This window comes from Rousettus aegyptiacus, unplaced genomic scaffold, assembly GCF_014176215.1.
Source record: "Rousettus aegyptiacus isolate mRouAeg1 unplaced genomic scaffold, mRouAeg1.p scaffold_m13_p_5, whole genome shotgun sequence".
Lineage (NCBI taxonomy): Eukaryota > Metazoa > Chordata > Mammalia > Chiroptera > Pteropodidae > Rousettus > Rousettus aegyptiacus.
The window spans coordinates 83,331,288-83,475,466 of record NW_023416308.1 but is presented as its reverse complement, the minus strand read 5'-3'; the positions used below and the strand labels follow the sequence as shown (position 1 = coordinate 83,475,466).

Sequence of the window (144,179 nt, the reverse complement as noted above, 5' to 3'; positions counted from 1 at the left end):
TCTGCTTGGAAGACTCAACTCTAGGTTCCTTATCCCGTGCTAGATGTGACTCTTATCTGCTCAGGTGTTACTTCCTCCTTATCCAAGTAGCTATTCCAACATCTTATTATTCTTTCATGGGATAGTTTCCTTTTTATTCCTTTTTGCATCCTTTTTTGCCAACACAGTGTCTAGCAAACAGTAGGTGTGCAATAAACATTTGATTCATGAATGAATGAATGAATGAATAAGACCTTTTAATCTTCGCCATTAGGTGAGAGTTTTAAATCCTTGCCGACTTTTACAATTTTTCATTTTATGTTTGAACATCTAAAGAGCGATGGGTTAGTTAAAATATTGGTGAACTGTTCCAGTGATCAGACCAAAAGGGATCTCTGATAGAGTTGGGAAAGAGAGCCCCCCCCCCCCCCCCCCACCCCCCCCCCCCCCCCCCCCCCGTCTCCAGTTGCTGGTGAACTCCAGGGCTGTTTAAGCAAGGGCCCAGGAGAGGGCAGCAGAGGGCTGCTCAGGACTGTGGCTCCACTGATTGGGGTGTGTGCGCGTGTGCAGGGTGGAGGCGGGGTGGTGAAGGGAGGGGCTGGGCAGCAGGCTAGGTAGCTAGAACCCACACTAGAATAGGGTTCGGGGAGAAGGTGACCTTCTGTCTGGTTCTTTGTAGGAGTCTAAAGTGCGTTGATTGAGAGCATTTGAGGTCACCTTTCTATTTGTTTAGATTGTGCTGATTCTTACCACACAGGGTATAATGAAGCTGTTTTACTGTGGGCCTCCTTGTCGGGAAGGGCAAACAAGTCTCCTGGAACTATGATGTGTGTGTGTGTGTGGGGGGGAGGGCCCTGAGGCGAAATGTTGAGCACAGATGGAATTTTTGACTTTGGCTGCAAAGGACAAGCCTCTTGGAGACTGTTCTGCAAAGCAGGGGATAAGGTGGTGTCTGTAAGGTAAAATCAGGCAAGAGCTGGGAAGGCTCAAAAGCAGATTGCACTTTGGGGAAAATAGGAGGTAATCATTGGTTCAGCACCATACATTGTCAGAAATAACTTTGTATGTTTCTTACACTCTTTGAATGGCATCCTCTCTGATCTCCTTTTTTGTTAGTCAAGTTTTTAAAATTTCCAACCTATCATCTGTGCCTAGGGGAAAAGGGACTTCACACACACATTAGTCAAAAGGTCAAAGGGGATCACCGTGCCCCTTAGTGGCCAGCAAGGTGGCAGCAGCAGAGGTGAGAGCGAAAGGCTCCAAATGGAAGGGACAATAGTCTGGGCACATGGTCCTTTCAACTAACACACACAGACACACTTCTCGTACACATATGTATACATACAACATACATACACTTATATACACATATCTCACGCAAACATCACATGCACAAAACATACACACAAACATACATACACTGACACATCACACATACACCTTGACATACACAACACAACACACCCACACTTTTTGTATTGGGTCTTGTATTGGATACTATGATTGCCTGTCCAGTAGCCATCCCATTGTGTATAGCAACAATGTGGTTTAAGTCTCTTGGTTTCAGGAGTAGGTTCCAGTTGGCCTAAGTCACAAACATAATCCCAATCCCCTTGGTGTTCCCTTGGCCACTGGGATTGTTTTAGGAGTGAGCATACAACCACATAAGTCCGTTAGATGTGAACAAGGAATCACATAGCCCTGGACATTGTCAGCAGCCATTCTCCTACCCCAAGGAAAAGCCTGGTTAGAAAAACAGGGGGAGGCAGAGAAGAGAGACTTACAGGCAGAGTTAAGGTCAGGTTGGGTTTCTTATATCAGAATATCTCAGAATAGATCAGCTTCTATTATCATAGAACACTTCTGAAGAAAGCCCAGGAGGGGCCCAGTCTCTGCTTTAATATGGACTGTTCCTTCTTAGCCTTCCTTTGGCCTCTTGGTCCTCAAAGTCAACACAATGGACCTGGCACAGTTCTTAAAGCGTTTCATGATTAACGAAGAAGATAATATTTAAAACCAAGACCAATAATAACCTCTTTGCCTTCTAAGGAAAGTGATAAACTTCAGTCTATGGAGGAATAAATTTTTAAATAGGTCTTATGCCTTGCAGAGCCTGAGATGAGATTCTAGCCAATGGTTTTGAATTCCAAAGAGTGGGCAACCTTGGCTAACATGGGAGATTTTGTACATACATACATACATACATACATACATACAACATACATACAGTTGACCCTTGAATAACAGGTTTGAACTGCACAGGTCCACTTATATGTGGCTTTTTCCCCCCAATTAAAAAAAGTATTTTTGTATTCCCAACCGCTGATTCCTAACGGAGAACTGAAAGTACTGTTTTAGATTTGAGGCTGGTCGAATCTGCGGATGCGAAGGGCTGACTATAGAGTTAAAAGTTACACGTGGATTTTTGACCGAGCGAGAGTTGGTGCCTCTAACCCTTGCTGTTCAAGGATCGATTGTGTACTTATTTAATCCTCCTGACCGCCCTAAGAGGTGAGCATTACTTACCCCTTTTTTACAAATGATGAATGAGGCCTGGAGAGGTGTCACCTGCTCCGTGTCAAACAGCTAAGAAGGGGTGTTCAGCTTTAAAGCTCATTTGTGGGCTCCCTTCCAGGGTAGCTCAACACTTATCACGCCCATGGCTGCCTCCTGAGTGTGATTTGGTCTGGGTGGGCCTTTTGGGGTGTGGATGTGGAAGAGGTATGAAGTTATTCATGAATGTTTAGTTAATATTTCTTGGAGGCAGGGGAGGGAATGAGGAGGATAGAGAACCGCTTACGCCAGGGTTCTGATTATGGTGGGGAGAGGAAACAAAGTGCACTTTGAAAAGTTAGCCTCTGCCAGGGAGAGAGTGTGGCGCAGTGGCTGCCACACAGCCTCAGAGCCCCTCTAGACCCGGGTTCAGGTCCCAGGGCCACAGTGTGTTAGCTCTGTGACCTCAGGCAAGTTACTTAGCCTGTTGAAGCCTGAATTTCCTCTTTAATAATGATCTTTGCCTCCTAGTGTCTTCACGTAGGCTAAATGGGAAACACAAGTAAATCATTTAGCACAGTGCCCGCACTCCCCAAATGGTAGCTGTGCTCATACTCTTTAAACTACATAGTGTCCTGCAGACTCTGGGGAGACCTTCTAAAGGCCTCTTCTGGTCCAAACTGCAATGTTCAAACACTATGTAATACAGAGAAGGCGGAGGGAAGCAGTTTATGCACAGTGCTTTTCTTTTTGTAAAAGTTTTAATTGTGATAAGATACATATAACATAAAAATCTATCATGTTAACTATTTAAAAGTGTACAGTTCTGTAGTGTTAAATACATTCACAATGCTGTGTAGCCCATCTCCAGAACTCTTCTTATCTTGTAAAACTGATTTGCCTTTCTCTAATAATTAGCGATGTATAGCATCTTTACATGTGATAGTTGGCTATTTGTGTATCCTCTTTGGAGAAATGTTTATTTGAGTCTTTGCTCATTTTTTTTTTTTTTAATAAGAGGGATTTTTGTTTGTTGACTTGCATGAATTCTTTATATATCGTGGATATTAACTCTGTATCAGATATATGATTTACACATATTTTCTTCCATTCTATGGGTTGCCTTTGCACTCTGTCGATTGTGTCCTTTGATGCACAAAAGTTTTGAATTTTGATGTAGTCCAATGTATCTATTTTTATCACAATTGCTTTTCTTCTTTTTTCTCCCTTGGGTGCAAGTTGGTGGCAAGTAGGGTGGGCTTAGCCATGTTCTGCTTCTGTCATTGTCTGTTGATGTGAAAAAGGAGAAGCAGTTTCTTACTACACAGTATCCTTCAAGGAGACATTAGGAAAAAGAGATTTAAATATATCTGTTTACTGAAGACTCCTAAACTGAGGAAGCCTGGCATAGATGGGTCGGCAGGAAATCTGACTGCTGTGGTTGGCCAGGACCTGTTTGTTGTTTGTCAAGGCTGGGGGAGGAGTGCAGGGAAGGTCTGCCCTGGAAGCCGGCTGGAACTAAGGTGAAGCAAGTGAAGCACCGAGGGCACAAAATTTAAGGAGACACTCACTCTCGGGCGTTGACTTTGCCTTTGCATGAACCAGAGAGGCAGTGCCTTCTACAATGTTGTTCCCTGGGTACCTCCCTTGCCTTACTTACCTCAGTCCTGGTTCTGTGGGCCAAGGAGAGAGGTTCTAGCATCACTACTTCTGTTTCAGAATGAGGGAGACAGCTGTGGTGGTTAAGGGCACAAAAGTTGTGTGGCCCACATCACAAGGGTGAGTGATGGGTAGACCCAGTGGATCCCGACTGTGATGAACTCTCAGATATCTTCTCTTGGAGGGATGATCAGACCATGCAAATGAGAGTATGCATCATTCTCTTCACTCACAGAGAGATTTGGCCCAGATATGGAACTCATGAAACTCTGAAGGAAAGTGTGTTAGTTATCTATTGCAGTATAACAAATTATCCCAAAATTTAGTGGCTTAAAACAACATGTATTTTTTTTTCACAGTTTTTATAGGTCAGGAATCCAGGTACAGCCTGCCTGAATCCTCTGTGTCAGAGTATCTCACAGGCTGGAAGGAAGATGTCACCTGAGATGCAGTCATCTCAAGGCTTGACTGGGGAAAGACGCTTTTCTCAAGTTAGCTCATGTTTCTGTTGGCAGGATTCGGTTTCTTCCCAGCCGTTGGCTGGAGGATCCCCTCAGTTCCTCGCCATGTGGGCCTCTCCAACATGGCAGCTTGCTTTAGCAAAGCCAGAAAGCTGAGAAGGCAAGAGGGAGAGAATGAAAGCAAGATGGAAGTCATAGTCTTTTGCAGCATCTTCTTGGAAGTGACACCCAATCAATTTTGCCATATTCTGTTTGTTAGAAGCAGCTCACTAGATCTAGTCTACACACACACACACACACACACACACACACACAGAGATAAGCACACACACATACACACATAACACACAAACACATACAAACACACATATAAACACACACACACACACAAACACACAGAGGAGAGTACACCAGGGTGTGGACACTCAGAGCCTCAACCATTAGGAACCATTCCAGAAGCAGTCTACCATAGGGAGGAGTAGAGTTAAGCAATTAGAATTTATTGAGGTCCAAACATATGTTGCTCAGCTCATAACGAACCCACTAAATCCTCACAATAGGTTTGTGAAGAGACCGACTTCAGTCACCCCCTGCACAGAAGAGTATCGAGGAAGGTCTTTGAGGCGTGAAAGGCCGGTGGGAGACCCATATATCCATCAGTCTGAGGAAGACAAGTACGAGTGCTTGAGACACCGCACGTGGGATCCCTGAGGTTGAAAGTCAGAGATTAGTTAAGTTTGTAGCGTGGCTGGTAACTGACGGACAAGAGAACTACAGAACCCAGCGCCACCATTTGAATGGAAAGGGTGGAGAACACTGATGATGAGGCACGATGAATGGCCACGATGATGAGGTCTCCAGGACAGCTCCCCAGAGGCTGAGGCTAGGATTGAATTTACGAAGCAGTTGAACGATGGCTGTTCCAGAATTTTTGATGATGTTGGAAGAAATACAGAAAGACTCCTACTGGAGGAAAGCATCTAAGAGGCAGCCTGTGCACTTCCAGAAGGGTGGCAAGAGGGTATGTCAGCACAGCGACACATCATCTCAGGTGACAGTCTCAGGCAGGAGCTGGCAGATGAGGTGGTTCCTGAGGTGTTCAGTGGGAGTGACTGTCGGCCAACATAGGAGGAACTTGTGTACAGAGGGTGTTAAGGTGGAGACCATGCAGAACGTTTGGAATTTCTAATGCATGAACCTGTCCATTTACTCTTCCTTAGCTTGTATGGGCTCTGGGAGTGGGGGTGAGGTGTCTGTCCCGACATGAACTGGGCAAATAATTTATCCACTGTAAGCCTTAGTTCCCATACATTTAATATGGTGATAACACCTACTCATAGGTGTTGTAGGAATTAAATAAGTAATGGATATAAATTACCTAGTATATAATAGGTGCCTAATTAAAGTCAGCTCTTTTCTCCACTCAACCTCCTTCTTTTCTTCCCCCATACATAGTAGAGTGCCACACACCCTCATTCCATCTACCTACCTTCTAATTGACTGTTCTGTACTACAAAGGCTGGAAATCTAAAAACTACAATTCCCAGACTCCCATGCAATCAGGGATCTGTAGGTAATTAAGAGCCAAACATGAGATGTTCTTATGGGAGATCTGGGTGGAAGCCAGGCAGAGACCATACTTCTGCTGCTCCTGCTGTCTCTGCTAGCATTACAGTTGAGGGACTGATTGAGCTTTCTCTGGTGGCAGGAACAGACATCCTGGTGTCCTGTCACTAGTCTCATGGATGTCGGGAGGCGGAGTCTCCCATTTTGCTGGTGGCCTTGTGGCAGGAGCAGTGCTGGTTCTAGAGTGAGCAGCTTCCTTGGTGACCCAGATCTTCTTTGGGAAGCTTCTCTGAAAACTCAACCTAAAGTCTTTTCTAAATCCTTCCTAGTAGTTCTGTAAGACACTTAATATCCTGTCATAAGTTCTTTCTTGCTTAATCTAGCCAGAATGGATTTTGTTTTTTTCAACTAACCAATGGGATAGAGAGAAATTTATGGCCGAATTCCTCTTAGAGAAAGTAGTGTGTGTGAGTTTTGGAAGGAGGTTTTGACAAGTGCTTAGAGAGAGGTTAGTCCCTTCCCCACCAACCCTCATCTCATCCTCATCCCAGGCCTTGGTGTCAGCTGACACTAAGGCTCAGGAACTTTATGAGTTGCTCCTGAAATAGCTGGGTAAAAGAGACAAAAGTGTGGAGAAAAAGCAGGAGCACTCAGTGGATGGCAGAAGGCCAGGTACTGTATAATATAACATGATCCTTTTTTAGGATCCCCTCTCCCATATTTTGTAAAAGCTATATAAATGCTTGGTGTGATTGATTTTTTTTTTTTTTTTGGTGGAAACCAAAGGAGTGTCTGGATTCCACGTTAGGGAAGATGTTGTATGGGAAACAGAAGTGGTATATGAAGAAACCTGAATTTTGAGAAGGGCAAAGAGACCAAAGTCCCTACAGTAAACCAACAGAAACGCTGGAGAGGGTGTGAAACTCCCTCATCCATGAGACTCAGAAGTTTAAGGAACAGAGGCCCTCCATGGACATCTGGAGTACACATGAATAGCATTTAGGACTGGTTCCTTTGTGTTCTGCTTGACTCTTGACCTTACAACTCTTGATCTCTCTTCCCTATGAAGTCTCAAAATACTTAAGCACCGCACTCTTTCAGAGTGCTGGTAATTTTCTTATTTATATTTATACGCAGTTTTATTTGTTTGTTTGCCTTCTCTATAAGACTGTTAGTTTCCGGAAGCCAAAGGCCTGAGTCTAATTCATTTTTCAGTTCCCAAAGTTATTACATGCACAGTGTGGTGTGTTTATGCCTGCGTGCCTTTTTCTGGGGAGAGTAATCGGAGCTTTGATCATATTCTGAAAGGGATCTAGGACCTAGAAAATGTTTAAAAGTTGCATGAGGGGGTCTTGTTTTGGGGACATCTTGATACTCTTTCCTTACTGCTGTTCAAAAGAGAGTCATCTTTCAAAAGTCGAATCTATCTCATTCTCATACTTGTCTTCCATTCAGGGCATGCACCCATGAAGAGCTAAGGCTCATGCGCTAGGCAGAAAACCTGGAATAGGTGTCTGGTTTCAAAATTTTGTCAGTTAGGAGCTCAAGCCAAGCAGTGTGTGTTTACAGCCTCTTCCCAGGATGCCTTCCTTACACTCAGAGAGGTTTACAAGCCAAGCTGACACCAGGCAAGTCCCACTGTGGGTGGGATCCACGGCTGTTGTGTGCTTTCCTGCCTGTCTTCTTTTAAGCTATAAATGTTTATTGTATGAGTGTGGGGTTGTCAGTTTCCAAGTCGCATCTGGGGCAGCGTGTGTGTGTGTGTGTGTGTGTGTGTGGGGTGGCACTGGTGGTGCTGGAAGTGCTAGAGAGCCCTGTCGAGGCTGGCAAGTGGTGTTGATGCATTAGCAATTGAAGACAAGGGCAATAAAAACCCCAGGAGGAGCCCAGTCACTGCAGTCCAGGGATAGTGGGAGAGGAGCTCTATCCCAGCCTGCACATCGCAGCCCAGGAATCTTGGGTAAACCTCAGTGAAGCAAAGCTGGGTTCCCGACAACTTCTGAGTTTATAGCTTCAAAAGTTTCCATATTTATCTCTTAAATGAATCCAGCAAAACCTCCATTTGGCTGACAGCTTTGCCTGTGGGTGTGTGAATGGGTTCAGTGGAGGAGACAGCAAAAGACTGGGGAGGGCAAGATTAATTTTTTGTTGGCATTTCATGGTTTTTAACTTGGAGTAGTTGGTTGTTAAAATGAACTTGCTTCCTTTTCAACTGCAGCTAAGGCTCCACGATTCTGGTACTTTTCAAAGTAAGGTCACCTGAGTGCTTGCAAAGAGGTGTGGGGCTCACTTAGTTAGGGACAGAAAAGAGCTGAGGAAGAATAGACACAGGTATGAGAGTCTGAAGAAAGATGTCCCCATGCGGAGTCCTCCTTTCCCAACTCTAGAAGGGGCGTTAGGAGGCCTGCACTTTTTCTGCTCTCAGGAAACCACTCACCGATTTGCACAGCTGCCACCCCAGAACCATGCTGCACCAGCCACAATCTCATTAGCAAAATGATGTCCCTTTTTTTCTCTGGACACCCATGAGCCAGTGTCTGAATATTGGCGCCTCGGCCACCTGTGCTGTGGAAAACACAAACATCTCCATGGCAGACTTATCAGCAGAAACGGCAGAGGAATGAGAGCTTGGCCCACGCCTGACTTCTGCCCCACCCCCCCCGCCCCCCCCAGATCTTGCTTTTGTGCCTCTTACTGGCAGAACCTAAATCCTACCCAGAGCATTGCCTACAAGGGAGTCTGGGAAATGTAGTTTCATCTTAACAGCTTTTGCAGTACAAGCACACTGGAGGGAGGTTGGAATGGGTGTTGAGTATCAGTTCATCTTATCTAACTCGTTCCTACTCACACACCAAGGTTCACATCAAATGCTGCCTCCTCTCAGAGACTCCTCTTTCACTGTGCCCCCTCCCCAGTAGAAAACGTCCTGTTCTCTGTTCCCACAGCTTATGTCATCCAGTGTAACATGTCAGCCTCCTTTGTTAAGCTAAAAGGTTCTTGAGGGCAGGGATTTGGTAGAACTCATGTCTACACTTCTTGCATCTATACAACGTCTGACAGGTAATAACTGTGGTCGTTTTAAATTATGCCCACAAACCCTTTGATATGTCTCTCTTCCAAAAGTGGAGCCTAATTCCCCTCTTTTTGAGTCTGGGCTGGACTTAATGACTCAATTCTAATTAAAGAATGTGGCAAAAGTGATGTGTGACTTCTGAGACTAGATCATAAAAGATGTGGCTTGACGACTCTTGGATCACTGGCTCTGGGGAAGCCAGCTGCCGTGTCATGAGGACATATTAGCAGCCCTCCAGAGAAGTCCATGTGGTGAGAAGCTGAGGCCTCCTCTTGGGAACCAGCACTAACTTACCAGACATTTTCTTCTCCCAGGAGGAAAACTCCCATCCGACCTGGGAGGACATTCAAGGCTTTTGCCTCCCCTAATCCACCAAAGTGGTTATAATGTTTCCCTGTGTGGGGAGAGCGAAAGGAACCCCAGTTCAGAATGTACATTTCTAGATATGCTTTTCACAAAGTCTGACAGATCGACCCATAAATATGGACCTCTGCTATGTTACAGTCCCTGTGCTACATTCCGATGCCAAGGAGGCCAAGCTGGCTCGGGTCTCCACCTCAGCTCCTAGTGCCATGGTGCTGACACGTTGGGGGCCAGGGCATTCATATAAAGAATGGCCATGAACGCTAGGAAAGCTACAGGCCAGAAGTAGCAAGTGTGTGGCATCTGTGCCCCAATCCCCACACTTTTATCCACTGACTGATTATGAAACTCTTTCTTGCCAAGCCCAGATGCTTCTTCAGCATCCATCTCAACACAGTGCTTCAGACAGCCACTACTAATCAATCAGAATTGGACTGCGCAGAACGTATTTGCCTTCCATTAAATAAGCTCGACCAAAAATGGGACTCTAAAATTTTGCCTTTTGGGGAAGATTCATTTTTCAAAGTATGCATTAGAGTATACAACCAATGACATTTAAAATGCTTACCCATGTCCCACCAAAGCTAGATGTGCACACTTGAGAAAATCTTGGAATGGTGGAAAGATGAGTGAGCAGAGCTCAGAGGGGAAGCAAGTCCCCTGCAATTACTTCTTGAAAGCTGGCCTTGGTCCTGTATGGTGAACTTGTAAGCTCCTATCTGAGACCCCAGACACTTGGGGAGGCAATGGTGGCCAGCTGATAGTGGCTGGGAGACACTCAGGAAGTGTCTGGGCACATTTGCTGGGCCCATTGGGATGCTATCTGGTAGGAAGTCAGGCCTGGAATCACAAGAGAAATGAGGAAGGCTTTTTCTGCCCAGAGAGCTACTAAGAGCCTTTCGCCTCCCTCAATAGCCTGTTTTTAAAGTCAGTGAGTGATGCATTTCAAGTGTTGAGCATGAGGACAGGGACACCAAAGTGAGCAACACCTGGAATTTCAGGCAGGCAGCCTGGAGTCTGGAGTTCTGTTACGAATCCTGCCTTGTGGTGCGGTTTTGACTGGGCATTTTCTCCATTCTGCTTTGTACTCAGACCTCTTGGTCAGATCATCAAGTGCCTGGGCTAACTTGTCTTCTAGGTTTGCCCTTATTCAGGTGCTGAGGTCCAAGAACTGTGAAATCCATTGTCCAGCCTGATCCCTATAGTCAGAGCTTCTTCCCTAAAGCCTTCCATATTTTCCCAAGATCCAGGCTTCGGTTATAAGAAAGATTAGAAAGGATCAGCAGGTCCCGTGCCCTTTGGGGTCTTTTGTCATCCCTAGAGATGCTTCTTGGGTTTCTTCTAATAGTTCCATTATTCTTCACATGAAACAGCAGGAATGGGAGTGGTGGGGAGATTTAGACAACCTTAGCAGACCCCTTGGAACATCTCAGGTCCAGGCCAATAGCGGCTTTCTAGCAGGCCAAGCCAGGGCAAGAGAACAAAGACAAACTTCTTCTCCCAGAGCCAGAGGCAGCTTGGCTCATACTCTGCCACACTTACTAGATTATTCATTGGTGGTTCTGCAGGAACGGCTTTATATCTGTTTGGTAGCTCCAGCTACTTTACCTCTCAGGATACTCCATTCTTCAAATGCTGGACATGGGATAGACTTGTTTTACATTTTTTTTTTTCCCCTTCACCCTGTCTGGAGCTTTTGCACTGCTACTGAAGATCTACAATATAGAGAGGACTTGATTAAAACTTTGGTCTGCTCCTCAAACAGGATGAAAAGCTAGCCCTGTATCCCAGTTGTCATCTGGCGCCTTCTTAGTATTTGAGCTCTGGAAAAGATTACTCTCAATCCCAAATTCTAAAGTCCAGGGAAGTCTAAGCACTCCCCAAGTCTATCGGTGCTTTTGCTTTTAGGTTCTTGCAGCTGCGTTAACCATTCTAATTCGAATGTCAACCTGAATGCACAATTTGGCCCTTTACAAGAGATACACTCACAGTGAGTATTTGTGAATCTAGCCAAGGGAGAGGGGTCTACTCAAGACCCCGAAGCTTTCTTGTTGACTTTTTTCTCCTAATTTTCGTCTTGTCTTCCTCCAAAGTATCCAGAGGTTTCCTTTCTCCTTTATTGTACAGAGCAGTTCCCTACCTGACACCTTTTTTCCCAGCTAACACTCAGATCTTTAAAGCTCCACTTTCTACCCCAACAATTCTCAGGGTGTTTTTACCAACAAAACATTTCTATCCCAACAAGAATTTCTAGGGATAGCTCTTGTGATAATAAAAATTTCTCTGTCTGATTTCACATTTATGAGACACAGAGGTGAGGGTTTTAAGTTCTCTAGCAATTACGATGACTTTGTACAATTTAATAGGAACCCAATTCACAGCATCCTAAATGATAAAGACAAATATTAACTCACAAAATTAAAAGTCTAGAGACAGGTTGGCTCCAAACTCCAGGGCCCCAGCTGTGCCTCTTAGTTGTATTTCAAGATGGCTACTGCAGTTCAGGCATTGTAGCCAGACCTCACAATGGTCTCTTTCCGTATCTCTTCCTTTGTAAGGAGGAGACCTTTCCTAGAAACTCTTCAGCAGAAACTGCCTTCCCAACTCATTGGTCAGATATGGTCATGTGCCTAAGCCCACAGCTGGGAAGTAGAATGGCTTAAATGAAGCAGGAACTGTCCCCTGATGATGTGTGGTGAGTGGCCACTGAAGCATGTGGCTTCATGGAGGAGGATGGTACCCCATCACCACTCCTGTGGCTCTGCCTCCACGCTCAGCACTGTGGTTGGTTGCTAGCTCCTCCACGAGCCTCAGTCAGTTTCTACAGCTGCAAGCCAGAGAAAACACTTGCCCAAACTGAACGTCTCTGTCTTTAAGCTCTGCTCCGCGCTTCTGCACCAACGATGCACTATTTCCTTCCTATCATAAATTATTCTCATGTTTTGAGGAATTAGTGTTCTCATTTTGTTTCCCTGTTTAAAACCTACTAACATCTTTTGCAAGTAATTGCATGGACTATTTTTTGAGAGAGGTTAGGCACCTTCTTCAAGAGGATTGATTATCTTCTCTGCCCAGGCCCTTGCTGTTCTTGGGGAACTCATCACCCTTGTGGCCTGTTTCCAAGGTCCTGCCTTGCAGTGTCCATTCTCAGAATGCTTTCAACGTTCAGAAGAAAAAAACAAATAGGCAGGAAAGATGAGGGAGGATCCTAGCAGCCCTCCAAACTAGTTTTTGGAGAATCCAAAACAGGCCTCAATGTTTTAGGATGTCTTTTGTTTTTAATCCAGATAAAGGAAGGAAGATCACAAAGGAAGGCTCAGATCCAAAGTGAATTCTTTTGCCTAGTACATAATTTATTTTAAATGTGAAAGTTCAAGTTTACAAAAACAAATGGATTGAATGGGATATTTGTGAATTCTGAAACATAGACATTTATCCATGTTTGGAGGATGTGCTCAGATATTTGTGCGATTTCTGTCATTGTTGAAATAAAAGAGGCACTGAGGCTGTGGAACACTGCACCCAGAATGATGTGAAAAATACATAAATGGCAATACAGGGCCCAGCATCCAAAGGAGGGAAAAGGAGAGAAAATATGGTTGGTGTTATCCTCACATGTCCCCAAGACATCTGGTTGAAAAAGCTCTTTCTGACATATCAAACCATAGGTTGGATGAATTGACTAATTGAATAAGATAAATTGGGCAGGTAAACTGCTGTCAAGAAGACCAACCTAAAAAAAATCAACCTGCAGAAGTATTCTTCCTGCTTTTCTTTCATCCTTGCCTACCTGATTTTGTTAAGATCACTTTTTATGAACCTGACTTTAGATTGCATTGGCTTGATCAGGCAACCTCGAGAAATGGACACGTGTGGGGAAAATAGTAGAATTCTTCTTCAGCAACTGGGTTGAAGGAAAGGGCATGGGCCTTAGGGTGTTCAGGTCCAGCTCCTTCATGAAGCAGCCTTGTGATCTTATATAAGGGATTTCATTTCTCTAAGCTTCATTCTCTTAGAGATGCAGCTGGACATTTTCGAGAATATGTTTCTAGAATAAATTATATATATATATATATATATATATATATATATATATATATATATATATAGCTGTATATGGTACCTAGTACAAAGTAAGTAAGATATGATCTAGATTATCATTTAAAAGAATCACTCTTCCCTGCTTTGCGGGGGCAGGAGAGCAGCTAGGAGACGAATGCATTGATAACTTGGCAAGGAATTATGGTAGTCCAGACCAAGCTAGGAGTGGTAACAGTAGTAAGAAATTGGTCAGATTCTAAACATGTTTTGAAGATAGAGCCAACAGGATTTCCTGATGGATTCCCTATGGGGTATGTGGGGAACAGGAGGGGAATCATGAATGACTCATGTTTTATGCTTGAGCAGCTCGAAGGATGAACTTGCTATTTACTGAGATGGAGAAGACGGAGGGAAGAGCAGATACTGGGGGTCATGTGGGTGAAGTTGAAGATATCTATGAGACACCCAAGAGGAGGTGTCGAGTAGGCAGTTGGATATTTGACTTTAGAACTTGGGGGAGAGGTCCAGTCTGGACATAAATATTTGAGAGTCTTCAGAGTATAGATGGTATTTAAAATCATGAGCTTAGATAAGATCCTCTTGGGAGTGAGTGTGGATAGAAAAGAATCTAGGTCTGAGAACTAAGCCCTGGAGTAGCCCCATGTCACACACTGGGGAGATGAGAAGGAACAAATGCATCCTCCCACGTTCTCTTCCCCTGCTTCCCCCCTTTTCCCCCGTCTTCTTTCTTCTTCTGTCATTACAAAAGGGGACTGTTCTATTTAATTCAGTTAGCCTTCACTTGAACAAAGCTGCTTATACAACTTTTTTGGGTTTGCTTTTAAAAAGTGATATATGCTCTTTGTAACTTCAAAGCCTTTTTAAAAAGAAAAAAGAAAAAACACCCAACTCTGGGCTGCAGAAGAGGCCTTGTGGTGCAGGCATCGAACCAGTGAGTCCGGTGCATCTGGAGATCAAGTTCCTCTCAGGATTAGTAAAATCAGGCTTTTGTTAGCATTAATTTAATGGTGGAATGTCAACTTGCAAACCTCAAAAATCCTTTTCTGCTTCACATCTCTTTCCTTTTTTTTATCCAAAAGAAAAACTATGTGAAGCCAGAAGGGAGAGAATCTGAGAAAGGTATGCCTCTTCCTTTGGTGAGATAAACAATCTGTTGTGTCGTGGCACCAGCGCAGAAATCCTGTGTTTGAAGAACAGACTGAGACTGCAGTGTTACTCAGGGTAGGTTAGGGGAGAGCAAGGTAGGGATAGGTCAATTCTTGTGATAAAGATCTGGGAGTCTCGGTGGACCATGAGTTTTCTATGAGCCTAGTAAATGACATGGTTGTTACAAGAGCTTCAACACAATTGTAGGTCGAAGTCAAAGAGGTCTAGCATCCTGGCCATAGGAAGTCAGGATCCCCTGCTGAGGTCGCTACTCAGAAAAGGGCATAGGAAGCATCCTGGCCATAGGAAGTCAGGATCCCCTGCTGAGGTCGCTGCTCAGAAAAGGGCTGCCATATTTATTGCATGGCCCCAGCCAGGACTATTAGATCAGAGAGAGATACCTGCTCCTAAGGTGGCTAATGATTTTAGGAGACATGGCTTAAAGAGACTAGCCAGGCCAGTCAGAGGCTTTTGAGAATCTGAAACAAAATAGTTGTCAGTTGGTTGCAGGGAGGAGAGGGCTAGAGCTGAGAAGCTGTGTGAGCCACAGCAAAGGCAGTGTCCAGGAAAAGCAGAAGTAGAGAGAGGAGGAGGAAGAAGGAGATGCACAGAGAGAAGGAGAGAGGGAGAGAGGGATGGAGAGAAAATGACGTGGCCTGTGGAAAACAGAGGGAAACAGACGTTAGGACAGATAAAAGGAGTAGGGGCCTCAGGTCCTGCTGGCTCTCTCCTCCTTTGAGGTCTGGGTGTATTTCTTTTCCTGTCTTTGGATCCTGTGGGGTTTCACTTATCGCTGACACAGGCCCTCTTTACCCTGGAACCAGCTAGATTGGGTTTCTGATCTTTGCAACTGAAAGAGTCTTCCACTTTCCCCATTCATTCTGGCCATTAGGTTCTGATCACCCCAGTTCTGCTCACCTGTCAGCCCAACCTGGAATTCCTTCTTTCTCCCTTGACTGTCCATGTTCTGCTTAGCACTTGAGGCCCAGCTGAAGTTCCCATCTCTCCCGTGAAGCCCTTCCTGAGCAGCACAGGCCCCAGAAGCCTCTCTTCCCACTGAGCTTCTATACCTCCTTCCACCTTTCCAGCTGGCCCTATCTTTCTACGGGCAGGCCAGGTAGTGGTCCCGTTGCAGGTATATCCAGACCTCACTCCATCCTCTGCTTGGCCTGGCCCGTGTTTGGAACTGAGCAGAGCCCAGCAGGCCAGTGTCCACTGGCATATTCACTGGCTGCACCCAGGCCTCTGCTCTTTTTTAGCAGAGATGTGGTGTCCAACAGACTGGTGTTCCCCAGGCTCCTCCTCCCTATTGACTCACTTCCCCTATTCACAAATCAACTCAAATAGCCCCTCAAAGACCCAGACCGTGTCTCCCCAAACCCTGTAACTAGTTCTTTCATTCTCCCTAGGTTAATTCAACCAACATTTTTGGAACATCTAACACATCTCAGATGCTAGGCACTGGGGCCGTTGTACAAAGAGGCAGTATGGGGTAGTGGTTCTGGAGTTTGATAGAATTGAAATCCAAGCCTGTTTTCAGATAGCTGGTAACCTTGGTCAAGTTACTTACACCCTAAGCCTCAGTTTCTTCACCTTTAGGATGGGTTAATGTTAATAATAATAGCGTGACTACCTCATGGGGCTTTAGTGAAGACTGAATGAAGTTATCCATATGAGGGGCTTAGCACAGTTCTCGGCACATAATAGATGCTCAATGCATCACTTGTCAGTGCTGTTAATACTAGTGTAAGGATGAAATGCCTAGGGTTTCTGTCTTTAAGGACTTCGCAACTAGGTAGGGGAGGCAGAAAAGTCTCACCACCAAGTGACAGATGGTTACTATTGAGTTTCTCGTGGTATGCTCCAGCACTGCAGTGGGCTACGAGTGGGACACAAGTAGTCTGGGATACTGATTCCCCTCAGCTCTTTCGGTGTATTGTTGGTGGTGTTTGGGGTCACCAGAATTCCCAAATGACCACCAGGAGCCATGAACAGCCTTGTCCATTTACCCCTGTGTGCAAGTACATGAGCCATGGAAAGCTCCTCTCTGATGGATGTGTAAGCACAAGGTGGAAGGGAGCCCAGAAGAGGGAAAAAACTCATCCAGACTTCTCCCAAGAGCAATATTCGCTTCCCTGATATCCTCCCCTGAACTTCATCACCTTATGGGACTTCTAAAGTCACCCTGGTATCACAGTCCATCCTTTTCCATGTCCTCCTATCTTCTTTCCATACTCTTATGTCATGGTTGTTGAGTAATGAAAAAATTGAGCCTCCATTACCATCACATTCAAGATGTCTCCAAACCCCATAACTAAACCCTACAAATTGGCTTCTGAACCCATCGGTCTATTGATACAGCTCTCTCAAAGGTCCAGTAGCTTGTTCACAGTCTTCACCTGTGATTTAAAGGTCTCTAGAGATCCATCATTCTAAAATCCATGCTACCAGTCTGTACCTCTCTCTACCAACATCCTTGCAATCTTGTATATCTAAATATTTGGGGCATCTTGATCTAGGCATCCCACTAGCATTTCAAACTGAACTCATATCTCCCTTAACCAGTGCACTCTTGCTCCTTGCTTCCCTCTGGCATTAACATTCTCTCTGCCTGTCCAGGGATCAATACTGGAGTCACCTGATCTCTTTTTCTCATCTCCCACAGGCAGTTAGGTCACAAGTTTATTGAGTCTGTCTCTTCCTGCCACCCTTGTTATTGCTGTTACCATTTCTCTGCAGAGCTTCACATGTTCAAGTGTCCACCTGTCAATCTCCACAGGGATGGTTCATAATTATCTAAAACTTAACATGTCCAAAATGGAATTCTTGAGTTTATTACTCCTGTCCCCTTGGCTCACTTTTCCATCTCCATAAATGACTACATTATACACCCAGTTGCTCAGCCCGGTCATCCTTGACATATTCTTCTCTTTTGAGGGCCCCATATTTCTGGGGTATTTCAGGAGCACTCAGGCTAATGTTCAGCCTAGTCACCTACCATGGCCACAAATTGTTAAAATATTGAAGTACTTTCCTGTCAGTTGGTAAACTGCTGCTTCTTTGAGACCCTTGACTGCTCCCACCACCACCCCAGTTGCCTTGGACTCTCCTGCGATTCCCTGGATCTCCCATGACCTGGCAACTGAAGGGCTGATGCCTGGCTGATGATCTAGGACCCAGCTACTGCAGCAGGGCAGCCACTGGCATCCATTCTAATTGGCCAGTGCCTGGGCCATAACATTTAACTATTTTGAAGACAATCCCACTGTTACCATTTTGAAACAGAGGAAGACACTGGAGAAGTTAATTAATTTCTCTACAGTTTCTTGGAATTTATTGCACTCTAAAACCCACTCTCTATTTTTAGGACATTTAGCAGTAGTTACCTAACTTGTCCCCCTGACCTAGATCTTCTCCAAACCCAGCTCTCAGTATACACTGTTCCTGCTTAGAAACTTCCTGGGGCTCCCAGACTGCATGGAGGTTAAGTCCAAATTCTTAAGCCTTCATGGTTCAAGACTCCTTCACAGTCTGATCTGTTCACCCAGCCCCATGACAGAACTTCTGTCACTGTAATTCTGGGCACTTTCCCATTGGCACACTTGGGCCCACACCACTTCTTCCTCCAGGAACACCCTCCTGATACACTCTCCACCTCTTGCAACCTTGACCTGTTTGGATTCATGTCTGACTCAAACACCAACTTTTATAGAAAGCAAACCTTTCTTAATGCCTCCACTTCTTTCTTGGAACTCCTGCAGCACTTGGTTCAATTCAGTGATAGCCCATCATGGTACTAACCATGTTCTTCCTTAGAGAATAGTTTTGCTAATAACACCTCACATATGCATACTGACAGACAGTTTGCAAACCACTTTCACACACCTTATATCATAGATATTACTTACTTTCTTGAGTCTTATACCATTAGTTTTGGGAGGGTAGTAGTCACGTTTTGCTTATAAGAGGAGAAGCTTTATTCAGGCAAATAGTTTGCAAACCAGAGAAACACAGCCCCTGGGAGAAACCTAAAGTGCTCCCCACCACTCTCTACCCCGAGATAAGGCTGCTTATAAGGAGAAGGTGCCCTCCACCACTCCTGATTGGTCAATTTTTATGCAGATAGAGAATCCAAATTTGCACAATTTGATTGGTCCAAACAGCACTGACCCAATTGGGTCAGAATTGCATATTCTAATTGGTCTTTATGGAGCCTCTCTGTTTAGTCAGTAAAGATGCAAATGAGGATTTTACTGCCTAGCTTCGATTGGATGGGTGTATAATGAAGTCAGCCCGTTGGTTGAAATATGATTCTAGGAACTTTTTTATAAGGTTCAGCTCAGAAAGCAGGAATGCGGTGTTGGAGCCTGGCAGCTCAGTCTTCAGCTATTCCCTGATATACAGTGTGCACGAGAGGCCTCTGTAAACAGTGGCAGCTAGACTCTGATTACGAATTTGGGCCCAGTGAACTACAAGAACGCCTTTTTGACAGGTATATTCTTTCTCAGGGTCAATGTGGGTAAGCCATGCTCTTGCTGCAGAAAGGAGGAAGTTCCTACTAGGGCTGGCCTAAAGCAATGTCAGGATATTAGTATCCTTTCTCTTCTCAGACCACTCGTGGATTCTTATTTTATTTATGGATTATAATCCTTTACTATCATTAGGTACTTTGATGCTTATATAGTCTCAGATTTGGCCAATAAGAGTTTCTTCAAATGGCCTTGTGTCCTTTTGACATGTCACCATCATCATTCTTGAAGAAGTTCCCTACTTTGTGGCACAATAAAATGTTCCCTATCCCAGCCTTAGAAGTACCAATTTCTCCAAGGAACCTTAGATTCTTTCATTGGAGAATGGTATTTATAAACCAGAATTTGTGTGCAAACTATGCTTGTTGCTACTGGGGCATCATTATTTCCAGGTCCTCTTAGTGGACAGAGCTAAGAAATAGATGTATATTTATACATGCCCATATACATAACCATCCATCCATCTATCCATCCATCCATCCATCTATCCATCCATCCATCCATCCATCCATCCACCCATCTATCTATCCATCCATCTATCCAGTTCATTTTGATACTACAATTCCAACACAGCACTGCATGACTTATTTTATTTTCCCTTCTTTCCATATTTGTAACTTTCTCCTTTGACAGTGAGAAACTTGATTCTCATTAACAATATATTTACTAATTTACTCAATCCTAGAATGCACATAAAGTATTTTTGGAATTGCTAATCCCTTTGTCTATGAAAAAAAGCCACTCAGTATTTGTTGACAGTTCTTTTATGCCTTTAGCCTGAAGAAATTTAGTCCAAATGGCATGTACAAAAGTTACTTGGGGTCTTTCCTTCCCAGGCCCTTCTCTCCACAGACTTTCAATCGTCCCCTCTGTGTGTGCTCCATATCCCATTTCTGTCACTATCACAGAGCCTCTCGGGGACACCAGAAGACCTGAGCCCCCTTCTGTGTGGGTTATCTAGGTCTAGGCTGGAGCCTGCTCCTCCCAGCTTCATTAGGCATCACTCCTCTATCTTCTGGTCCATTCCACAAATGTGTTCACTCAGGCCCCCTCCCAGACTCTCTGTGACTAAGGCTTTATTCCTTCTTATGGAGTCCTTGCTCTCCTGGAAAGGAAAGAAAATACCTTATGTTTCCAGTCTGCTGTCTTGATCCCTACACCTGAGGACTGGAGTCAGAAAGAGCTGGGTTTACAAACTGAGACACTGGCCAGCTGCTTGACCTCTCCAAGTCTCAGATCCTTATCTAGGACATGGGGGTAAGAAGCTCTATGTCACATGGATTTGGTGGGACTGAATTAGACCTTATATGTAAAGTGACTGACACAGTATTGGGCACAATGTTCAGTAAACGACACCTGTTATTATCTCCTGAATGCAATTCCTCCTGATTTATTTTTTCACTTCCTCATCCAGGGCCTACTAAATTCTGAGCATTGAACAGAGTCCCTAGGTGTAAAAGGGGCGGGCAGGTCAAAAGTCCCAGGGTGGTTATCTCAGCAGTTAGTCCCGTAGCTGGCAGTGTTCTTGGCAACATGCTGCTTCTCCTGGCCTGGCTTCTCTCAGTCCTAAGATGTGATTTTGGCCCGGGACTTTTAAACTTCTTCCCAGGCTTTGAGCCAAATGGCCTGTGGGGAGAGTCACCCCGAGCTGTGTGCCAGGGTACTTCTACCGGCCCACTGTTTCTGTGTTGATGACACATGATTGTCTCTGATGGGCATGAGTGATGAGCTGAAGATTTTGGTAGAGTGAGGCCAAATCCCTGTGTGGCTCCAGGAATGGGGATAAATATAGTCGGAGTAATTGCTCATGCTCTTTTAAGGACTAAACGTCAGCTTCAGGCAAGCTGTGAAGTGCCATGACCAGGACAGCAAGGGACATAGTTCCTTTTTTAGAGCTGTGGTCAGCACTCCTTGTGCACTACCGGATCCCAGGCCTCTGGGATGCTATTCCCACTGGAATAAAGGGGTCGCCTTCACTAGTCTACACCCCATGAGAGCAGGGATAAGTCTGAAGTGTCCCTACCACAGCCCGTTATCCAACACATATCTAGCACACTAAAGGTGCTCAACAAACATTTTAAACAAATAAATGAATAGTGACAAAGCTGTATTAAAAAAATAACTTTTAGAATAAGTTCTACGGTCTAGTTAACAGTAATGTACCACTGCCAACTTTCTGGTTTTGATATTGTACAACAGCTATGTAAGACATCACCACTGGGGGAGAGTTCGATGAAGGGTACGTGGGACTCTTTGCACTATTTCTGTAATTTCCCATGTGTCTGTGATTATTCCAAAATAATAATAATAATAATAATAATAATAATAATAATAATAACAACAACCACCTCTAGTCAGGCTCACATCAATACTTTTTGGCATTTGGAGGAAACAGTGCTGAGAGATGAGTTGATTAAATCCCTATTGACAGCAGTGCTTTTGTTTCATTATTATTTTTTAATGTAAACACATGATTTATTCATACGATTCAAAACTTTACATGTATAAATAAGATAGACAGTGGGTACTCTTTGCCTCTACTAGTTCCCCTCCCCGTGGGCAACTAATGTTAATGTTATTCGTTTTTTGTGCTAATCGCAGTGAGATTATGTGCACGCACACATATGTACTTGTGTGTGTGTGTTCATTTATATACTGTTCTATTATCTTACTTTTTCCCCTTAACTATATATCTTGGAGGCTTTTCATGATGATACACAGAAGGCTTCCTTATCCTTTGTTATGGCTGAACCCCATCATATTTTATGGCCCCCAATTGGTGGATATTTATGTTGATTCCAGTCCTTTGAATTTTACGACAAAGCTGCGGTAAATAATCTTGCTCATTTGTCATTTCTTAAGTGTGGGAGTGTGTTTATAGAATAAATTCTTAGAAGTGGATTTGGGTCAAAGGATACGAGCTTTATAATCTTGATAATACTAAATCGTCTTCTATAGTGTTTGTTTCATTTTACACACCCACCAGTAATGTGTTTTAGGAAATTTTTGTGTTAATGAGGTGATTTTAAAGGTTATTTGGTGACCCCTTGGCAAGTCTGGTGAAAGCTATGGGCCTGTATCCAAGAAAACCACAGATTACATGATGTTTTAAATACAATTTTAGTTGGCTCAGAGACCCCTAAAGGCTATTCATGAACCCTAGTTTAAGAAACCCTGGCTGAAGGGGAGGACATATGGTACAGGGGAAAGAGCTTCAGGAACAAGCTACCTAAGTTTAATGCTAGCACTACCACTTACCAGCTGTGGAACGTCAGGCAAGTTGTTTCACCTCTTCAAGCCAGTTTCCTTTTAGACGGAAACTTATGATTCTATTTCACAGGGCATTTCTAAGGCACGTGCTTTTATGTGTAGCATCTAATACAGTGGTTGGAACAAAGTAGGTGCTCAATATACAGTTTGTACACACACAGAGAAATACACACACACACACACACACACACACACACACACACCCTTACATGTACACGAAGCCATTGGTTCCATTTCAACTTATGTTTGTAGTTGTCTTTGTAGCAACTCCTGCTGGATTCACAATATTGATCTTTGGAAGATCGATCCCCAAAGTGGGGTCCTGAGGACCTTAATTAAAATGCAGATTCCTGGGTCCCACTTTAGATTCATGGAATTAGCATTTCTGGAAGAGGGGTCCAAGGAACTTCACACTTGGTGATTCTAATGCACAATGATTTTGGAGAAATAGTAATAAAAGTTTTAGTAAATTTCTTCTAGTTCCCTATACCTGCAATTCTAGTAGTTACGCCATGTGGCTTTGCCAGTGGAAACCCATACCCAGATGATGGATAGTTATAGACACCTGAAAAAAGGCATAACTCATTCCCATGAGTCTCTTCCGGTTCTATCTACAAAAATACAATTATTTATGGGTGTAACAGACAGCATGTACTACATTTTCATCGGGAATCTCTCACATAGCAACGAGGGAGGAGGGAGTGTCCAGGACGAGATCCCCGTGGAAGGGATTGGGATAGAGGCCCAGTGGGCCAGGTTTGGAGGAGAAAGCCTGTTATGATTGGGGCGACTGACCCATGGCCAGGAGCTGGGAATAAGGACTGTGTACAGCCAGGCAGCCATCACCAGGAGGGTTTGTGGCCACAGGCCTTGAAACACCAATCCCTAGAGTTCTCAGCATGACTGGTGAATAGATCATGGGTGACATGTGATGGCCCCAGGCTAGAGTTGCCAGATTTAGTAAATGAAAATACAGGATGCACAGTTAAATAAGAATTTCAGATAAAACAAACAAACAAAAAATGTATTTTTTGGTATAAATATGTCCAGTACAATATTTGGGACATACTTATATTTAAAGAGTTATGTGATGTTTCTCTGAAATTCTAATTTAAGTAGGTGTCCTGTAGTTTATCTGCTAACTGCATCTAGAGCTTTCCTCTGCTGCATCCAACCTCAGAAGAGGCCAGAGCTCCCTCCCACGTGACCTGCCCAGAGCCTGGAGCTCCATCATCTTGGATCTAAGCGAGCACTGCACCCAAGGTGGGTGAGAGAGTAGGGACAGGGTGTGGGCTTCCGGAAAAGAGGCAGCCCTTCCTCACTTGTGTCTGGGCAGGAGCAGGAAATGAACTCGTGCCGATTGTCACCTATGAGATGCTGGCACTGTGTTAAGCCCTTCAATATTATCTCATTGCAGCCTCCTGCAACGCTGTGAGTTAGGTGTTATCACTATTATTCCCACTTTAGAGATGGGAAACTGAGTCTCCACGATGCTAAGCCCACAGGGCTGTTGCATGGAGGAGGAGGATTGAAGCCCTTGCAGCTGGTGACAGGTCTCTGATTAGCTGAATCTCCCAGGCCCTTCTTTCTGGTAATCCCAAGGGTTTAAGGTGGGAGCAGCCTCCGCCCCCAGGTCCTTGGGACAGGAAGTGTTCCCAGCTTCTCCTGGCTCAAAGCCAGGGTCTTATCCAGGCTCACATGCTTGCTGAAGATTCTGGGCTGGGAGGCGAATCTGCAGAGTTCCCTTGGTCCCCGTCTGGACAGGACATTGCCCAGTGGCATGAGCTGCCCATGGGCACTGCCATCAGCTGTGCGGGTGACTGTGGGAGGGGCCAGGGGCGACTTGCTGCCCTGAGCCCTGGGACAGTCTGGTCAGCTTCCCCTGCCATTAACCCCCGGACCCTGCCAAAGAGGGCTCCCGGAGGAGCTCTGGGCTCTAAGTCCCAGCCCCTCTCAGAGGAGGCGGGTGGCTGAGGCTCCACAGCCAGAGGCTTCTCAGCTCCAAGCTCCGAGGAGCCAGATGCAACATTGACCTTAAATGGTAAAAGCTCCCCAGAGTGAAGAGAGGCTGGCCAGAGGAGGAAAGGGGAATAACTCAGTTTTAGGTAAGTCATCACTATATCCAAGAATAACCTGCCTCTTCAGCCGGGAAACAGAGGGAAACTTCTCCTTAAAGGTACAGAGTGCTGGGATGGGGACGCTTGACTTTAACTTTCCAGGGGCGTTGGTTTTGAGGGGTGGCATTGCAGCTGAGTATTTTTATGTCATAATTTTAGCATAAGAAGTGAACCTTGCCAGTCCTAACTTAACTAAATCGTGCTTCTTTTGCTTGCTGTTGGAAAGCATGCACAGGTTAAGGCGAGAATGTGGGTTCTGACTGGAGATCCCCCTCCCTAGATTTCCTGTGGGCCCTTTTGGGGCAATAGAGGGTCTCCGGATTATCATGCAAGCCTGCACCGGCTGCTATCCCTTTCCCAGCTCTCTTCTGTGCTTACTTGCCTCTTTCTACCCTCCACCCCCAAGCTTGTGTAACCCACCCTGTCTCCCTTGGACCCTGTGCTGGCTCAGTCCTGTCTCCATCCTTGATCTGCCCTGTTTCTGTCTCTGCCTCTTATGTCCTGTGTTCTGGTCACAGTCCCTGTTTTTATCTGTTCCCATCTCTTTTTCTATTTCCAGCTTCACCTCCCTGTGCCTTTTCTCTGCTCTCTGGAGGGGATGTGTGCCCACCCTGTGGCTCAAGCCTTGCTCACCTCCAGAAGCTCAGTGTCAAAGCCATTCCTAGGGTGAGCGGCACTTGGGCTGGCTTCCTCCAAAAGAAAGGCCAGCTGTCTTGCTGCCTCCTGCCCAGTAAACAGTTGTAAAGCCTAGAGATGCTCTGCAGTTTGAGTAAACGTAGCGCAGGGTCGTGGATCCCCGGCCAGCGCTCCTGCCTCCCAGAGTTCGGCAGCTGCTGTTCTTGTAACATTCTTCACGCTGCTCTTTGGGGGTCTTGGGGAAATCAAGCGGCCCATGGGCTAGTCTGAGCTGGGTCTCCTGCAGGAAAAAGGAGGAATCTTTCCAGAACTGTTAGGCTGGGAGCACTGGGAAGTTAGAGCCTGCTAAGGGTTATGTTGTCCCTACCAGGGGGCAATGACAGGATGGTGAGATGGGGAGTTAACTCCCCTGACCTTGCCCAATACTTTTATAGATGAAACTCAGGCTAAGTGACTTGCCTAAGGTCAGACCGTTATGAAAGAACAGAGCTAGGACCCAAGCCAAGTCTGAATAACTCTAACTCCAGTGCTCCTGCCCCTCATCATAGATGCATGTGTACACTTCTGCCTTGAGTATGTCTAGTGAGTTTTGACCTAATGGACAAAATAGTTGTCATCATCATGTTTGTTTAGTCCGTAATTCAGTGGTGTGGTGTGTGTGTGTGTGTGTGTGTGTGTGTGTGTGTATTCACAGCTGATGCACCTTCCTGTATACTTGGTAGTAAGTAGATAGTAAGTAGGACTTACTACCAAGTATACATAACCTCTAAGATCATCTGAGAGGTCTAATCATATGCTAATTACTACAATATTACCAATGATCCCCATCAACATGTTTTCTGGAAGAAAGAAAAAGCCAACACGCCATTCTTACTATGCATCAAACATTGTTCAAAGCCCATTTCATGTAGTAATTCAAGACCTCCACAACCCTCTAAAGCGGGGATCATTATTACTGCCCTCATCTTACAGGTGGGGGCATTTTAGCACAGAGACATTGCACAGCCGGCATTTGACCCTAGGCAGCCCATCTCTGGGAGCTCTGCCCTTAAGAACCATGCTCTGTTCATCTCCGTTTGGTACCATTTCTGAGAGAGCATTGAGGGGAGCACAGACTCTTCCAACACTTTACCTGAGGCCTTCCACGTGTGATTTTATGTGCTCTATTCAGCAATACTACAAGGGCTGTATCTTTACCTGTTTTGCAGATGAGGACACTAGGACTAGGGGGATGTTAAATGACTGGTCCATGGTCACCTAGCTGGCAAGCGACAGAGCAGGGGATTTAATATCTCGGATCAGGATAGTTAGGACCATACAGTGCCTTCTACTTGAAATTAATTCCCAGGAAAACCAGTAGGCTCATAGTTTCAGGTGAGTGGTTCTGCGAGCCTGTGAGAGGAAGCTAGATTCCGTGCCTGATGGGCTGAGCTACATGTATGGTTTTCAGCTTCCCAAACAGTTCCCACCTCTTTCCTCTAAGTTTTGGTAATAAAAGTGCATGACTGCACCCTGTATCGCCAGTAGGAATGGAGACTGAGCCTTGTGAGGGCAGAGACCCTGTCTCAGGCTCTGCTGTGTGTTCTGCACCCAGAATGATGCTGGGAGTATGCTAAGTGCTCAGGGTCATTTTTTTTTTTTCTTATGAAGGAATAGACATAAAGCTCATAAAGTGTGTTCTGGTTAAACAAGGCCTCCGGTTTATTATGTATGTGTGCCTGATGATCAGATTCTTCTAGTCTGGCTTGAAAAGATGCATAGTGGGGCTTTCAAGTTATCCAACTCCTCCCCTCTCCCTCCCCTGCCACCTCTCCTGGATAGCCGCATGGAGCCCCTGGGCTGCCCCTCAGCTATCCTCTGTGTGGCTTGACAGTCAGCAGAGGGATTCTGTTTGCTGACTGAGTTGGAGCAAAGGTCTAGATGGATGGGGAGGAGAGATCTGCGAGCCCCCAAACTCTATCATGGCTCCTTGGGGGAGCTCTGTGAGTCAAGGAGGGAAGATGGAGAGCTGAGTTCTCGTGTAGTAAATGTACAAGGAAAGAGAAAAGAACATCAATATAAATTGGGTTCCTACCTCATGCCTGGATCTGTGCTAGAATCATTATTTAATTTAATCCTTGTGATAGAGGTGAGGATGCTGCTGCTGAAGTAGGTGAAGTGGCACAGGCAGAAGCACACAGCTGCTGGGTGGTGAGTGGGTGTTCCAGCTCAGGCCACCTCGGAGCAAAGCGGGCCCTTCTTGTGTTACAGGCTGCCCCACCTCTAGTTAGTAACTTGGGTCTCTGGGCAGTTATCAATTGTCACAGTCCACATGATGGAAAAATCGAGAAAGAGGCAAAAGGGAAACTTTGCCCAAGCTGTAAATTAAAAGTTTATCATGACTAGAAAAAGTAAATAAATAAGTGGGAGGACAGAGGATTCTTAGGGCAATGAAGATGCTCTGTGTGGAGGCTGGACTTTGAGTTTAGGCGACAGCCCAGGGCACCCTCGCTGAACGGGCCTTCAGACCCAGAGCCTTAGCAGAGACAAAGTGTCCTTGAACCAGCCCTGCCTCCTCTGTGAGGGTCTTCTCCAGGGGAGAAGGAAAACAGATGATAGTCAGACAGACAGAAAACTTTTTCTCCTAGCCGGCCCTAGATGTAAAAACTAGTTCGTGAAGGCTGGGCTTAATTAGCTCTGGTTAGTTTCTTCGCAGTATTATTTTAAATCGATTTTTATTGAAAATTTTTTCTTGGTAATAAAAGTAATGTAATAAAAGTAAGTTCTTCGCTAAACTTTCTTGGAAAATATAGAAATTAATATAAATAAGAAATTCAGAAATAAATATAAAGGAATAAAAAAAAAATCCCTTCAGAATCCTATCCCTCAGAGATAAATATTGGTAATAATGTGGTGTGTTTCTTTTCTTATATTTTTCTATATTTTATAAAGATAAGGTTTTGTAGAGTGCTCTTTAAAAAGAATCGAGAGACTATTTTTAGAGCAATTTTAGGTTCACAGCGATATTGAGTAGCAGCTACAGAGATTTCCCCTATGCCGCCGCCCCCGCATGTGCGGCTCCTTCCCCACCGTCGACGACCCCATGCAAGCGGTACTTTTATTACAATTGATGAACCTGCATTGACACATTATTACTATCCAAAGTCCATATTTACATTAGGGTTCATTCTCGGTGTTAGACCTTCTATAGGTTTAGACAAATGTATAATGACAAGTATCCACTATTAATGTGTCAGTACAGAGAATCTTCACTGCCCTAAGGATCCTCTGTGCTCCAGCCATTCATCCCTGCCTCTCTCCTAACTCACAACTGATCTTTTTACTGTCTCCATAGTTTTGCCTTTCTAGAATGTCATATAGTTGGAATCAAATAACATGTAGCCTTTTTAGAAATGCTTTTTTTACTTAGGAATATGCATTTAAGGTTTCTCCACATCTTTTCATGGCTTGATAGCTCAACTCTTTTTAGTACTGAATTATATTTCATTATCTGTTGGACCAGTTTATTCATTCACTTACTGAAGGGCATCTTTTTTTTTTTTAACTGAACATTCTAGCACTGTCATTTTTTTTCGTGTCATTAAAGGTACTTCAAAACATGTTTTTTCAATTGCTGTCTAATATTGAATAGTTTTAGCTTTGCAAACTAATTATCATTCCTCTCGTCAGGCATTTACAAATGTGGTTTTCTTTGAGGACAATCTCAATGGCACACACATGACAGCCTTTCCACATGTTTATGGCATTTGGAAATTCGGGTCTCAGAGGCAGGCTTGTGCGGTGTGGCCCATGGTGTGGGCTTGTTCTGCAAGACAATGATAAGTGGAATACTGACTCAGCCTAAAGTCACATCAGAAAAGTTGTTCCCTTTTAAGTTCTTTTCAGTTCTTCAGATCAAGGAGAAAGACTCCATCTGAAGTAGCCCGAGAATGAAGGGTGCTGCAGGACTTTCGGCGCTGAAACCAGAAGTCCTGGACAAGTTGTTCACCTGGTTTGAGCCTGGCTCTCCTTTCTATCTTTCAGACACTTGCTTGTCTCCCTTCTTGACAAAATGAGAGCAAGCCTCAGGCCTGGAACCTTTGTCAGTCAATAGCTAGTATTTAATTTCTTTTTACAACTCTATTTATGGTATAAATGGTACTAATTTTTTCACTGAGAGTAGGGATATAGTTTCCTTTTGAAATAAGTGAGTGCTTACTGTGTGCTAAGTGCTGTTCAAATGCTTTACCTGCAGTGCTTTTTTAGTCCTCATAGCAAGCCCCTGAAGTAGTTACTGTTGTTCCCCATTATGCAGATGGAGAAACTGAGGCACAGAGAGGGTAAAGAGCTTGCCCAACAACACAAAGCTGATGTGTGGCAGAGCTGAGATTTCACTCCTGGCTTTCTGGCTTTCTGCTAGTCAAATTAAAGAACATTAAACTAATAAATTTGTGGAAGGCGCACAGCCATGGCCGGAATGTGAGGGGAGTGCGCAGAGATACCTCAGATTTAGGAAACACTGGCTTGGCGGAAACTGGGATCTATGAGCAGGGGTACCCGTGAGTGCAGATAACGGGGAAGCTGAGTCACCCGGTGAATCTGGGGAAAGGTAGGAACCTGGAGAAATTGAAGAGACCTGGGAAAATGGTTCGAGCAGCTAACTGTCATATATACACAGCACATTTTCAGACTGTATCTCATGTGATCTTCCCAGAGGACCATGCAACCATGTTGTCTGTGTAACCTTTCACGAATTCTCCAGAATTCACAGTTCTGTGCACTATAGGTAGCAAAACCCCTCCTACTGTCCCCCACCCTACCCCCAGGGCCTTATTAGGATTTTTAGGGGCCCTAGGCACTTTTGCCTGCATGAGCCCCTTCTTCCTTAAGAAATTTATTTAATAATTGTTGGTTTAGATAAGTATATTAATGTTACATTTTTCTTTGACCAAAAAGTTCATTTTGTCTTCTGATTTTAAAAGAAGTGAGGACATTTTCATGGGCACTAGGCACTGTTCCTACCATACTTAATGGGTAAGTCAGCCGTGCTCCATCATCTTATCATTCAGAGCATAGTCTAGGGCATTACTGGTATTGCCCGGGAGCTAATTAGAAACGCAGACTCTTGAGAGCTGCCTTAGACCTACTGAGTCAGAATCTGCAGCTTAGCAAGACCCCCAGGTGATTTGTGTTTACATTGTATTCTGAGACATGCTGCCTACCACACTGTCTCATTATACTACTGGGACTATCTGAATCATAGGTCACACTGTTACCCCCAAATTATAGCAAGAAATTTAATAACTGAAAATCCTATATGGAAGATATATCTGGCATTAAATAGCCACATCCATGCCAAGAATTCCTGGATAGCCCTGTCTGCCAAAGCCATTCTTCTCTCTTAGCCAGTCAATGCTTCTCCCACCACTCAGCAGAGAATTGAGACCTAGGGAGCAGGAGCCTCTTATTTGCTTCTGGATAAGTTCTTCTAGCTTTCCCAGAGCCATCTTAGCAGAGGAAGAAATGGACACAGGAGGTGAATAACTCTCAGCCTCAACCCAGAGGTGACACACAGTCTGTCATCCAGAGCTAGTTGCACAGTCCCAAACAATGGCAAGGGAGACTGGGAACTGCAGAGAAGCACAGGAATATTCAGGGAGTGCTAACCATCTACTGAGGCAGAGAATTAGTGAGGCAAGTAACAGTCCTGCAGAGCCTGAGAGCTCCCAGAGGCGACGAATTAAGGAACTATAATGTGGGCAACAGGAGACTCAGCACTTGCAGAGAAGACCTAGAAAAACTGGGAGAATTAACTCAGAAGCAACCAGTACTTCTCCAATAATAAGGAGAGGAGCATCAATAAAGCAACAGAGGACAAAGGCTTTGGCAGCCAGGGTCGTTCAGGAATTCTTGGCATCCCACTTAATGCTGGATATGTGTTCTTTATAGGATTTCCTGTTACAGAATTTCTTGCTAAAGAGTGGAGGTGGCTATCCCAACTTGCATTGGACTTAAGTCAGCAAGATGTACATTCAAAGCCACTAAGCTTTTGGATCTGTTGCAGTAGATATACTGTTGTCTATTTTGCTTTCCTTGTTCTTTACAGCTCCTTCATGGTTCCACATGGAAGTAGGAAGTACTAGGGTTGGAGGCTTCTAAGGAGCAGGCTGGACTCAACTCCACTGTGTCAGGATGGAGGTAGTTGTGCCTCTTTTTTGCACCAAAGAGCTCAGGGGACTTCCCAGTCCAAGGCATAGCTCTTCCTGAGAAGGGGAAAGAGGTGCTCTCAAATTGAACTTGGGTCAAACAAAAGAATAGGGAGGAAATTTCTAGAGCTGAGGTTGAGCTTGTGGAGCAGACTCAGATTTAGCTTCATATCAACATCAAAAGGGATCATTAACCCAGGATTCCAGAAGGTCCCAGAAGACCCAGAAAAGGCAAAAGTTGATCTTAGTACAGGCAGAATCTGCTCTAGGAAAAAAGTTTTGATTATAAATGAGATGCCAACTGGCAGAGTGTGTGCAGAAGTCTGTGTTGGCATTGGCTAGTCACCTAGCAAGGAGAATTTCTAAACAATGGTGAATCTGAGAATAAATTTCAGAAGGCTGTTATTAAAAAAAAAAAAAGACCTTGAAAAGAGAGGCAAAATGAAAAAGCGCTACTGTGGGGGTATGGATAAGGGCATGGGCTAGGAGTCAGTCTCAGCTGGGCCCCAAATGGCTATGACTGTGTCAAGTTACTTCACCCCACTGAATCTCAGCCTTCTCATCTGAAAAACAGGCATAGTAGTATCTACTTTATAGTATCGCTGTGGAGAACAAATTAAATAGTGGACCTGAAATACCTTAGTCATTGGAAAGTGCTAAACAGTAAGAGGTCGATATTAAAAACTAGAAACACTTCCTTTAAGGTTTGCCACTAGGAGACAACAGTCAAGATAAAATAGCTCCCTTCTACAAAGCCGATGGTGAAGTCAGCCAAGCAGATCCAGGATGCTGGTGAGGATTAGAGATGGCAAGTGTAAGAGGCTTCCCGGTAAACACAGAATTACCTTCTGACTCAGCCATTCCACTCAAAGGTATATGCCCAAAGGACTGAAAACAGGTGTTCAAACAAAAACTTGTGCAACAGTGTTTATAGCAGTGCTATTCACAATAGTCAAAAGGTGGAAACAACCCAAATGTTTATCAACAGATGAATGAATAAACGAAATGTGACTTGCACATGCATTGGAATACTATTGTCATAAGATGAAGTGAAGTACTGATACAGGCTACCACATAGATGAATCTTGAAAACATTATGCTCGGTGAAAGAAGCCAGACACAAAGACCACATATCGTATGATTCCATTTATGTGAAACGTTCAGAATAAGCAAGTCCATAGAGACAGAAAGCAGACTAGTGATTTCCAGGGCCTTGGGGAGTGGGGGGAAAGGGAGGAATGGGGAGAGACTGCTTAATGGGTATGAGGTGTCCCTTTGGAGCGATGAAGAAATTTCGAAACTAGATCGTGGTAATAGGAGCACACTATTGTGAATGCGCTTAATGTCCCCGAATCGTACCCTTTAAGATTGTTAAAACTGTAGATTTTATGTTATGTGTAATTTACTACAGTTTAAGAAAAAAGAAGTTTTCTGGTGAAGAATAAATGTGACCCAACTATCAGGACCCACTTTTCTGGAATGTGGTTGAGGGGACAGGCAAGGGATTCAGAGTTTGTCAGCTGGAAGTTGAGGTCAAGGACCTGTGGTGACAAACCTTGTGCAAGTGCCCCAACAGGATCAGAATCAAGTAAGACATGCTCTCTGCTCTCAAAATGTATATACGCTACATTATTCCCACACAAGCACAGACTGACAGGGGATATATATATAAGAAGAGTAAATTCAAGAAAGCAAGACATTTATTCTGCTTTGGCCATCTATAAAGTGTTCCTAGAAAAGAAGATAGTTGAATAGGCGGAATTTTGGTAGGTAGGTTAGAAGTGGAAGGTTTTCTTGTGAAAAGCATAGGGTGGGAGAGTAGGGAGCATTTCAGAGTGGGGAATGGGCCGATATGAATCAGGCACAGTATGGGTGGAGCCGCAGGCGAGGGTTGTGAGAGAAAAGCTCCAAAGGGAATTAGGGTTGCTAAGAGAGTAGATTTTAAAAGTTCTCATCACGAGAAAAAAAATATTTTGTAACTCTACATGATGACAAATGTTAAATACTTATTGTGGTGATTATTTCATAATATACATCAATAAATCAACACATTGTACACCTGAAACTAATATAATGTTTTACGTCAACCATACCTCAAATTAAAAAAAGAGAAATCAGGATCAGATTGTAGAGGGCTTTGAAGGTGGAGCTGAAGAAGTGGGGGCTTGCTTCCCTCTCCAGGAGTCAAAGGGGCTGCTAAGCTGAAGAGTAAGATGACTAAGCCCATATTGGAGAAGCATCAGTGTGGTAGAAGGTGGGCTGAAGGGAAGGAGACTGAGGACGGGGAGATGATGCATCGTCTCTGCAGGAGTCAAAGAGCTCCCCCAACCCCAGAGCAATGGCAGCAGGAAGGGAGAAGCTAAGCCACATCTGGTGATCTTTGCATTAGCCAAAATTCTTAATTGCTTGAAAAAGAAACTTATTCAGAGTTGATTAGACAATAACCAGGATTTTCTGGATCACGTAATGGAGAAGTCTAGGGAAGTTTCAGATATGGCTAGATCCATGGGGCTCATTCCCTCTTTTAACTGTCCTTGGACCTCTTCTCAGGTGACCTCTCCCTGTGGTGGCACTGTGGTACTTGCAGTTTCCAGTTTGCATTCTATTCATCCAGAACCCTCAGTAGCAAGAAGTCCCCCAATTATTCCAACAAAAGTCACCAAATTGAATTTATTGGCTCTGTCTGAATCATGTGCCTTTGCCTCAATCGTCAGGGCCAGGGGCATGGGGTGTGCTGATGGGCCAGGCCTGTGTGACAGGCCTAATCCCACAGTGGGGTCAGCCACCCCCACCCCAAGCACAGGGACAATGAGGACGCTGCTGTTAGCAGAAGAGGGGAGACTGGGAGCCAAACAGGCAAAAACTGCAAATGTTCCCCTGGTACGCCGACTCTGTGCCGAGTAGTTTTTATATATCATTTCATCCTCTCACTCATCTCGAGGTGGAAATGATTATCTCCACTTTACAGAGGAGGAAACTGAGGCACAGACAAGCTTGTCCTTTCCTCCTGCCCCTTGAGTACTTACTGTGTCCCGTGCTGCACCAAATCTCTTAGGGAGCCACTAAAGAGCATCACAGCTAAGCGAGTGGGAACTAAAGCACATGGTCTTTAAGCTGAGAGACACCCAAACTGCATTTCAATCAGACAGCCTGTGCAGTGTTATAGATCCTGACCACTTAATTGTTAGAAGGTTGGAGGCAGCTCATTGCCCGTAGCACTCCAGTCCCATAGGCAAGGCAACTGGGAATCATGGTTGATCAAGGGGTGGCAGAGTGGGGAGTGTGAATCTCCAGACATACTTCCGAATGGTGGTCATTCAGAAGCATTCACTGCAGACAAACTTCATGAACCTCGCAGTGTCCCTGGCCTTAGCAAGGCGTTGCCGAAGAGGGTGACAGGGCATTTGTCAGGCAGGGAAGAGGGAGTAAAGGGCATTCCACGCACAGAGCACAAGATATACGGAGGCACTGAGGCATGCTTGGAGTGATAAGTCTTCACGATGACAAAATTCCCTAGGAACCCATAATAATTTTGTCAGAGGAAGACAGACTGCTTTAGAAATGGCTTCCGTTGGCATCACAGCAAGCCAGAAGCTCAGGCCTCCCTAGGTGATTCTGCTTCCCCAGTCTACATTTTTAGAAATTAATTCACAACTAATGACAGAGAACCACCCAGGCCACTTCAGAAAAGGGCCTTTTCTGCCCTTCTGAGCCTTGTGCCAGGTTAAAGGCCTTTGACTTGGTAACAGCAAGCATAAATCTTGAGCATTTCCTGTTCAGGAAGCAGTGCAAGTGTTGCTGAGTTGAGAGGAACTGGGCAGAAGTGAACGGAATAAGAGAGTTTAATAGTTGCCCAGGCCCAAACTGGGGTCTGACACAAGGCATTCTGGGTGAATAGAGATGTTTTAGAAATGCTGACAGTCCCAGGGGACTGGCAGCTGAGGGTGGAAGGCAATTTTAGATGCTCTACTATTTTTGGAAGCTGGATCACATTAATTCACTACTACTCCAAATGGGGGGCAGCTAGGGAGGCCTTCAGAGGCCCGAGGACCAGTTCCCAGCACAGCGCTGGTTCAGCCTGCCCAGAATTGGCAAGCCAGTGCCCACGCACCCCACCCCACCCATGCTCTGGGTTCCTGTGCATTTCCTAGTCATGTGCTGGCACACAGCACCCAAAACATCCAACACCAACTTCTCCAAAGAGAATCCTTCACCAACTAATACAAATGGATGAACCACCATCTTAGAAGGCGACCCAGGCTATTTCAGCAAATTGTGCAGCTCGGACCTTGGCTAAGTCTAGAGTGAGGAGAAAGGGGGATCAGAGGAGAAGACAACCAAAAATTTCTTCGGCCCTTCCTTCTTTGAGTTGGTTGAATCAGGCAGGGAGCAGACACTGTGCAGGGAACAGTCACTTTTCCCGTTGAGCTGAGATTCACTCTCACGTGCCTGTCACCAGTAGAGGAGTCACAAGACAGGGGAAACAGGCGTCACATGATGCCTGACCCTTTACTGGACCAGGTCTGGGTGGGGTGAAAGGAGGGTGGAACAGAATGTGTTCTGGGAACTTTCCAGCTGAAAGCCCAGAGGAGCGGTGCTGGCATGCTTATTAAATAGATCGTGTTCTCTCTGTTTCCAAAGCCAGTCCTCACTAATAAAGAGGAAAGAGTATAGGGCATCTCCAAACTTAGGGATGGATCCTGACCTTGAGCTTTGTTTCAAAGAAACATTAGGGGGAGAACATTTGCGCTCGCACTCCTAAAAACACAACATTTATTTGAATGTCTTTGTTAGCAGAATTCTAAATGGCTCAGATCAGAAATGATGAACTCTGATCAAATGATTCGACTTTGCGGAATGTTGCATGTGTTGAGTGTGGTGTGTGCACGAGTGTACGTGTGCAGGCATGGACATTGTGTACTTCTGGAGCACCTTGAGCAACTGCGTCCCAGCTCTCACTATCCATGCTCGTAATTGCCTGACTGCTGCTCTGTCTCTTACTACTGAGCCCAGTGGCTTGGACTATCTGGTTTACTGCTGAACACAGAGTTTGGTGCTTCATAGGTGCTCAGTAAACATTTGCTAAATGGAAGAATGGGCAAGTCATCTGCAGATGCATCTCAGTGAGCTTCTCTTTCTTTGTGGGAAGTCTTATCTCCATGTCTCTTCGTATCTGTCACTCTGAGCTCATGTCCCTTTTCCCATCATCTTTTTCTATTTCTTTTAGTCTTTTTGTTGTCTCTTTTATTTCTCCCTACACATCCTATCCTAGACACATTCACATATACTCCATACCCAATCTTTTCTCTTAAATTACATACAATTGGTAATTTTAGAGGTGGAAGGAAAAACTTAGAAATCATCTTGTGTAATTTTTATCTTTTATGTTTGGATAAACTCTCTAGAGAGGTTACAATGTATTGTGCAGCCACTACCACTATTTAATTCCAGAACATTTTTAGCACCCAAAAGAAAGCCTGTACCTATTAGTAGTCACTTCTCATCCCCCGACACCCATCCCACCAGCCCTAAAAAACCACTAATCTACTTTCTGTCTCTATAGCTTGCTCTGTTCTGGACATTTCATACAAATAGTTATATAACATATGATCTTTTGTGACTGGCTTTTTTCACTTGTCAGAATGTTTTCAAAGTTAATTCATATTTTAGCATGCATCAATACTTCATTCCTTTTTATGGTGGAATACTATTCCATTTAATAGATAGACTGCCTTTTACTAATCTGTTAATTGGTTGGATATTTGGTTTGTTTCCACTTTTTGGCTATTATGAACAGGCTGTTATGAACATTGTGTACATTTTTGTGTAGACATACATTTTTATTTCTCTCAGGTATATACCTAGGAGTAGAATTAGTGGATCGTATGGCAAATCTACGTTTAACCTTTCGAGGAACGATTTGTTTTCCAAAATGACTATATCATTTTACATTTCTACCAGCAATGTGCAAGAGTTCCAAGTTCTCTACATCCTTGTCATCTGTTTTGTTCTTGTCTTTTTTATTTTAGCCGTCCTAATGGGTGTGAAGTAGTGTCTCACTGCTGTTTTGATTTGCACTTCCCTGATAGTTAATGATGTTGAGCATCTTTTCATTGGCCATTCGTATATATTTTTTTGCCGAAATGTCTATTCATATCCTTTGCCCACTTTAAAATTGTTGATTGTCTTTTTATTATTGCTTTGTAAGAGTTCTTTCTATATCATGGATATAAATCCCCTATTAGATATAATATTTGTAAATATTTTATATTATGGGTTGTATTTTTACTTTCTCAATGGTATCATTAGTGGTGCAAACACTTTTAATTTTGACGAAGTTCATTTATTTATTTTTTCTATCGTTGCCTGTGCTTTCGGTGTTTTATCTAAAAAGGTATTGCTTAACCCAAGGACACAAAAATTTACTCCTTTGTTTTCATCTTAAAATTTTAGAGTTTTAGCTCTTCCATTTATATATTTGATCTGTTTAAAGTTATTTTTTGCGTATGGTATAAGGAAGAGGTCCAACTCTATTCTTTTACATATGACAGCCAGTTCTTTCAGAAGTATTTGTTGAAAGATTATTCTTTCCTCATTGGATTACTTTGGTGCACTTGTATACATCAATTGGCTGTAAATATAAGAGTTTATTTATGGGCTCTCAATTTTGATTCATTGATGTATGTCTATCCTTGTATAGTATTCAGTATAATACTGTGTCACTGTAGTTTTATATTAAGTTTTGAAATTGTGAGATGTGAATCATTATTTTTTCTCATCTTTTTTCAAGATTGTTTTGGTTATTCTTGGGCTCCTGCATTTCCATATGAAATTTAGGATCTGCTTGTCAATTTTGGCAAAAAAAAAAAAAAAAAGGCAGCTAGGATTTTGATAGGATTGTGTTGAATCTGTAGGTCAACTTGGGGAGTATTTCCATCTTAACAATATTAAATCTTCTTATCTGTGAACATGTGATGGCACTCCATCTCTTTAGGTCTTATTTAATTTTTTTTAACAGTGTTTTGTCATTTTCAGAGTAAAAATTTTTATTTATTTTGTCTACTGTATCCTTAAGTATCTTATAATTTTTGGTGCTAGTATAAATAAAATTTCTTTCTTAACTTCATTTTCAGATTGCTTATTGCTAGTGTATAGAAACATAATTTATTTTTATATATCAATATTGTATCCTGCAACCTTGCTGAACTCATTTATTAGTTCTAATAACTTTTTAGTGAATTCTTCAGGATTTTCTATATACAAGATCATGTTATCTGCAAATAGAGATAGTTCTACTTTTTCAAAACGAGAATCCATGGGGATTCTAGTCCAGAGTATTTTTATTTTATTAGCAGGGCTCTACAAGGAGCTTTGTGGTTGGCCTGGAAAACTATTAAAGCAATTATTCTCCAAAATTCATTGATCCCAATTCCAAAGATCAGGTGTTTGAAATAGACCTGATATGACTAAAAATTTTCATCCACAGCTGCATTGGTTTGCTAGGACTATCATAACAAGATACCACAGACTGGGTGGCTTAAACAACAGAAATTTTTTTTCTCACAGTTCTAGAGAATTCCAAGATTAAGGTGTCAGCATTTTCAAGATGTATCCTGTCATCTCTCTCCTTGGTTTGCGATAACCACCTTCTCATTGTGTTCTTACATGGTCTTTCCACTACGTACACACATCCCTGGTGTCTCTGTGTGTCCAAATTTCCTCTTCTTGTAAGAACACCAGGCAGGTTGGATTAAGGCCCACCCCAATGATCTCTTTTTAACTTACACCTTTTTAAAAGCCTTATCTCCACATACAGTCACATTCTGAGGTGCTAGAGGCTAAGGTTTCATTATATGAATTTTGGGAGGACACAGTTTAGCTCATAACAGTAACCTTCTTGGTTTTCCTCTGAAAGATCTGATCTCTGCTTAATTTCAGCTAGTGAAGCCAGGATTTGTTTAAATAACTTGTTCACCATGACCATGAAATGAGGATGACCTATAATTGGAATTAAAAGGCACTGCTGAATGCCGCTGAGCTAAACGATCCTCATGCATGGTTCTGCATGTCCCTTGAGTTCATTTTGTCAGGATTTACTCCATAGCCACGTCAAGGAGGGTCGATGATGAGCTATCAGACTCAGACATGCTCAGAACATCTAGAACCTCTAGTTATACTGCCTGCTTTAAAAAACAAAAACAAAAAACAAACAACAAACAAACAAACAAACAAAAACACCAAGATAATAATTCAGATCATGCTGTGTAAACAGTATGGTAACACACATAAGGAGTCCTTCTGTGAAGAGATATTTGAAGTTCTTAAATGCAAAGACTCCTGTGAACTTTAAAGTTCTTAAATGCAAAAGTTTACTCTAATTTGTTCTCTTTTGAGTGGCAGGTCAGTTTTGGAAGCTCGAGATATAATTATACTTTGCTCTGTAATTTTTACAATAGGCAAAAGCAAGCTGCTGCTGCTCTCAATTAGCTATGTCAGTAGAAACTGAAAATTAATAATTCCCTCTAGGTCATCTGAGCCGAGGAGTCATCCTACCTCTAAAGATGGAGTTATCTCCCTCTTTCCTTTGCAGTCTCTGCTCCCTTTTTCAGTCTTTTATTTTTAACTCTCTTGCCCTCTGAGTATTTTTATTGACATCTGGCCATAAATCCTTTTAGGAAGCAGGCAGTTATAAATCACCAGTAAGGAAAAACCAGTATCATCCACAGTAAGCCTGGTTTGCCCCCAGATAACCAGGATCCTGCAGGCTCAGCAGTTATGCCCATTGGGGGTATCTTCAAGGAGGGTATAAAGTAGGGAGGGCATTGCCTTCTGAAAGAGGGGTGGGCTGCCAGCTCCCAGAGGTTCAAAGAAATGGACGTTGGCCTCAATCCATGAACTTCTCATCTGGCCTCAGGGGAGAGCTCTGTGTTTCCATTTCATCCAGCTCAGATTTTTCCAACCACATCAGTGGCATTTTCTTATCTCCTGAGGATCTGCTTCAGAGCTAAAGCATCTTCTTTACGCATCAAGAAAGGGCAGTAGGAATGAATTGTTGTATTTGCTGAGGAGGAGGGAAGACAGGGCAGTATACTCGTGTAGCACAGAGGCATGGAAGAGGAAAGAAGTGGTCCGCTGTCAGGCTACTGCTTTCATCACCATGAGCTGGGGGAAGCCATTCTTCTGGCCAGAACTCCAGGGAGTCAGAAAGTCATTGTACAGAAGTCGTTGTACAGAAGCTGAACGCTAGGCCTGGAGAAAGGCCTGACTGGCCCAAAGTCACAAAGTGGTTTCGTAACCAGCTCACAGAGAAACGTCCTTGAATCCCAGTTCTCTTCTGAAATGCAAATTCATGGCTAGTCAAAATTAAAAAAAAAAAAAAAATTAAATTTACAGAGAAAAAAATATCAGTTAGTTCATTTATTAAAAATTAGCATATCAAATTGCCCACAGGGTCTTCAGACCATTTGACCAACCATTTATGCCCTCTTGAATAATAAGGAGTATATTAACCTTTCAAAAGAGAATTTTATAGAGGGGCCTTTTCCTCTCTTCTCCATAGGAAAAATATTCTAACAGCAAGGCCCAGGTGCCGGGGTCAGGTAGGAGGAGGCAATGAGACTGTGGCACACTGATGACGGGGCCTCCCCCGTCCCAGGAGGGGGAATCAGGCTTAGACCCAGAGCTGCAGGGGGACCTCAGGTTCCACACATGCCTGATCTTACTTCTCAGGTGTCCCAGGTTTCTGCAAGTTGTACATCTCTATGACCTCAGCTTTGATCCTTCAGGAAGTCTTGCCTCATCTCCCCTTACAGGCTTTCCGGAGATGTGGGTTAAAGAATTATTCAGTTCAGTTCGACATTTGCCAAACTCTAATTATATATCAAATGCTGGGGATACAAAATTTTTAAAAATTGGGTTTTGAAGGATGAATAGGAGTCTGCCGTGAAAGCCATCGAGTAACTGTCAGCCAAGCAGGGGAGACCAACCTGAAAACACATAATTGCAATTATGTTAGAGGAGGTTGGCAAATGTTTTCTATAAAAAGCCAAATAGCAAATATTTTATGCTTTGTGAGTCAGATAAAGTTTGTCTAGACTACTTATCTGTGCCCTTGTAGTGTAAAAACAGTCATAGGCAATACATAAATGAATGATTGTGGCTATGTTCCAATAAAATTTTATTTACAAAAACAGTCAGTGGGACAGATTTGGCCTACAGGCCATATTTTGCTGAACTCTATGTACGATGAATGTCAACGTAATATGGGAATAATAATAATAATAATAGTAATAATAAAAGCTATCATTCTGATCCCTTACTCTGTTCTAGAACCCATACTAGGCACTGTATATACAATATACATATATTTTCATACTCATTTTTCACAATTTGTGAGGACGCTGAAATTCAACAAAGTCACCGAGCAAGGAAGTAGCAAATACGAGCTAAAATCCAATCCTGTTTGACCCTACAGTCTATGTTCTGGACTAAACAATTTAAAATTCTGGAAGGAAATGTGCAGAAGGGATTAATCTGGTGAAGGTCTTGCGGTAGCTCCCGAAGGATGAATAGAGTCTCCCATAGAAACAGATAGGAGAGATGGGCCTTCGAGACAGACGCGGAAAGAGTGGCAGGGAGGTTTGAAAGCACATGGAATATTCTGGAAACTGGGGCATGAGGTGATGCCGGACTGTGGGATACCTTGGAGAAAAAATGGGAGGGGTAGGTAGGCTCAGAGTTGAAAGTCTGGCATGCACGCCAGTGAACCTGGACCTTATCGATAGGCCAGGGCTTTTCCAGCTCTGGTCTTCTGGACATACGGCATCAAACCCCTCTGAGAGACAATTAGCCATGCAGAATCCTGGGCCCCTTTCCCAGATATGTCGGTTAGTAGATCTGGGATGGGCTCAGGAGTATGCATTTATCAAATACCTCAGTGATTTTAGTAGGCATTCTCAGGTTTGGAAATCAGTACATTGAGAGCCACGGAAGTGTTCTACTTAAGGGAGAACTATAACCAACGTTGTTTTAGTAAGGTCACTTTCACTTGGAAGATGAATTAGTTCTTCAGGAGATCAATTCTCCCATGAGTCCATTTTCTGGTTAGTTATCAGGTTCTCTCATCTGGAAATACAGGTGAGAAATTCCCAGAAGCTTCTGGCTTTCCAGAAGCTTCTTAAGAATGACTCAGCTTAAACTGAATTGAACTCTACGCTGTTCACCACACAGTTAACTTAAGGAGAGATATACAAATAACAAACTGCAATTTAACAGACAGAACACTGAGATGGTCGTTAGGGACAATACCCTCTCCAGGATGAGTGGCGAATCCTTAGCCAGAAAAACCTCTTCCGGTTGCGTTTCTTTTGTGATGGCGGTGGTGATGGCAGTGGCGGAGGCTGACGTCGCTGCTGCTGGGTTCTGTATTGTCCTAGAAGCCTCATTATTATGGTGTGTTGAGCTTGGAGTCAGACTACCCTGAACTCAAACTCTGTAGTCCTTAGTAATTGTGATACCTGAAGCAGATTACTTATCCTTTCTGAGTTTCAGTGTCCTCATCTGTAAAATGGGAATGATAGTACCATTCAGGGCTGTTGTAAGGACTGAGTAAGATAAAGAATGTAAAGAGCCAGGTAGAGCTCTTGTACAATAAATATAGGTTCTCTTCTGCTCATGCCTTGGGGTTATTTCCATGCACTCTCCATATTTCTGTTATGGAAAGGTGACAATCTCCCCAAAGAGAAATCCTCTATGGTTACTTTCTATCTCATATCATTAAACAACAGCAGTTGCACAGTCTGTTTAAGTAGCAATATGCTGAAATTCTTGTGCCCTGGACCACCAAAGTTTGCTGTTGTGGGAGCCATTCCCGAGGTCCTGCTTTCACCCCCCACGCCCCATCCTTACCCTCCCAGACCATTTCAGGTCACTGTTTACCAAAATCTGTTCTCAAGTGATGTCTAAAGACTCAAATCCTGCAGCTATTTGCATAGATTTAGATACCAAGGGAACTGCTCTGTTTACTTTAGCACATGGCTTCTAGTGGCCATAGCCTTTGTCCAAAAAGCATCTTTTGAACTGACCAAAATGCAAATGCAGTTCAGTTCAGATTCCTTTGGTGAAAAAAAGACCTCAGCCAAGATCCACAACTGCTCCCCCTCCAGTGGCGTTAGTGGGCAAATTTTGACCTTCCTCCTTGTTTTGCAAAATGGAGTCCTTCCCTCAAACTACTGGTCGGGTCCGGGGTCTGGGGCAGAAGGATTGAGCCTGTTTACACAGCCTTTTGTTGCTTGGATCTTGGGATCTACTCTCCTGGGAGGGTTAGCAGTCAGATCCAATCTGATTCTGAGCAAGGAGTAGGTGAAGTGAGTTCCTGAGGTCATCCAGAAGGAGGCGGCGATGTTTGAAAATCATCTGAAGGTTGAAATGTGACTCAAAAAAAAAAAAAAAGTCTTTATGTATGTTCACCAGGTTATCTTTTAGGCAGAGACATGGAGGTTGGTCAAACTTAGTCCCTCTTCTGGAGCCTGAGTTTAGTAAATGTGTTTGTAGTAGGAGGAAGAGTTGAGGAGAGACATTATGGGAGTCAGAGGTTTGGGCGGGGGTTTCTGGGAGGATGCATAGCCTATCAATAGGGGCAGAGAAGGCAGAGGAGAAGCTGGTTCTGAGGAAAGGGGTATGATGAGCTTAGCAAGCTTATTTGCTCTAAATCTGAGTTTTCCAGCTCAAACTCTCAGGTAGGCAGCAAAGCAGCGAGGTAAGAGAAGCCTTTGGTGTTGAGAAAGAGTCTGTAAGAGCCTGCTTTACAAAGGTGAGGCTCTTTGTACCAGTTGGAACTCTTTATTGCAAGTGCCAAAAAAAGCCAACATAAGTCAGTTTAAGCCATAGGTATTATTCATTGGTTCTTGAAATATAAAAAGCCAGGGATATCAGGCATAGCTTGATCAGGACCACAGATGACAGCGTCAGGACCTAGTTTCTTTCTGGTTCTTTGTTGTGTTCTCTTTCACATTGTTTCCATTCTTAGACAACTTCTTCTTCACCTTCACAAGAAGGATTCTGTTTTTACCCTTTTGCATTTAAGATCTGCAACTAAGAGTAAGACTCTCTTCCTCAGGATGCCCAGCAAAGTCTTACTGTGTCTCGTGGGCTGTGGGCAGGTCATATGCTCACCCTTGAACCAATCACTTTAACTGGAGGGAAGTGATGCAAAGACTTCCAAAGGCTACTACTTCCAGCCCTGGGAATGTCAGTTAGGCCCCTTGTCATGGATTGTATAACTGTTCTCAGTAGCTAATGTGGCCCCCAACTCATGGGGCAGAAAGTGGGACACGGCTGGCAACTAACTTAGCCCAACCCTGTACTGTAGAGACAGGGAGACTGAAACCCAAGTGGTAAAGGAATTCAGCCCCATGCAAGCAGTTGGCATCACAGTCTGCTGCTCACTCCTCAGAAGGCCCCTGTCACTGAGTCCCCCTCAGTCTTTGGGCCTCCTGAAGCACATATTAGGTCAGACTCTGCCCTGCAGCCCAGCACCAGGAGATTGGGCCTATTTCCACAGCTTCTGAGAATGGTGATTCTCAGAGGGGTGGGACTTGACCTGGGGCCACTCCATCCTAGGAGGAAAGAGTTGCCTTCTGTCTTGGATGATGCATCTGCTTCCTATCCTCCCTGGGGGTTGCTGTGGAAGGACTTTTAGTTCTGTGCCTCAGCTAAGGTTGTTCCTGCTGTCCCTGAGCAGGTGTGTGATCTGAAACAATCAAGATCCCCCTGTCAGGAAACATCTCCTAATATTCTTCTATTTCTGCCGAGAGAAGAGAAGAACAGGAATTAGTCCTCTTTTGAGAAGGGCTAGAGATCCCGTTTTGGGCATAAGAGCCCTAAGTTTTAATCCTGACTCTGTTTCTTGATGGTGTGACCTAGAACAAGTCACTGTACATATCTGAGGCTCGATTTCCTTATCTGTCAAATGGAGCTATAATATCTTCCTCACAGAGCTGAGAGGGTTCAAGAGCTAACATGAACATTACTGTGCCGGGTGTATTCAGAGTAAAATGAGGTTTGATTCCTAGAGTCTTTGCTTGCAAAAGGAGGGATCCATCACATACTGAGCAATTGCTATGTTTCCATGGCTGTGACACAGGAGAAAACTCTCTGCCCTCAGACTTGGTGGATACGATTAATATACAGGAAACAGAGACCACTGCCTGGCAGATGGGGCCAGCTGCATGGAGCTATAGTGGAACAGAAGGCATGTGGCATCTGGGAGAGGTCAGGGAAGGCTCCCTGGGGAGGCAGCCTTGAAGGACAGACTCGGAGCTTTATGGTACCTGACACTGGGGAGGCACCCAACAAGAATTTCTTGAATAAGTGAATGATTTAGGCAAGCACTGCAGAAGCCATCTTTTCCTTCTGACTTTCCCAAACCAGTTTCTGCATATAGCCCTTGATGGTCACTTCCCAGAAAAAGCGAGGAAGGGAAGGAGAGAAAGAGAAGGAGGAATGGGATAGAGAGATACACTGAGAACTTGATGTTCTTATTTTTATCTATCTATCTATCTATCTATCTATCTATCTATCTATCTATCTATCTATCTATCTATCTGTTTTGGTGGGGAACAGGAGTGTTGCTGAGTCAAGGAAGAAGTTTTATTTTTATTTGGAACAAAGCTCCTGATTTATCAGACAGGCTGCTCCTGTTGGACAGATCTCATGTCCTGGACAAAACAGCAGCTGTTTCTCCATCCTCATCCTCATCCCAAGGAATGGATGTCTTTAGGTGCAGAGGCCAGAAGATCCGAGAAGAGGTTGTTGGCTCAGATTCCACCCTGCCTTTGGCTTCTGAGAGAGTCTGTATGTGCGCTGTGGACAGGACTGGCTGTTGCTGAGACCCATTGAGGCCCATCAAGCTGGCTCGATTCTTCTGGTCTTCTCTCTGAAATAAGGAACCACAGTTCCCAGAGACCTGCCTCAAAGGAATGGGTGATTCCAAGTGCTGGATTGTCAGGACCCCCAATTTCAGAGTCCCCTTGTCAGAGCAGGAGTTGGGCCTTGTGGCTGGGTTTGGAATCAGAGGCTAGGACCACCCTGCAAAACCCCTACCACCCTGTCGAGAAGTAGGTGGTTCCAGGAATGCCGTGGTAACAGACACTAGGGTGATGGCCCATGTGAGAGTGCATTAGCAGCTGTTTGGGGAATGCAATGGCTAGCTTTCCAGTAGTAGAAGGGCCAGGGGACCTGCTCTGTGGCTTCCTCCTGGGTTTGAGTTAAAGCTGGGAGTCCGTTGATAAGTTAATCCTAAAAGTTACTTTGCAGAGTACTCCTGGATAGTTACATAGAAGCATAAGGTGGCAAAGCGTTCGTGCCTTTTATTACGTTTTAGTTGGTAGACTCCTAGAGAAAAAAAATCTGCACATGTGTGTCAGGGAAGACAGGAAACCCAATAACATCACTGAGAGAAAAACTCAGCCTTTAACCTGGAGAAATCTCAGTGGGAATGGCAGGGGGCAAGGACATTCACCTGCATAGACAGTGGCCCAGATGACAGACAGTTGCCTGGGTGATGTGTATTGTTACTCCAGCAAGAGGAAAGTGGGGTCACTTATCACCTGAGGGACTCCAAGGTCCTGATGGGGCTACAAGTGAAATCAGCCCCAGAGGTGTCATTTGGCTTCCCAAGGCTTCCCAACAACCAGGGTTTGTTCTCCTAACCTCTCCATATCATAAAGTAGGTGACGCATTTTCTTTCACTCACTCACACATTCATTCATTTGTTCATCTATTTAAGAAACCCTGAGAGGCAAATTATATGCTGGCCCTGCCTTCAAGGAGCCCACCATGATTTAGGACATAATTAAAAAAAAAATATTTAGTAATATTTTAATGAAAAGAGCATTTTACATGTATTCAGAGATTAAAAAGTTAAAATAAGAACTCTGGACTGGAAGAACTTAAAGGTTCCTCTCTCATCCATATTCTATAATTCTTCAAGTGACTGACTACCTATCTTATTTTTATCAGATATCTTGGCTCTGCCGCCTAATGAGTATTATCTTTAACGAGTGACTTGATTTTGTTTCCTCTTCTGTAAAGTATGTATAGAAATGGTACCCACTTCTCAGGGCTACTGTTAAAATTCAGAAAGATAAAGCACAATAACAGTTTACACTTTTCTGGCAGAGAGTCACTACTCAATTAATCCCAGCTATCATTGTTGTTGTCATGGCTACTATAATGATTAAAAGAGACTATTTACATAGAAAACATTACACAGTCCTTTGCACATAGGTAGTGTTCAAAAACTATTATTTTATTCTACTACCACTATTGATTTAACATTACGAATGGCTATGGCCCAAGGAAATCAGTAGGTGATACATGCTGTATCCTGGTAATGAAACAGCAAAACAAAGACATCAAGAAATATGAGTATAATCACAGGGCCGGCCAGGAATAAAAGCTTTCTGGAACAAATGGCTTTGTCCAGCCCAGACAGAGGATAGACTTACCCACCGAGAGCAGCAAGTACTGGCTGGCCTCTCACCCGAGCCCTGAGGGACCACACGCAGTGTCCCAAGGTTTAAGACAAGATTCTTAATGAAGTGTGGTTGAAAGGGGGGCTGGAGGAGATATTGCATCCCACTAAGGGAGCCTTGTCAGAGTTAACGAGAGGGCTATTCACACTTCTACCACCCTGGAGATTTATGCCCCTGTTAGTTGATAGAAATTGGTCATATACCTTAGGGGCACTGGGTAGCAAAAATGGAGGAAAACTAACCGCTGGCCTAGTAAACAAATGATTACAAGACAAATTGACAGAACCCTGAAGAAAGGAGAACACAGAGCCCAGAAGAAGGGCTTCAGAGAGGGAAGTAAAGGCAGGCTTCCTGGCAGAAGTGACATTTGAACTGAATATTAAGGATGAGCAGGAGGTGGCCAGGGAACTCTAAGCAGGAAATTCCACAGGAAGGCGCAGAGCCTCAACTAGCACACGCTGAAATGAAGATCATCGATGCCTAAGTGATCCATGGTCACAGGGGTAAACTCTTTAAGTAATTTTTCAGGACACTAAGAAACAATCTTTTCTTTTCTTTTCTTTTCTTTTCTTTTCTTTTCTTTTCTTTTCTTTTCTTTTCTTTTCTTTTCTTTCCTTTCCTTTCCTTTTCTTTTCTTTGATGATTCCATTATTTATTATGCAAATCAGTCATGCTTATTGTAGAAAAAAATGGAAAAACATAGATATTTAAAATATGTTAATTGAGTTTATTCATAATTCCACTGAAGATGGTCAATTTGGGTTTTAGCCTTCTGAACTTCAGTTGCCCAAACCCTGATGGATAGAGATAGCCGCATATCTACCTACCTATATGTCACATCGAAGGTATATACATACATATGTTTATGATTTTTAAATGAAAGTGAGGTCATACTTGTTTTTCTCCCAAGTCAATAGATTGTGAACAAAATATGACTATGTCTAAAGCATCAAATCTTTATTCATTTTAACCATCTTGGAGAGAAGCGCTTTAAAATGAAGTTTGCTCTCTTGTCTTCTCCGAGGAGCTGGCGTTTGAGCTGTGCTTCATTCACACCTGCCTGCTTTTGTGCCGGCTCTAAGCCAGGGCTCAGCTCAGTGACTAGGAAGGTGTCTGAATGGCCTCAGAATCCGTGCCAAGCTAAATTTTTGAACTAGATTTAGCATTTATAAATTGGAGGATTTCATATTTAAACATTAGGGATTTTGACTTTTCTTGAAAAATTGGGAGATTTGACCTGGAAAGACTGGTATTTTTCATGATGTCAAAACTGAATAAAAAATACCCCAGTTCGGTGGTGCCTGGAGTCTGGACTCTGGCTTGCCACACTCCACGGTAGCTGTCATTCATCCGACCTGCCTGGCCCATCAAATATTTGAGTTTGCTACTCTACATCAATTTTATTTTTCAGAAACCGGTTGCCAATTAAAATGAAGCCTTCTTAATCTGTTTCTTAGTGATGTGGTTTTGTTCATTAATTCAACAAACAGGGCATGGCCATTCTGTGTTTGACCCTGTACTGAATGTGGGTCATAAAAATATAAATATTTATTAAAATATGAAAAAAGTATAGTCCCTGCTGTCGAGATGCTCGAATTCTAGCTGAATTGAGGTCCATACAAGGTGCTGTGGTGGAGAAGTGTGGTAAAATGAATAACCCTCCCCTGCCCCCACCAAGATGTCTATGTTCTGACCCCTGGAACCTGTGAGTATGTTACCTTAAATGGAAAAAAGACCTTTGCAGATATAATTAAAGATGCTTAGATTGAGAGATTAGCTTGGATTATATGCATTGGCCCAATGTAATCCCAAGGGTCCTTATAAGAAGGATGCAGATTTGTCAGATTCTGACTGGAAGGAAGTGTGAAAATGAAAGCAGAGGTCAGAGAGGACGAAAGATAGTATGCTGAAGATGAAGCAAGGGCCACCAGCCGAGGAATGCAGGCAGCTTCTAGAAGTTGTAAAAGCAAGGAGATGGATTCTCCCCTGGAGCCTGCAGAGAGAATGCAGCCCTGCCCTGCTAATATTCTGATTTTAGCACACTGAGACTGATTTTGGATTTCTGAGCTCCAGAACTATAAGATAATAAATATCAAATTTGTGGTATTTTGTTACTGCAGCCATAGGAAATAGGAAGGAAATATCTTTTTCTGGGGCAAAGAGGTGAAATGAGTTTATGAAGGAGGGGCTATTTGAACTGGGTTCTGAAGAATGAGTAGGAGTTCATCAGGTATAGAAAGTCGGTGGAAGGGAGCCCAGACATAGATAGGGAAAAGGATATATGCAAAGGGCATGAAAGAGTAGGGCATGTTTGGAGGCTGGCTGTTGGTCCATTGTGGTTGGAGCATAAGGTGTGTGAAGGCTGAAGTAGGAGATGAGACCAGAGAGAGGGGCTGGGACCTTGACCCAGAACTGGTCCCTGTGAAAAAGAGAGTCCTCAAAGACTTTAAGAAGGAGAAGGATGATCTAATATATGTTTTAGAGAGACTGCTCTGGCTTCTCGTGGAGGGTGGTTGAAAGGGGCCAGACCAGAGGGAAGGAGACCACCGAGGCTGTTGCAGTGACACAGGACACACGGAGCCATGGCAGGGGTGGTGGCTGTGGGAAGTGGAAAGTGACCAACGCCTGAAGTAGGACTGACAGGACTTGGTTTCTAACCGAATGTGGGAGGTGACAGAGAGGGAGGAGCCGTAATGACTTCTGGGTTTCTAGCTCGAGGGTCATTGACTAGGGCACAGGAAAAGTGGAGAAGAAATGACGGGTTCTGTTCGGGGCATGACGAGTGTGAGGGGCCCATGGTGCACCTGGGAAGAGTTATCCAAAGGCAATTGGCAATCAAATCTCCATAACTATGCTATCGTGGGGTGACAGTAAAGTCATTCGCCTGCCTTCTGCACCCCGACAGGGATGAAGAGGATAGGGCCTGGGACTGAGGCTCAGTGGTGTGCTAGTAAGATGCTTAACAGCCAGCTCTCTGGGGAATACAAGGCCTTCGCACGTAGCATTTGCTGATTCCTGTGGTATAAATACTTCCACCACAACCCATTTTCAAGCTACTAACTTGACATCGCTGAACATGGAGTTGGATAGAGATTCACGGTAGCACCACATAGACATGCTAGAAATAAATCATCTCAAGAACACAGGTAATGGTAAAATGCAGCAAAACGAATTGAGTGTGGTTATTTTAGTATTTATGTGTTTTATTTTTAATGTAACTTAATTTTTACTATCTGTATTTAATGACCTGCTCACAAAATTTTTGACAATTTTATGTTCAGCTCTTGTGAGCTGGTATGAGCAGGCTCGTGCACACCAGTGGAGAGGCTCCAACAAAGTACAAGTTGGAAGGGCCTAGAAATATACCTCCTTCTCAGACACTCTGAGGGACTCCCCGAGGTCACACACATGGCAGAGCGGACCAGCCCCAGGACCCGGGAGGCGACTCTCAGTCCTCCATTCTTCTTGATGGTCCCTCGGTGCCCTGGTCAGCCTTGCAGACCCTGGAATACCGTGTGGTCCTTGACCCAAGGATGATGACTCATGTCACCCTGGAGTGAGTGACTCAGGGACGCTGCTGGGCGGCCTGCAACAAAGAGAACCGGACAAGATTTATTTCTGCTGGGAGCTAAATGGGAAGCTCAGATACTTTTCCGCTGTTCCCGGTGCCTTTGAACTGCCTCCGATTGAGCAATTGCACATCTTTCGAAAAAGCAAAAATTTTTTCAAGTGGACTTATTTTTAAAAAAGAATTGCTGAAGTGAATGAGCTGGAGAGGAAACATGGGGAGATGTTCTGGCTTACTTCCTGTCACGGCTGGGGGTGGGGTGGTGGATGAAAATCTGGCCCTGGCTTGACTATTTTTCAGGGTGTACAGAACCTGGATCCCAGGCATTTCAGGGCTTCTCCCACCCTCCTCTTCCTCTATACTGGTATTTAAGGTCCAAGGGACTCCCCAGGTGCCAGGGAGTTGGAGTGAAGAGGGCACCCTGGTCGGCATTTGACAAGCTCTCCATCATGCTTTCCATCAGGCCTGGTCAGTAGGTAACCTCTGAATCAGCCTACTCAAGGCACCTGCAGTTCGTTCTGCTAACTCTGCTTCTGGGTGCACAGAAATTATTGTGCAATTCAGCCCCACCTTTACCTACCCCCTGGGATGCAAGAAACTGAGGGTATCTAAAGGCCTTGTCTATCAAGTCATACCAAATAACTGTTTCCTCTCTTCTCAGAGTTCTGTCTGGGAAATGGGATCGAAGACCTCGACTCTCAGATTTAGGAATCTTTACCCATCTCTCTAGGGAAGCAAGCTCCACCTCTCCTACTACTCCCTTGCTCCATCATATTTTACTAGTCATCGGCGAGGAGAGACTTACCCTTACTTAGAATGTTTTTACGCAGACCTCTTTTCTATGCCCTGAACACTTTCCGTTTCCATAAAGGCTAGCCTGGGGCGACATGTAAGTCAGAACTAGACTCCCTTTTCTCCACCTCCTGCTGCTACAACCCTCTACACGTCAGTGAGTGTGGAATGGCCTTGCTGTTTGCGTGAGGGAAAGAGCAATGGGGGAAAGGAGACGGGGAAGTGGGGGCCCCAGTTACTATTTCAGATGTGTCATCCATTCTGCATCTCTCCCATCCTCTGACTCCCCCCAACTTCCTCCCCACACTGGGCACCATACCAATCCTAAACTCTTCCTCTGGGAGCTGGCCTGGCCTGTCCTCTTGGATGTGGCCCTGGCACTGTCTGTGGAGACACTGGCTCACTCTCAGAACTAGAAAGGGTACTGAATCGGGGGGAGGAAGGCAGCCCCAGACAACAGAGCCTATTAGAGATCCCCAGGACTGGAGCCAGAGGGTGCAGATCCTAATGGGATTGGGAGTGCTCAGGGCCAGCCTTGCTGAAGCGCTGCTAGTCTGCAGCCCCTGGATCAGAGGGATCGTGGTGAGGGTGAGAAGCCTTTGGGGTAGTTCCTTCTATTTCTCATCCTTCTCCTCTTCTTTTCACCCTTCTACACTCCACCCTAGCTCCGGGGACTGGGGACAGCACAGGCCTGGGTCAACCACAGCACAGTGTTGTACCCTTCCTCATTAAACCCACAACTGGTAGCCACTGGCTGCCCAACGGCAGCATGAATGTCAGCATCACTAGGATGCATGGTCCACGATGAGCTTAATTTCAGTCATGCCTGATGGTCTTTTATCTATTTGAAAGTACAGAGGAGAAGCCTTGACCAGGCCAGGACTGTGTCTCCTCTGCTTGCAAGAGGCAAAGGCAGGAGTTCTGCCACCCAGGATGGACATGGACTCTCTGGGCCTGGTTGGGGTTTGGTGATGCTGTGGCTATGTGAACTCAGCTGCCCTATTCAGAGAATGGAAAAAGAACTCATTGAATACGACGTGATGGCACCTTAACATGTATTTCTTAACTTAATTCTTACAACGACCCCAAAAGGTAGTTTACTGGCAGTTAAAAAAAACTAAGGCTAGGATAAGCTAATCCAGCATGGAAGAGGCAAAGGGAAAATTAGAACCCAATCTGCCAAGCTCCCAAACCCTCTTGCAGCATCCCAACGTTAGGAAGCTGGTTGGGGCCATCCTGAGGTGGACCCCCACTCAAGCTCACTTGTGGGGTACAGGACCCAGCTCTGTAGTTGGCCAGGCCCAGAAACCCACAGAGGTGCCTCTCAGCCCTTTGAGCTGATCTCCAATTCCGTAGGAGGTATTCTAAGTCTGTCCGAGACTTCCCTGGAGTGAGTGCAGGGAGCAGGGAGCATCTTCTCTCCCCACTAGAGTGACCATGAGAGGAAGCCAGATAGGAAGGCACTGCCCAAGGGCTCCTGCTTTCATGGCATGGACTAAAAGCAGATCCTGGGCTTAGGGAACAGGAGTTCTGGGGCCTCCTCTGTTTCTCATTCACAGATATGGCTTTGGTCAAGTCCTTGCCCCTTTCTGGACCTATAAGATGGGAACAGGGGGCAGGACTGGCTAACCTCCAGTGACCCATTGTGTCAACCCTTGAAGTTGCAGAGGGACTGAGAAAGATGCATGTGCAGTCACCCCAAAACAATTCCTTCCATCGAATTCTTCATCTAGAGATAGACCAGTGGTATTAATAGCAACCTAATCTCTTTCAAATTCTTTATGCTGCTAAAATGAAAGCAAAAATTCAAAGCTGGAAGAACAAAAAAACTCCCTTTGGAGAATTCTGAGTCACTCTAAAAAGGTCAGTGGCGGCTGGGTTAACCCATTGTTGCCCAGAAGGGCTCTTCCCCCAACATCCAAAGATTAACAGAGAGAATATGAGAGCCACTCAGCTTGTAGGCTGTGCTCCTGGGACATTGTGGTTCCAGAGAGGGGTTTGGTCTCTTCCGGGCTAGTTGCAAAGCTCTGGAAGAGGTCTCCGTGATGGTCATTGTGAGAGGCCACTGCTTGCCAAGACTGCCACCCATAAGCTGCTGGGTTTGGCCCAACAAGGAGCTGGGGAGTCAGACAGACCTGCAGCTGACTTCTGGCACAGCCATTCATGGACGATGTGACTTTGGGCAAGTCTTCGGACCTTTCTCCTCATCTCTAAAATGGAACTAATCATAATGTTAATAATAATAGTACTCACGTTACCCACCTCACAGGGTTGCTGATGGCACTGAAGGGGGTGCTCTCTGTAAAAGCCCTTGCTAAATCATGATTCCTGATGATGGCACCTGTGCTTGCTGAGACATAGGCAGCCCTCATGGGAAGCCACCGCAGCTCCCCCAGCTGAAGTATGTAGGATGGAGATGTTCCACCAGTAGTAGATGCCTCTGCTTATATGGCCACTCTGTTGGAGCAGCCCTCTCCTGCTCTCTTACCCTCCCCACAACCCACAGGATCTTACAGTGGCTATTTCCAGGGCCAGAGCCTATGCCGTTGACTTAACTAGCATGAAGCTTTCTGCGGTGAAAGTGTAAATGGACAAACTAATGGACAATTGTGTGAATGAAAGTCAGAAGGCAAGTGAGTGAATGGATGGACCAACAGACAGATGGATGAATGGACAGACTTGCCATCCCACAGTTGGGAATGCACACTCCAGTTCTTTGTGGGGCAGGTCCTCATGCTGGAGTCTGCTGTGTACTCTAGCAGAACTCCTGGTGGAGGAGACAGAGTAGAAGCGGAGAAACATGATGGACCTTGGAATCGGACTAGCCTGGGTTATAGTTCTCAGCCTGCCACTTTTTAGCCATGTGATCTTGAACAAATTGCTGAACCTCTCTGATTCTTAGTTCCTTAATATATAAATGGAAACAATGAAACCTGTCTCACAGGGGTTAAATAAGATAGCGCTTGAAATGTACCTAGCATAGTATCCGATACTCATTGGATAACCTAGGAGTATCTGATGAATGAAAGAATTAAGAAAAATATATTAGTTTACTTTCTTTCATGAGCATGGCCAGGGGCAGATAAAATATTCAAATATGTTTTAGAGATGATTGGTCTTTTCATTTACACAAATGATTGGATAGTTGTCCCAGCAGAGGCTCTTAGATAATCTGCGCCAGGCACAACAGTGACTGTCTGCCTCCTTTCTCTGCACTTCAGTTTTCCTTCCTGTAAAATGGGCCCAGTGATACTTAACCACTGGCTGGGGGCAGAATAAGGAATAGAGTCCAAAGAGCTGTTTGGCTAGCACACCTAACTCTTCACCAACCAGGCTGGAGAGGCAGCAAGAAGGGCCTTGAAAACGAGTTAAAGAAGGAGCAGCTGGAGACCAAACATTACTAAATATTTTTCCCTTTTATGGGTTGGTGCTCTAGATCACCACTTCCTGGAGATTGTATTCTAAACTTTGCTGTGATGGATGCAAGGTCCGCGTGCCCACGAGCTCCAGTGGAAGCCAGATGTCACATCTGCTTTTACCTTGCTATTTTAAGCAGAGTATAATAATGGACAGAAGAGAAAGCAAACAAGGCAGGAGCAGCGTGGGAATGGCCTCGGCAGGCACGGCTGCTGGGGTTCCCCCTCAGGAGCTCGGGGTTCCATCTTGTCAAGTGTGGGACCTCAGCCAGCCTCCACTCTGCTTTGTCCTGTAGCAGCTGACACCTCTTAGTGCTTGTCTGACTTAATTCGTTTCCGTTTTACTTTGTTTTCGGACTCAGAGACTGACTTCAGGTCTTTCTTGAGGAGCAGGAGATAGAGGAGAGAAAGTGAAGATATTTCTGATGCAACTTTGCAATACCGTGATGCCAGAATCCTATGGGATGGGACCATCACATCCGTGGTTTATTGTGACTAGGAAGTCTCTTGGATTTTAGGGACTTCCAGGATCGGAAAAGACTACTGAAGTGTGTTAGCAATCCTGTGATCCTTGCCCCAGCCTTTGCTGGGACTCTCCCCAGAATAGGGAGCTCACTACCCTGAAAGGCAGTCCGTCACATCTTCAGATGGCTCCGACCACTAGAAAGCTTTATCTTGCTTCAATTTGATCCTTCAGTCATCGTTCATGCACCTGTCCTTTGGGACATTTTCTTTCATCCTGCACCTTCTCTTCTCCAGGCTAAAGATCTTTAGTTCTTTAAACACAATCTTGTCCTTGTCTGAATCCTTCTTGGCATGCAGAGCACAATATACTTCATGTAGATTAAGATAAAATAGAAAAGTGAAATACTCACTTCCCATGTTTTGGAAATCATACTCCTATAAGACAGCCTGGACCTGCATGTACATCACATATCATTTTAAGACATTTCTTGGGAGGTGCAGCCAACTTTCCTGGTAGAATTGGGGTTTGTGGATACGCTTGCTACCTTGCTACCTGCACTGCTGATATTGCTGATACTGAAGTCCAAGTAAAGGTGACAGAAATTAATCACAGGACTAACCTTTGGGCAAATATGATGCTCAACTTGTTCATGTAGTGACCGTTTGGGATGAGAGACACAGCATGATCTGGCCCCATAGCTCTCCTTCCTGAGAGCCAGGTTCGGTCTGTCCAGTATGGCTTCTCCCCTCCTGTCTAACCTTCCCCTCTAGGCCTCCAGCTAGTTTTTTCAAATTCCGTTCAGGTTTTCAATGTTCACAGCTCAGCTCAAACACTACTGCTGATGTGGAATGTCCACTAAGACTATACCAGCCATCATAATTTCCATAGGGATCCTGGGATCCTGCAACTTTTCACTTTCAAAGTATTTACCCCAGTATACTGTTTTCCAACTGTCTCCTGCCACTTGGCTCTGTTCTTCCTGAAGGCCAGAACCACATTTTTATCATCTTTATGTCACCAGCACCTAGCACAGGGCCTAGTAGATTAGGTGTAAAATGAGCGTTTGTGGTGAATGAATAAATGAATGAACGAATCACTTCGTGGATATTCTACTTGAGATGAGATTTCTTGAAATGACCAGCAGGGGTCACCTCAACTGTTTCAGAGCTAAATGGGACTACCTTTTCACTGCAGAGAATGACAAAAGTTAAGATGATGGTCACATCAACCAACCTAGGGGCTAAAAGTTCTCTAGTTCTTAAAGTACAAACCAACCAAAGATTTTGGATAAGCATTCTGGTTCCCATGATGAATCGGACTTCCCTCCTGCATCGGAGAACTCATTCAGAGATGAGTGTGTCAGGTGCAGGTGTTTGTCAGGGCTGTGGCTGGCACCAGATCAGAGCCTGTCACACAGCTCTCTGGCTCAGGCCCTTTCTGAGACTTTTCTGTGGGACAGAAAAAGTATCTAGTATCATAGGAAGTGGTGGGCTCTTCCTCCTGCAGCCTCCGGCAGTCTGCATCTTGCATAGTGCCCAGAACACAATAGGTACTCCTTAAACGACAGCGTCTTTTGTTCTCTGTGTGTCTCAGTGGCCCCCTGACTGTGCGTGATGGCATGATCTGAGGATGACATCAGCGTTTGATGGTTTTCATCTGCCATCCTGCAGAGCAGCTCCTTCAGGGAACCTCTGAACCTGAAGTTGCAGAATCAGGCTGGTTCTGCAGGTCCCAGAGGTGTCTCCTACCCTACTAGGGGAAAGGGACCTGAAAGAGCTTAGAGGTGGGAAGAGGCCAGGCAGAGCCTTCTGGATTCAGGCCAGGCTTCTTGGGCTGTAGATCACCTGCCCCTATATGGCCTCCGTGAGCACCTACTCTGTGCTGGGCACTCTATCTCACTTCATCCTTGGAACAGTCTATATGGGAGGCATTCTTATCTTTGTTTCACTGAGAAGGAAACTGAGGCTCAGAGGCAAAGCCAACGTTCAAGGCCATACAGCCAGTGAGTGCAAAAGAGGGGATTCAAATTCAGGAATCTGGCTCTAAAGCTTGCGTTCTTTCTGCCTTGCTATCCTGCCTTTCCCAATGGAGAGCTGATATTACTAGCGTCTTTTTCTAGGAGAAAGCAGAGGAGCCAGACCCATTGGCTCAGGTCTGTTGGAGAGATCATGGTCCTCTTGACTGGGAAGAAACATGAAAGAGCAGTTAGTAGTTACAAGTGACAGGAGTTAGTATTTCCAAATAAACCCAACCCAAATTGACATAAACACTAGGAAATGTAATTGCTTATGTAACTGGCTAGTTTAGAAAGAGTTCAGCCTGCAGGTAAACTTTGATTAAGGCACCAGCTCCATTTCTCTGCAGGCCTCTTGGCTCTACCCCGTCCTCTGTGTGTTTCCGTTTTATCCTCAGTCTGGTCTTCCTCATGGAAGCAAAATGGCATCAACAACACTAGACCTCACACCCGCACACTCCACTACCCAGACCGAGAGAAAAACATTGAGTCTCAGAAAACTGCCATGTGCTCTTTGGCTTATGCTGGATCCATTGTTTGTCCCTGAGCCAGTCACTGTGGCGAGGTAAATGAGATTATGTTGATGGGGATCAATCCCAGCCAGGCTTCAAGGTGCTACACTACAGGCAGCAGATAAGCCTGGCTTTGGGGAAGCAACCCAAGATTTCCGGGGGTGAGCATGGCACAAGGCATATGAGGGCCACTTAGGCCAAGCCTCCAGAATCATGGCTCTTGTAGAGCTGACAGGTCTGACAAGGGCATCTTCAAATGAGAGAGCCCCAAGCTGAGGGTCAGGAGAGCTGTTGAAGGGTATGAGGTGAGCCCTGGGGTAGGACATCAGGAAATAACATCCAAAGATCTGGTTTCAAATGCTTGGTTCTTTGTATGATTTGGGCAAGTGGCCACCACACTCTGAAGCAGTTCTTTCATATGTAAAATGTGACTATTAATCCCTACATCAGAGGTCGTGATGAGGATTAATTTAGGCAATGTTGATAATGCTCTTAGGACAGAGTGCAATACCCAGTAGGTGCTCAATAAATGGTAGACAAGTACACATCTGAACCTAACAGAGTGCCCTCCATTAGCTATGGCTTTGAGTTTGAACCACTCTTCTCCCTTCTGGAACAGCTATGTTTACAGTAAAGACCAAATTAGATGCAAAATCTCTATGGCCACCTCTGACTTTGTAAACAGAACTAGTGAACAGGAGGAAATGCAATTCCAATTGCCCTCGATTTTCACCTCTGGTGTTGACGCAAACTCAAGCAGGCTCTCTCTGTGGCTCATGACCCCTGGAAATGGAACCCAGCTCGGGTCAGGGATGGGAGTGGATTTGACTTGTCCTTTTGGCATCTCCTCAGCCTGCGAAGCCCAGGCCTCTTGGAGCATCTTTGGGGCTGACGCAGCAGAGGTTCCGGGCATCTGCGGCCACTCCCACCAGGAGGCTGCCATGCCCCACATTCCCGAGGATGAGGAGCCCCCCGGAGAGCCACAGGCAGCCCAGAGCCCTACCAGCCAAGTAAGTGTCCCCTCCCTGCCTTTGGTTAGCCTGGCTGGGGCCAAGCCAACCACCCTGGGCTGAGGCGACTACTCAGCCTCGCCAGCGGGTTTGCCAACAGCCTGTGCAGGCTGCAGTGAGCCCTGGCATAGATGTGCAGTGTCCACACTGAGGAATATACACACAAAGTTCCTTTGAATTGCCTGAGGCCCCTGCAAACCCTGAGAGTGGAACCTCCTAGGTTGTGTCCGATGAAACCTCCTGGGAAGTCAAATCATCTTAACCCTGTAGGTGCCCTGCTGAAATAGAGAAAGACTTGGATAAAACCTCATCATGTCAGGGTCATGGGCACCAGCAAAAGTCATTATAAGTGAATTCACTTAAAAAAAAGATCAAATTTTCATAGTAAACAGTGAAAACGATTTTCAGCAAAATTGTATTGTAAAAAAGGAAATGATGAAAATAAATTAATTTAAAGGGTCACATTGTATCGTGCAAATGAAATTCTTAAAGCAAGTTATTTAGTTATTTTTAACTATACATATTACAAAATATAGATTATATACCACTTTTTTAGAATGAATGAAGAATTAATCAAGTGTGTTGATTTTGGTGTGGGTATATTTATTCTTTGTACCAACAAGATGATCCGTATAGCACCTTCATTAGGAGGTTCTATTTAATATTTGACATCTTCATGCATGTTTCTAAGGACCTCTTTCAATCCTTCAATGTTCAAATCATTCTCCTGTGAAGAACCTATCTTACCTCCTCCTCCTAATTTGTTCTTGTTAACTAATCCCGTTCCATCTGCTCCTCGTTGGTCCAAGACCTTGCATGTGAAGTTCCCCAACCTTGTTTTCTTTGACCTTGTCATGAACTTTGCAGTTGCTTTGCACTGAACTTGTATCGTCCTGTTATATCTGACAGTCATCCCAACTGACCACAGCCAGAAGGAATAGACACTTGTTAAGTGAGGAGAGAATGTACGAGTGAGCATTAATTTGTTAAGTGGGTAGATTCCTAGTGAATATTTTCATTTTATGATGACATTTGTTTTCTTGCACATCGTAACTGTGGGAACTTAGAATAAATACTTATAAAAAATGGCCTCTTATATTTCCATATCCCAAGCTTATGGGATTAAGATGCTGCAGAACTTGGCAGGCTTGGGACGCCCTTGAATTTCTAAATGATAATGGGCCAAATCCCCGGCCTTTGGCCGCAGGCGGCCAGCTCAGAGTTTTACTGATTCTCCCTCCCATGAACGTCTTGGGCCACGGTGGGTGCTGCTCCTCCATTGCTTTCCGTGGCTCCAGAGTACTCCTCTGCTCCTCTGCAGGTGACGGCTGGCCTTCCCCAAGTTCTGTGCTCTGCTGCTGCCCCTTTCTTTGCCAAGTGTGGACGATGTCCCCAAAGTGTTCCCAAAAGTAAACTATAAGGTTTAACCAACCTTAAAAAAAAATGTTACTCTACTAAAAGCTTGGAAATTAAAGAAGGGAATAACGACACAGAGCAAAACACTCACATCTGGAGTCAAATATGACTGTTCCCAATCCTCAGGTCACGATTTTTCTGGGTTCTGCCCCCTTAGCACCCCCACTCCCCAGTCCTGGACTCCTTGCCTTGGCTATCCCCGACCCCTTCCACCTCTCTAGCAATGGTAGTGCCCTTAAGGCAGATTGTGATGCAAATGCTAGCTCCAGAATCCTGGGCAACTGCCCCCAAACCACGCAGTGCTCTACTCCCCAAGTATGCAAATATTCCTAAAAAAAAAATAAAAGATTGGTAAAGACGGAACTCCACCCTCAGTGAAGAGATCCTTTTACACTGAGTCCAGTTGCTTTTGGTTCTCAACTTCTCTAATTCAAAGGTTCCTCAAACCTCCTTGAGAGACACAAAACGAGACAGCACAAAAGCTGCTGGCCCCTCTGACCATCATGGCTTCAGACCACGCGAAGGTGCAGCTCCACCGGGTCAGACGTGAAGGCGCGTTTCTAGGGGTGGCCAGGCAAGGAAGGGTCCCATGAGCTCACCACATAGTCGGGGGACAGAAAACCCTAGTAGAATAGCAGGAGCTCCAGATTCCAGGTCCCCACAAGCTCACTTTTCCTGTGATCTGGAGCCAGAACCAGACTTCTATAGCTTGCGGAGTGGTCCCCATGGTCTCTGACCGTCCTTCAAATGCCATGACTCTAACTCCATGCTCATGGGAAGTCAAGATAATAGACTGTTTGCCCAGGTTCAATAAGGGAGGATCATTAGCCTGGGAATAAAGAATGTGGACTCTGGAGTCACACCAAGGTAGGCTGGAGTCACTGCTCCTCCACATCCTGGTCTAGAGACCTTGTGCAAGTCTGTCAAATTTTCTGTGTCTCTGGTTCCTCATCTCTTCCCCAGGGCAAGTGTGAGTGGCTCCTAGACACTGTTCAGCCAGCCTTTGAGTGCCTTCTCTGTTCTGAGGGACAACAGAGCTGGGGCAGGTTAGATCTCAGATCGAAGGCCACATCAGATTCAGGATTCTTTTATTCTCTGCCCTTACTGACAGACGCTGGGCCTCCCTGAGTCCTCCAGAAGCCCACAGCACAGGCATTGCCAAAAAAGAGCGCTTCCCTCTATTGCACCCATCAGGCAGCCCTTCTCAGGCAGCCACAGCCCCAGGAGAGGGTCAGGCCTGTGAGCTTTGCTGTAGCCTCCAGGGGCGGGAGCCTGCATCCCTGGGAGCAGCGGAAACCAGGCAGCCAGGGAAGCAGGGTTGGCCTGGAGGGCTCCTCTGGAACTCCCAGTAGCGTGTGAATTCCCACTCTGTGAAGCAGGCAAAGAACAGGAGTATCTTTCTGAGTTTACAGCTCCCCAGAGTCCAGTCCTACTTCTGGTTCCTCAGGCCCCAACCCCCATTTTCCATCACTAACATGAGCCCTAGCTAAGGGTTTCTCATACAAAAACACTAGAGCACTAGAACTAGATCTTGTTTTTCTATCTGTGCGTACGCACGCGCGTGCGCGCACACACACACACACACACACACACACTCACTCTAGTCCTTAATCAGAAACTGTAGTGAAAACCCACAAAGAACTAAATCCTCCTGACCATGCACTCTGTGTGGCTGTGTCCTGAGCATGTTTTCTGGGTTGGCCCTTGAACAGGGATGGGCATCTCCCTGAAGACTCCTCAGAAAATGTGTGCTCCCCCAGGAAAGGAAAAAAGGTTTAGGACCTAAGGAACCAATTCTCTGTTAGGGATGAGATAAAGACAAAATGAATAATACATGTAAAACACTTGGAACCTGGAAAGAACTGTGCAAGGTGGGGACACACCTCATATCATGCTTCCGATGTTAGACATCACTGTAAGCACTCTATACATAATAACTTCACAACAACTCCTGGGGTATGTATGATTATTATCCCATTTTACAAATGAGAAACCAGGTAGAAACCAGGCAGTACCTTGAATGCTCCAACTGAGGATTTTGGATTCATCCTCCCTGAACTCATTTCCACTTATCACACCTTTTATAAGAACAGCCTCAATTAAGACCACCAATGAAATATCTTCAAATAAATTATCAGGAAAGCATTAGGATCTGGTGTACTAGGTACTAGAGATATCTATTGGGCATGTGACATATGGGCTCATCCCTCCAAGGTAGTTATTATCATTATCATCTTTGTTTTATAGAAGAAGAAACGAGGTCTCTGTGAGATTATGCAATTGTCGTAGGTCACATAGTTGTGTCATGGTTGAGTGGAGATTCAAACCCACGTTTCTGCTGAGGTGCTCCTGCCAGCTCTACCTGGCAGTAAAACCGATCCCCGGCTCCACCTGGCAGTGAAGCCAATGTTCTGGACACCAGAGGCCCCAGGCATGGGGAGCAGGTACTTGGTACCCCATCCTCTGTGGAAAAGAACCTCGGAAAGTGTCAAGGGGACAATTTCACCAGAATGGTTTCTAGTGGTTTTGGTCACAGCATAAGAGCTGTGAGATGGTAGCTGTGAAGTGCCTAGGACGAAGCAGAAAATGTTTTAGAAATGTTGGTTGTTACGATGGTCAGGAATGTATATCATAATTATTTGTCTTTAGTTCCTATTTCGAGCAATGGAGTAGCTTGTTATTGTTTTTTTTACTTCTCTAATCCCCCTATTAGACTGCATGTGAGCTACTTAGGGTCAGGTGCTGTGTCATGTGTATATCTCCAATTCTCAGCATACGTTCTAACATATGGCGAGAGCTTAGGGAAGGATGCATGGATGGACGGATGGAAGGATGGACGGATGGGTGTGTGATTGTGTGGTATAGATGGGTAGATACTTGGCTGGCTGGCTGATTAAATGTCTGAAGTGTAAGGAAGAACAGTGTAGGGAAGGAGGGAAGAGGAAAAGACAGAAAATGAAGGTGGGCGCATGCCTGGCTGGCTGGGTGATATGCTCTCCACAGAGTAAGGCAATAGACACTGTGTGTCCTCGTGTACTCCTGAAGTCTCTTGGCATGAAAATAAAAACAGTGATAAAAAAGAGCAGGATAATCTGGTGATTATTGATCCCTGACCTCTAGGAATATAGTGGAGGATGGTAGAAAAGAGGGTCGACAGAGGCAGGACAGGCCCTGGGTACGTGGAGGAATTCACAGGGTGCGTACTGGGGAGTCTCTGGGGAGCCAAGGAACTTGGTGCTTGGCAGGGAGGAGCCCCATGTCCAGCAGACCTCAGCAGAGCCACTTGTGCTCTCTCCTGTGCTCCTGGGACTCACTGATCAATTAATTATTTTCTGCCAAGTCCCCAAGAGTCTTTTTATCCTGTCCTAAGGGCACCAACTCCTCTGTGTGGTCAGAGCCCCTCTCTCCAGAGGCAGTGCCTGCTTGCCCTCCAGGCTATGAGAGGGGGACCTAGGGTTATAGCCACCACAGTGCCCACCGTCCACCACTACCCTCACCATCATTAGTATTATGGCTTTAGCTCATCAAATCCTTAAAACAAGCCTGAAAAAAAAATGGGGCTTATTAGCTCCACACAGTGTTTGAGAACATGAAACTCAAGAGAAGTTAAGTAGCTTGCCTAAGGTCACCCAGATGGGACTCCAGTGTAGGCCTCCCCAACTTGACTGTTCCACATTGCCTTCCGGCAGGGTCCTTCCCTCTGCCAGGGCCTAAGTGCAGGAACTGAACTCCCCACTCCTGCCTGGGCTGAGTCTGGGGCTGTTGTTTAGAGCTTCCTAGCCCAGGCCTCGTCACGTGACATCGGGGAACGGAAGATAATATTCCCGTCTATGACACTGGCCTATATTTATCCCTGCACCCAGGCAGTTAGGGAAACTGTTGTGCATTCCTGGGAATTTATGAGTGAAATAAACATTAAGTGTTTCTATAAGTTTATTTAAGGAGAACAAAATGTGACCTGCTGGCTTATTATAGAGTGGGTAGCTTACAGGAAGATGGCCCAGCCCCCTAGTACTCAGCTGACTCCAAGGAAGGGAAATAGACCCATGGGGAGGCTGGTCCCTGGAGGTGAGGGGGTGCCCCCGCTATCTTACTCAGCTGTGTGTTCGGTCTCTTGCCAACCTGGAGGGCTGCCTGGAGGCAGGGACGTATGAGGGAGGGTGCATCTTGGAAGAATAAAAGGAGTGTTGGAGACCTGTGGGATACCAGGAACCAGGGAGGTGTGACCAAAGACCTGGAGATGACTATAAGAGTAGCTTGTGTAGTGGGAAAGCCAACAGGCCTGGTATATAGTCCATTCCACTATTTACCACCTGCACAGCCCTGGACAACTTTTTTTCTTCTTGGTAAAGTAGGGATTGAAATGGGAAAGAGAAGAAAGAAAAGAAATATACCAATCACCTACTCCATGCTCCAGGGCCTTCACTTTCCTCTTCTCCTTTACTCTTTGTGATTTTGTGAGGTCAGGAGGTATTATCGCCCCGATTTTGTAGCTGGGTACTCTGAGGTTCACAGAACTGTTGGGAGAATTGAATGAAAACCCACATGGGAAGTGTCTGGGACAGGGCCTGGCACTCAGTAGGTCTGAGCAATTGTCGCTTCCCCCACCCACATTTGTTCCTTTGCTTCTTGTGCCTGTACTCACGAAGGGCTTCTGTACTTGGTCTGAGAAGCAGATGGTGAGAGAGGGGGTGGAGCCAGGTGAAGGTGGCCTTGCAGGTGGGCTTTTTTGGCTCATGAGGCCAGATACCCAGGGGAGGTGCTCTGGGGCTCCATGATCAGAAGGGCTGGGTACTCCTAATTTAACTCCAAATGGTTGCTCAGACCTCAAACTAAGAACAACGATTTCCTTAAAACCAAATTCCAAAGTAGTGAATTCATTCCCAAAGGTAACTATACAGAATATGATATCTGATACATATTGAACATTTACTAGAGGCCAAGTGCCTCCCATGACCTGCCAGATTTAGCAAATGAAAATACGGTTGTGTCCATACAATATTTGAGACATACTTATACTAAGGAATTATTCATTGTTTATTTGAAGTTCAAATGTAACTGGGCATCCTGTATTCCATCTGGCAATCCTATTTCTATATCAACCTGTTTAATTCTTATAACTACCCTTGTGAGATAGTTTTTATAGATGAGGTAACTAAAGCTCAAGGTCACACTGCTAGTAAGTGAGAAGCTGTATCATGAATTAGTGTGGTTCCCAAGGCCCATGTCCTTGAAATCTTGCAGCTAGTAACTTGCTTGGTGGATTCTGTATTTGGATGCGCTTCCCTGCAAGCTTTCTTGAGGCCCTGCCTTCTGTTTGGCAGCTCAGAGTGGGAGCAGGGATGGGTATTTACAGTGCATTAAAAACTGGCAGAACTTACCCCAGAGGGCCCTTGGAATCTTTCCATACTCTCTCCCGGATTACTGTCTCCCCAGTGCTTACTAGAGTGAAACACGGCCTACACAAGATCGAATGTTCCCCCACAAAACAGTCCTGAAGAAAACTAGAAGTTGCCCAGAGCTTGCTCAACAATTCTGTGAGCTGATTAGGGAAAGAACACTTTGATTTTATTACTGTATATTATGTACACATTGGAAGAAGAGTGAGGAGCATTCCATCAGAGGATTAGAGGATTTCTCCCTGATTGCTTGGTGCCTCCTGACTTTTAAGCAGCTTCAAATTGTGTGATTACATGCTTGGCACTTGCCACCCATGGCTTGTTTCTGCCTTTCTCTGTGGGCGCCTCTGCCCCAGCCCTCCTCAGAATGAGGGTGCCTGCAGCCCCACACGTGGCAGCGACCTCAGGAAAGCTTTGCTGCAAGTGGCCTCTAGCTAGAAGGCAGTGAAAACTTTCACCAGAAGGCAGCTCTTCTAACGCCCTGCAGGCCGTTTACCTAACAGGTTTCAACACTGAGGGCTCCAGGATCTAGGCGTTACCTGGGGTTGGGGGTTAGCAGGGAGGGTACTTCTACCTCATTTTCCATCCCCTTGTTCTACTTGGGAAGCATTTCAGAGACCTGCCTGGTTTACCTTTGTCTTTCCAGGCAGGGAAGTACCTGTCTACCATAGACCCTGACACAATAGGGGTAAGTAAATCTTTGCCAGATGAATGGACAGAATAAAGCATGATAACGTGTGAATGTTTACCGACATACCCCTCTTAGATCTTAAGACTTTTGAAAACTTTAGTGAGTCCATCATAAATGGAAGAGTCAAGACAATATGTACAATAAATAATTGGATGGAGCAGGAGGAGTAAGCTTAGGGGGAGGATGGGGGAGAGGGAAGGAGGATTTGGGTGGGGAGGGTAAACAAAACCAAGAGGAGGGAAGAGGTGAGGATGGGAGTTAAGATTTGTTCCCCTTTCGTGTCCTTTGAAAGGTGAGCGTGAAGACCAAGTTGGCTTTTTGACTGCTGAACAATTCTTTAAAAGTTTCCTTCTTAGAACCTGGACCACCTGGATCACAGCTTCATTAGATTTCAGGTTAAATCGTTTAACTTTAAAGTCGAACCATGGATGGTTATAAAGGAGCATGCATTTCTCTTTATCTGCTGGGGATGTTTATATTTATCGAATTGTTCTCCCATTTTTATAGTCTCATATTTGTGTATCTTATATTTTATTGTTATTTCAAATTGCTTTGGGAGATAGGTAGCATGTCAATAAAATAAAGAAAATGAACTATATTCGACTTACTTAGCACCCTGAATATATTTAACTCTTGGAAATGAGTGTATAACACCATCGCCACCACCATGATTTTTTTTATCAGAACACATCAGGCAGAAATTAACAATGACTCCTCCTGCCCCTTTATGTAGACCTAGCCCATCCATATCGATGCATGCTGAGAACTTGTAAAAGTCCTTCCCCAAGTGATGGCAGAAACCAGATGATATAATGAGCATGAAAATTATATTTTAAAGTGCAATTTTTTCTTATTCACCAAAGGATTCATATGAGAAAGAAATTTTCTAAATATACGACAAATAAAACATGAAACAGGTAATATTAGGAACACGAACTTTCACAGTCAAATTAAACTGCACCCAGGAAAGGAACCTCACACACTGTGAGCAGATTCAGTTTCCGTTGGCATTCCCATGATAACAGTCAGTCGGTCAGTCATCCATGAGGCCACATAGGAAAGGAGCGCCATCAAAATAATGTGTCCAAGAAGAGTGAGTCCTAGAGGTCTAGGTGCCCAGAGTTAACAATACTGGACTGCACACCTAAATTTTTGCTAATGAGATAAATTTGATTAGTTATATCATCATCATCATCATCATCATCATCATCATCATCATCATAAATAAAAGGCAGGAGGAAACCTCTGAAAGTGATGAATAGATTTATGTCAGATTGTGGTGAGGGCTTCAAAGGTCTTCTATACTTATCTCTAAACTCATTGAGTTGTATGCATTAAATATGTAAAGCATTTCATATATCAATCACAGTTATCAAAGTGGTTTTTTTTAAAAGATGACATGGGTGGAGGAAGTTTCAAGCACATTTACCCAAATGTAGGACTGTCGCCGAATAGCAGAAATGTGTGGGTGCCACCAGCTTTTCCCCTGGCCTCAATTTTTCCCCAATCAGGCTGACCACGGCCTGAGGACTCTGCAGCACTTTTGTCTGTATCATCAGTGATTTCCTACATTGTCACCAGGGATGGCTTAGAGGTTTCCTAATCTTAGTGCATGAAAAATAGATGGTGTTAAGCTCAGGTGAATGCCTGCTGGGGAAGGAAGGAGAAACTGCCTATATGTTTTTTCTTTGAATAATCCAAATAAACTGCATTCATCCCCTTATCAAGAGAGCTCTGAGTGTCATGATGCTGGAACAAATGCTCCAGCTCCCGGAAGCTTCCTTCATCCCAAGCCTAATTCCATCTATGTTTTTGTTCTAAACGACTAGGCCCCTCTCACCACAGGAATAACTTGCAGTCCACCTACCATTGTTCTCACTGGGGATGCCAGTTCACTGGAAGGAGAAACTGACAAAAACCTGGCCAACAGGTACATCCCATTTCCTTATCATTGAACTGTGAATAACAATATTTCCTAGCACACAGGGATTAGACAGCTATATATATATTTTTATAAATATTTTCTTCTTTCTTGAATTATTTTATCGATGAAAATACAATTAATCAGCTTTTCAAAATGGGAGAGGGCACTTGGGATTCTTCCATTATTTTTCCCCCCCAAATTATTTTTCCTCTCCTGGATTTGGCTCTTTGCATTGTGCTAGCCTTTAAGAAAAGTACAAATCATAAAAGAAAAGTTTCCTAAAATAAATGCCCATGTATTTGCAAACAGACTCAAAAGATGTGAGTCTTCGTAGAATCCTGCTTCTAGCCAAAGTGCATACTGTGCAGAGGATGATCTCTTGGAAGTGACATTGGCTCACATGTGTAGAATGTCTCTGCCTTGGTTCTACACAGAACTCGCACATGCAGTGGTCTAGCTAGATTGTCTAAGTACAACTTTCAAAATGTTACAAAGATAATTCTTATACAAATACACAGTTTGCATTTGCCAAAGTTATATTTAACTCATTAATGAGGGACCTATCAGGATAACAAAGCCAGTTCAAAGGACGATAAAAGAAATCGATTTATGCATATAATCAGAGAGGAGGGAAAGAATGCTGGAATAAAATTGCTAAGTTAGATATAAAATGGGTTATGTACTACAGAACAATGAAACCATATTTTTGTCTTTTCTCCCAAGCAGAAATCATCTGCTTCTCTACCAGACAAAAATTATTTATACTTTATAAGTCTTCTCTATAAGGTCAATGTTCACTTGGAGTCAGGATCCTCATAAATAATAAATAGTTGAAGTTACATCTCCTTAGGGCAGTCATCTGAAAACTCTAGCAGGCATCAGAATCACCTGGGGAGCTTGTTCAAGCAACATGTCTGGGCCTCACTCCCAGAATTTCTGATCCAGTAGGCCTGGGGCGGAGCCTAAGAATTTGCATTTCTAACAAGTTTCCTCTCTTAGACTAGCTGGTAAAACGATATTCTCATGTGACTTTGTAAGAACATACAGGCACCTGTTAGCCTGCTTCTAAGCTGTGGACAAATTTTCTTAACAAGATGGCTCTATTCTGTCTTTCAGTGCTCACAGTCCCCACAGGAGGCTTTCTCACCGACACTTGAAGGTTTCTACTGCTTCGCTGACTTCTGTGGGTAAGGGCTAGGCCATTTTTATCTGATTTCTATAACCAGAGATAGGGTCTAAACACAACTTCAGTGTGTCTGAGTAGGAAGACTAAGGTCTGGAAGACTTGGCCAGGCCGGGCCCCTCACCCTCTCTTGCCCCTCAGGCAGGCCCATTCCTTTGAGCCCAGCAGGGCAAAGTTCATCTCCTCCTCTGTATTTGAGCCCAAAAGAAGTATGAAGTCCCATCTCAATTTCTTTTGGTCAAAAGACAAGACCAGAGTGTGAAGAGGAAAGTGAGGGAATCAAAGAGACAGAACAGCTGTGTGAGGCTCTATTCTGGGGTTTAGGGAGCAGAGCCCTCTTCTCTTCCAGGTAGGCATGTGCCTGAATGCAAGGCTACCCACTCATTCCCCAAATGGTCCCTCAGCCCCTGCTCTGGGCCATCGCAGCACAGATATGATCCAGCCGTGATTCCTGCCTTCGTGTTACTCCTAGTCTATGAGGAGACTGAGAAGTGAAGAGATATAATCAGGACAATATATATAAGGCCCCTCACAGAAATGTTAGGGAAACTGAGGTAGGAAGGGGTTCAATTCTCTCTGGGAAAAGGAAGGTTGGATAGGTATTCCAAAGGAGATAGTATTTGAGTTGTGCCTTAGAGAACTGGACAGGTAGACAAGAGGGAGGAAAGGCCATAACAGAGTAACCGAATGCACTGCCATGTGTTTTAGTCAGGACTCTCAAATGATAGAAACCCAACTCAAACTAGCTTATGCCAAAATAAAATAAAATAAAATAAAAGCCAGGGCTTGTGGTTTCAGGGAGTGCTAAATCCAGGTGCTCAAGTTAGGTCATTAGTAATTGTCCCATCCCATGTTTCAAGTCTCCTCTCTTGTGTTAGCTTCTTCTTGGCAAACAGCTACTAGCACCTCCAGGCTAACAACCCATCGGTGGGAAGAGAGTTCCTCTTCCCCATATACCCAACACAGTTCCCAGGATTGCCTTTCATTGGCCTCCATGGCCATCCCTGAGCCAATCACTGTGGCCAGGCAGATTGAACTCATTGACTGGGTAAGGCTCCTGATCCACTCCTGGCACTTGAGATGAGTTGGGGAGTGGGGTTTAGCACCTTCCTAACTAACATAGCTGAGATTCATAAGGGTCACACCCAGTGCAGACTGGGGAGTATGAGCAAAAGACGGGGGAACGAAGGCTGGGGAGGCACAATGAGAGCTCTTCACGACTGAGGGGCTAGAGGGGAGAGGGGCTCAGGAAGAGCATGTGGGGTCAGCAAAAGTGACTGGGCCCAGTTTGGTATATGGGAGTCACACCTGGAACCGATGAGGTGAAGCATGGTGAGATACGGCTCTTAGCAAGGTCGCTCTGGTGGGCAGTGGAAGGTGGGATGGCGGGATGGTCTGGATGTGGACTGATGTAGTCACGTAGATAAGGGCTAATGAACCAGAATGGAGATGAGGGGCATGTTCCAGAGATACTTATGAGGCAAATGATCACTAGGATTTGATGATCAGTTGGTTGGACATATGGCAAATGAGGAAGAGCAGTTGGGTGTCATTCACCCAGAGAAGGGGCCGTTTTGGAGAAAGATGGAGAAAAAGAGTGTGAGTGGAGGACAGAAGGGCGAGAAGGCGGCCATGGGATCGTGTCGTTGGTCCATAATCTTTGGACTGCTCCCTTTATCCGCATACCTTAAATTCACTAGCTTGTTGGAGAAACAGAGACCTGAAAGGAGAGTGGATAGCACAGAGGTGGGGCTCCTGATGGACTTCCCCAATAGCAGGGTTCAGGACCAACCTGGGAACCTAGGTGGCTTCGTGACCATTTGTGACAGAGGACCTGCCACAGCCACAGGCTACGAGCTGGAGGGGTCAGGCATGCTGAGAAAGCCCTGCCTGTGCCCGCATAGCCCTCTCCATAGCCTGGCATGGGGCGGAGTTTGGCTGACCAAGTCTGTTCTGGGTAGCATCCCTGGGCTGAGGGTGGCAGGGCCATCAGCTGGGGGCCAGGGATTCCATAGCTCTCACACCCTGTGCTGGCCCTCCCTCTGCAGACTCTGCAGGGCACGTCATTGACCTGGTAAATGACCAGCTGCCAGATATCAGCATCTCAGAGGAGGACAAGAAGAAAAACCTGGCACTGCTGGAAGAAGCCAAGTTGGTGAGTGAGCGATTCCTAAGCCGCCGCGGGAGGAAGTCCAGGAGCAGCCCCGGAGACTCCCCGTCAGGTAGGATATACAAGGGGCTACCCTGAGCCCCTCCGAGGAAGGGTGGGAGTAGGGAGGGCCAGGCCCCAGCTACACTGGGAGCCCTGCTTTCAAGGGGTGGCCTTTGACTCACCTGCCCCCAGGCCTCTAGGCCCAGGAGGGCTGAGTCTTATGGAGAGAATCCTGCGAGGAGAGGATTCTCTTGCCTTGTTTCAGGAGCTCCAAAATACTGACCCAACTCTAGCCCAGGAAACTGTGCTTTTTAGGGGAGGCGGGGGTGGGGGGGGCAGCGTTGTGTGTAACCATTGCGACTTCCTGTTTCTATAATGAATGTCAGCCCGTATGATATCCACGAACTTGACTGGGGGTCTCCCGCCCCTGAATCCTGCATGGGGAGATATCCTCTCTGTGATGCCCGGGTGCACAGACTCCTGAATCACCCTGTGTAGATAGAGTCTGTATGACCTCCCTACCTGCCCCAGGAGGCCCCACTGTATGGGTACCTCCTTGGAAAAGGTCTGGAGAGGACTGCACTGGACTCCCTCTCTCTGATTTCCAGCTATGGGCCCCAGGAAGGAACCTAGTTTCTGTGGGAAAGGAAATGTGGTCTTTGGCATCTTTACGGAATTTCTGGATTAGAAGGAAGGTTTTCCTGGGTCATGAAATCCACTCTGCTATACCTTTGGCTAAAGTCACTCTTCTTCCTGAGCGAAGAGCCGAAGCAGGTTTTACACAAGTCTGAATGTGCCCGGAAGGCAAGGGGAGCATTTGAAAACAGTACCATCCTGACAAGTCTAGGAGGTACGGCCTTCGGAGCTGTGCTGCCAGGCGATGCCGGGTCCTCTGTTTCTAGAAGGTGTTTTGAAGTCAGGCCAAGCAGACCAAGAAGTGCGACCCCAATTCTCACTCCCCAAATGACCTAAGTGTCCCTCTTTGATGGGATGGCAGTGTTGGGCTGCGATAGGAGCCTTATATGGCAGTCCAGAATCAGCCCCCTGACCTCAGTGAGGCAGACCAAGTTCCCAAGGGTCGGAAATACCTGAAAGGATGTCTTTGTTAGGCCCACACCCTAAGCCTTCATCAATGCTAGCCAATTTGTGTCTGTCTCCACAGCTATTTCCCCAAACCTCAGCCCCGGAGCTTCTCCGGCATCCTCTCGGAGCAACTCACTCACCATCCCCACGCCACCTGGTGAGGTCCAGCCCCTCCTGGCATTCCTGCTCTGGTTTCTCCCTTTGGGTGGCAACTTCGCCTCTCCTATGGCCTGATCAAGAGGCTCCCTATCCTTTAGGCTTCCCAGTCTGGCCCCTTCCCCAGGGGTGCTCCCAACTGGGCCTGGTTGGGCTGCCTCAGAGGAGGAGAATGTACTTTATTTTGGGGTTTTGAGCTAGTGTGGGGAGACAGACCTAACTCAGGATGAGGCAGGCTGGGTAAGGATGGGGGCAAGAATGTGGGAAGGGGCCTCTGGCTGGCAGTCTCTGCCTAGAGAAGACTCAGAGCTTATTTGGAAAGGCCTCTATTTGGGCCACTCTTTGCTTTGTAGTTTCTGCGCTTTCATTAGGCTATGTTCAGGGACACACCCTCAGATCAGCAGAGGAAGGGGCAGGGTGCCAGGGAGAGCAGGCTGCTTGTCATCACTGTGGGTCTAGCTCGGGCCAGGCAGCCTGGATTCAAATCTCAGAGCTGACACTTCTTGGCCATGTGACCTTGATCTCCCTCTGCCTCAATTTCTTCATGTGGTTTCTGGGCTCACCACAAAAACTAGTATGTGAGAGGTATTCAACAAATGGTGGTATTACTGGCTCCCAGGCCTGAGGGAATGAAGGGAGGACATTTGGGGGAGATAGATGTATTTTTGCAAAAGGGACAGCTGAGAGAATGGGTTCTGGACATCACTCACCAGTGTATGGACCATTCCAGGTTTGGATGCATGCAGTGGCCCACAGTCCCCTCTACCTGGAGCACCACCACAGGTAACAGAGACCTCATTTGTGATTTCTATGACAACTGGTCTCTCCTCTTACCCCTTAACCCAAGAGGCCCTCCCTGACCCACTAAAATTAGGGTGCTGGGTGGGGGAGGCATCTATACCACTTCTAGGGGCTTCCTTGAGGATATTTTAAGAGGAGATATGATCTCTTCACACTGCTGACTGATACATATTTACTTTTTCCAGCAGAAGGAGGATGAGGCCAAAGTCTCTTCACCTTATCTTGGCGAGCCTGTGAGTTTGACCTTTGCACAAATTTGGATGATTTGGTTATGGGAGACATAGTGTCCTGGAAGCCGAGGCTGGCCCTGTGTAGCCTGCAAGTGTGTGTGCCTAAGTGGAGGGCTGAGGTCGGGGAAGCTAGAAGGTTCCTCTGTCCTGTTGTGACTGGAAGTCTGGAGGGAGTGAGAAGGCAGGATTCAGTGGGATGACTGCCATGGTGGTCTAACCCATAGCCCTGTTGACCAAACACCAGGGAGACCACTGCACCCAGCAACAGCCAGGCAAGACTGCTACTCTAGTGAAAATTGCAGGAAATTTCCAGCCCCTGGTTGGGATTCTTCCTAAGGGCAGCCAGGGAAACCTCATCTTCGTAGATGACCAACAGAAGAAGAACACCACACCTTCTCAGAGCAAAGTGCTCAAGAAGGTGTTGAGGGCAGCATAGAATACGATCTCATCTAGAACTGGGTTGGGGTTGGTTAGAGCCTTCTGGGAATGTCTCTGAACCCACACAAGGTAGCCACACAAATACCCAGATACAGACCCACATGCTTCTCACAAAGCAGGTTTCCCTTGGGAAATGAAAGAAGAGTGAACTGAGCATTAAGATATCACTTTTGCGAGAATCACCTCATCCAATGATTCTTAACCTCTTTTGAGTCACGGACCTCTCTGAGAAATTATTAAATGCTGTAGATTTTCCTCCCAGAAAAAATACATACAACACACAAATACACACATACATATATATATTTGCATGTAATTTCAGAGGGTTCACAAACCTGATGGGAAATCTGAGTCCCTAAAAGTTAAGGGCCTTGTCAGGCAGAGCCAGTAATAGAATCTGGGGCGATTGAGTCAAGGCCAAAGCCTGTCCTCTATTCTACTCTTCCATAGCTCCTATCCCTTGGGAAGTTCTTGGCAGGTTTTGAATGGCAGTTCCCTTGTCCTGATTTTTACAAACCTCGGGCTTGTCTGTGGGTTTGTTTTACTAGCTCAGATTTTTATGAGAAGCCCTCCCCTTCCACCTAGCTCACACCCCTACACACACACACACACACACACACACACATGCACGTGGCCCTTAAGAGGGCCTGTGGGGGTTAGATGCCCAACAGCAGAAGTGGTCCCACCTATCTCCTCCCATACCTGCCTCTTGCGTCCCAGCTCTACCTTGTCTCTTTCAGAATATCCCCAAAGGGCTAGCTGACCGGAAGCAGAATGACCAGAGGAAAGTGTCTCAAGGCAGGCTAACTCCTCGTTCTCCTACAGTCGAAAAATCCAAAGAGATTGCAATAGAACAAAAGGAAAACTTCGATCCCCTCCAGTGCCCTGAGGCCACACCCAAAGGCCCAGCTTCTGGCACAGGCAGTGGTGGGAAAATGGCCCTGAACAGCCCCCAGCCTGGCCCTGCCGAGAGCGGGCTTGCCCAGCCACTACTGAAGACAGCCAGGGAGGGCAACCCTCTGCCCAGAAGTCCAGCCCAGGGCTCTGGAGGGGTGGTTCCTATGGCCCCCCAGGGAAAAAGCACAGCTGTAGAGCTAACGGGGTCCAAGGCTGGCTCCAAAGCTGAGCTTCGGCCACCGCTGCTGCGGGGGGTCTCCTGGGACAGCGGCCCTGAAGAACCTGGCCCCCTGCTACAGAAAGTGCTTGCCAAGCTGCCACTGGCAGAAGAAGAGAAGCGTTTTGCAGGCAAAGCCAGCAGCAAGCTGGCCAAGGCTCCTGGACTCAAAGACTTTCAGATACAAGTGCAGCCTGTGCGGATGCAGAAACTGTCGAAACTCCGTGAGGTGGGTTCCTGGGGGCCATCTGGGTGGGGTATGTACTCCAGGTCTACCCTGGACAAAAGACCTTTGGGCTGAGCTGGGTCCTAGGGCAGGGCATCTAAGGCCTGGACTTGGGCCTTGTGGGGTCATAAACTTCCCCATCCTAATAAATCTATCCCACTGTGCAGCATCTTCTTCGTAAACAGCAGTTTTAGGTGCTTTTACTCCATTTACTAGGGTGAGGTCAGTCTGGGACATAATTGCCACACAACGCCACATATCAGGGGAATTTGGTGTATGAAGGGGACACCTGGACCCTCAGTCCTGGACTGTGTTTTGTCCCCTCTAGCTGGAGCGAGTGGCTCATAAACAGGAAGCCCTTGATGGAGTGCCTTGTCATACGAGGGATAGCTTTTTGCTTTGTCATGACCACAAACTTTCCTTCCTGATACCTGTTAACAAAGATTCTCAAATCCATCCTCAAGTATAATAATGGCCATCAGGGGCTGTCCGCCTTGTGGTGAATCTCTCCCAGTGTCCACGATGTCCCTCTGCTTTCAGCGGCTATCCATGGTCTCTCATGGGCTGTCACCCTATGCAGCAGGTGATTGAGATTGTTCACAGATGGAGGGGAGAGAGACCAAGGTATGAGGAACAGAAGAGGTTAACAGGACAAAGGAGTCCTTATTTAGTCTCCTCTTCCCCAGAGGGCCAACCCAGGCCACGGGCCAAAGCAACCAGGACTCCACAGGGTAGGCCCTGGTGGCCCTACAGCTGGAGCTGGACAAGACGCTTCTGGCCCCTCTACAGAGGGCCATGGGACAGGGAAGAAACACAAGCACCTGGTAGCAGTCAAGCAGAGGTGAAGAAGTGTCCATGCTGGAAGGGACACACTCCGATGCTGGCCACTGTCCTATTAAGAGCCTTCCATTATGCTGAGTTGGAGGCCCAGGGGGAGCTGGGGGCTGGCTGCTGATGTTAACATTTTACACAGAAAACCCTACCCAGTCAGGAGGAACTCAGTGACTAGTGGATCAGCACCGGCCTGGAGGTGCTGTCCATGGTGGGCCACAGTCTCAGATCTCTGGGGAAGGTGGCGCCAAGGGGGCTAGACAGCCAGATATTTGACTGCATGGACCTTTGGCCGTGACCAGGCCCAGGCAACAGGCCACCCCCAACACCACCTCTGCAAGCTTCTCTCTACAGCAAAGAAGGCCACAAAGAACCTGGGGGTCCCATCCCACTAACTTCTGCCATGGCTCCTAAGCACCCCACCTCAATACAGTATTGTGAGAGTTGATTGGCTGTAGGCCTCTGGCTTGCTAAGGAAACACATAAAAGGCCCTGTCCTGTGACTTCCATTTGGGCCATGAGTACCTTCTACAGCAACCATTCAACTGGCCTCTGCTATACAAGAAACTGAAAATCCCTTGATAGTACCAGTCACAGGAGGGAGGAGCTAGATCAGACATTTCTGGTTGGGGGTGCTGGTTTGGTGCTGATGGACTGGGAGCAGGTGTGAGCCTACTGGGGCCACATACTGTGGTCAGTTATCCCCATCTCTTCAGGGCTCCACCTGCTGCTCCACCTGCTGAGGGCCCAGGCAGGACAGTTGCTGGACCTGCAGCTTTAGTGCAGCAATTCTCAGGCCTTATTTGTCTGGAGAGTTTAATAACTCAAGAGGTGCCATAATAGGCCACTGAGGAAGTGAGCGGGGACAGACCATGACTCCTGGAAGTAGACGCTCACTGCTCAGAACAATAGGGCAGGAAGCTCCAGCAGCTCGGAGCACAGCCATGAACTCACCAAAGATGGTTTCCAGTGGCAGATCTATACACACCCAGGGGACCCTCCAAACCCCAGAGCCCTGGGCCCTGCTTCTGTGTGTCCTCCAGACTTTAGCCACAGTGTGACTAGCAGCTCATTCACAGAGACCCACGGGTATTTTTTAAAGGCAGACAGTTAATACCCAAGGAGTATGATATCAATGATGGGGTTTCGGGCATCTTTGTGGGCTAAGAGAAGAGCTGTCTTCCTGGTGACCCTCAGATGTCACCTGTCATGACAGTCCATCCACCTTTGAGGCTGCACCTAGTGTCTCCCTCATGAGGCTGAGTAGTCATAGAGCCATAGACAGAACTGAGAGAGGAGTCTGGCCTGATGTCCGCATCTGAAATGTTGTCTTTCGCTTTTTCTAAAAAGGAGCACATCCTGATGAGAAATCAGAACTTAGTGGGGCTCAAACTTCCAGAACTTAGTGAAGCAGCTGAGCAAGAAAAAGGTAGGTGGGGTTGCGGCAGATGCTCTTCTCAGCCCGCGGCTGGATTCATTTTTGCCAGATGGAAGAAGGTAAAAGTAAACACTAGACTTCCTGTCAGAGCCTTTGTCTGTTCCAGTGGCAAGTGTGGTCTATACACAGGGCAGGTCCCCAGTAAATATTTGCAGATGAATAAATTCATCAGATCGTGTTTCCTGCCCACTCAAGGAACCTCTAAACTTGTCTGCTTCCAACCGGCCCTCCTTCCAGACCCTGCCAACCCTCTTTGAGCCTTGTTAGCACTTAGTGGGTCTGGAAGGGTGACCCAGGCCTGAACTTTTGATGCTTCCTTTTCTTTTTCCTCTCACACCCAGGAAGCCACTCAAATAGAATAGTTCCTCTTTTCAAAACATTAGAGTCATCTCTTGCTTTCCAATCTGCTGTCACTACAAAGTCCAAACCCCAGCCCTTCCCTCCCAATGACTATAAGTCCCCACCCAGCCAACTTGCCAGACTCGTCTTCTGAAAAGTGAGACTTTGGGCCTCTCCCCTCTCCCCTCCACACCCCTGACTCGCCTCTCCTGATATCTCATCTCACACTAGCCATGGCCATTCTCAGCATAGACGCCTTCGAGGATTGTCATATGGATGTGTCCAGGGTGCCACCAACCACGTTGGAAGTCCCTGGTCCGAAATATAGTAACGGACACCTACCTATTCAATATTAACAAGATTCCCAGAAGTAAAATTTCCAACAATTTTTTAAGTACTAATTTTATTTTTTACTTTTATGAAATGCTTCACGAATTTGCGTGTCATCCTTGTGCAGGGGCCATGCTAATCTCTGTATTGTTCCAATTTTGGAGGTTTTTAAAAGTATATGTGCTGCCAAAGTGAGCACTAAATACTACATTAAAAAAAAATTAACTATATTTAGAGGAAATCTTTGGAAAAATTATTATGTACTGCTCTACTTTTAATTTTAATTTATTAAATCAGATTTAAAAAACTGGGAAGATTTATCTTAAAATTTTGTCTACAATCCCATAAATTCTGAAAAAGCAACAATTTCTATTTTTTCCACCATTTACTCATATTTATCATTTTTTTCACAATTAATTTGATGATATATGTAACTTCCTATTTGACTTTTTAAAAGTTACTTCACGACCAATCCATATATTTTGACTCATTCTCATTTTATCATTTAATGAGTGCACGTTCACTTTTTGTATTGATGTGTCTATTGTTGAGTATTGCAGATGTTTACAATTTTTTAAACTATGATGAACAACCCTACCATAAACAGCTTTGTACTTGCAGTTTATTTCTTTCTTCCTTTAATTTACTCCCTTGAGATAAATTCTCAGGCTTGAGAGTCACTGGGTCAAAGTGCAAAAACATTTGTATTTTAACAAACTGCCTCTAAAGTATAAAGCTCTCTGCAGCCAGAGTGAGAAGTCTTCATCCTGAGAACTATCAGCACTGGGCTTTGCTTTGCTTCTGCTCTTTATTGGCCAGAATACAGTGAGAACCAGATAATAATAATGATTATAACGTATTATTAGTAGCATTAGTGTGAAATGCCACTTCATTATTACTTCAATTAATTCGCTAGAAAGCAAGCTTCAATTTAAAATTTAAAAATATTTATTGCCTTTTTTTCCCTTAATGGGTGATTCACTACTTATCCCTTTATCTATGTGTCCATTTGAGTTTGAGATTTTTTGTTGGTTTGTTTGTTTTTCTTGGTAATGTACATAAACTCTATAAATATTAACCCTTTGTTGGCTGTATTTTTCTCAAACTTTTTCATTCTATCAGTTTTCTTTTGCTTTTTAACAGGTTTTGTGCTATTTTAGAGAAATCGTAAAGTTTCATGTAATCTTTTTTGCCTATCTTTTCCTTTGAGAAGTCTTCCATTATTTAAATCATTATAAACATATTTGCTCTCTTTAATTGAGATAGCAAATCTATTTTCTATTAGTTCATCTATAGTTTGATCTATTCATATTTATTTTGCTGAAATTTATTTTAAGATATAGGTATCTGAAGATTTAAGATCCCGTTACCTCAGTTACATTTTAATTGTGTTTATATTTCCTGTAATATTGTGGTTTAGATAATTGCACAATACTTTTTAAAATATATTTCAAAGACTAGTACTGGGCCTTTGATTCTGCTTTATTCTGATCAGAACTTCATCATTTTAATTACTGCTTCCCTCTATATTCCGGTTTGCAGTGGGGTTACTTCTTCCTCATTGCTCTTCTTTTTCAGAATATTCGTTATATTACAGATGCAAAGATTCAATGTAAATTAATGGAAAAACAACTGGACAAGAAGTCAGGAGATTTGAGTTTATGTCCCAGTCCAGACATTAATTAATGGAGTTTTTAAATATGTTCCTCAACCTCTGTGGGTCTCCACTCCCTCCTGGACTGCATAATCCCAGAAGGCTCTTAACTCTAGTCTAACCTAAGATTCAAGGATTCCAGGTCCTTTCCAGTTTGCTTCTAATCTACCTATTTCTCTACGTGAAATTTATACCATTTTATACATTTTAATTGTGACTACCCTAAAACTACTCATTGGATTCAGAATGGTCCTAGTTTGTTTGTTGTAGCTTATAGATTTTTAAATTATTTAATTTGCAAATAGTTCACATACAGGCACATGGTTTGTCCCTGTATTAATTAAGATATTCCTTTCTTTTCCTCTAAAAGATTGAAGGTATAGATCTTCTATCCTCTTCTTGTGGCACATCCTATGTGATTTATATTTTTGCTTATTTATGAAAAAGACTTTTTTTTATTATATTTTTCTAGTTGATAAATAGTGGCATAGATGAATGCTGCTTGGTATTATACCAGTTTCTAGTATAGTAGTAGTATTAATAAATGGTAGAGTGATTTCTATAGTGATTAACTAGCATAATTACTATAACTAGAATGATTACTATGTGCCAAGTACTATGCTAAGCATTTGATGATATTTCACATAATGCTCACAAGAACCATAGGAGGTAGGCTTGATTATACCCATTTTACGAGTGAGGAAATGGAGGCTCAGAGAGGTTAAGTTCACATGGTTATTAATTGCTGAAGCCAGGATTGAAACAAAGATGTATGTAAATTCAAAGGCTCTTGACCACTTTGTAGAATGCCTTTTTTTTTTTCAAATTCACAATACAACTATATGTTTTTTTTATTTTATCAATTTCACTATTTGTCTTAGTTGTGTGCTTTTGTGTCTCTGTGTATATACTTCTCTTGTGTATCTGTATATGTTTTATTACTTTGTAACATTCTCTGATATGATAATGGTGACAAGGAGAACTTGTCTTGTTTCTATGTTTAATTGAGTTGTTTTGGTGTTTCTCTTTCAAGAATCATGTTGTGTCTCATGATGAAATAAATACACTATTTTAATTTTTAATTATTTTATTATTTTATATTTATATTTTATATTATTATAAAGTAGGAAAAGAGATAATATGTAATAAAAGATAAAATATATAAAATAAAATATATTAATATTTTGTTTTATATATATCTTATATTTTATTTTTTTATTTTTAAGGAAATATTCCTCTATTACAAGTGTCAAGATTTGTGTTGAATTATATCAAATTGCTTTGGATACCTATTGAAAGAATAATATATTTCACTTAATATATTAAATAATAATTTTCCATATATAGAAATAAACCCTTGTGTTACTGGAACAAAAAGAGTTATTACCTAGATGAACAGAGATTAGAGAAACACTCAAACATTGCATTTCATACTGTGATAGATTTTATAAGGATCTGGAGGTTCTGGAAAAGTCTTCCCTAGAAAGGTGACATAGAGGGAAAAGTATGTGCTGAGCCTAAGAAGAATGAATTGCTAAAGATCCCAAGATTCTGGAAAGGAGAGCAGGGTTAACCACACAGGGCCTTATAGGTCCAACTAAGGATTCCAGTGCTCATCCTAAGAGCAGAATGAAACCTCTGAAGATGCTGAACTGAATTTGCATTTCGGAGATTCCTCTGGTTGCTTATAGACAGTGTATTGAGTTGGGTAAGGGGGTCGGTCAGGAGTGCAGACAGAGGGACAAGATATAAGGCTGTTGAGATAGCCAGGGAACTGATAAGGACAACCTGTCCCTCTCCTTGGTGGCAGGGCCTGAGTCTTTTTCATCTCTGTATCCCCAGGAATTGGCCCACAGTCAGCCTTACACTTTTAGCTTGAAAAGACCTCCAAATAATCAAGCTGCAAACATCCTATAAGTGGTCTCTGCGAAGAGCACTGGTGAATTGTTGGAGAGATCGCATGTAGCAGGGAAAAGAGCTTCCCAGTCTTCAGAAACTGAAGGAGAGCCAAAGTTCTTAAGACTCCAGAATGTTCTGATAAGGATCTTCCCCATCTTCCAAAGGAAGAGCCAACAATCATAAGAGACTCAAGTTTCCCCTATGAGATCATATGCACAGTTGTACTTAGTGCTTGTTAGAGGGTCAGCCTCTTCAAATCCCAAGTAGGGCTTTCAAAGCCTTTTGTCCTGGATACAGAGGGAGTGAGGCTCTTTGATGGAGCTTCCAGAATGTAGGAAAAGGAGTCACAACTCTGCAGATATCAGTCAAACACGTATGGTTGCCCACTGCATCTCTAGCACAGTCCCATACACTGTGGAGCACATGGTACATCCCACTTAGCTGGCAAGATAGAGTTCCACAACCCTGATGATAGAAGTTAAAATATAGGCCCGGTTCCTGCTAGAATAAAGACCAGTATCATTTAAAAACATTGAATCAGCTCAATAAAGTAGGTACTATTATCATCCCTATTTAATAGATGAAAAAACCGAGGCATCTAGAGAATAAGAAACTTGCCCGAGGCTATGCAGGTGGCAGGTGGTAGAGCTAGAGCTCTTAACCACTGAGATCTAGAAATGAGAGAAAATGGAAGGGAAGGTGCATTTATTGCACACTACCATGGTTAATTTTCTTTTTTTTAATTTAGTATTTTAGGAGTCAAATTTATTTATCTGGTAATTTTACTGCTAAGATCCACCTTGTTCCCTATTAATATTGGGGAATATTAAGCAGCAGCCAGCTCAACTGTGGTGACTAAGTCAGAACAGGTTTCCAGGAGGAGCAGCTTTGAGATGTGGCTGAGGAAACAGCAAGAGCCAAGGCATGCATACATCTTCTAGTGCTTGGCATGTATCGGGAGCAGAAGGAATTCATTTGAATCAAGTATGGGCCATGTGTCCCAGAGAGATGGGCAGAATGAATAGAGTGTGGGTGGGAATCAAGAAGACTGAAGGCTTTGAGGGGCAATTAGTGAGTTTGAACTTCATTCAGGGCCTCTTGGAAAGACACAGAAAGCTTGCAGGTAAGGAAGTATCAGGATCAGAATTGAGTTTGAGAATAATTCTGGACAGATGATGAAACCTGGCCTGAAAGGAGAGACCAGAGGCTGGGAGACCAGGTAAGAGGGGATGGAAACAGTCTGGTGAGAGGTAATGAGAGGAGACTGCAATGGACAGGTAGGAATGTAGGGAGGACAGGTGCAAGAGCTAAGTGGAGGTCAGTTTGGCAGGACTTGGGAAGAGGATGGGATGGCAGGGGAGACCAGGAAGCCGGCCAAGTGTCTGTCTGTATAGCTGAGGAGGTGATGGCACCCTTAATCAGGATGGAGAGCACAGGTGCTCACTTGAGAATGAAGATAGTGAGTTTGGATTTGGGTAGCAGCTTGGATGCCACAATCTGACAGATCCGGGTTTTCGTATTGGCTCTACACTGGCTACCTGGGACCCTAAGGAATCTGCTTAGCTGAGCCTCAGTTTCCTAGTTTATGGTTACCCCAGAAAATGAGCTTAGCAATATTTATTTTGCAGGGTTTTTATAAGGAATGGATGATAAAGTGTGACTAACATATAGTTGATGTTCAATAAATGGTGGCTGTTGAAATGGCTTTAATTATCCTGATCCAGGTGGCAATGTCTAGGAAGTGCATGGGTTTCTGGACCTGGATGTTGAGAGAAGTGTGGGTTGAGGCAGGGACATGCACTGAATGGGCAGGCCTTTCAGACACCCCAGTCTGGGCTCAGAGTTCTTGGTCTCAGGGAAGGAAAGGGCCTCCCTGAGAATACTGATCTGGAGAAAGTTTATCCCTAATCAGTAGCTTTGCCCTTTTGGGGATCATCCTGGGGCTCACAGTACCTTTAACCAAACTCCCCAAAAGTTACTTTTCCAAGTCCTGGAGATTGCCAGAAACAAATGTTTTCATTGGAATGAGCTCGTACAGGCAGATATTTTTAAAATAATTTCACTGCTTTTGTTCATTATTTAAAAATTCAACTAATAGTTGAAAATACAGAGAAGAAAGTAAAAATAGCTTACACTAAATGTCCCCTTCTCCACAAACATAAGAGGAGGGAGGAAGGAAGGAGAGAGATTATACTAGATTACTAGATATACTTTTTGAAATAAAATATATTAAAATTTAATTGAGCTTCAATTAAAGTGAAATGAAACTGTAGGACTTGCTGAATTTGGGTAAGTGCTTCCTCCAGAAAGAAAAGAGGTTAGTTTTATATATTATGAAATGTGTTAAAGGTTTCTAGTCATTGAGGTACTTTGCTTACATTACATATTCCAAATTTGGATTATTGACTTCCTGTACGAAAAGATGAAAATGGCAGCATTCTTCCCACTTTTCCATCTCCACATATACAAATGATAAATTATTCTTTTTATATTGTTAAGTTTATAACATTTATGATTCACTTTGTGACCATAATTTCCATATGTGTTTAGCCTGAAACTGAATATGTAAAAGGATTTAATGCTCACCACCAGTCCCTTTACTATGGCCGCTCATTCCCGACTTGATAATTTTGATTAATGTCTTATTTAGCTGGATTTCATTATTCGACGGTTTTCCCAGGAGGGTTCAGAGGTGCTATGTTTCCTGAATTGTAGCATGTTTGAAAATCTTGTCTTTATTCTTGAAGGACAGCTTGGATGGTTATAAATTCTGGGACACTCTTTCCTTCAGAACACTGTAAATGCTACACTGTATTCGGTGTTATAGAGAAGTCTGAGACCAGCTGATTTCCAGCACCCTTCACCCCTCACCCCTCACCTCTCCCTGTAGATAGCTTACTCTTTCTATGAGGGTAGTTGGAGAATCATTTTCTTTTTTCCTCAACATGATATGTTCTTTCAATCTGCAAGTTCAGTTTTTCTCTCAATTGGGGAAAATTTTTCATTTCATATATTTGGATATGTTCTTTGTTTTTTGTCTTTTTTTTTTTTTTTGGTTTGTTTTTGTTTTTTTTTTTCATTACTTCAGAGACACCATAATCTGAAAATTTCTCATCAATGTCTCAAGTGTAGTTCCATTATTCCATCTCCAAATAGTTTAATCTTTCCTTCTTTACATTCCTTATCTTCATTTCGATCTCCCCACCCTCCTTACTAATTTAGTTTGAAGCTGTATCTGTTTTATTCTTTTATGTTTTCAACATATTGGTTAAGTCTGTTCTTTGATAATTTTCTGCTTAGTTCTGTGATTTTGGTCTTCAATTTATTTCCTTAAGTCGTAATCTGCTTTCACCTTTGTATGATTCTCCCATCCTCTGATTTCCTATTTTCATTCTTTTCAGATTCTAATTTTTCCTTGAGTCAAAGCATCTGTGGTATATATTTTGTACAAAAATACATTTTTGCTGTTTTCATCCCAACATCTGTCCCCTGTATGTTTCCTTTCTTCTTTATACCTTCCTTCCTTTTTTCCTTCCTCTTTTGACTATAGTATTTTTATATAGTTGCCATGCCATTTATTTTCATTTTATTTCTTTTTATATGGGCATTTCTACCTGTATTTTCTCTTTACATCGATACATTGTGTAGGTTAATTTCTACTTTATCTGAGATCTCCTTCCTCCCTACAGCGCTTAGTTGAGGACTGGGTATTTTGTGTCTGCTTCGTTACTGCTTAGATGGTGGGGAAAGGGGAAATTCAGATGGAGTGGTGTTTGAGGGTTTCTGCTCTTTTCCTAATTTTGTTCATAGTCCAACACCCGTGTTTATTACACCAAAGTGGGGGCTCATCATATTTCCTGGAGTGGGGACTAGTGGGTTATATGGATTGTTACACCAATTCAGGGTAGAATTATAGACACAATCTACCCAGGTATTTATTGTCCGGACTTGACCCAACTATTCCCAGAAGCCACTCTCACTGTGCTGTCAGGTAAAGAAAGGAAAAGATGGACAGAATTAAAAGAGTTTGGCCACTGTGGTATTGCTCAGAAGTAGTATGTGTGGGAGACAGCTTTATTTGGGGGCTTTCCATGTGTCTCCTGCCACTCACTTTATCAGAGGAGCTTGTTTTATTTATTGTCTCTTCATCTTTCTTTCTGGTAAATCCCTCTGTATTGTTCTACATAATCTGCTCTGGTAGATTACTGCACAGTCATCCTGTCTTTCCTCTTTCCTCCTCCTAATCAAGAAAAGCAAATAGCAGCACAGGCAGGTTTTTCTCTTTTTGGACTGTTGTGGTAGAATAGAGATACTTCTACTCTAGAGAAATGTCCTGAATCTCCTCTGCAGGCTGCACTTCCCTTCCCATTCTGTGGTATTGCGCTCTTTGTCAGAATTTTTCCTCTCACATCTTCCTTTCGGTATTGAATTTTTGAAGAAAGAAGAAAAGATTATCAAGGGGATAGCTTTAGATTTATCCCTAGTAAGTTTTGTCTTTCTCTGGACATTATTTTTAAAGATTTGTGCCTTTTCCTGTATTTGAGAGTTGCTGGTATATTTTTGGTTGGTTTTAAAATTTGTTGTTGTTATTCTTGTTAATTTGGTTGAGTTCAGGAAGAGGGTGGCTGGTTCTGGGATCCATCAGTTCTAAGATCACTCTTCAGATAGCCAGTTTAGCAGGACTTGAAACTCTAACTAGTTACTTTTTTCTGGGGAGGGGTTGCTCAACTTAGGGTACTTTTCTAGGCAAAAGCCCCTGGTATAGCTTTCACTGGATTATTAGAACTTGTATGGTTCAATCAATCATATAGATTTCTCAGGAGCCCACTGTTTAGTTATCTCTGTTGGGTACTGGGGCTATATAAAGGCAGAGTGAGGCCAGAAGCATCACAGGATTTACTACCTGTCATGTGAAAATATCAGAAAGCAATAAATGTCAGGACAGAATCTGAGGTGACAGGTAGCTAAGGGAATATATAATCCAATCTTATATTTAAAGAAGGACCATTGACCACCTCATCTTTGACAGATGGCCCTTTAGACTTTGCTGGGGTACCTTAAGTACCAGGAAACTCATGAACACCATTCAGTTATTGGATAGCTCAGAGTATTTAAGCATTCTTTACCTTGAACCAAACTATATCTGCTCTTCTCTCTGCATGGTCTCCCTTGGTAAGGCTTCTAATTCACACGACTCCCAATCTTAGCTCTAATTTGATGGCTACCACAAATATGTCTATAGACTTGATCTCTGGCCTGGCCTACAATTCTGGAAAATGATTGAGCAGGTTAGAAATATGCTAGGTCAAATCCCACAAGAGATGATAAAATATGGATAACTATAAAGTCCTGGATGCAAATGGAAAATAACCATAGTATTAAATGAAGATACTTGATTTGGTCCAAATAAAAGAGATTTGAGGCTTTTAATCCTAAGTGAACTGTGGGCTCATAGTGAGGCTTTGCAGGTCTGTGCTGCATGAATACCAAATGCGAATGTCAGGGATATGTGCTAACATCCTCCTGAGCTAAGAGCTTTTAAGAGGACGTCTGGCCTTTGGAATAGCAATAACCAGAATGCATGCAGGCAGGGGATGTTATCTAGAGGCCAGGGGGTCACCATGAACAGTTGAGAATATAGGGCCAGAGCCTGGAGAAGGAAAGCTGTTTTCTAACTGGGGCAAGATTTGTGGAAAAAAGAATATTTAGTTTGTTCTTTCTGCCTTCAGAGCACAGACCATGGATAGTTTTAGGAAATAACAAAAGGCTGTTCATTGCTTCCAAAGATTAGGAGGCATCTATTACTGAGATCTGTAAAAGACCTAATGACCTTAATTTTACCCTGGAAAATCCCCATTTTTATTTCTTTCTATGGGGATATGGAACTAAAGACTGATTTCCAGGTAGACCACAGATGATTGAACTGTTGAATTCATTCAGGGAAGAATAATTGGGCAACAGTCCTCCTGGGAAGCCTACCAAGGAGAGGGAACTTTTGCAAACACTATAGCCAAATGGCTAACAAGTTTCCTGTTGCCAGAAACCAACCTCTGACCCCAGACATGAGAACCTGCTTGGTATTGTGAGGAGCAATGGGAAGAACATAGAATTTAGAGCAGACAGAACTGGTTCAAAGTCTATGTATGCTATTTACTAGCTCTGTGACCTTAAGCAAGTACTTAACCTCGTTGAGTTCTGGTTTACCCACCTCTAAAATGGCATGGTTAAGTTTAGTTTATTGAGTCACTGCGAAGGTAAAATAACAACTACACAGCCCCTGGCATATAATTAGGTTCTCGTAAATGTTAAAGCTCTTCCTTACCCACTAAAGCAAGTTGCCAACAGTAATACTATAATTTCAAACGATTTAAGTTAAGCTCATTTTTTCTTTTAGGGCTCCCTTCTGAACTCATCCCAGCTGTTGAGGAAGAAGAATCAAAGAGTGGCTTGGATGTCATGCCCAATATTTCTGACGTGCTGCTGCGTAAACTGCGAGTCCACAAGTCTCTCCCTGGAAGGTAAAATCAGGGCATGGGTTGCAAAAGACCTGTATTAGATGTTCCCTGTGTTCGATTTTAAACAAGACACAGAAAAGCACCAGCCTTGATTTTTAACCCCAGGAGGGTCAGAGTCAGATGGTCCAGACAGGGTAAATACATCCAAAACGTGAATAATAAAGGGCCAGGTGAGGTGGTTCCAACCCAAAGAGCAGGTAGGCTTCATAGGCAAGCACGAGAGTCACCAGATGCTCATGGCAGTGAGGCCTTGGACCAGGAGACATGGTTTTAATCCCAGATCCATCATTTTCCTATAACTGAGATATTCTAGGTCTGATACCTGCATAGATAGAGATGTAAAACAATTGGAACCACAAGAAGAAAACTACTTGGAAAACCTATCAGCCTCTTCTATACATGGGGAGGAAGTGACTTCAGTTCTCAAGGCTCAGCCTCTTCACCTACACAACAGGGATCATAAGTGCTCTGTTGTTGGTAGGGTATTGCACTAGCTAAATGAAATGGTGTGTGAGCAGGGACTTAGAACTGTGTCAGCACATGACAGGCCCTTGGTAACTGGGTTGACAAGTGAACAGTCTGGAGTACACAGGAAAGAAGATAACGTGCCACTAAGCAATTGGGTGGATGCCTGCAGGTAAGGCCTCCTGCCAAGTCCAGCAACCTGGACACTAAACTGTTGGGGAACAAAGGCCATTCGGAGAAGCTATCAGATATAACAGGGCTTCCCAAATTGGGAGTAAATATGAAAGGAAAACAAGTTTCTCGCAGTGGGTATGATGTATTCAAATTCCACACTATAACCACCTAAAACAGAGTCATCATGGCAATACTCGGAGGGACCTAGTGACTAAATCAACATCAAAAAAAGTGCTAGAAGCAAGTTAGAAGCAGGCTGCATTCACAGCTGGAGGAGGGCATGAGTTAGGCTAGTTCACTTCATGGAAGGCACAGAAAAGGTGTCCAGAGACAGGCATCTGAAGGAGACACACCCAAAGTGCACTGCAGGTTATGGAGTCTCTGATGTTTGTGACAATCCAGTGAGGCAGAAAGGAAGATTTTATTCTGTTTATCTTCAGTGAGGGAACAGAAAGACAAAGCAACATGCTGGCAAGCGATGGAGTCAGGAATCGAATTCAGAGTGGACTGATTCCAGACCAAGTGGCTTTTCATCTAAAGCTATCCCCTTGGCTTTTCATCACCAGGAGCCTGTCAAAAATACCAAAAGAATCACTGGCACTCTTCAGTCTGCAAGGAGCAAGACTGGTCAAAAGTGTGATAGGCTTCTTTTCCCCCCGTAAAGTTGCAGGTAATTAGTATATTAGGGCACACCTCCAGCTGATTAAATTTTCTCAGCTTCCCCAAGAAAGGGGGAATGAGCAGTTCTAGCTTCCTTGAGTAAGTAAACAGCTACAAGCTACCAAACGTGAGGCTAGACTGGGCTTGCAGGATCAGCTTGAATAAGATCAGCTTCTGAAGCATGTGGTCCAGGCTCTCAGAATGAGGTCAAATGGCTCTCATGCATTGTGTCAGTAGCCATGATGCCTATCTCCGACCTCCCTGCTCCAACCACCAAAGCAGCCTTCCTGCTTCTGGCCTCAGTAGAGGCTGTTTCCAAGTTGAATCTTAGGCTGTGCCCAGAACTGTCTAACTCTGGTTTGGGGTTTGAGATAGATGGACAAACTATCACATGAGGCATCCTCCAAAAGAAGGAAGCCAGAGCTTCAAGATTCCTTTTCCCAGCAGAAATATAGGAAGATTACATTTGCTTTTAATGTGTAGGAGTTTGTTTCAGATTCTACATGAACTACATAAATTGAGATTGGACCATACCAAGAAGGAACTCAGAGTCATCAAGCTGAATGAGCTCAGTAGAAAAACCAGGTTTAGAGCCAAAATTAATGACATGGTCAGTGGTTGGTTAAAAAGAGTGCAAAGACGAGATATCACTGGATAAAGTATCCTAGGGTCAAACGCCAATAAGAACAATAAACATTTAACCAACAGATATCTATCGAGTGCCTATTAATGCCAGACATTAGAATGGAGAACAAGAGACATGGTCTCTATTCTCATGGCGCTTATATTTTGGGTAAAGAGACAAATAATATTAAAGTAAACAAATGAATGATTTCAGACAGCAAAGCTTCTAGGAAGACCATGAAATAGGCACATATAGAGAATGACATGGGAATGAAACATTGGGAGGGGGTCAAGGAAGGCCTCTATGATAAAGCAGTAATTAATTTGAGACATGCAAATGACAAGAAGAAGTCATCTATACAAAGATTTTGGTGAAGAAATTTCCACATAAAAAGCACAGTAATTTCAACAAATGATGACTGGATAGCCACAGCAAAAGAGGAAAGTCAGACCCTACCTCATGTAATACACACAAATTAACTCAAAATGGATCATAATTCTAAATGTAAGAATTAATGCTGTAAATCATTAGAAGGAAGTATAAGAGCAAATCTTTGTAACCATGAGTTAGTCCATGGTTTCTTAGATATGACACCAAAAGAAAAAAAAATAGATGAATATTTTATCAAAATTAAAAACTTCTGCAATATAAACAATACCACCAAGAAAGTGAAAAAACAACCCAGAGAACAGAATAAAATATTTGCAAATCATGTGTCTGAATAGAGACTTGTTTCCCGAATATATAAAGAACTGTTAAAGCTCAATAAAAAGACAATCAATTTTTTTTAAATGGGCAAAAGATTTAAGTAGACATTTCTTCAAAGAACATATGTGAGGAGTCAATAAGCATGTGAAAAGATGTCCAATGTCATTAGTCATTAGAAAAATGCAAATCAAAACGATGAGGTATCATTTCACATCCACTAGAATGGTTATAATAAAAAGGATGAACAATAACAAGTGTTGATAAGGATATGGAGGACTTGGAATCTTCAGTAAAACAGTGCAGCTACTTTGGAGTAATAGTTTGGTAGATCTTCAAAAAGTTAAACATAGAGTTACAATATGGCCCCTCAATTCCACTCCTAGGTATATAATAAAGAGAAACAAAAATACATGTTCACACGAAAGCTTGTACATGAATGTTCAATAAAAGCATTTTCGTAATAGCCAAAAAGTGGAAACAACCCAAATGTTTATCAACTGATGAATGAATAAATAAAATGTGATATATCTATAAATGGAATATTATTCAGCCATAAAAATAAAGTACTGATATATGCTAATATGTGGGTGCACCTTAAAAACATTATGCTAAGTGAAAGAAGACAGTCACAAAAGGCCACATGTTGTACGATTGTATTTACATGAACTATTTAGAATCAGGAAATCCGTAGAGATAGGAAGCAGATTAGTGGATCCCTAGGCTTGGGGATGGGGGTTGGGAGAGAGGGAGAGGGACTGCTAATAGGCATGGGGTTTAGGGGGAGATGATGAAAAAGTTCTAAAATTGTAGTGAGTTGTTCAATTCTGTGACTATACTAAAAACTACTGAATTGTACATTTAGACGGATAAATTTTATAGTATGTAAATTATACTTTAATAAAGCCATTACAAAAGAGAGAAGGAAAAAAAAAGCAAAGAAGAGTAAATGCAAGGCCTCGGGACCACAATGAGGTGAGTGTGTTTAAAGAACAGAGTGGCCGATGTGGCGGGAGAGTCAGGTAGGGGCTGGTTCACAGAAGGCCTTGATTTTATTCTAGGGCCTAATATGCGCATTGGGGCTCTGAGACAGGTGATGCCGTCCACAACGGTCTCCTTGTGTGTCACCTGCTAGGCCTCTGTCTTTTTGGAGGCCCATGGCTCTGCCCCATAGCTGCCTATGCCAGTTTACAAAGCATAGCTCTCTGCCCCAGGAGCTTGCCATGCCATGTGGCTTCTTTACCCAAATCGCACCTCCCTGAGTCCTCGGAGATTTGTATGTTATTTTTTTAAAAGTGTATTCTACAGCAAAAAAAAAAAAAAAAAAAGCAGAAAATGAGTCATCAAAATAGAAAAATAAGTTTGTTTAATAAGTGATGAAAATCTGTAAATTTCACGTACTACCCAAACAAAGCCAGAAGTGAAGGCAAGCTCAACGAATTTTAAGAAATTGTTTAACTGATGTGTGCATGTTCTATATGACAGTTAAAATTACATTGGCTGGCCCACAGGAAAGGGCCCAGTGGGTGGGGTTATGGCAAAAATCGTAAGTGTTAAACATCTTTGCAGTTGTTTATCCCATGCTCTGTGCTCTGCTGACTTGCTGGCCATGGGGTCTTGTTGCCTCATCCTGACAGGAAGACTCTCACAGTCCCTTATCGGGGTGAGAACCAGCCTCTTGCAGAGGTACCCGACCCCTACCTTTGCTCTTGGGGTCCCTCCACACCCGTCAAAGCGAGGAAGCAGTGTTTCCTGACAGTCTAATCGACGGCTCGCTCTGTTGCCAAGTCCTGTGATGCGGGTAGGACCCCTCCCAGTCCTCCCACCCCAGAACAGGAAAGGGCTCATGCATTATTTATATTGTTCGGGTTTCAGAACAGAGTTAGCTTTAGTTACCAGCAAAAGCAGCAGCAACACAGAATGAGCATGCAGATAAAAGGACTGCTTGCTATGGGAACCACACACAATGAGAAACCTCTCAGAATGACACCTCTGTGCTAGCCAGGACTTTCCTGCCTGATCTCTGATTCCAGCCATCAGACGCAGTTCTTGCTGTGGAGAAGAGCTCTGGCCATTCTTTCCTACCTTTTATTCTCTGGCCCACATACACCTTTGTCACAACCCTCAAAGACAAAAGGGTCAGGCTTTGCAAACCTGGATAGCCCTGAAAAAATGGTAATAGTTGCTCAGATGCATAGAGTTTATGAAATACGTAGCACATACATTTTCTTAAGTCTTCAAAACAAGGCTATGAATAAGTCACAATAGCTAACATTTCTTGATTGCCTCCTGAGTGTGGATGTCATATGTATATATACATGTGTACACACACATATATATAAATACATATGTGGGTGCCAAAAATGTGTGAATATACACACATATGCACACACATACACTTATAGATACCTATGTACATACATATATTCCTTATAAGATTCCTGTAAGGTAGGTATTATTATTCCCATTTTACAGATGAACATATAAAAATTGAAATAACTTTTCCAAAGTCATGGTTAGTAGAGGCACTGGTGGAGGGCTGACCAAGGGATATAATATTTTTCACCCCACTCTGTCTGTCAGGTCAGTATCTAGTTGAATATCTCACAGATTACAGAGCTCACACAAAGCATACCCTGAATCTTTTCCATCTCATCAACTCTGTTTACTCCATTCCTAAAAATATATCGTCTACTAGTTGTTCAAAGTCACCTTTTGGTTCATTTCATAGGTTGGATAAAGTTCATTTGAATGTCTTGTCTTTTTCACAGTGCCCCTCCGCTCACTGAAAAGGAAGTCGAGGTAAGTAACTCTAGTGCTTTATGAAATTATGAACTGGACTTGACTGGGTTTTATTTACTCTTATTAAAGGGCATAACCCAGGGATAGAGAGCTACACATTGAGCATTATTGATAAACTTCACTGGACTGAGACTTGGGTAGGACAGAGACTCCACTGGCATTGGTGAAGATGGCCCATGGAAGGTTTCTTTAAGGGCCAGCTTCTGACCTCAGATATATATAGACACAATCAGTACTTAGCATGGCAAAAGTAGCACAGGCTTTGGTATCAGATAGTCCACATTTGAATCCTGCCTCTGCTACTCCCTGTGTGACCTTGATTAAGCTAATGACTTCTCTGGTCTAGGACTTTTTACCCATGTATGGATATAATAGTTCCTGTTGAGAGGGTTGTTGTGGGATTAAATGAACTAAGGTGCATAAAACTCATAGCAGTGCTGGCATGTAGTAGGTTCTCAGTAAGAAGTAGCTTTCAATATTGCCATCACCATCATTATTGGGTCAGTTCAGGGCCTTTAGTTCTCTGTCTGGAGATGTCTGCTCACTGTGGGCCTTATTATGTGAACTTCAGAAGCTCAGGCAGAGTTAGCTCACCCCAGCAGTGTAAATCTGCAACCACTTGACTCAGGCAGGGCAATGAAGGCTATAAAAATGAAGGTCATTGCTTCCTTCCTGTGTAGAGTCCATCTGTCTATTTCTCTTCCTCAGTAGTTTCCTATTATTTCAGGAATTCCATGTCTGATCAATACCACTTTTCAAAGTTCATTCATGCAGGCTGCTTTTTTGGTATGGAATATTTGTTCTAGAAAGCTTCTTTTTACAGAATCATACCTGGTCTTCTTAAAGCCGCTTTTAATGTAGGATTTAGAATACTCAGGCAAGATGCTAGTTGAAGTTTGCTTAAGTCAACAAGACGTACATCTCAAATTTTCTTTACAGTGATTTCATGCAAAACCTCCAAACCCCGCGTGCAATAAACCCTAGCGTGAATCCAAACTGCTTACACAATCAGCTGTGTTGATCCAAGTTTATCTAAACCCAAATACAGGATGTTATTTTCTTGAAATTCAGGGAAAAGCAAAGTGTTATTCTCTTATTATTTCTCAGTAAAATGCATTTGGTTTTCTGGTCCTGGGAAAGACCTAGCATGAACCTTAGGTTACTATTTCACTGTCCTTTGTGCAGTTGACTATGAAGGGAGAGTTTCACGTGTACATGGCTGCTTTGGTGACTGGTTCCAGCTGATATAAGATGCTCATGCAAGAAACACACCTGCAGCGTTGTTTCCTGCAATAACTCCTCCTAGCACCTCTCCCATACTCTTGTTCCCAACAGAACGTCTTTGTACAACTGTCCTTGGCCTTTAGAAATGACAGCTACACCCTGGAATCTAGAATTAACCAGGCCGAAAGGGAACGTAACCTGACAGAGGAGAACACTGAGAAGGAACTGGAAAACTTCAAAGCTTCCATTACGGTAATCATGGAGCCTGACTGGGTGATTTTTTGGGGAGGGACTGTCACCAAAGGCTATGCCAGGTATCCGCTTTTCTCAGTCACAAAATAGAGTCTCCCGAAATGAGAACTCAGGCCAAGGCCCTGAACCAGACAGCCTTTCTGAGAGTGCTGGAAGGAGCTGAGGCAGAGATTACTGATGGCCTAGTTACTTCAGGGCTATAGGTAAGGCCTCTGCACCCTTAGGAGCTTCTCAGGGTGAGACTGGGTGACCTGGGATGGCAAAGGGAGCTCCTTGGAAGCCAGACACCCAGATGTGATTCCCTTCTTTCAGGCCAACCAGGCAGAGTGCCCACATTGGGCCTTTCCTATCCCCAAAAGCTATAGCCCAGGCCCTGCAGAGGCCACTCCCTTCAGCCAGGGTGGGCACCAGGACTTGTCCTGTGAGAGCCTAAATCAAATCTTGGTATGTGAGGACCTCAGGTGATGCTCCTTCTCATTCCTCAGTCCTCAGCTTCACTCTGGCAGCACTGTGAGCACCGGGAGACCTATCAGAAGCTGCTGGAGGACATTGCTGTCCTGCACCGCTTGGCTGCCCGCCTCTCCAGCAGAGCTGAGATGGTGGGGGCTGTCCGCCAGGTGAGCCCCGCCAGCTCCCAGCCCTACTGACTGCTCCTGCTCCATACGCAGTAACTAGATCAATAACATAAGCAGCAACAACTACAGATACCACTTATTGATGGCTTCTCTTGTGCCGCAAATCCTATGCACATTATTGTGGGTTATTTTTTCAGAGTATTTTTGGTGGACCACTAAACCCTCGAGAGCTCCTTGCAAAAGCTTTCTGTGGACACATAAGTGTGGAAACTACTACATACTCCCTTCTTTTCTTGGAGATGGCTAATGTATATCAGCATTATCAAGCCTTTGAGAAGTCTTGTAGCAAAGAAACCTGTTTAAGCTTACCTCTGCAATCTCCTAAATGCATTTGACTGAAGAACCACACCCCACCTTTTATTTTTCTCACAAAATACTTATTCGGCTCCCCTGGAAATGCTTGGTACAACACACTTAAGGAAAAAAAACTGCTTTGTTTCATTTAATCCTCCCAGCAACCCTCTAAGTAAATATCCTCATCCCTGACTGAAGACATGAAGTCTAAGAAAATAATAGCACTAATAGTAGCAGTGCTGGAGTGCCAGCCCAGGTCTGGCTCCCTCTCAGCCACTCTGAAGTCCTGAAGCACACAGAGCGCTGCCCTGATCCAGGATGGCGTCCTGGGATCAGACTGCCTGAGGTCCAATCCCAGCTTCACCAGGATTCACTGTGTGGCCTGTTACCAAGCTTTCTGTGCTCCAGCTTCTCCAGCTGTATAATGCAGATGGTAATAGGACCTGCCATGTAGGGTTGCTGTCATTCTTATAAAGCACCCAAGTGTTGTTATCATTGCTGCGATACTGTGGACCCATGCGTGCTGCATTGGTTGCATCTGCAGGGTGTTCCTGGGGCACAGCTCTAAGCAGTCCTCATAGAATGAAAGAAGGACAAGCCACCGGCTGTCCTATCGCCGTTTTCTTCTGGGGAAAGGGCACCTGACTCAGCAACAGCACCCAGGAACACACTGGGAACAGCTGGGAACAGCCACAATGGGAGAGCACAAAGAAAGTAGCTGGTCTCAGCTCACAGCTGCACAGAACTTTTCTAGTTCACCGTCACCGAGCATGTCCCTCTGTGGCTAGGTACACCTTGGGCTAGGCTCTCCAAGGGATCCAAGAGGGATAAGCAGAAAGAATCTTTCTCATTCTGTACAGCCCTCCCAGATATGTTTCTAAGCCCACGTGTTGTTCACGCCGGTCTTCACCTTTCTCTGAATGGCTTCCCCACCCCTAGCTTCCGAGTCTCATTCCTTACCTTTGCCTTTGGTTCCTCCAGACTTGTTCAGCACTCATCCTCTCTTGACTTGTTGCCCTTACTGGCACCAGTCTCACTGCCATCAGTCCAATCTCCACTGGTGGCCTAATTATGACCCTCCCTTACTTTAAGACATTCAATGGCTCTCTCTTTTTTTTTTTCCAGAAAAAGTCCAAATTCCTTAGTCTAGCATTCAAGGTCCTTCACAAGCCAGCCCTAAGTACCTTTACTTCTTGTAAACAAATCCAACTATTGCTGATTTTCACATAAATAGGATGACCTGTACTTTCCTGGTTTTCCAGACAGTCCTGATATATACCTATTGCCACAGCAGAATTCTTTTTTTTTCCCTAAAATTTTATAAAATGCTTTATTGTTTTTTTAAATAAAAAATAAAGCATGATAGCTTTTATCTTATTTTTTAATTTTTATTTTTCAATTAAAGGTGACATTCAATATTATATTAGTTACAGATATACAGCATAGTGGCTAGACATTTATATAAATTTATGTGATCCCCTTAATTAGTCTAGTACCCACCTGGCATTATACAGTTATTACAATATTATTGACTATTTTTCCTAAGTGGAACTTTACATTCCCATGACTATTTTGTACCGATTTGTACTTCTTGATCCCTTTACTTGTTTTCACTCCCAACCCATCTCCCGCCCAGTAACCAGCAGATTGTTCTCTGTATCTAAGAGCCTGTTTCTGTTTTTTATTGTTGTTGTTTATCTTGTTCTTTAGATTCCATATATAAGTGAGATCATATGTATTTGTCTTTCTCTGTCTGACTTATTTCACTTAGCGTAATGCCCTCTATATCCATCCATGTTGTCGCAAATGCTGATTTCATTCTTTTTTATAGCTGCGTAATACTCCATTATATATATGTACCACATCTTCTTTATCCAATCATCTATTAATGAGCACTTAGGTTGCTTCCATATCTGGGCTATTGTAAATAGCACTGCAGTGAACATAGGGGTGCATAGATCTTTTCGAATTCATGTTTTGGATTACTTCAGATAAATACCCAGTAGTGTAATTGCTGGGTGCTAAGGTAGTTCTACTTTTAATTTTTTGAGGAGCTTCCATACTGTTTCCATAGTGGCTGTACCAACTTGTAATCCCACCAACAGTGCACAAGGGTTCACTTTTCTCTACATCCTCACTGACACTTGTTTTTTGATGTATCGATGATAGCTATTCTGACAGGTCTAAGGTACTTTCTCATTGTGGTTTTAAATTGTATTTCTCTGATGATTAGTGACATTGAGAACCTTTTCATATGTCTATTGGCCATTTGTATGACCTTTGGAGAAATATCTATTCAGGTCCTCTGCCCATTTTTTAATTGGATTGTTTTTGTTTTTGTTTTTGTTTTTGTTTTGTTTGGTGTCAGCATAATTCTTAATTCTTTTGCTCTCCAAATGACTCCCGTTTGGAGGATAAATCCTCACCTAGCTACAAGTCCTGTGGTTCCCTGCCTCTGGACTGTTTTTCTTGAAGTTTCTTGGCCTGAATGCCCTTTTTCCCTTCTGCCTATATCTAAATGCCCAGGTGCTGCCTACACTCTACAGCCATTTCACTTCATCTCCATGAAGCCCTCCTTGACCCATTTTCTGTAAGTAGAGATGACTCCCTCTCACCTGCCATATCCAGAGGCACGTGGCTATCTACGCTTGTTCATGTTCTCCAAGTGCAGGTGCCCGAGAGCCCCTCTCAGCTCACATGGCTGAACAGCAAGTGGGCAGGCTCACATCTGATTGGTTCTCGTATCCTTTTAATTTTCCGATCCCAGAGCCTCACTCAGAGCAAACAAGTGCCAATGAGCCTTTCTTCCAAATGTGGGGTGCTCACTTTCTCCTTCCCTGCAGGAAAAGCGCATGTCAAAGGCAACAGAGGTGATGATGCAGTATGTGGAGAACCTGAAGAGGACGTATGAGAAGGACCATGCAGAGCTCATGGAATTTAAAAAGCTTGCAAATCAGAATTCAAGCCGTAGCTGCGGCCCCTCGGGTAAGGAACTAGGGTCCTGCCCTCATCTTGGCCCTGCAGTGTGGGTTCTTGATGACTCTAGGCTGTGATCACACCTATCAGAGCAGCCCCAGAACCTGTTTCAGGTTGAGCAAGGTTCACTGTTCCTGCACAATGTGCCCACAGGGGCCTCACAACAGCTTCCCCAGTGCACCTGCGAGCGTGGAACCAGAAAACAGGAGTGGCCCCAAAGTGACTCTTGACAGCTGACACAATGAACTGGAGCAGCTGACCACTGACACAAAGTCTGCAGGGCACACGAGCTCACTCTACTTTGTGAAATGACAGACCCCAGACTCTTTGTGCTTTGGGTCTCCTTTTTAGGCAGCACATGCTAAGGAATTTGGACTTCATCCTGGAAAGCTTTAGGGATCCAACCAAGGATTTTAGTCAAGGAGATGACGTGGTCATATTGGAGTTCAGAAGGTTCCCTCTGACTTTGATGAGGCAGGTACATTACTGAAGCAAAGCCAGACACAGGGAACCCCCACGACGCTGCTATTATAATAGTCCAGGCAGGAGATAAAATCTGGGCAGTGGGGGTAGAGTGGGAGCTTGGCTAAAGGTGATATTGCTGAGATAAATAGATTTGTGGGCAAGACAAAGGTTTCAAAGAAATACACTAAAAAAAATTCTATACAAATTGCTATAGGAACACAGAAGAGGGGCCACCTGAATTCTGCTTGAGGGAGTCAAGGAAAGTTTAACAGAGGGCTGGCATCTGGGCAGTGTTTTAAAGTAAAAAGTTTTCCAGGCAAAGGGGAAAATGCATCCCAGGGGGAGGAAACAGCACTTACAGAGGTGGGGTTGAGATGGGAAGAACACAAAGCAGTCTGATGTGGTTGCAGTGTTAGAGTCTGATGACAAGTTGAAGGTGAGACTTGGTAGGCCAGGGCCACTCGCCTGGCCTCTGTCCTCTTGGCAGTGAGGAATGACTGGTGAATCTATGTCACCTGACATAGTCAGACTGTATTTTTAGGTGATTCGTCTGACCTCAGCGTGGTAATACATGAGGGGAGCAGATTTAGGCTCTGGCTGATGAGAGTAACGTTAGCAGGAAAAAAACAGACCTTTTAGCAACAGGAATCCCTGTAGAATGCAAACATCCGTGTTACCAAGAGCAGGAGGAGGGAAAGTACAGAAAGTATAACAGATGGAGAAACCTTTATAAACCTTTATAAACAAGAAGTTTCACAAGTTTCCTGGGAGTATCAGTGATGCTTCCCAGAGTCCGAAGGCAGTGTACACATTCTCCAGACTGTCTACTCTGGATCTTGGCAATAAGACTTCCGACCCACATGCATCTGGACCTCTAACAAACTGCTCTCTGTCAGTGCTAGAAGTTGGGAAGTTGCCATCAAAGAAATCCTAATATGTGGGCTCCCTCATAATTGTATTGCAAAGTACAATGTCCCCTATGAACCACCTTAGCTAAGATTTATGGAATGAGCAGTTACCCATAAAACTCATCTCTTCATTCTATAGACATTTATTGATTGCCTTTGGTGTGTCCCAAATGATACTGGAATATAGAGGTACGGGGCACAAAGTCCCTGACCCAAAGGAGCTCCCAACCTGTGGGCAAGACAGGTCAGTGGAGCCAGTCCTGTGACAGAATTAAGCAGACTTCTGTGGGGAGCATACTCACTCTAGGGGCATGCGAAAGTGCTTACAACAAGAAAAGAGATGATAGCTGAGTCTTGAATGATGAATAAGTACTTTCTAGACATTCGTTCCTATTCTACTGGTTTTCCAAGCTGGTAAAGGGGCCAGCACCCACCCAACAGGAGTGTCCATCAGATATTCTATGACTCTTCCCTAATCGTGTTTGTTTTTAAGCCTTTGCATAACTTCTTTGTCTTTGCCTGAGACTCTGAAGCTTACAGTGAGATAAAAAATATCTCTGATTTCAAGAAAGGTGATACACATTTAAAAGAAATAACACCTATTATTTTTTTCTAAATATAAAACATACTGATTGTATTATTTCTTTAACATAGATTTCTAGATGTGTATAGCTCAGGGGAAAGACATTAGGCTCTTAAAGCAAATTATTTTCAAATAATGCATAGATATGTCCATTTAACAGATTACAATAATGCTCAGTTCATTGTACCATTGACGTGCTTGTCCTTTCATTTTAAAAATATCTTTGGCTTTGATGGTTCAAAATTGTATCTCACCTCATTGTTTTAATTTATATTTTTTGACCTTCTCAAATGTCCACTTTCATAAATTCTCTTAGTATATCTTATGCCCGCTAGTAAAGTTGGTATTTTATTAATTTGCATGAGCTCTTTGTATATAAAAAATACTTTCTGGTTCTGCTATTTTGGCTGACTGGAAAACTTGAAAATGCTTTGACTACAAATACTTTCTGCTAGATAAAATAAAGCAAACATTAGTCTAAAAGAATAGCTGAATCTACAAGAAAAGAAATTGAAGTACTCAGATACAAGAAAAGAAAAGAGAATTGAAACCAAGCTGACCCTGTAACCTCCTTGGGGCAAGAGTCAGCCTCAGTTATCTGGGTGCCTGGCTTTTTCACTCACACACAATCTGAGATGACGCCTCGGACACCCATGGCAGAGAATTGACTCTGAGACGCCCATAGAAAGTTAAGATTTTTCCAACGACTACATCTTTAGACAGAACATGGACAAGGAAAAGAACAAAAAGCAGAGAAGCGAATCAAGGAAGTTTGTCTGTTCCACCCTGGGCTCTAATAGAAAAAAAGTGTATTCTCCTTCCTCATAGGAAAAAATGCATGCCCAAAAGTACATGCCATGACAGAAGCGGTGATGCAATATGCGGAGGATCTGAAAAGAACACCACAATGGAGTCTCTAGGAACCCTGTCAGAAACAAACATAAAGCCACTCGGGAGAGACACGCCCTCCACCCAGGATACACAGGATTCCTCTAACCGAACCTCACTGAATATGAGTTTAGAATATAAAATTATAAAATATGCAAAAAAATTAATCCACCATAAGCAAGAACCATCAGACACACCAAACACAGCAGGATTATATCCTAAGGACCATGGATAATAAAATAATCTCATAATTTTAAAAAGATATGTTTAAAACTATTAGAAGCATAAAAGAATAAATCAAAAACATGAAACCAAAAGAATATAATTATCGAAAAAGAATAAAATACAACTCCTAGAAATGAGAAAAAGTCGTAGAAATTAAAATCGGTAGTGTGAGTGTGGTAGTTACTCTAGTTGAGGCTATTCCTCATTATTCCCTTTCTCTTCCTTCTGGGCACATTTCTCCATCCCCTTCTAGTTAGGTGAGGCCATGTAACTTGGTGAATAAAATGTGAGCAAAAGATACGTGTCACATTTGAGCAGAGACCTTTAAGAAACCAGTGTGCATTTTTTTCCCTATGTTTCTTTCACCTGACATGACAATCATCACTGCTCCAGAATAGTAGAAGCTCCATTAACCTGAGTAGTGAGTAAGGAAATGCAGAGCAGAGCCTTCTGCTAACTCAAAAGCAAATGGACATGTAGCATAAGCAAGAAATAAATCTTTGTTATAAGCCATAAAGACTTTGGGGTTGTTCATTATGATAACATAACCTAGATGATTGGTACAACTTTTAAGTCCCTTGAATGAGCAAGAAATGACCCCATAAGGCTTGGTATTGCTACGAGTAGTTTTCATGCATTCTCCAGGGTGTTGTTACTCAGAGACTATGCAGGGGCATCAGGTGGCGAAAAGAGGTCCAAGACTGGAGCTTCTCACAGAGCACAGAAGAATTAGGATAAAGGGTCTGTTTTAAAAAGTCCCCACTCTGCAGATGATTGTCTCAGAGGGTGAGGTGTCAAACAGTTTCTCCAACACCTAGACCTTTGGACGATCCCTTGAGGGCTAGTTCTGGACAATAGATGCATTGGCTTAGTTTCTGACTATCTTCTTCCTGCTGGAGCTTACTCTGGAAACTTACTTGAATTCTCTGTTCCCTCCTATTGCAGAAGATGGGGTCCCTCGCACAGCGCGGTCCATGTCCCTCACGCTGGGAAAGGTATGCATGTTCAAGGAATACCAGGGCTCCCAGAGGGAGTACAGCAGAAGTCCCACAGTCCCCCAGGAGCTCATTCATTCTGGATCCTCGGGTGCCAGAGAACCTCTGGCCATTCTCTAATTTACCTTCCTACACCTTCTAGCTCATCCTCCAACCTTTTCTCACTCATGATTTTCCTGACTATACCATCCCTTAAATGATGCGTAAACCTTGGTATCGCTAATGATTTCATACACTATTCAGAATCTAAGAAGCTAAAATAGAAACACGTTGAGAAATCATTCATCACTAACAGAAAATTTGCATCAACTTAGGGTACTTTCTCCACACCAACCCCCACCATCGCTACCCCAAAGCCAAAATATGCAGTGAATGTTATTACAACATTAGGAACAAGTAGGCGTTTCCAGGACTTTCTGAACTGTGGGTGCTGCACTCTCCATGACTGTGGTGTGGTCACTTCTCTTTCTACAGAACATGCCCCGCCGCAGGGTCAGCGTTGCTGTGGTTCCCAAGTTTAATGCCCTGAACCTGCCCAGTCAACCTCCAAGCTCATCTCCCCTCCCCTCCTTACCAGTCCTGGTAAGTATGATGATGCTTGACTGCTGGGAATGTTTGACATCTTCCTCAGGCTCACTAATATGGAGGTGACCTAGATGAGGGCAAGATCAACAAAGTGATGGCATTCCCACTACAGATTCTGGGCTATGTGTTAACAAGAATAGAAACTAGACTCCTTCCTTATCTTCCTCTGCCCTGAGAAGAAGACTCAGTATCCTCGAGCAGGAGGCTGGCATCTCTGAGAGTGTTCCTTATGAACGATATCAATTTTCATGCGTAAGCCACAACCCACCAAGGTGGGTATGATTTTTTTCCCACTTTGCAATCAGTTTAAACAGTTGAAAATTACATCGTATAGTAAGTGGTAGAACTGAGTTGTGAACCCGAGGCCGTCTGAATCCAGAGCGTGAATTTTGAAACCCAGTGTTATCCTGCTTCGGCTCATCGCAGCATTGTTGATAACAACGAAACACTGGAAACTACCCAAATGGCCATAAATAAGAGGTTGGTTAAATAGATTATAGAAATCCCTTATTAATCAGATTGTTTCCTTATACAGCAGTGCTAGTCATGGACAGGGCACAGGTTTTGATGTAGCTGCTAAAAATAGTGATTAAATATATTAATCTTTATTCGCAAAAATTCCATAATTTCTTATTAATAAAAAGCAATTAAAAACAGTATATACATAAAACAGTATATGCAGTACGATTGTCTTGTATTTTTTTTTAAAGTGCTATTCATGTGTAGACAGAAAATTCTAGAGGAATATATGTCAAACTTAATAACAGTTATTGCTGGACAGCAGTAAAACCACAGATAATTTTTATTTTTTTTTGATGCCTTTCTATATTTCTGTAAGAATATATTACTTATAATCAGAAAAATATCCATTTCAATTTTTTTTTAAATAAAGACAGTTCCTATATAACAAAATATTTTCCAGATCCCAGGCCTTTGTGAATCTTGTTAATCCTATCGAAAACCTCTCATTCTTTCTCCAGTTGTTTCTCTATGCCCTGTCCATGATTAGCACTACTCTGTAAAGAAACAGTCTGATTGTGTAAACAATAGGAAAAGTAGATTCAAGCTCTATTTATGCCTATTGGTATATAGGTAGCAATAACCTTTAACTTCTTTTACCTCTTCCTGTCTTGAGCATTTCAATCGTCCATGAAATCAACAAACTCCAAAGTCACCCGCTAACAAAGGAAACTAAAATAAAATTTTTTTAAGGTTCTTGGAAAGGGCTAATTAGTGTATTTTAAAGAACCCATTTCCCATACTAAATGTATAAATGTTTCTAAATACATGAATTTCTTTAAACTAGGGGTTGGCAATGAGGAGTTGCACATTAAAATCATGTGGGGGTGCTTTTTAAACATTCTATGCCCAGGCCCCACCCCAAGATTCTGAATTGGATTACTACTTTCAAAAACTCTCTCCCAGGTGATTCTAATGGGCAGCCAGAGTTGATAACAATTGTTAAAATCAAATCTATTACAACAAAACAATGTCCTAGGGAATTTAGTATGAAGAAATGTCTGATGGCTCGAGTGTTAAGTAATGACAGACATCTCCTGAGAATTGTGCTTGGAGCTACATCTCCAGGGCAGTTGATGGGCTTGCAACAATCCATCCCGGGGACTGTGGGGCCTGCATTTGGTAGGAGGCCCATGGTATTTAGTCCAAGTCAGTAAACAGGAGACAGAAAAACTGATGGCTCTCCTCCAGAATGGAGCCTCCCAGTGTAAACTCTTCTCTTTGCTCAGTGGAACTCGGAAGAGGAGAAGAAAAAGTTGCAAGTTGCATGTGCCCCAGAGAGAAAGAATACTGAGGAAAGGAGGACAGAGAAAGCCTGAGGAATGGGCCAATGCCTGGTCTCAAATGAAGATCAGAAAGCATGGGACGGGGAGAAGGGTAAAGAGAAAAAGCAATGGCAGCCCCTTCACCCTCAGCATCGTCAGAGACCCAGCAGCTCTGGCTTCTTCCTTCTAGCTGATCCTCAATTTTCTGTCTCCTGTTTTCCATTCAGTCAGAATCACCCAGTGGGAAAGGCAACCTACCTGTCGTCACCTCAGCATTGCCTGCACTTTTGGAAAAGTAAGTTTGTCAATTTTCCTCTGAATTTTGGGGACCTCTGAGGAAAACTTCCCCAACTCATCTTTCCTCCCATCCCTACTCGCAAAATGCAATGGAAAGCAAATTAAGTTCTAGGGAAAATGAGACCCCACAAAGACTTTAGACCCAGTTTGCAAAATTCCTAGACCAGGAAGATGCTGTGGCTGAGGCCAAGGGTACCACAATCTAAGAAGAGACCAGAGGAAATGGAAGCTTTCTCTGTTATTTGGGATTCGTTGGGCTACAGATGTAAGCAAGCCCCAACTTAAAGGGGCTTAAATAAGTCCTGAGATGGGGCTGCTCCAGGTGTGGCACAGTAGGGTCCCAGCTTGGCCTCTACAATTTCTTTGTCTCTGCTCACTTTATATGTTGCCTTCCTCGGTAGGCTTATGGCAAATGGCTGCTAGTTCCAGGTATCCTATCCAGACATAATAATATCTAGAGGAAAAGGGACCACCTCTTCTCATGTTTCTTTCTTAGGTATGAACCCAGGAGCCTTTAGTCTTCCTTTTTATTTGGTTGGCAAACTTGGAACATGGTCCTTTTCTAAACCAATCACAGGATTTTGGGAATGGGATTGTCATCATGGTCTCAAACTATCCCCTGGAAAGACAGGGTCAATTTCCCATGAAGCAAAATAGTTCCAAAGAGTAAATTCCTAAACAAAATCATGTTGCTGTTAGGAAGTAGGAAGGGGATGAATATTGGATGGGCAACCAACAGTGTCTGCTAAGCCTAACTTTTCTAGGAATCTGTGAAATTTGTAGGTCTTTTTATCCTCAGCCAGAGTAAGTCAGGCTGTTTCTACACACTCAGAGGAGTTTACAACTTGCTTTTCAAATTCTTTTGTTTGCTTGCTGGAAAACATCTGGATCACAGCTGCCACTTCTCAGAACTTTCCCCTTGTGTCTTTCCTCACTCGGTAGAACATATATCCCTATTCTTCCTTCTTCATTTCTTTGAGACAGTTTTAGTCCTTTATTTTTCATTGCTGTTAAAATAATTTTGCTTGACCTGGCAGGAAATGTCTATGTTGGGCCCCTTTTCAGTACAGGCAAGTTCCCAAGCTCCCCACCCCGAGACTTAGCCTGTTTTCCTCACCTCTCAGTATATCAACCACCAACCTATGCCTTAGTGACTCACGCCACATTAGTCTCAAAGTTTGCCCAGCACTTCCTCTTTGCCACCTTACCCCAAATAAGCTCAAAGTTACTTCATGTCGTATAGGGTATTTTTGTTGGTTTCTTTGTTTAATTATTTTCTTAATCACTACAAGGAAACTGTAAGGGGGTGACAAACTGAAGAACATATGGAAGTAACCAAGGTTACAGAATCTTACCACGTCCCTAGAGTCAGTGTCTAGTCCATGGTCTCTGAATTTCTCCAGAAATGATAACTTATGCCCTGAGTGAGATGTGCACTAAAATTCTCCCTTCCAATCCTACATGTGGGTGCACCAACCCCTTCTCCAGGAGGGCCCCCAACAGGGGTCCATTCCCAACTCTTGGCCTGCAGAGCCAGGAAAGGCAAAAATTTATGTTCCCTCTCTCCTCAACAGATTAGTCATAACAAGGCAGGCCTGGGCCCTGTATAACTAATGTTCAGGCCAGCTGGGAGCTTCTTTCTGAGGCAGTGGGGATCATCAAAAACCTAAGCTATCCTTGGTAGGAGAAGGTGAGGTGCGAAACTGGGGATAGCAGGCAGCAGCTCAAAATCAGAAGTGGCAATGAATGAGCATCAATGGTGATAGCACCATTCCGAAGTTTGGAAAGATTAAAAAAAAAAAAAAACCAGAAAAGATAAGGTCAGGGTGAGGATTGAGGCAACTCAAGAAAGAAGCTCCAGGAAAATTTCTGCAGCTCACTCTTATGGGCTACCCAGAGAGATCACCGTGATACATTGCCCATGCTATGGCTGACTCTTCTGTTGAGAATACACCCAGTCTGTAAAAATGGTTTCACATTTTCCTAGCATACAGTGGCCAAGCAAGAGGGAATTAGCTAAGCAGGGAAAAAATAATGAGCAGATCAAATTGCCCGTGGCTAGTTCTCAAGCAAATACTTGAGAGTTGACTGCATTGCCTGGTGTGATTTGAGAGAATTCTGAGCCTTGGTCACTTACTGGGTCATTTCCTAGTAAACTGCTCAACAAGGGTCTAGGACCTGTAGACTTAGAAAAAAGTATAAAGAATGGTACAGTATCCTCCCTTGGGATACATTCCAAGACTCTCAGTGGATGCCTGAAAAATGTGGATAATATTAAACCCTATATATACTGTTTTTTTCCTATACATATATACCTATGATAAAGTTTAATTTATAAATTAGGCACTGTAAGAGCTTAACAACTAAAAATAAAATAGAACAATTATAACAGTATACTATATTAAAAGATGTGTGCATGTGATATCTTTCTCTCAAAATATCTTATTGTACTATAAGATATTTCTCTCTGGCATATCTGAATTGCCATCATCACTACTCTTACACTTTGGGACTATTATTAAATAAAATAAGACTTACATGAACACAAGTGTTGTGATACCATGTTAGTCTACTAAATGACTAACAGGCCAGTAGTGCGTACAGCAGGACAAAGGGATGATTCACATCCCGAGTGCCATGGAGCAGGGTGACATGAGATTTAATCTTGCTGCTCTGAACGGCACACGACTTAAAACTTATGAATTGTTTATTTCTGGAATTTTTCATTTAATATTTTCGGACTCCAGTTGACTGCAGGTAACTGAAACCACAGACAGTGAAACCGCAGGTGAGTGGGGACCACTGCGTTTAAAGTGTCTTAAAGATTAAAACAGAAGAAAGCTCAAGAGCAGTTACACACATAGGAGGAGCTATTTTTTTGTTGTTGTCTTTCATTCTCTCATTCCTTCAACAATTAGTCACCAGGGGCCAGGCACTTAGAATTCACTCAAGGAGCTCACAGTCTGATGGGAAAGAAAAATGAGGAGCAGCCCATTAAAATGTAAAAGGTCATATCATAAGGAAGTACAGGTTGCTAGTGGAACAACACACAAGGAAATGAGCAGCTTAACCCGGATTTGGTCCTGGTATGGGCAGGGCGATGGGGGGAGGGGGAACACCCAGAAAATATTTCCTCTAGAAATTTAAAGTGAAACCTGAAAGTTATCTAACTAACTAGGTGAACTAAAGGTTAACAACATTCCAGGCTCTGAGGTGAGAAAGTATGGAATAGTCAAGGAATAATAATGATTAATAATGACAATTACTCTTATTATTTACTGCATACTTACTTTATGCCAAGTGCTATTCTAATCACTTGACATTAATGATCTAATTTAATCCTTACAATAATCCCATGAGATAGGTACTGTATTAATATCCTTATTTTATAGGAGACACTCAGAGAAATCATCACAGTTAATAAATAGCAGAACTCATGCTCTTAACCTCGTAATAGGATCCCCAGTCATAGACGAACAGAAAGTTCAGTATGACTGGAGAGAAGAGGATGGATTTAAAAGCTATTTTTTAAAGAGCTCTTGTGAGCAATTGTGAAAGAACCTGGCTATGTGTTGAGTGGAGGGCAGAATAGGGTAGGAGCAGAAGGTGTATGTGGAGACATTTACTGGGGGATCAGCAAAGCCAGATGTGGATGACATATATGGCTAGTTTCATAAAAGGAGCCATTCCACTGATAAATCACTGAGCAATTTTAACTATAATCTCTAAACCATTTTTGTACACTTCTGAAACAGCAGGACATAGTGCTTTAACGTTTTGATGCAGGACAGGGTAAATGCCCCTATGTGGAGGGGGACTCAAGCCCTGCACTAAGAGAGAAGAAGGTTCTTGGTGGAGTGTAAGAAAACATTCGAACACATGCCAAAGTTAGAGTCAAAGGAAAGTTTATTGAAGAAGTGGTCACATTCCGTAGTCAGAGCATGATCTCCTCTCAGAGTCAGAGTGAGAGAGCCTAAGAGAGACTCAGAGGGACAGAGACCATAGAGAGAGACGAGGACAGTGAGAGAGAAAAAGTAGAGACACTGAGAGGGACTCCAAGTATTTGGGGAATTCAGTTTATATATCATTCTTTAGTGTCTGTGAGTTACAGTTTAAAGACTTTGTTTACCCATTTTCCTTTGATATGGACATGCAGTGAAGGATAAGAGTATGTAGTGTGAAAAGGTAAGAATATGTAGCATGAAAGGCCTGCTAGCAATTACCAGCCTGTAATCCAGTAGGTTTTCCATGGTTTTGGCCCTAGAGAATGAATAATTTTATTTTGTGTAGTATGCCACTTAAAGATTGTTTTCCTGTTTTCCCTTCATGGTGTAGGTTGTTAGCAATCCCAGCAGAATCTTCCTTTGTTCTGCAAGTTTCATAGTGGTCTGAATGCAGGACTGATCAGCATATTGCAGTGTCTGAATATTGCTTGATTTAACATTTTAGTTCTCTTGCCTCCTCTCTACATTAGTTTAATATGACATGAAATACCTATGAAAAGCAATTCCTCTTTGCTGATAGTATTCTGGAATGAAGTAGCCTTCAATCAACTAGTAGCGGACCCCAGGATTCTGAAACTGAGTAATAGGGAGTAAGGAAGCTCTTCTAGCTCAGGTCCCTTGGGTTGGGCTCATCTGAGGAAGTCATGGCAGTAAGGATGGCATAGCGACATTGCTGAGCTCAAGAAGGTAAGACCTGTCCATTACGAACGATTGTAGTTACTTTCAAGTATTGTTTACCACATGGAAAAAAAATAGACTCTAATATACCTTCTGGTCAAACAACACATTTTGACTAAATAGCCCTCATGTTACTGAGAGCTGACTGTAAAGACAAACATTGTTGACCCAGTAGATATGAGAGAACAATGAGCCTCATTTTAATGAATCATCCCAGAAAGAAAGTACGAAAGATTAGGGCTGAGAATAGTTGCCAAGATCCATGAGTGTCTGGTCCAGAAATTCCTAGAGTGGGCACAGGCTGTGTCCAGCTCCAAGTTTATAGCCATGAATAGAGATTCCTTCATCTCGATTCAAACATTTGGTTCTCAGGAAATAGACATTTATAGAGAAGATCTGCCCATTTTACAAGATTAATAGGCAGGAACTCGGTGAGCCACAGTGAAGTCAATGCAACTCAACAGACAAAGGCACTTACTGTGTCAATCACCATTCTAATTCAAACAAAGCCTCTCTCTGCGATCACAGTCACATGGAGGAATGGGCATGTATATAAAGCATGATGCCCCATCTCCAAGTTTTGCTGTAACAGAGGTGCAATGAGGGCACAGAGGGAGGAAGAGATCAACTTTAAGCAGAAGATGTGATCAGGGAGGAAACTTTTGCAAAGATTCCACAGAGAAGAAGATATTTGAGCTAAGTCTTAAAGATGCACAAGGAGAAACCTCCAGATCATTGGAGAAGATACTTCAGGAACTATAAGCTCAGTCTAGGGGTTAGGAAACAACAGCAAATATTCACAAATTGTGTGTTTCTCCAAACCTATCCAGTATTCAATCAAAGGTCCTCCTAGCCCATCTCTCTCACTCTAAATAAGCAGTGTTTAAAAGAAGGTCCACATCATAATCCATGGCCCAGCCTAAGGGCTCCACTCAGCAGGTTTCCTGGAACCCCATGCACTGCTCAGAAGCCCAGTAAAAGACTTCTGTTGAAAGGGAGGGCTCAAGGAGATGTGGAAAGTACACTTTGACAAGAAGTAAGAAGACCAAGGTGAGAGTCCCAGCCAGGCCCACCATCCACTGGTAAGGTGAATGTAGGCAAGTCGCTTAATGAAATTGAGCTTGGGTTTCTTATCTTTCAAATGGGATAATATTCCACATGAGTGGCGGATAGTGCAAGCAAGAGCACATCAGACTGCACAAGGTCAAATTTGAGCTCTGCCAAATACTGATTGTGTGATCTTGAGCTTGTTATTTAACCTCTCTGAGTCTTGATTTCCTTGCCTGTCATACTGAGAACAATAGTTATTACCTGTCTTATTGGGTCATTCAAGAGTCTTAAGTGAGATATTAGCACAGAGCCCAATACACAGGATGTTAGTTTTTCTAATCATTAGAAGTGTCAAGTGAGAGAATGTATGTGAAAGCATGTTAACAACTAAAACCCCATAGGTGAGTGAGCTGAGTGAAACAGAGCAATCAACTCACCTGGGAGAGCTGGACCCTGGATCCTCCTGTTAAAGTTGTTAAAATGGGCTTCTTGGATCTACCAGGGAAAAGTTTTAGTCTCCACAGAGCAGTAACCTGAGGATAGTGAAAATTTAGTTGACCATCACTTGGTCAGCAAAACTCGAAGGTACATAAGTGTTATGGCACAAAATGTACAGGCACTTGAGAAATTTATTAAAGCAATTTTATGTCAGTTTTACCATACTTTAAAGTCAGATTTAGGATTCTTGATTCTGAGTATCAGAAGAATCTATATTAAATCCTCTCTTAAAGATATAAATGATCACCTGGTAATTTAGTGGCCTAGAGTTTTTATGAATCGGGTTTGGAAGAGCCTTAGATTGCTCCCAAAAGTTACCAATAAATTTACTACATCACTAATAACAATAATAAATATTATTTGTTGAGTACCATATTGCAGTTTCTTTATATGTCTTGATTAATTTTTACACTACCACTTTTGGGTACACATTATTATCCTGATTTGACAGTGGTGGAATCTGAATTCAGGAAAATTAAGTACTTTGCATGTGTTGGAGCTGAAGTTTGAACCTATGTTTGCCTCTGCACTATGCTGTCCTCCCTCAGACATGCTTTTCATTAACCTCTAAGGCTGGGAGCTTTAGGTAAAAGAAATGAAGTCTGATACCTATATTTTATTTCTACTATATAAATTAATTTAGCAAAAGAATTACTTTCCTTGCCCCTGGCAATAGCTATGTTTTCCTGCTCTTGTTTCTGTCATTTGGACAAATAGGAAACTGCACATTAGACAAAGGTCACATGGAAGGGAGTAGATAATGTAATTTGCAAAAGGAGAAATGTTATGAATAGCCGATATTTTTAGAGTGTTATTTTTCTTGTTCACAATGGGTTTTGGTTTCCAGCATGATGAAACGTAAATTTTACAAGGTCTGAGGAAAACTAAGAGATGAGAAACTGATGCCAAGAATGAGAAGAAGGTACAAAGCTCACACATAAAGCCTGCCTGAGGAGTTGGAGAGGGTGGCAGCTGTGATCTCTGAGAGTCCTGGCTGAGAAGCTCTGTTCCCTGTTCTGCCTTGTTTGAAGGCTCCTCCTTGACATGAATCCCATTGATCTGAATTTTGGATACATAGGAGGATAGTAAGATCTAGAGGAAAGGCATGGCCATCAGGATACTTCCTTTAAACTTGTGATTCCACACCTCAAATGGGCTTCCAGTCCTGCGCAGCCATCCTACTAAAATTTTCTAACATGTCTATTTTTTCCCTTTCTCACATGATTCTTTTATGCATTCTCTCTTCTCAAACCTTCCTAGGCCTCTTTATTTTTTATTCTCAGCAGATGACCTTGTCTTCCACTTTATAGAGAAATTTTAAAATATCAAATAGGAGCCCTCTCATTTTCCTTTACCAGATCTCCAACCCACAACCTACTATACAGATCTTCCTCCCTTCGTATAACCAAGAAGAAGTTTCTCACTCTTTCTAAGGTCTTTCTCTACTTCCCTTTCAAACAAATTGGTTCCTCTGCTCATCGCCCTTCTCTCATTCCCTCTACTGTATCATTTCTATCCGTATTCAAATGTGCTTTCATCCCCTGACCCACCTCTTCAGCTATGCATTCCCCCAACACACTCTCCAACTCACCGTCCTAGTCAAATTACTGTTTCTATGTCTTTCCCTTTCTCACTTCTCATTCTTTACTAAGCCTATGCTTTACCAATCTGTCTTTGGCTCCCACCATTTCATCAAAGCTCTTCTTGACCTTCATATTATCAAATCACATTTTACCCATCTGATGCGGACTCTCAGAAGTGTGTGTACGATACATTTAATTTCCTCCTTGGCACACTATCCTCTCTTGGCTCCCAGGACTCCATGTTCTCTTGGTTTTTCTCCTACCTATCTGACTGCTACTTTTCATGTTCCTCTGTCAGCTCCTTCTTCTTCAACTGAGCTTAGTCCTGGGTCCTCTTCTCATCTTTCCTCACACTATCTCCCTAGGCAACCTTATCCATTCCTCTTACTTTAAATATCATATATATTATGATGATGCCAAATGAATGTCTCCAGTTAGAGCTCTTCTCAAAGCCACTTTGTTATATCCAGCTACCTACTTGGTATCTCCACTTAGATACCTCACAGGCACTGAAAATTTATCTCGTCTCAAAAGTTAACTCCTGCCTCACCGCCTCTTTTCAGTTCCTCAAGTATCTCCACATCTTTTGTGTCTCAGGGTCTTCATGCATCCTACATCCTCTATCTAGGCTTATCTTCCTTCTGCTATAGATATGGCTGATGTCTCATCTTTTAGGTCTATGCTTCAGCTACACCACCTCAGGCCTTTTTCAACCACTCCATCTAAGTTGATTCTCTTGTTACTTTCTGTCTCTGAACAGAGTTTGTTTCTTTCATAAAAGTTGCTACAATTTGTAATGAATTATATATGTTTTTCTTTTGGGGGGCTTTCTCTCCTGCTAAGCTCCATGTTGGTAAAGATCACTTATTTTCTGATGTAGTCCCAGCACATTATAAAATGCCTGTGCCTTAGTCAGTACTCGGTAGATATTTACATGAATGAAGCAAAAGATGGACGCAGGAATGGAATGATCCTGAACATTTTGGTCCACCTTCATCTTCCTCATCTTACTGCTATGGAGCTCCCAATAGCTGTCTGTCTACCCCACAGCATCTTGTTCCTGGAATAAGAATAAAGGTGGATCTGGGATCATGAAGAAAAGGGGGAACTGGTACAGTATTTGGTGTTTGGGGTCTATGGAGGATTCATGGCCTAGGGCCTCCATAAAATCTTGTCTCAAGGTAGAAAGACTGAAATGAATTCAATCCAACAAGTTTCCTCACTTGTGATCACGAATTGGGCCAAAGACATGGTTTGGTTTTCAGATCCCTAATCTGCCTCTGAAAGGACGCCTTGTACTTCCCTCTTCTCACTAGTGGAAAAACAAATGGAGACCCAGAGTGTGAAGCCTCTGCTCCCATGCCGACTCCGATCTGCCTGGAGGAGATTAGCCAGGTGACCAAGGCCAGGATGGAGGAAGAAGCGTACAACAAAGGGTGAGTCAGATTTCAGGTGCCCTGAGGTCACCCAACAAGTCTCAGAAGATACCTTCCCACGGGCGTTTCCTGTCTCTTAGAGGATTTAGGGAAGCAACCAGTGGCCCCAGGACCTCCTTGCTTAGTAAGAAACTACATTAGAAAAAGCAGTACTGTTCCACAGGAAGGACAGGAGAAAGCAGGGTGAGAGGATGTGGTCAGACAATAACAGAACTGCCCTCTTTTTAGGCAGAAAGCCACCAGAATATCACTGCCCAGAATGATCTAGAAATCAAAGGTCCTGGTAGATGTCTCTTGGTGGTGCCCGAGGCTTCCTAAGCACCCAGAACAGTCATATTGCTGCCAAAAATGCCTGGGAGCAGCTACTACTCCACTTCCTAGAACTGCCCTCGCCATCCCCTTTTCCAATAAACTGGAGTCTGCTCAACTTCCAACTGCCTCCTTCTCTAATTGAGCTTCATTAGCACCTCTGGCTGGTCAGTCACTAATGAGACAAAGAACTGAGCAAAACCCAAGCCCAGCCAGGTCGAGAATTACCTCTGACCAGGCTTCGCATTGTGAGTTCTTTCCCCGGGGCTCCCAGGGAGATGCAGCTTCCCACTGATGTGCCATCTGTGTGTGGGATTCTGTGCAGCAGCCACATACACCTGGCTGCCACACACAAGCCCACACACAGGTTGCTTATTTGGCTGGAGTTGCCCCCAGACAAACTGTGCCGGCCTTAAATACTCAGCTGTAGGACAAGCAGAAAGTGTATGCTCAGGGTAATATTGATCCTGAGAGAAGGAGATCAGAAGAATTTCTCATGGAAAGCCTGTCTTTTCGCCCACAGCTGTCCTCTGTACTCTCAGAATGCATGCAGGTAAATGCCTTCATCGGCTTTGTAAACATTTATTGAGTACCTCGCTAGGACAAGCTGTGCGCCTGGCACTTCTGTGAAACTTCTCATCAAGCCTGTGTGACAGGTGTCACGTTCCCTAGATCGAGCCACCTCCTCAAAACATTCCAACACCCTATGAGGAGCTGAAGCACCAAGGTTACACAGAAAGCAGATGCCATCTCTGTGCTACTGAACACTTTGTAGGACAAGAACCAAATCAGGAGACTGCATTCACAGTTTTTCCCTATCAGTTGTGTCACACTTTCATAAACAGGAAGGATGACTGAGGAGTGAGGGGAAATTGTACTCACATGAGCCACCTTGGGACTCAGTGGAGCTTCCCAGCTTTTTCCTGTTGTGTGGAACCACAGGAAGTGCGTTATTGAGGTGCTCAAGTTCCCTCGTCTAAGAACTCAGGAAAGGATGCTCTGTGCCTGGCCTTTGCAGACTCAATTGTTCCTTTTTGCCTTCCAGATACCAGGAAGGTCTAAAGAAGACCAAAGAGCTTCAAGACCTAAAGGAGGAGGAGGAAGAACAAAAGAGTGAGAGTCCTGAGGAACCTGAAGAGATAGAAGAGACTGAAGAAGAAGAAGAAAAGAACCAGAGAAGCAGGTTGGAACCCTTGCCACTGCTGAAATGGGTCACAATTCATTTAACTACATAATACCTCTGGAGAAGTCAGTCCAGGGCATCAATGAGTCTATGGCCCAAATGAGCAACCGACAGAAAACAAGAGGGTACTCAAGTTGGGGGTGGAGGCCAAAGATTTCTCAAAGCGCCAAAGTAATTAACAAAGGGATGGTTGCTGGGGCTGAGTGTTAGAGGTGGTCAAGGGCAAGGACAGCAGCAATCGGGAGCTCTCAGAAGGTAAAAAACTGCAAGGGACTCCTGTAGCAGCCCAGCCACAGTTAGATCCTTTCCTAGCCATTCCCATGAAAGAGCCAAGGTCAAGGGAGCTGGCCTGAAGCCCTAGAAGAGGTTTCTTATAAGAACAGAGGCAGAGAAAACAGATGGGGGCAAGGGACAAACTCAGCGTGGTGGCAAAGGTGAGTTTCCAACAGGTCTCTTCCATGCTGATCAAAAAAGTTTGGTCACTTGGACAATATTTTAACTTTGGATTGGAAATAGCTATTTTTTGTTTTTGATATACTTTAAGGCCTACAGCCATGTCACCTTGAACAAACCCGATCCCATCTGATCTCAGAAGCTAAGCAGGGTTGAGCCTGGTTAATACTTGGATGGGAGACCACCTAGGAAGACCAGGTGCTATAGGGGTGAAAAATAAAAAATAAGAGATTGTAAGCTGACAAGTTCCTTGCAATATGTGAGGTCAACTAGGGTTGCCTCGCCTAAAAAAAAAAAAAAATTAAAATTAAAAATATACTTTAGATTTCAAATGTATTTTTCTCTAAATCTGGAATGAATATATATGAATACATACGTGTGTGTGTGTGTGTGTGTGTGTGTGTGTGTGGTGTAGATAAAGAGTAAAGATCCTGCATCTTGTCCTGCCTGTGCCCTATGGATGTGGATATAGTGACTACATCAACATCCTAGATTTTAATGATAGCCTCGGTTTCATATATTCTGCGCTATTGACTCTCAGTATATTCAAATCAGAAGTCTTGAATTTTGATGTTTAAAAACGTGGTTACTGCCAACTTGGAACACTTCATCAAAATCTTTGTTTTTAGAACGCCCGTCTCTCCTGGGTTTGAGGGTGGCTCCAGCCAAAGTGATTAATTATCTAATCAGCTGCTAAACTTGTGATAGGGTATGTGTCCTCATTGCTGGCAGACTCTGGAAATTACACACATGTAACAAATAAGGTAATAAAATGAACATTAGATGTGAGATAGATGTGCTTCAAAGCACATAGGAACAATCAATAGAACTCATTTGGTAGAGATTCAACCGGAGTGAGAGGCCTCAGCTTGCATAAGTAACCCCAATATTCAAAGGAAGAGCAATCTTGGAAAGCTGGAAGAATGCCTCACCACTGAAAACAAATCTGTACTAGGATGCACCACCTCCCTTAATGAAAGAACCCCCAAGTTTTAACAATAAAAGCACAGTCCCTACTCTAATCAGATGGATCCTGTTCTCCTTGTATCTTCACTCCCACTTGGGGGTTCTCTGCTCTTACTTGCAAACCAGCACACTGCCTTCCTCCCTTTTAATGCAGTCAAGCCCAGGCCTGGACAATAGCCCTACCTTTGACCCCCTTCAATACAGCTAACACAGGCTGGAACTTCTAACATTTACAAACACTAAGAAAGAACAAAAGAGAACTAAACAGAGAGGGTACATGGAGTATAAACAGTCTGGTTTAAAAAGCACAGGGCTGGAATCCTTATCTAGATAATTTGATCTCAGGCGATTGGCGGCTCCCTCCCATTTTGTGAAACCCCAGGGAAAGAAGGCTGTGCCTGAGTCCCTCTCTGTACAGCTCCTGCTCCGCAGCACATGGCAATGGCCACCCTTTGCACCCATCATCCAAGAGTGTCCTCTTGGTCTCGCTGATCCTGAGAGCACTGGTTCTCTTCCCCAACCTTTGCTCTCTTTTAGATTTACATTCGACCTGGAGGATGTGCCTATACCACAGGCGATGATGGGTACAAGGCATCAGCACAGGCCTCAGAAGGGCCCTTGTCCTTCAGCACAGGGGTGTGGCTTCGCCTTTTCAGGCCCAGCACTGTGGCATCATTTCCCCCATAACAGCTGACACTGCTGTCATATCAATTGCCCACTCAAAGTTATAGGCTCCCTTCCTCACCTGCAACCTAAGCCAGACTGGCTCTGAGAGTTGTCATCTTCGAGGCCAGGCAATCCATTCACTCCTGGGTCCCCTACATGCACAGTTGCCTGTAGGTACCTACATTGAAACATGATTCCCTCATGAAATTTTGACATCTCACTAACAAGAAACATCTGAAGTCATTAAAAGTTGCATGTCCAACTTAGTAAATTTCAAAATAAAAATAATAATATTAATAATAATTGGCTAACCCCAGCAGCTAACCCTTTATTTAAGAGATTCAACAACAAATACTAAAGTCTTTTTTGTCTGAATTTAATATACATTTAATAATATACAATAATGTAATCTGTTATAAAAATTACTTTGTAAAAGATCAGTTTAAATGAACTTTGGTGAATCAACCCAATATCTTAACCATATTAAAACAGGGAACACAGTCCTCTGACATTTATGTAACACAACGAATGAGGAAGACTCATAAGACACAATAGAAAACTTTTGTCTCTTCTTCTAGGGGCTGTTCAATTCTACTCTCTGGAGTTAAGATGGTATTAGGTAGATTCATTTACTTTTCCAATAATTCAGGAAACATAAGTCCTCTGGTCAACTTTAACTTCCAAGAATAACCTCATTTCAGAATTAAAATGGTTACTTCCCTGAAATAGTCAAAAGCTTGAACTTCTTATAAAGTTAAAGCATCTTTCTTCTCTCAGCTCTGGCCTGATTCAGGAAGAATCCTACATCAGGGACAGGGAGCATGGCTTCTCTCTCAGTCTCCTACTTATACTCCTACCCTACGCCTCACCCTTGCTAACGCAGCGTCTGACCTCTCCAGAGTTAATGCTGAGAAAGGGAATTCAGATTAAGAAGTAGGAAAGGCATTACTTGATTGGTATTATTGTTCATTATGGCGCTTTATGGTACCTTCAGAGAAAGCAGCTTCTTCCACCCCAGCACCACACACATTCACATCATTACTGAGGTTCTCTCAGCTTCAGGTTCTTTTGTGAGGATAAATGCATCTGTTCCAGGTAGCCACTTAAAATCCCCCTCTTTGTCCTTGGGCATCTGGAAGCAGACCTTCATTGTTCAGCTTCTAGGTAGCATTACCAGGCAGGATCCATGACATCCCATGCCAGCTCTCCTTCACCTGACTACAGCCAGTTGGAATGAAATATGTACTTTTGGCCCACTCGTGGTAGGAGGATAGTTTCCCCCATCATGGCCCCCTACTCTGATGCCACAAAATACTTCAGCAAGATTCTTGCTCTTTAGATTTCTCAGGTGTGAGCCACACACCTGTCTACTATGTCCCTCTTCCTGCAGCATATTTAGCTCTCCAAGCAGCATTCCTGAAGTCCTTTTATCTAGACCCAGGTAAGGGGGAGAAAACCTCACCCCTCCCTATGGAAGAGTAGGCAGAACTCAGAACAACCAAAAATTGATTTCCAAAGGAATTTTATTTGTCATCATTTCTAACCTCTTTTATAGGCTGGAAATGAGTGACCAGCTATAGGTCACAAAGCCAAATCTTGACCACCTTTTTACATTCCCACTTAAGGATGGAGTTAGAGCGCAATTCTCCCCACTGTAGCAGCCTGTTCTGAGCATGGAAATATGGCCCAAAGGAAACACTGCAGTTTAGCATCCATTGTATTTACATAAAAACTAGAGAACTTAGGGCTGAAAAAAAAAATGCTTCCATTTCCAAGCTCTCCCTTCCTAACAGTTGTGAAAACATCTGATGTCACCTCTGCTAAGGTGCTCACTATTTGTTTTGTTTGATTATTCCTGAAACAATCATCAGAGGGTTTCCACATGGAAAAGAAAACATACAGTGCCTTAGCTTCGTTAGCATCTGAGGCAGGTACTCTGAGGTCTGGTCCTTTCTTAAAGAGGGCATTTGTTGAGTCATTCCATCCCTTGTAAGGCATCTTTTTCCTACTAACTCTGAAGTCGAGCTTTCTACTTGTCAGCAAAGGGCCAGCATATTTCAGTGTCTGTGTGAGCCTCAAGATCTTTGTAAAGTCCCCCTACCCTACCCGTAGTCACTTTTTTCACCTTGTCCATTTGGAGATCCTCAGTATTCTCATGTTTTAAATATATATTTTTAAAAATAGATCTGGGATTAGAAACAAGAAGAAATTCTAGCTTAATCGATGCATCCAAGGCTTCTCCAGAGAGCTCTAAGAATGGATTCCTTAGAGTGGATTACTTGACCAAATGTCTTTTCACTAGGCCACAAAGAGAGTGGAAAAGTTGAAAGGTTGATTGAGAAGACAGAAACAGGAAAAAGAGAAGTGAAACGGGCAAAACGAAAAAAAAAATGGAGGGGGAGAGAGATGAAAAGAAAGGAGGGAAGAGAGAAAAGAGAGTGGAAAGGGGAGAGGAAAGAGTATAGAGAGAAGAGAAAGAAGAAGAGGGAAAAATTAAAAAATGAAATTTAATGGGATTGAAAACATCCAAAGGTGTCTGGAGGCTACTAGTACTCTGGTTACTTCTGGGACGATTTGAAGTGAGCTCTTGAGGTCGATCTGGTTCCTCGAAATTAACACTTAACATCAAGAATGTCCTAGTTTAGCACAGTCTTTCCACTCTGGACATTGTCAGATGTAGAACTGAGGACAACAAACTATACATTTGAGCATGGAGGCAGAGAAAGATTGAACTTGGAATTGATCACTAATACTGCTAAGTACAGAAAAGGTGCTGATCCTGTCTGGATATGTAGGAGTATGGGTCAGGCAACCTCGTATCTTGGAGCTTGGGAGAATTCAGATATCAATGACCATCTCATAAAGAGATGAAGTCATGTGTGAATGGATGAATGATCAAAAAATTGAGCAGAGTGTTCTAGCTCAGTAGCTCCCAACATTAAGGCTATGGACTGGTGGCATCAAAATCACCTGGCAAAAATTTTAAACTATAGATTCCTAGAGAATATCTTTGGAGACTCTTATTCAGCAAAGCTGGGCATTTTGAATAATTGCTGCTAAGTGATTCTGTACACGACTGAGTTTGAGAACCGCTGTTTTAGATAGTATGGAAGGTATTCCAGACAGAGAGGTATGGATCTGGAAATCATATACATGCCCAATATACTAAACTCTCCATCTATTTTTTTTTTCATTTGACAGCAAACTTGAAGAATTGATTCATTTCTTACAAGTCATGTATCCTAAACTGTGTCAGCACTGGCAAGTTATCTGGATGATGGCTGCAGCGATGCTGGTCTTGACTGTTGTTCTGGGACTGTACAATTCCTATAACTCTTGTGTGGAACAGGCTGATGAGCCCCTTGGGAGATCCACTTGCTCCGCAGCCCAGAGAGACTCCTGGTGGAGCTCAGGACTCCAGCATGAGCAGCCTACAGAGCAGTAGGAAACCTGACATCCAGCTAGTGCCCCACCCTAGTATACAGCCCACTTCCCTTTCCCCAAGTATAGTGCTACAAAGCCAGGGTGTGGCCACACTGCTGCCAGCCCGTCAGGGAATAAGCAGGGGCTCTTTCACACTCAGCACCTCTGTGGGAACTATTTATACACAGTAACTGATGTTCTTGGAGAATCAACAAAACTGCCCTGGGAAAGCAATTGGTGGATGAAGAAGTCACCTTCACCAAGGAATTCTAACAGAAGGGAAAATCGCCTGCCCCTGGCTCAGATGGCCAGGTAAAATAAAACACCTTCACTGCAGGGGACAATAAGAAGCTCATTCTCCCCCTTTTCTTCACTGCAATAGGAAATCGGGAAAAATTGTGCCTAAAGGTCAACTCTGACCCCAAGGATTGGCCTGGAATTTAAAGTTACAACATGAATATCTCCATTTCCCCATCTCATTCTTACTGACTCTCCTTTTGCCCCCTCGGAATCAGAGTTTCTCTTTACAGAAGTAGGAAAGGTTTCTCAGAAAAATATCTAGGCTGAAATTAGCTCAAGGCTTGAAATGAAATGGGAAGATGTGAATTAACATATATGCATCTGTACATACACACAACACACATGCATAACACACAGCACGCATGTGCATGAAGCCAACAACCTTCCAAACGTGTGCTCTGGATATGTGTTCTGGATAAAGCCAACTCACAGATTTTCACTAGGTATGAGACAGCCACCAGGCACCTGCTCAATGAGCTCTCCACATGGACTTAAGATTTGAAAAACACTGAAAACTCATGGCTTCAAAGGTGAACTGGCTAGTCTCCATTTCAAGTGCTAATTCTAAGCTGCTGTACAGCACAGGTGATTCCCTGTTTGTTCTCTCTCCATTGAGTGCCCTTTACCCACCTCTCAGGTGAATGAGGAGACATGGTGTGCTTTCAACTTCCATGTACTCACATGCAAATGTTCAGTTGCACCTTAGTGCTTCAGTTCAAATGGAATTTCCAACCCAAATATATGTTTCAGAGCATTCCCAATTGTTGAGCGTAACACTGAAGGAAGACTTCTCATGTTCAATTAGACTTCTTTGCTCCACCTTCCCAGCCACTGCCTGTATTCATCCCTCGTCGGTTTTGGAGGATGTTGCTTTCTATGTGGGATTTATTGTGATTGTGTTGCTTTTGTTATTGTTTTGTTGTTGATGTTGTTTGTTTTCATTGCTAATACTTATATCAAACTTACTATGAGACAAACACTGTTCTAGGTATTAATTTATTTAGTCCTCAAGAAAAACAAAAATCTATCAGGTGGGTACTACTATTTCAATTTTCAGACAAGGAAACTGAAGCACAAAAAACACAAGTAACTCTGAGGACACCCAGTTAGTAAATCGTGGGCCCAGAACTCAAACCCAGGCAGGCGGGCCCAGGGGCTGTGCTCTTAACCGCTACACTACATTGACTCGTCCAATGGTCTCCTATCTAGACTCCTTATATTCCAGTCCCACTCCCCCAAGAGGCCCTTCAGTTCCTCCACACTGTTTCTGGTTCCCAGGCTAACCTATTTTCTCTCATAGCTCTGTTCCTCCACTCATTAGTTTTTTTTTTTTCCTACCATTCTCTTTTCTTCAAGACCAAGTACAAAAATCATCCCTTCCATACAAGCTTTAAAGACCTCCCTCCAGCTCCCCACCCTACTCAACACAATAGAATACACCCTCCTCTGTGCTTTCTAGCACTTTTAAAGATCTTCATACTTGATCATTATAACAGTATCACAATAACTTATTTGTGCATCTGTCTCCCCTAGCATTTTCTTCCTCAAAGACAAGAACCACGTCTTACCCATTCTCTGGGTAAGGGCCTAGCATGGTGGTTAATGCTTGGGAAGACGTCATTAAATGTTGGACAAAAGAACAAGGGAGCCTTCAAGGTGGCAGAGAGCAACCTGGGGACAGCTGACATTTTGCATACTTTCCAATACCATCACCACCACTATCTCAATAAGAAAAATAACATCTTTATAACTCTCAACTTGTTCTAATAATTTTCAGTCTACTCTGAGAGAGAGCAGAAATGAGACCCTACTAGCAACATCATTTCCAAGCTCAAGAATGGGGCTTGATGCAACCACTCCTTTTGGAAGACCTGTGTAGATCAGGACAAACTCTAAAACAGCATGATGCTTAAGGGGGAAATCCTTCACAGAGGCTAAAAAATCACTGTGAGCAAATACCAAGCAAGGGTTGACCAAGGATGTGCCATTAAGGTAAAGAGGTGCAGATAAAGGCAGACAAATTTGGGGGCATAGACAGATGTTTCACTCTGCCCCTTCCAGGGTGACCAGACACACTAAAGATGCTTAGGCCCTCAGAGCCAAAGACAGGATGCAAATAGAGCTCCTGAGAGAGTGGCCGTAGGACAGGTCTCCAGGCTGGCAATGTCCAGTGTCAGCCTCCCTTAAAGAAGAACCAGGCTAAGCTGGCCTATTGTCCACTTGACTACAAGGTTCTTACCTTTGTTTTCAGTTGAGACAAAAGCCAGGGGAGGGGATGCAATGAGCTCCTGCACCTCCAGCTGCTTCACAGAAAGGTCTGCAAGAGTACTTCCAGACCAGGTCCTCACCCAACCTACTCAGAGAGTAAGGGAGATGGAGGAAAAGAAGGGGCGTAAGAGTAACCACGTTTCCAAGGGCATTCCTGAAAATGTGCTCATCGGGATTTCTTTCTGAAGAGCAAAGATCGACCTGAAGCAATTAAAACTGTTGCCAAAGCAGCAGTGAAATGGAGAGAAACAGGCCCTGTATTTCCAATAGTGACATTGATCTGAAATAAAAGTTCCCCTCAATATGCCTCTGAGGTCTGACATTACTGCTTAGCCCCAGGACTCTGGGTGCCTATTCTCAATTGCAGAGTGTTGTGTTGTTTGTGTCATTGTTGTTACCTCCTAAAAGGACCTTTGCTTTCCAGCTGCCACAAAGCCAATATGTATTGCTCCCCACGCACAGCCTGGCAGAGTGAATGGAGAGGGAGACGCTGGATCTGTGTATCACTGGCTGTCGATTCCTAATGCTGTTAATCCTCACCCAGGTGTTCTAGCATCGAGCTATAGAGTGTCACATGCCTGAGTTTCAAAATAAAAGCACATTTCCAAACCTTTGACAGCCGCTAAGTGCCTCCTCATTTTGTGGAGCTGAGCCACAACCTTGCCCCAACCATTTGGATATTAGTGTGTCGCAAAAGCAAGCCAGAAGTCCCCCGTCCTTGGGTACCTCCCAGGGACTGGATTGCTCTCCTTCTCCCCTTCCCCATTTCTGATACTAGTTTTCTGTACCTTCTTCCTGGGCTATAATTTTTTTTAATGAATACATTTTGCTATGCTTGAGACTGCCGAGTTTTTACCCTTCTGATTTCCATAGACTGACTACATTTTTCAGTCTTTCTTGTAGCTAGGTGCAGGGGAATGTAAACCTTCCAAATCTAGTTTCCTAAAAACAAATTCTCTTGACCAATACTTCACACCCTCTTTATTCCCCTCTTCCTACCAAATATAGAGGATTCATTCATTTGAAGATTTAAGGCCCAAGAAGATGGCAGAACCACTAGGTGGAATCTGACTCTTTGAATGGGCATTCGAAGCATTCAACTGTGACATGAGCAAGAAACAAAATTTTAATATATTAAGCCACTCAAATTTAGGAATATTTGTTACAGCAGTTAGCCTATCACGACAAATGCCTATGTTTAAACCAGAAATGGAATGCTGCGAGAACAAACTTTCAAAATTGAAGTGCCGGCTTAGCAGTCAAGGGACAGGAAATATGGAGCCGATATCAGGGCCTAGAAATGGTGTGACCATGTTGTAAATAAAACGAAAATATTTGGTGAAGTCTTACCTGTAATAACTTGAAAGGCAGCCCATGGGCAGCCTATCGATGTAAGTGAAGTAGTTGGAAAGAGCCAGAGTACTGGAGTATCTGAACCTTTATTGGCCACCTTCGGCAAGGTATTGCAAGAGGGAAAAAAGTACTCAGCAAAGAACTGGCTATTTAGATGCAGAAAGAGGAAAAATATAGAGAATGCTCACTGTGAAGGGTTAGGAAATATGACAGCTTGAAAACCTCAAACGGTTAGACTAAAAAGAGCTTTGAGTGAAAAAGAACCAATAAAATTTCTTAGATGAACCCAGATCAGGACCAGATTAAGGATGTGGCCATTCCATTCGTGGTTTCAAATAACTAGCCACCACTAAATGAGGGAGGAGAGGGGCATAGGGCTAAGAAAACAAAGAAGTATATCTTGAGAATTGTGACTGGGAAAGGATTTGGGGTATAATTATTGGCACATGGAATCAGATGGGAGCAAATAGATCAGAAATCTAAGTTAGTAAGGGAATTGTATTTACAAAGAAACATAAGCCAGGACTAAAAACTCCTTCGATTGTTCAAGTTAAAAAACAACTTTTGGGATCCTAAGCTTACGCCAGCAGAAAGCAGATAGTTAAAGCTAAGCATACCCTAATTCCCACTTTAAATGTGGCTAAGGAAGATTATATACAGCGAATTGCTCCGGAGAACAGTTACCATGAGACATGGGAGTTTCGCCCAGAAAGTAGAATCGGGATCTAATCAAAAGTAGGTAATGTGGTAGGCAGAATTTCTAAAATGTCTCCCTGAAAGATGTCCCCTACCCCAATTCCTGGAATCTTTGAACATAAGATATCATTCCTGTTTTGTTATATGTTACAGATGACCTTAAAATAGGGAGACCATCTGTGCAGGCTCAATGTAATCAAAGGAGCCCTTAAAAGCAGGAGGCATTCTCTGGATAATGGTAGAAGTGAAAGTCAGAGAAATTAGAGGTGTGAGAAGAACTCAGTCATCGCTGCTTTGAAAATGGAATGGGCTGCATGAGAAGAAATGTAGGCAGCCTCTAAGAGCAGAGAATGGACCCCAGCTGACAGCCAGCAAAGAAAAGTGGACTTCATTCCTACAACCTCAAGGGAATGATTTCTGCCACCAACCTGAATGATCATGGAAACTTCCCCAGAGCAACCAGGTGAGAGCCTGTCCCAGCCAGCACCTTGACTTTTAGTTTTGTGAGACCTAGAGCAGAGGACCCAGCTGAGCCTACCCAGACTTCTGACCTACGTGATGGTGGGGTAATAAAAATGGATGTTGGTTTAAGTCACTAAGTCTGCAGTAATTTGTTACACAGCAATAGAAAGCTGATGTAGTGGCCTTTATAATGTCTCTTCATTGGTATTCCAGAACGCCTATGGCCAGGAGTTCTGTGTCTCTCCTCCCTCTCCTTTACACGTGGCAGTTTTTATTGACATTATCCAGATCCTGTTTCACCATTACATTTGCGGAGCAGTATATAATTTGTTTGTTCATAGGATAGTAGACCAGAAAGTGCCACAACTGGACCTGATAGGGAAGAATGAGCATAATTCATGGACTTTGAGCTGAATGGGGCCTTGGATTATCTCCCTTGAGAACAGTGTGACTGTATTCTATGTATGGTAGGAATAGTGAACATTACTTTGGGTGACCACAAGGGAAAACTGTGACAGAAGCTGCTATGTAGTCACCAAATCATTTTTCTCTTTGCTCCTGGGCGCACAACTAGAATACATTTCCCAGACTCCTTTGCAGTTAGATGGAACATGTGATGGAGGTCTGTCCAATGTGATATGGGTGGAAGTGATATAGCCACTTTCTGGGTCTGGCCCCTAGAGCTATTTCCAGTACAATCCTCCACACTTTCTTTCGGTGGTTGCCGACTCAGTGTAGATCTTGGGGAGGAGAGAGGGAAGGCTGAGGTACTAGGTGATGGTAGAGCTACACAGTCTTTGAATAATTGTGTGCGGCAAAATTCCTCCCACACATACATACACCAACACTACCACCACTACCACCATCACCTCCACCATTGTTAGCCATTGGATTATAACATGAGAGAAATAAACTTTTATTTTGCTAAGGTATTGTAATCTGGGGTTGTTCATTATAACAGAGTGCCCTGACTAATACATTTTCCTATTTCTATATGTTGAAAAACAACTAATCTCTGTAATATCAGGACTGTAGAATTAGCTATACAACTTTTAAATTATAATTCAACTCCCTTATTTGACTGAGGCCCAAAGAAGTAACTTGCTCAAGTTCACACAGATAATTAGTGTTAGAACTTAAATGAAAATGTAGATATTACCCTCACTTCAGAACTCCGGGTTGTTTCATATTACTTTCTTTCATGCACATTTCAAAATTTCTATTCTATTTAAATTTTTATTTTCATGCATCAGATCAACTCACTCACATGTTCCATATCCAGGAAAACCAGCCTGGATATTCTGTGTTTTCTGCTCTCTTTTGAAATTTGTCCTCGTCATTTTCATGGAACTTTTCCAATTTTCCTTCCAAATTTACAACTTTTCAAATTACTGGTTCCTCTTGATTACAGTATGAGCTGTTATTTTAGAAGACGACAGTGCTGCTGCTAGTTCTTTTTCCAAATCCTAAACACTGTTTCTCAAAACGGTGATGAGAGATTATTTGTCAATATTTTCTTTATAGCTCTCCACTTTAGGTTTTAGCTCTTGGAAATGAGTTTTTCAGGAACTTATCTCAGGTGACAGGCCTGAAGCCTAAGACTAAGCATATTCATGCTTAAGGAGAGAGAGGCAACAAGTTCCCATCAAACACTTCCAATCACAATTCAGCGGTGGCTTAACTTCTCATTAGGGATATTCCAAACAGTAAGATTGTTTCCTCTTCCAGAAACTCATTACTAAGTATCACTAAAGTCACACTGACTCCCTTCATGTAATAATTCCCCTTCCAGGGATATGTTTCAAAATTTAGGTCAGTATTCTCACTTATCATAAGCTATTCCTCCCATCCAAAGATTTATTTTCTGTGATTCATTTTTCCCTGTCTTCCTTCCTTTTTTCTTTTTGTAATACTTGAGCAATGTTTGAAGGTTGACCCTTTTTCAGGCATGATGCTAAGCTTTAAGGATAAGGAGGACATGATTCTTGCCTTCCTATCTACCTGGTTCCACGGTAATAGTCACATGTTTCTAAGGCACCCATAGCCTGCAGCTTGTGCTCACTTAAGTAATGAGGTCTCAAGATATTAAGATATTTATATATCAGAGATATTTAAAGGCTATCCCTTGGTCTCTTAGAACTTCCCTGTGTTTGTGCGGAGTAGGTTCTCCTTTCATACTGATATTTTCTATACAGATATCTAACTTATGATGGATACTATTTGTATAGAAAAGAACTAATTATACAAATACTATTCCTATAAATGACACTCATTTTGGAGACAATTCACAAACTTTTGCTCAAGGCATTACCCTCACACCAGAATTCCATAATTACTATGGAGAACAAATCACTGAAAATCATCTGGAAAAACAGAATGTAGTCTGCTCATACAAAGTGCAGATTTGTCAAATCTCACATTTGTCAAACAAGAAAGGGGAAGTCTAAATTGAAATTTAGACTACCAAAAAAGTTATTCGGTCTATAAGAGAAGTTATTAAGGAAATAATTTTTTTATATAAAGAACCTCTGTAGTAATTCCTATTAAAAAGTCAAAAACCCATCTATGGTCATGCCGCCCTGAACAAGCCCGATCCTGTCTGATCTCAAAAGCTAAGTAGGGTCGGGCCTGGTTAGTACTTGGATTCGAGACCACCTAAGAAGACCTGGTACTATAGGCATAAAAAAATTTAAAAAATAAATAAATAAGAGATTGTAAGCTGGCAAGTTCCTTGCAATCTGTGAGGTCAAGCAAGGGTTGCCTCGCCTAAAAAAATAAAAAATAAAAAGTCAAAAACACTTTTGCAAAATGTAAAATGATTAATTGTGTAAATTGCTATCCTAGTTGTGTTTCTTAAGTATGATTTTTTGTGTGTCTGGTTTCTTTGAAGAAGGAATCACCTGTAGTGGTATACAAGTTTTTAATGTATAAAAAAAGTCCTAAAGGGAGGCATGAGATTCTGTCCTTGTGTTTAAATGGGCATTTGCTTTCATGAGCCTTAGCATAATTGCCCCACAGATCACAAGAATATGCATCTGGAATAGAAAACCCACCGATGATGAGAGGAAAATCACAATCCATGCTCAATCTCCTTTAGAGACAGAGACAATTTTCGGAGTATATAAATGAATGGGCTCCATAAGCAACAATAACGAACATGTGAGAACTGAGCTGGTATGGATGGTGGGCAGTGGCAGGGAATGTGGGAATTGGGGAAACCTTCAGCAGTTCACACTGTGCTATCTGCCTTCCTCATTTCTTTGTTTTCTGAGTCAGCATTAGCTAAATTTTCCAGAAAGCCATCCACAAAGTACAGCCTGGCCATTCAAGGGACGTCACTCATTTCCCTCAGTGACCTTCACAAGTCAGAAGCTTGAAAGCAGGGAAATCCGGATGTCTCAGTTATGAAGTGAAACAGTGGGGGCCCCAACATATTTCCAGAACGCTCCATCCAGGCTGGTGACCGTATGCTCCTATTACTGCCAGTGACTGTCTGAGGTTTTCTCTGGCTCTGAAGAGATTGGTACAATGGCCAAGTGCTTCAGCCTGGTGTTGCTTTTTGCCTCCATCTGGATCACAAGACTTCTGGTCCAAGGCTCTCTCCGGGTAGAAGGTAGGTTTCTTAGCAGAATGCCAACCTGAGGCAAGGCAAGCTCTTACAATCTGTCCTAAGCCTACTAAGTTCTTAACTGTGGATTGCTGGGAGCAGGGGCGACCTTCAATGTCAAAAGAAGACCTAATCGGTAGTATTGGTCTGCCAGAAATATTTTCACAATATTGTCAATTTCACCAAAATGATTCACATTTACCTTTTTGTTACCTTGACTTTTATTTTTGATTATGTACTATTTTTAATGAAAATATTTTAAAACAAAACATTGAGAAGGGATCATTTGTTTTAAAAAGTGTTATATTAATGAAGAAAATCATGATTGTGAAACTTTCTAAACAATCGCTAAGCCTAGGAAAAATGGCTAACTTTCACAGAATATTAGCCTGTTTTATATTTTTGGAAGTGCCAATATAATTATTTTAATTTTATTATACTATCATGGAATGCATATGTTTTTAATGTGCAGTAAATAGCAAATTAACAGAAAAAAATTTTGAGAAAATATAGGTTTAAAAATTAACCATCAGCTCTCTACCAAAAGAATAACCTGAAATGATTTCTGGGCTTCTGCAATGCCTAAATGGTAACCTCATTCTGCATTGTAGGCAAAAAACTGTAATGAACGAATCACTCATTACAGTTCTGGGCAAATGAAACTCTGAGTACTTTGAGAGGAAAATTGTGTATTCTTATGTCGGAAGATGCTCTGAGATATAAAATATGTCAAGAAAAAACATCTACAGTTGATTCACATATTGCTGTATTTAATTTTATAAGGGAGGTTAGACTTATATGATTGATTTTTTTCAATTACTAGAACTGTTACTGTCAAACAAATTTGGTCCTCTTTGAAAACCACCTGGGAGACTATTCACTTTTCCCCAAAGTACAGCCATTACTCAGGCTATTTTGGAAATTGTTCTTTGACAATGACCCTATTGCACTCTTCAGACCATTCTCAATACTGGAAAAATTTTCCTAAGGAAATTAAAATTTTGGAAATAACCAAAAGTTATTCAGGACCACGATTGAGGAAAAGGTGGCTGAAGAAGGTGAATAGATGAGGACAGGAATGAATATTCTCAAGAGCCTGTGATGTAGAGATACAGAGTTCAGTACATATATATATAGTATATTAAAAAGAAATGACTTAAAATGATTTCTGGGCTTTTGAGATACCTAAAAAGTGACTCTTTTCTGCATTGTAGGCAAAAAAAATTGTAACCACACACCACTCATTACAGCTCTAGGAAAATGAAAATCTAAGCACTTTAAAAGGAAAATTGTATGTTCCTATACTTGAGAATAGTATAGTAGAGAGCTGGTGGCTAAATTTCAAACCGATATTTTAACAAATTTTTTCAGTTAATTTGCTATTTACTGCATATCAAAAACACATGCATTCTGATAATGCAGTAAAATTGAAATTAAAATAATTATGTAGGAACTCCTTAAGAAGACATTTTATACATGAAGAAACTGGTTCGGTGAGGCCAATGACTTGCCTAATGTTAACAGGCAGTAAATAATAATGGGTTTAAATTCAACTCTGATTCCTAAACATATACTATTTCTACTACGCCTATTGTGTCCTGAGATATCTTACGAAAGAGATTACTGGGGTACCCATGAGATACCAGCTCCCTATTTTTGTCCTTAAATAAAATAGGAAAGCTTAAAATTGATGAATATTTGTTGATTGTCTACTTTGGACCTAGCCTATGCTAGCTACAAATTATCTCATTTAATTCTGACAAAAATTCTGTGAAGAAGATATAACCATCCCCATTTTACAGATAACACTAACTTGGCCAAAGATTCCACAGCCAATTAACAATAGAAGAAATAGTCAAAGCTAGATCTATTGCCCAAAATAGGTCTATCATTACTCATAATAATAATATTCAGAGTAAAAAGGAGGTATGATGAAAGAGTGTAAAGACTAATTTATAGTGTAATTAATAAATCTTTAAGTATTCCAAAAGAAACAACCATAAGAAGTTTGAGCAATAGCAAGCTTATGGGCTACATGAGCCAAATTTCAGGACAAATGGTGTAGTCCAAGAGTTCAGCTCTAGTTCTGTGTGTGTGTGTGTGTGTGTGTGTGTGTGTGTGCATGTGCGTGTGTGTGTGTGCACATTTGTGTGTGTGCATGTATTCATCTTTTCTCCATAGCACAGCGGGAAGCAGAACAGTGTCCTAGTTGAGAACTGGGGTTTTAGAGTCAGTTGTAACTGGGTTTGTGTTCTCAATCTGCCATCTAGTTACACTATATCCGTGGGCTTGGGAAAGTTACTTAATCTCTCTGAGGCTCAATTTTCTATTAAAAGAGATGGTGTTTCACACAGAATAGCATCCGTAGATTATAGAAGTGGGAAGAAATACTGGTATTAGGATCAGTGTTGGTGTGAGTATTAGTGCACATAGTCATAAGAGGTTTTTTGTTTGTTTTTGTTTTTTTTTTGTCACAAACACTGTTATTAGGGTATTGACTCTCTGGTCCCTTTTTTGGTGAGAATAGGGTCTGGAAGCAAACAAAGCCATCCACAAATATTATACTTCATATGCCTATCCCTTCCCACAGCCCCGTGCTCCAGAGCAGAGCAAGGTTACATGGAGGACTTAGAAATGCTCCTTCCATTTTCAAGAAGACACTTCCTTTACATAACAAGCTAGAAAGTGGTTGAAGCATTTGACTGGGTATCCAATGCACAGATTTGTGTACAAGCAATTACTTAGGAGATTGAAATACTCTTTTATGGACTTTCGTGGATGAAGCCCAAAAGGAATAATGTCTCTGAATGCCGCAATGTAACTCACAATCTCAGAACTCAGAGGGAAGGGATCAAAACAACTCTCAGATTCATTTTAAGTAAAATATTATTCACATCTTAACTGTTCAACTGCCTCAGCTTCCCTAGGGAGACTAACTATTAAAAGACTAAAACCAAATGCTTTGAAGATAACATAATGGTAACATGTTATTTTTGATTTATTGAACACCTACTGTGTAACAGGCACTATGCTAAGCATTTTTATTTGAATTAACTCATTTAACTCTCAATATCCTATACAATAGATATTGTTACTCTCTCAATTTTATAAATGAGGGAACTGCGGCTCAAAAAAATGGAGCAAGTAGCCTAAGGTCACAGAGCTTGCAAGCGACATAGGTAAGCTAGATTCAAATCCAGGTTTGAGTCTAAAACTTTACTTCCTTTATACCATGCAAGGTTTACTGCCCGGCTCCTCCAGGAACTTCTGAGTAAGCCTGACCCCTAATGGTCAGAGAAGACCTGGAACAGAGAAAGTTCATACTATACCAATAGTGACATTTTTCAGCCCATCTCAGAAACAGCGGTGTCTCCAACCCACATTGGTTTGGAGTACTGCTAACTATTCTATTAATCAGAGCCCTGAATTCTATCTTTCTCAAAGTCTCAGACCATTCATTTTATAGACTCCAAAAAAGTTTGCAGTATCAACTAGACCCCATCACATGAACTGGTAGCCGAAGCCTCCATGTAGTAAACAGGGCACCTTAATGCAGTCTGATCCAGTGGACTCAGATCTAATAAGAGGCACAGCTTTGGTCAAGCTAAGCACCCACCTAACCCAGCAGGATATCCTTGTAGGAAATATCTGTACTGTGTCCTGTTACTTCTAAACTTATATCCCACCCATAATAACCTCACTGGGGCATCAAGACAACAATGCTCTTTTAGGAAGAAGAGCCTAAGGGCTATGAACAAGGACAGCAGCAAAGTGAGGATCTATGTGTGATTCATTTGCAGAACTTTCCATCTCAGTGCAATGCAGATTTGTGGGGGTCACCCTTATAAGCAAAAAGACAACGGCGCAGCTGAATTTCACAGAAGCCGCAGAGGCCTGTAGGTTGATGGGACTAACTTTGGCCAGCAAAGACCAGGTTGAAGCTGCATGGAAGTCTGGCTTTGAGACGTGCAGGTGAGAAACATAAATATGGCTGGAGCTCTTTTCGTTCTGTGTCCTTGTCAACCATAGAGATAAATGTATCCATTCAACTAATGTGTATTCTGTTACAGCTATGGATGGGTTGCAGATAAGTTCTTAGTCATCCCTAGGATTAATCCAAACCCCAAGTGTGGAAAGAACGGGATGGGCGTCCTGATTTGGAGACATTCACTCAGCCTAAAGTACAGAGCATACTGTCACAATTCATCTGGTAAGTCAGATCTTCAGTTTCTCTATTTGGTATGTTTTCTCTGGGTTTCTCTAGCAATATGATATGTCTGGGAAGAGTGATCCTGAGCAGCAGCAGAAACAATCATAGTGGTGGTTATTTAATCCTCCTAAGACTGACTCTGTGACCAGACTAGAAGTGGCAGTGTGCCCCTCAGAGGAAAAAGTTATGGAAATATGGTTGGATGGCAACACAGGGAGAAGGCATTCCAGGAAGCTCCATAACCTCCCTGCTCCATCCTATAAGGTAAACAGGAAGAAAGGAAGGAAACATCCACTATGGACAAAGCAATGTACTAAGTTATCTCATTGAACCTTGACAATCTCCCTATGAGGTATGGTTTATCATCCCCATTTTGCAGAAGAAAGAAACTTAGCTCAGAAGACATAAGAACAGTTTTCTAAGATCTCGTTACTCTAAAGATTCAAACATAAGTCTAACTCTAAAACCATGCTCTTTCCGTTTTACTAAATTCTTTTACAGGAGAGGAAAATCAAATGCCACATTGACATTTTTTTTAGAACAAGACCCAATCTCCAGTTTATGAAGGAAGGAGTTGAAGCTAGAAAGTAGAACTGATTTGCTCATGATCACACAGTCATCCTTTTAACCATGCTTGGAGACCTTGGCCACCTTAGCGCAGGAGCTTTACCTTCTCAGAAAGGTTTTTTTGTTTTTTGTTTTTGTTTTTTTACTAAATTCTTGTTCATAAGAACCTCCATTTGATTTATTACTCTTTGCACATATTTAAAAACCTTACCTTCTCAGGGTCAGATAGCTAAGCAACCATACACAAGGATAGATTCCAAAATCATTCTCTAAGATCCAAGAGATGAATGTGCATCAATAGCAGTGTTTCCCCAAGGCAACACAGTGTCAAAGCAGTTCTCCCCTCACTTCACGAATATAAGTACTATAGTTCAGAATGGAGATTTGATTTGCTGAAAGTCTAACAGTCAGGAGTTAAAGTCAAGACTGGAACATAAAGCTTCTTCCAACATTGTTTTCACCATCATCCTCTCCTCTGCCACTTTAGACTATCATCTTTGGCTGGGGAATTGGTGATTCACATGCCTGCTTATCAAATAGCCAGCCAGCCCATGCCTGGCAAATGGCCTGGCCTTTTAATTGTCTGGCCTTCCTGCCAGCTGTCAATGTGATGATATGATAACCAGCCTTCTAGACACAACAAAAAGGAGGCAGGGGAAAACGGCTTGTATTTGTGAGTTTCCCCACAGTTTCATTTAACTTGTACTTCTAGCTCCTATGTTTCCTGTATACTTAATGTTAGGTCTAGAGGCTTAATTATATGTGTGTTTGATATTTGGGGGAAAAATAATTCATAGATCATATCATGTACTTTGGATCACATCCCAACAAAAGGAACTTAATGTCAGTATGTCCCATTATTAATATGCTAATTTTGATCATTTGAGTAAGATAGTGACTATAGACTTCTCTAATCAACTCAGAGAGAGAGATATGTTTTCCCCTTTGCAATGAGTAGGTCATCTATAGTGTGATATCTTGGCACCACGCAAGTATTCTGACCCACAACTATCTTTTACCTAATAGTTTAAGCAGCCACGGATGATCCTTGCTGGAAGTAGTTATTATGTGGGGAAGGGGCCTGCAAAATTTGTTATTTTCTAAATCTATTCTTCCTTCTACATTTATTAGCTGGCATCTTTGATTAAAAAAAGAACCAATCTCTCTCTCTCTCTCTCTCTCTCTCTCTCTCTCTCTCTCTCTCTCTCACACACACACACACACACACACACACACACACACACCTCCTCCCTCCTCCCCCTTATACTGTCATGGACACATGGCATTTTACTTATCCTGAGTGTTCGATATGTTATAATCAATTTAGAATTTTTATTTTTTTGATGCTCAATTGTCCCAAATTTGACAAATGGAAGCCCCTTCTACTTGACTTTTGTCCTTAATCCTATCAGGATTTGAGCAATTCTTTGCTTTCTGGCATAATAACACGTCCCAGGCTCACTTTGTACGTTCTCTATCTCAGACGTGTTATCAGCCATTTATTTCTCCAAGGATCCCTGATTCTTTTTAATGGTTCTTTTTAATGAGAAACTAAAATCTGGATGAAAGTTGTTTTCATTACTAATGGAATTTTCATTGCTTCTCACTTTGTTTTATTGGAAAGCTAAAAATATATATGTATCTCTTAATATAAATATAAATATGTAGTTTATATATAATATATATGAATACATATATTTCCTACCTGTACACTAAAAAGGATATCTATGTACACATACTGTTGGTTTGCAAGCTGATGAGCTTCCCAGGTAGAATCTGAAACTGGCCCCTGTATGCAGAGGGCAGGGAAAGACTAAAGAAAGAGGCAGACCACTCCAGATCGGTAGGTGGCAGGTTTAATAAACAAGAGAACTTACTTATGAGGCTTGCCTTAGGCAGCTTCAAGACCAGTCGATTTCTACATTTCCTGCCGGAGTCTTAAAAGATTATGTAGAGGCTTTAACTGAGTTCAGTCACGTATACCATCCAGATGGTCTCAACAATACTTACTATCTCAAGGCTACGTCCTTGGGCACCTTCTAGCACTGGGAAGGAATGTAGAATGCAGTGAAGGCATAAGGGTTCTCCAACTGCTCAGGTCCAGCTCAAAGGTCGACCAGTAGTCATGTCCTCTTGATGATTTCCCCCAACACACACACACACATATATGTATATATACATGTATGCATACATACATATATATTTTTAAATCATGGGTTTCTATTTATATTTCTAATTCAAATTTAACAATTCAAGTTTTTCCCTAGTTTACTTCTTTTTATTTCTCTTTTCTTTTATATGAAACATTTTAGTTCCCAATAAATAATATTAATATATTTTCTTATTCTATAATAGTTTCAAAATTACACAACCAACATTATTAGGATTAATAAACCTACTAAGTGGAATTTAAGATTTCTTTGCATTTTGTTTTTACCTTAGAAGATATCCCTCTAAATATGCACTATCAGAGAATTATGTACCAAAATGACTTGAAAAAATTCACTACTTGCATGGTTACATTTTTATTTTGAAATAAATTAGGTTTCCCCGCTTCTGTTTGTCATCTTTGTGAGGGTCCAAGTTACCCTAATCCTCATCCTAATGTGAATTGTAAAATTACCATGTTTCTTTGTTTTTTGTAACTTCCTTTTTTATTACCATCTTGTGAGGTCTACAGATCATAGTAACTTTAACTCTGACCCTCAACCTTATCCTAATTTCTTTCTTATTGCTATCTTTGTTAGCTTTGGAGATCAGACCAAACTTCTTTTAAAGCTCTACATAAACTATCTGTTTCATGCTGTTCCCTCTGCCACAGTGCCCATACTCTTCATCATCTGGCTAACTCCTACTCTTTATTCAAATCTCAAGTGCCATCTTCTCCAGGAAGCCTTCCTATACTCTTTATTCCTACTTTTCCTCTTGGATTCCAGCCCCATTCTGTGTTTAATATCTATCAGAGCACTTGGCATATTCTAGAGGAATTATCTCTATAGATTAGTGGGCAAGGAGAGCCAGGTCCTAACACTTCCAAGTGAGAGGCATTATGCCCTTGACCAGTAAGGGGTCATGGGATCAGACTGCTGTTGCTCCTCACACTATGGCCTTTTTGGCTTAATGAACAGAGAGGCAAAGGAAACTAATTCTTATAGATCTTATCTACTCTTCCCATACACTATGCTAGGCCCTACACATTTCCTATCTCATTAATCCTCAGTAAAAGGATACAAGTATATCATTTCTACTTTCCAGAAGTAACTGATACTTAGATGTACTGTGCTGTGGTCATAATCAATAAGGGGAAAATCCAGGATTTAAATCTTAAACCAAGTTACATACATGTAGCACCCTCCCTGTTGATTGATCACACTTCTATGACATAAGCTTAGGGTGGGTCCTGAGTATCAGTATTTTTTTAAAGATCCCTAGATGAGTTTAAACCATAGCTAGAGTTGAGAATCACTTTTGCCTAGAAGATCTCTAAGATCTAAACTCTAAGATTCCAGACACTTCTAGATTCCCCTATTTCTATACAATTACAATAATCTTCTTTACTACTAGATTGTATTCTCTCCTCTCTGCATTTCAGCCTCCACATGCTTCCACTAATTATTATGTTACTCCTCTGTCCCACAACTTTAGGTAACTTCCTATTTGAGAATATGATGTAAACAATTAAGCTTTTTGCATTTAAGTGGATATGTATGAGAACTTTGGTATGTTAGTAGGGAGGTTTGTGAACCCGTCAAAAATTCCTTCTCCTACAGACTAAATTCCAATTTTTTTAACATGGCTATTTTGAATCTCAATATTCTGGCTACAAACTATCTTCCCAGTCTCATCACCTGCTTACAGTCTTTCATGCTCCCAATTATACACACATCCTATTCTCTATGCTCCTTCTCATTTTTCTACTATAACTTCTGCATTTTGGGATCATGCTATTCCTGTTGACTGGGATATCCTATTCCCTCTTCCATACTAGATGAGTTGCTGGTCTGTTTCTTTATTTGCAATGCTTTGCCATAGATCTCTAATGACTGGCTACTTTTTATTATGGAAGCCTTAGCTTAAGTATCATCTCCCCAAAGAGAATTTCTCTTATCACTCTACCTGAAGTATCTGTCCCTCAACCCCTACTTCTTCCAGTTTAATCTGTATCCCATTCAATTTTCTTCTCAACATTTCCCATCCTCTGACATTTCTGGCTTTTTAAATTATTATTATCTCTATCCTTTCAATAGCATATAAGCCCCTTATGACCAGGGACTTTTCTTATTTGCACCAAATCCCTAGTACCTAGAACAGTGCCTCCACAGAGTTGGAGCTCAATAAACATTTGTCAAATGAACACATTAATCCTCATACCCTGTTCAAATGCCATATCCTCTATGAATCCCCAGTGATCTCCCTCATTCTTATTAAAATATTTCTGTCCTCCCCAAAACAGGAACCATCCCTTATTTGTCTCTATATTTTCAGTTCCCAACATAGTATCCTGTGCTCAGTATTTTTTCCCCCTGATATTTAAAAATATTCATTTTATTAGGGAAAAACTCAGCATATGTTCAAAAACAAGAAATGTTGCTAAAAGTTCAGGGCAGAGAAAGTCAAGGATGATGTCTTTTGAATAGAGATCTTTTCAAAGTGAAGTAAATAGAATAAAATCATGACTGAATGCACAACAAACCAGCCTGAGAGTCAGTCCCTCCCACAGATGTGCAAACAGTAACAAAAGCTCAACTACAACAGCAAGGCACACACAACCCTTACTGGGAACACACCTGGAGCACCTGGCTTAGGTGATCATGGAAGACTGTGCCATTGAACCCCACAGGATGCCTACTATGTAAGGCTACTCTACTAAAACTGGGAAACATAGCAACCCTACCTTAAACATAGAAACAAACACAGAGAGGTAGCCGAAATGGAGAGATAAAGATACAAAGAGACAAAGAAGAACCCAGTAATTCAAGAACAGAACAAAACTCCAGAAACAGAATTAAACAAAATGGAGACCAGCAAGCTACTGAATGGAAAGTTCAAAACACTGGTTATAAGGGGAAGAGTAGATGAACTCAGTGAGAACTTTAACAAAGAGATTTTTAAAAACCCATAAAAATAGAGATAGAAAACATAAAAAAAGAACCAGTCAGAAATGAAGAATACAATGACTGAAATGAAGACTACATTAGAGGGAATCAACAAGAGATTAGATGAAGTAGAAGACTGAATCAGTGATTTAGAAGATAGGGTAGCAGGAAACACCCAATCAGAACAGCAACATGAAAAAAGAATCTGAAAAAATGAAGATAGTTCAAGGGCCTCTGGAATAACATCAAGCATACCAACGTTCACATCACAGGGGTACCAGAAGACAAAGAGAGAGAGCAAAGAATGAAATAGTCAGAGTGATGAAAAGCAAGAACCTACAACCAAGATTGCTCTATCCAGCAAAGCTATCATTTAGAATCGAAAGACAAAGATCTTCCCAGAGAAGAAAAAGATACAAGAGTTCATCAACACCAAACCAGTATTACAAGAAATTGTATAGGGATTCTTGAAAAAGAAGAAAAAGGAAGAGGAGGAGGAGAAGAAGAAGAAGAAGAAGAAGAAGAAGAAGAAGAAGAAGAAGAAGAAGAAGAAGAAGAAGAAGAAGAAGAAGAAGAAAAAATAAATAATAAAATGCTATAACTACATATCTATCAACAATTATTTTAAGTGTAAATGAATTAAATGCTTTGATCAAAAGATAGGATGGCTAAATGGATAAAAAATAAAATAAAACCCTCACATGTGCTGCCTACAAGAAACTTGCTTCACATTGAAAGACACACACAGACTGAAAGAGATGGAAAAAGATATTTAATGAAAATGAAAATTAAAAAAAGAAAAAAGCTAGTAGTAATGCTTATACCAGACAAAATAAATTTTAAAACAAAGGCTACAAGAGATAAAGAAGGACCCAATAATCCCATGTCTGGGTGTTTATCTGAACAAACCCAAAACACTGTTTCAAAGGGACATGTGAATCCATATGTTCATTGCAGCATTATTTATAATAGCCAAGATATGAAGGCACCCTGGGTGTCCATCAACAGATGAATGGATAAAGAAGTGGTACATATATACAATGGAATATTACAATCAGCCACAAAAAAAAGAATGAGATTTTGCCATCTGCAACAACATGGATGGTCCTAGAGGGTATTGTTCTGAGTGGAGTAAGTCAGGCAGAGAAGGATAAATGCCATATGATTTCACTTACACATGGAATCTAAAGAACAAAATAGACAAACCAAACAGAATCAAACTCAGATACAAAGAACATTTTGAGGGTCGCCATATGGGAAGGGGTTAGGAATTGGGCGAAAAAGGGGATGGGATTAAGTAGTGCAATTTGGTAGTTACAAAATAGTCCTGGGGATGTAAAGTATAGCATAAGGAATATTATATAGCGTAAGTCAATGATACTGTAATCACTATGTATCATGTCAGATGGGTAGTAAATTTATTAGGGTGATCACTTCGTAAGTTATATAAATATCTAACCCACCATGCTGTATACCTGAAACTAGCATAATATTATATGCCAACCATAGTGAAAAATTAACAAAATTATTTTTAAAGTTTTTAATTAAAAAAAGAAAAAGAAAATCGAAGGAATTTCAGTATGGCAGGAGGAATGAGAAAAAGACCGATCAGATGAGGCTGGCCATGTCAGCAGCAGGGGCCCAGACATGGAGGGCTTTATAGACCATACAGTAGAGGCAGTCACTGAAGATCCTAAGGAAGGAAGTTATATGATTGGATTTATATTTTTGTAAGACCATTCCAGTTACAGTATAAGGAAAATGGAAGGGAGTAAGACTAGAAGCAGGAAACCAGTTAGGAGGCTGTTGCAATACTTACTTCTTATTTTATTTTTCCCTCCCCAACAGATACTTGGATTAACTCATGCATTCCAGAAACTACCACCATCAAAGATCCTATATTCGACAGTCAAACTGCAACATACACAACAGAAATGATTGTCAGCAACAGTATACACTCAGCACCATCTCCTGACATAACTTACTCCCCTGCACCTACTCATGCTCTGGCTTCCACTTTTCCTCCACGGAAAAGAAAATTAATTTGCAGAACAGAAACTTTTATGGAAATTACCACCACATCTACAGAAACCGAACCACATATTGAATATAAAGCAGCATTCGAGAATGAATATGTTGGGTTTGGAGGTAAAGCCTT

At 43.0% G+C, this 144,179-nt stretch overlaps 2 protein-coding genes, 1 non-coding gene and 2 pseudogenes across 13 annotated transcripts in view; 4 read left to right on the top strand and 1 right to left on the bottom strand.

Annotated features, from left to right (window-relative positions):
* The first annotated feature begins 24,355 nt into the window (after positions 1–24,355).
* Positions 24,356–126,680, top strand: IRAG1 (inositol 1,4,5-triphosphate receptor associated 1). 11 transcript variants are annotated; one of them, XM_016147334.2, is made up of 22 exons: positions 24,356–24,706; positions 59,695–59,852; positions 67,314–67,355; positions 69,188–69,288; positions 70,399–70,469; positions 72,514–72,687; positions 73,780–73,857; positions 74,587–74,639; positions 74,843–74,890; positions 76,066–76,668; positions 78,847–78,925; positions 89,551–89,674; positions 95,072–95,102; positions 96,438–96,578; positions 97,064–97,195; positions 100,351–100,492; positions 104,498–104,547; positions 105,022–105,129; positions 107,144–107,211; positions 116,343–116,462; positions 117,817–117,954; positions 123,241–126,678. In XM_016147334.2, the coding sequence occupies exons 1-22, from the start codon at positions 24,640–24,642 to the stop codon at positions 123,482–123,484; spliced, it is 2,772 nt and encodes a 923-aa protein (XP_016002820.2). In that variant the 5' UTR covers positions 24,356–24,639; the 3' UTR covers positions 123,485–126,678. The 11 variants fall into 11 exon arrangements, with proteins under 11 accessions (XP_016002820.2, XP_016002825.2, XP_016002824.2 ...); XM_016147341.2 differs by having other exon boundaries at positions 24,689–24,777; positions 123,241–126,677; XM_016147339.2 differs by lacking the exon at positions 73,780–73,857 and having other exon boundaries at positions 74,846–74,890; positions 123,241–126,679.
* Positions 79,686–79,794, bottom strand: LOC118603273. The gene has a single exon (XR_004951154.1). It is a non-coding gene; the product is annotated as a U6 spliceosomal RNA (small nuclear RNA).
* Positions 118,499–118,617, top strand: LOC118603210 (annotated as a pseudogene).
* Positions 126,681–131,102: 4,422 nt separating the features above from the next.
* Positions 131,103–131,221, top strand: LOC118603173 (annotated as a pseudogene).
* A 673-nt stretch (positions 131,222–131,894) lies between these two features.
* The window catches only part of LYVE1 (lymphatic vessel endothelial hyaluronan receptor 1), a 14,623-nt gene continuing 2,338 nt past the window's right edge, over positions 131,895–144,179 (top strand). Inside the window, exons 1-4 of the mRNA XM_016147344.2 lie at positions 131,895–132,154; positions 135,949–136,120; positions 136,219–136,358; positions 143,870–144,169. Coding sequence (XP_016002830.1) covers positions 132,070–132,154; positions 135,949–136,120; positions 136,219–136,358; positions 143,870–144,169 — 697 coding nt within the window. The 5' untranslated portion in view covers positions 131,895–132,069. The remainder of the gene's footprint in view (positions 132,155–135,948; positions 136,121–136,218; positions 136,359–143,869; positions 144,170–144,179) is intronic.

What these genes read in the sequence shown, in the direction of transcription:
- IRAG1 (XM_016147332.2), top strand. Translation starts at nt 59,421, where the DNA reads ATGGCTTTGAGTTTGAACCACTCTTCTCCCTTCTGGAACAGCTATGTT. An exon ending in ACTTCAAAGCTTCCATTACG is followed by an intron (nt 96,579 to 97,063) that starts GTAATCATGGAG and finishes CTCATTCCTCAG; the next exon opens with TCCTCAGCTTCACTCTGGCA. An exon ending in TCCCCTCCTTACCAGTCCTG is followed by an intron (nt 105,130 to 107,143) that starts GTAAGTATGATG and finishes TTTTCCATTCAG; the next exon opens with TCAGAATCACCCAGTGGGAA.